At 41.6% G+C, this 144,179-nt stretch overlaps 1 protein-coding gene and 1 pseudogene across 1 annotated transcript; both read left to right on the top strand.

Moving 5' to 3' along the window:
• Nucleotides 1–77,262: 77,262 nt before the first annotated feature.
• Nucleotides 77,263–119,653, top strand: LOC148028992 (Peptidase M1 family protein). The gene is made up of 33 exons (XM_087687783.1): nucleotides 77,263–77,434; nucleotides 77,850–77,930; nucleotides 78,267–78,314; nucleotides 78,396–78,542; nucleotides 97,766–97,841; nucleotides 98,193–98,269; nucleotides 98,377–98,490; nucleotides 98,603–98,677; nucleotides 98,950–99,057; nucleotides 99,152–99,364; nucleotides 99,476–99,537; nucleotides 99,865–99,892; nucleotides 99,987–100,073; nucleotides 100,183–100,208; nucleotides 100,329–100,392; nucleotides 100,614–100,694; nucleotides 115,924–115,971; nucleotides 116,070–116,088; nucleotides 116,253–116,257; nucleotides 116,384–116,395; nucleotides 116,519–116,575; nucleotides 116,762–116,871; nucleotides 116,968–117,048; nucleotides 117,141–117,327; nucleotides 117,440–117,588; nucleotides 117,697–117,835; nucleotides 117,916–118,062; nucleotides 118,167–118,248; nucleotides 118,330–118,505; nucleotides 118,593–118,703; nucleotides 118,785–118,901; nucleotides 118,990–119,061; nucleotides 119,188–119,653. Exons 1-33 carry the CDS (start codon nucleotides 77,324–77,326, stop codon nucleotides 119,266–119,268), a joined length of 2,991 nt encoding a protein of 996 aa, XP_087543909.1. The 5' UTR covers nucleotides 77,263–77,323; the 3' UTR covers nucleotides 119,269–119,653.
• Nucleotides 100,706–105,015, top strand: LOC148028993 (uncharacterized; annotated as a pseudogene).
• Nucleotides 119,654–144,179: the final 24,526 nt, after the last annotated feature.

Below are 144,179 nucleotides of genomic sequence, written 5' to 3'. Positions count from 1 at the left end.
CTTGGTAGATTTTGTGTATAACAACACGGTACATAGTTCCATTGGTAAGCCTACTTTTGAAATAGTTGAGGGTTTAAAGAAATCTCCACTAATTTTGCATATAAAGGATAAGATATTTGAGGTTGGCAGGTTGTGGAAAACATGGATGTAGCCTATCAAAAGGTTAAACATACACTTCGTAGGTCACATAAGAAGTAAAAGAAGGCAATTGATGTCCTTAAATGTGCATTAGATTTCGGAGAGGGAGATTGGATATTGTCATGATTTGAAAAAGTTAGGTTGAAAAATATGAACATCAAGGAGCACTTGTATCCAAAGCTAAATACACATTATTATGGGCCTTTCCAAGTTTTGGAAAAGATTAATGATGTGGGATATAGGCTGAAATTCCCTCCACATTGGCAGATACATAATGATTTTCATGTGAGCTTTTTATGGCGTTGCTTTTAATGTGAGTATGCAATGAAAGTCCTCTCACAAGTATATAGCTTTGTGCCTTATGAGTGATTGGAGCACATGGGCCTCGCTCTATACTAAGAAGAGGGACATTCTCTCCATACAACACTTGGGAAAATTGGTTGTCCAAAATACAAAGAGATATTCTATAGGTTCTCTTCTCTTGGTTCATTGAACTTTTCCTTCTCTAGTGACATGCATTTGTGCCTTTTTACACTCTTCATAAAGTATGTGTCTCTAAATATGTCAATCAACAAGAGTCCAAGATGATGAGAGTCCAAAAAAACATAAAAATTTATGAGTATTAGTTGACTTGTATATGTAATAGTGAGCAACAAACAACATTTGTACATGTATAGAACTAACCTACTTATCCACATCACACACACTCACACTCACACACACACACACACACATTCAAGTTTTAACTACACATGCCCATAGTAGGTTTCCCCTTACTCACCTAATACCTTATGCACCTTAGTACTTCAAATAGCTAAGCTTCTATGTAGTTGGTTCTTTTCTTTTCACTCTACTCTCTCCACACATGCTAATTTCCACCTCTATGATCCAATTGATGAGGTCTCTCTGATGACTCCTCTCACATCGTAGTGATTTTCTTCTATATTCTCATTCAATCTTCTTCATGGTTTCGAATGTGTAGGGCCTATAAATTGATTGACAATGGAAGAAGAATAACATCATACATCCTTTCATCAAGCATTTATATTTGTCAAATAATTTTCAATATTTTGCATCCTCTTGGAGCACCTACATCCCTAATATGGTGATGTTGTCAACTGCATCAAACTCCCATATTGGAAAATTTTTCGCTTCTTGTGGATCTCTCCAATGTTGCCTTGATTCCTTAGTAGAATAATTGTCTATAAACTTGCAATGTGGGATTTTACCTATGACTAATAGTGGTAAGCCTCATGATCTTTATGAAATTGTTTGCCTTTATTGATTCCCATGTTTTACAATATGAATAATAAAGTTAGGGTTTTAGTTCACTCCTAACATGCTCAATTCAAGTTATGCATGCATATTATTTGATAAATAATCTTGGGGTTTTGATAAGACATTATAGCCTGTGATTAATACTCGACAAACATGACTACTTGACATATCATGTTGGTTTTTGTAAGTTGTCTAAATCTCTTAAGCATCATTGTTTTTAAAATTACTAAGCTTTTATGATTAAGATATAGTAATGTATAAATCTTGCACTACTTTTATAGTAGGTGAATGTTGAAGTATAGGAACTATGTCAGAGGAATAGGACAATTTTGTTACATTTGCTTCTACTCCGAAAGTATGACTCGGCATTGTTGTGTAGTATTTACTATGATTGGTGTCCTTAGCATGAGGAGAAGATGGTACTTTACCTTTTATGGTAAAGACATTTCAGCATACAAAATGATTATGGTGCTATTTCCCTTTGATGTAGCATGGTTCTCATTTTCTATGAGCATCAACAAATCCATCATAATTTTGAAGTGGGATGTTTAGAATCAATGATAAGGCTCTAGCAAACATAGAAGAAGGTATATGACTGATATACTTTTGAACTATTTTGAAAATAATGTAAAAATTGCCTTCCTTGGTTATTTGGACTAATGGTTGGACTTCGTTCATCATGCTTAGTATCTACTAGCTTGCATATGGGGTACACCATTATTTGGAAATGTATATAGATTTCTCTTTCTAGGTAGTCCTTGGCACTTGCATATTTAAATTTTCCTTAGGATTGCTTACTTAAGTTGTGATAGATGGATCAAGATTGACAAACCCTTGTGTAAGATTTAGATTTGGTTATGATCTATTGGGAGTAATTATCTGAATACTATAAGATATATTTTGACCTCTTCTTCCATGATTGGCATTTGTTCGTTGGTCCAAAAGGTACATGACAACTTTAGTATTACTAATGTTATAGGTGTATTCCCCTATGAGTTTGGTTTCCCCCAAAGTACTATGGGTAGTAGCTTCAAAAGACCTGGTTCTACAATTAGTATGATTGTTGGATAGTGTGAATCAATGAGTATATTGGATACATACATGGAGATATGGATTCCTCCATGTTCCATTCAAAGTTCCGACTTAATCATTCTAGTGTTGTTCTTCTGACATAGTACACTTTCAGTTATGAAAATTAAAAATATCTAAGTTAGTATTGCTATTGTGAATTGAGGTTTTACAATAAATCAATTTTCTAATAGTATATATCACATGGCATGGGTTGTGAATGTCATTTGCAGTACAGGTCATGTACTCCATTAGTAGTTCATAGGGAGCATTGTTAGCATATGCTATGTATCCTGAAGGTATACATTTTTAATAGTCCTTATTAATGTATATACTAGGGCATTTGGTTGCGGCTAGTTCAAATACTAATCCATAACACATTGCATATGGCAATTTCATGTTTGTCAGTTCTTATTTATCATAGTTGTCATCAGCTACGCATGTTTCTTCGAATGCACAGATTATGTAGCAATGCATGTGGCAATACTACTACATATTATTGTATATGGTAGGTCATATAATCATTATAAAAATCATATGCATGTACTAGCTCTTTCAGTAGCTCTTTTTAGTTTGGTATCATTTTATGTCACTATTTGTGTAACTTCATATTGATCAATGGTATCATTTCATATGACTATGTTAGGTTCAATGCTCATCTGATAGTCATATAGAGTTCAAATAGCAATTCCTATACCTATGTCATCTAGTAGTTTTGTTGATTCAAATAGTATTTAATTTCCTATATATGTCAAATTATTTAGTAATACATAGGTTTTTAGTTATTATTCAATTCTTAAAAACCATTATTAAGCATGTCATAAATATGTTTTAGTGCATTTGCATAAGCTAATTTCTATATATCATGATTGTATGTACTCTTTGACAAACATATATAGCATTTGCTATATATTAGGTATGTGAAATCATTTAGTAGTACATATGTTTTTGCTGAATATTTAGTTCTTAACAACCATCATAAGACATGACATTTATAAGAATATATTCAATATGTTTTAGTGCATTTGCATAACTTAATTGCTATGCATCAGTTTTTTTGCACTCTTCAAATAACACATATAGCATTTGCTATGTATTAGGGATACATGCATGATTTTTCTACTAGAAGATTACTTTTCCTAAGTTTTGAGTTAACTACGATAAGCATTATTTTGCTTATTTTCAAGATTATTTTACACATTTTATTGGTTGACTAATCCCATGTTGTTTTCTTGATCAAGTTTAGGATTCTAGCTAATGATGAAAACCTAGATTCCTTATTGAGATATCGAACTCAACATGAGTTGACACTCATGTACCTAGATAACCATTTTTGCATTCATATCATTGACGTGGTACCTACATCAATATATCATTCTAGTGATACTCTATAGTTGGTAGTTCACCTACTGCCCAAGTACAACAAATGTAGCCCGAATCCAGTTGCCAAAGCATGTCATAATGATATCTAAACTTGTACATCAACGCTAGACATTACCATAGACATATAGCATACCCAAAATATCACGTGGGCGCAATGGACATTCAAAGCGTAGAGCTCACTATTGTATACTTGTTGTCCAAACTATCATGACAATAATAGTTTGAGCTAGTAAACCTCTTCAAAATTGAGTGAATCAAGCAATAATCAACCCAAAATCCTTTCTAGAGCATTAATGCATTATCAAGGCATTTCAAACATTCCCCACAAGCATCAGAAGAGCATAAACCAATCAAATGCTTGTTGTCCAAACTATGTACAGTAGTTTGCCCTGCACTATAGAGAAATGATTGACCCAAAGCTCTTCAACTAATGCTAAGCATGAATCTAGGGGATGTCAAAAGGAATAAAATAGTAGGCCAAGCACTAGGAAAGAGGGCAGGGGAGTAGCAAGTAACCCCCTAAAAATGTATAAAAATAGTAGGGTTTGTCTTGAGGCTCTGCCTACATGAACTAAGCACAAGGCTCACTTTCAAGAGCTCAAATGGTCAAGAGGAATGGTTGGAACAATGCCAAAACAAGCTTAAATGAGCAGGAGATCAATAGGGCTGATGCAGACCTCGAGGTGTGGCTACCATGAAAGCTTGAAGTTGAAGCTTTAAATTTGGTTTAAAGCAAATGAAGAAGAAGCTTCTTGAGTCCAAGGTCTGATACCAATTGAAAGGTAGAGCTCGAGTGGAAGCATACAAGCAGAAGCAAGGGCAAGGCAAGGCATAGCAAGAGCTATGGTGGATGGAGCAAGAGAGCAAAAGAGAGAGATACTATATATGGAAACTCCAGCAATCACAATGTGTGACTGAACTTTCCTTATTCAATCGTAACTAAAAGAATAAAGAATAAAGTGACAGTGATGGGCACATGTTACTACTTGCAATGTACATGTGTATGGCTATAGTGTATAGTGAGTAAATGTGGGCAGCTATGCACATGTGTGTTTACCCCCAACAATGCATATATGGCAAGTATTATAAAATCGATTGAATCCACATGTTTTGAGGAAGTTATTAGTCATGTGTGATGGGATAATTCCATGGACAAAGAAATGATTTCATTGGATGTAAATCGGACTTGGGATTTGGTTCCATTTCCTGAGGAAAAGAAAGCTATAAATTGTAAGTGGATTTGTAAAGTAAAGCATAATGGAGATGGAAGTGTGACTAGGTATAAAGCAAGAGTGACTACCAAAAGTTATGCATAGACTTATGGGATTGATTATGAGGAGAAATTTTCTTCAATGGCAAGGATGGCATTGATGTGATTACTTTGTATGTGTGATCTGATTGTTGGGGGTGCTAATATGCAAGAGGTGGATCATGTGAAGAGTCTTCTCAAGAACAAATTTGACATAAAAGATTTGGGAGAACTAAAGCACTTTTTTGGCATAGAGGTGATAAGAACATCTAAGGGGATATGGCTCTCACAAAGGTAGTACATCTTAGATATGTCGATGAAGTATGGCATGGTTGTTTATAAGCCAATCTCAATACCATTGGATGAAGATGTTAAGCTAAGTGTTGATCTAGGTGAGATCTTGGAGAGTATTGCACATTGTGACTATTGGAGTCCCGTATACCATCTTACTTTCTCTTGCTTGAACCTCCATAACTCTTGTTTTTACTTGTGCTTCCACTCTTGCTCCACCTTTCAACTGGTATCAAAGTAGGCATTTGAGGAGCTTCTTTAAAAGTGTATTTAACCAAGAAGAGGAGCTTACTTCAAGCTTTCATGGTGGCCACACATCGAGGTATACATCAGTCCCATTGAACTTCTACTTGCCTCAAGCTTACTCCAAGGTTTCTTGAGACCTTCCAAGGGAGTGTTTGAGCATTGTCAAGTGCCCCATTTCGTCCAACATAGTCGAAAGCAACCCCTAAATCTGTAGGAATAGCTCATGCTATTTGTGCCTGTTGATTCTAGCCATGTTCTACCTTACACAGATTATCTGCAACTCCAGTCTTCGTCTCTAATGCTTCAACAAATAGTTGAGGATACTCCCTAACATTGAGAGCTTGCATTAGGACACACATTAAGGTTGAATACCTTCAGTCATTGACTATGATTCAAGACACATTTACTATAATACCATGTGGCCAACATGCATTTGAATGTCTATGGCTTATGTAATGCTTATCGGGCAAGTTCATAACACCCAAGTGTTGGTTTAATTCTTGGGAAACCTTCTTAGATTGATTAGAGATTGAATAGCTTGACATTTGAAGGGTTCTTTACTATAGCAAAGTTTCGACAACAACTATTTGTAATGGATCTCTGTGTATTGAATACCTACATGCTATTCAAGCATGTATTGATGCTTGCTATTGATTATTATGCCTAGATATTCTCATGTTGAGCTTTACATCTTGTATTTGAGCTCATTGGTTGCATTTGGGCATTGGCTATTTGCTTCAATCATCTCCACTTATGGAATTGAAGACATATTCAATGTATATGCTCCATGACATACACATGATGTATTTTAGGTGCCTAGATGCTATAAGCTCTATGCATTGAGCTTGTTTTGCTACTTTGGATATTCCAATTTTGCTCCAATGGGAGTACTTTGTATTTTCATTGTGGAGGTTGGTTCATTTGAGTCAGTGGAAGACTCTTTTATACTCTCTTGGTTTATACGTATATTGTCACTATAGAGATATATAAATGTGGGCTAATTTGCCTTTGATGTGGACATCTTGTACCTCTGATTGTCACTGGGTTGTCAGTAGTGGATACATGCTTAGTATGTATTATGGTATGCATCTATATACCTAACACTTTGGATATTTTGACGATCTTTGGGACTTGGTAGTTTATGCTCTATCTTTACAGTGCTAGTTGCAGTGTACATCCCAATTGCTACTTGGATTTCCCTAGTAATGGTAGCTTGTTCTTTTGCATGTTTACCTACAGTAACATATTGATTTACTACAATTTTATGAAGAGCTATGCTCAAAATTAGTTTTTAGAAATTTCTTTGAGAATAGAGACTTATGTTCGACACTCAACTCCTTTCTACTTGTGGAGCAACAATGTAATGGCTCAGTCTTCTTCCTATTGCATGCTTTTTGGCTTGATTTTCTATTATTACAATAGCCTGTATCCCTTTTCTTTGGTGGACATAATGATAAATGTTTTAAAAACTTGCTGTCTTCAACATAGAGAAGTTGGATGGCAATAATTTCTAATATTGGAAGACCCAAATTTGGTAGGTCTTGCTACAAAAGAAGTAAGTCAAGCTATTGAAATTAGAGGTCATAAGACCAAAATTTTATGATGTAGAAGGTTGGGAAAAGCTTCATGAGCTAAGTCTACCATTATCTTGCAATTGTCAAAGGAAATATACTTCAAATGTCATTGATATTGAGGGTGGTTATGCGTTATGGAAAAAGATTTCTGACCTCTATGATAAGTAAAGTCATACAACACAACTTTGTTGGCTTAAGAAACTCATGGACCTTGGTATGAAGGAAGGGATATCTATCTCTTCTCACTTAAATGAGTTTCATTCTATTTTTAGTTAGCTTACTTCACAGGTCTTAAGTTTGAGGAGAATGAGTCTCTTTTCTTGCTTGTCACACTACTGAGTCTTGGGATACATTTTGTACTACTATGAATGCAAACCCCCCTAAAGGTGGCTTTCATCTCTCAAGTGAAAGGGATGCAGGAGATGCGGGAGAGAAGAGCACACACAATGCAGGTGTTGTCAACAATGTTATGACAGCCTTATTGCACTTTCATATATATATGAATAAAGAATATAGGCAGTCACTGTACACAGGCAGGCCCAAGGGCCTTTTACCCCCAACAACCTCCCACTAAAAGGCCAATGAGCTAGGGAGTGAAAAAAACAAAGCAAAAGAAAAGAGACAAGGTGAGGAATTGTGACATCTCACCCAACGCCCAATCGGAAAGCGAGTTGTGCAATAAGTGACGAGAACCTCCTCACAAGAAGAGTCAAGCATCCCTGAGTCCATGACATCCAAGAGATAAGTGATCCCATAGCTCTAGACAATAGAGCAATCCATGACTGCTTCCCATGAAGCAAGCAACACAACTCATAAGTGCACGGTTGTAAAGAATTAGAGTGGCCCATAGCATCAGCACAGCGCATAAGAGACATCGGAGAGTATCCAAACTCTCCAGAGTCAATCATTGAAAGAGGGTCAGTATCCCTATAGGGTCTCAAGACAGTATGCGGCCCCACCGAAGCGGAAGACTAAAATACGACTGTAGAATCAGCCATAAAGCGCACTAAACGCACATCAAGAGGCCTGAGAGGTGTCTATGTCTCATAAAAGACAGCATGACGGTTGCGTAGAACCTGCTGGGCATCCAAATCCCAAAACTTGTAAGCCATAAAGTCACCATCTCCATAACCAAGGAGAAGACATTTGCGTGACATAGGCTCATGTTGCATACTGACAGATGCCTGGCAGCCAAACATCCTCAAGTTATCATAGGAGGGCCTCATGCCACTCCATGCCTCATGTAGAGTAATAACATCCAAAGAGAAACACGATGTCCGATTAACCAAGTAGACTGCCGTCATAAGGGCCTCATCCCAAAAGCCATAAGACAACCTAGCTGTGGTAAGCATAGAAGCCACATTTACGTGTAAAGTCAGGCATATGCCATGAGCAATCCCATAATACAGTGGGCATAAGAAATCAATGCCATATTGCTTACAAGAGATCTGTTAGCTGGGAGAGATAGCATGACTCTCATAATCCATCTGCAAGTATCTAGGCCTGCTACCAGCAGAATCCATAAATATGTCAAGCATAGTAACAGCATCCTCAATCTGTACCAAAGGGTAAACCCAAACACGATGGGTAGCATGATCCATGAAGGTCACAAAATAGGACGTTCCACCAAGTGACTGGGAAGGCATAGGTCCATATACTGCAACATGGATTAGATCTAGAGGAGCATGCCTCACACAATCGCCATAAGCCAAAGAGGCTCTGCACGAAACATGAGTACAATGAGGGCAAGTAGCATGGGAAAGAATAGGCAATAAGCCCATATCACATAAAGCATCCATCTCAGTGTGTCGTACATGGCCTAGGCGACAATGCCATAACAATGCATGTGGTATCTGCATAACTGCAACCATAGAATCTCCCACATGAGAGACATGCACTACATAGTCACTACCATATCTAGCACCTCTGGCCAATACCAAGCAACCACGATGGATTTTCCATGAAGTATCCCCAAGAGAGACATAATATGTTGCACCATGCAACTAAATGATAGAGATCAGGCTCTTACTGAGCATAGGTATATGCAAGACATCACGAAGCATAAGAGAAGATCCATTTGGCAAAGCCAAGTGTATATCCCCTGTACTAATAACATGACAATCCTGCTTAAGGCTCAAAGAAATACATCCATCAACCTCCCTGTAAGAAAAGAACCAAGCTCTATGCGAAGTAACGTGACAAGATGCCATACTATCTAAAAGCCAATCAAAGGTATAGGCCATATCACTGAGCAAGTAATTTGTAGGGTAACACGATGCCAAGAGTCTAGGCTCAGCTACATCATCATGGGTAACTACATGCACCATACCACTATCAACAGTGGTCTTACCTACTGTATCATTGACTCTGATCTCATGTCTAGTGCGGCGCAATCTTTTCTGCTCTCTAATCCACTTGAAGAATTTACTCTTCACATGCCCGGTCTTTCCACAATGAAAGCAAACAGAACCTGTAAAACCTGTCAAAAAGGATAAGTGCTCTGTAATAGCATGAGTAGGACTGTCCAATACATCCAAGGAGCTCAAAGAATCACGGGAACTCTCATCAGAGAGAACAGGATCATCAAGAGGACTATCTGCATGACCAGAAGAGTTGGAAGTTGTCATAGCATACTGCAAAGGGGACTCATCCAAACCAGAAGGGGAGAACACAAAGGCATCAACCATGGATGCAAAAGCTCCCACACGAACAAGCCTAGCAGACAAAAGCATGACATATCCAACCACTGTAGCTCCCAACCATAAAAGTGTAAGCATTCCTCGGAGCCATAAATGCATAAGCATCCCCGAAACATACGAGTATACATAATTTTGCAGTGTCTCATACCATGTACTGACATACATGTCCAGCCAAGAACGGCAGGTGGCAAATAAACCTGCAAGAATCAAGCTCCAATAAAAGCCCAAATATATGTGTAAAAGCATCCAGGTAAGAGGCTCTGTAAAATACATAACAGCAAACCATGTGCATACACGGGTGGCCATAAAGATCAACTACTGCTCCCTGACATACACGGGCAATAGCAGCCCAAATAGCATAAATTCCATACAATAGAGAAGCAAGACAGCCATAATTGTAAATCCCAAGTACTATCCAAGTCCACTAATCAGTAAATATCCCGCATATCAAATGCAAATGAGCAATCACAGCTCAATAAGCAATTGCCAAAACAAGGGAGCAATTCATTGCTCAATATCTATAAGTGCATCCAAGTAATAGCGAAGATCCATAATTAGAGCATCAAATCCCATATAGCATCCAAGGTCGTAATGGGAAAAGCCGAGTCAATGTCCAACTGCTCAAGGGGATACTCAAATGAGTGTCAAGATGAGGCTCAAACAACTGCCATCCACAACCAACCAAAAGCATTTGCCAAGACATCATAACCCGCACTGGGTAGCCTAGGCATAAACCATGTCATGACAGTGAAATTCCTACTGCAAGGAAGTGATAGTGAACCATAAAATTGAGCTCTAATCACAGCTCAAAACAATTTCGGAGTATAGAAGAACCAAGCGGCATCATCCAAATGCGTGAATACATCAACCCAAGTAGCCGAGAGGACCCCGTACGCAATAGGCATAACCTGTCAAATCATTAAATAGCTTTAGCCCTAAAGTCTCCAGCAACATATAACCTCTGTAAACTGAGCAAATCAGTACTCAATCCAAGCTCAAATCCATAGCCAAACCATAGGCATACATTCCTGTATGTATAGGCACCAACCAGGCATAATCGGGCATCAAATGCCAAGACCTATAAGCATAAAATTAAAGTAACAGGTGGCTGCCCTATTTTGGACAGATCTAGGACTATTCAAAATAGTCAATGGCTTAGCTAAATCGGCTCCAAATGCATCTCATATAAGAGGCATAACATCCACAAGTGATCCAGTATCAATAGACATCAGTAGAAGCATCACATAAGCCATAGGCATACAAATACATGCTGTCTCAGACCTAAAATCTGTTGCAAAATATTATGTCATATGAATTTGGCAAATCTGACATCACCGTCATGTCTGAAGCGTGCCAAAACCCCAACTTAGACTCTTACCTTGCCTGAATCGGTTCCGAATGCCCGAGATATGACAAAAAGAGTCATTTTTGAGCCATTTTTGCAAATAGGTGCAAATAAAGCATGAGCATGCTACTGTACTTGAGGGGCCAAATCAAGGTGGGTAGGGGATAAGCAAGAGCCCAATGAAGGCCTACAATAGGCTACACAAGCCTAGGACAAGTCCAAGCAAGAGGTGAAGAGAACAAGCTTCAATGATGGAAGCTATGGCTGCCACTTCATGAAACCCTGTTGTTCATGTCAAAGAATGACTGAGATCTGAGTGAGAAGCAAGCTCTCATACCTCGTGTAGATGCTGGGGAAGGCCGGGAAGCACTCGCGAAGGACCTACTCTGATACCAATTGAAAGGGATGTAGGAGACACAGGAGAGAAGAGCACACACAATGTAGGTGTTGTCAACAATGTTATGACAGTCTTATTGCACTTTCATATATATATGAATAAAGAATATGGGTGGTCACTGTACACGAGCAGGCCCAAGGGCCTTTTACCCCAACATCAAGGATGTAAAGGGTGCTTTGTTTATAAAAGAAGTAAGCAAGGAGAATGTTGATGCAGCCCGTACTTCTCATGCACTTACAATGAGAGGAAAACTTGGGGATAATGGGAATAATAATCGTGGTAGAGACTCACAGCCCAACAAGGGCAAGTCTAAGTCTCATGGAAAAACACACAGTAAGTCCCATGTCTTGCTTGTCAAAGTTTGCAGTGCCATAAGATGCACAATGCTAGGTACAAAAAAGGCAAAGGAAAAGTGTAGGATAATGCTAAATCTTATGATAATGGCAACATTATTCCCAAGTCCATTGTTAAGATAAAAAGAGATTAGTTAGTTGATGCTCAATTTGCTTATAGTGAGCTTTGGCTTCTTTATCCAAGGACTTCTTTCCATATCACCCCGCATCGACAATACTTTAATATCTACCGCGTTGTTACATATTCACTCAAACTGGGTGATGGTCATGTATGCAATATTATTGGCATTGATGATGTGATATTGTAGTTTGGCACTCGTGCTCCATTTGTGCTTCATCATGTATGTCATGTTTGATTGAAAGTTTTATCTCTTCTAGAAAATTGGATGATGATAGGTACCATGTCTCTTTTAATGATTTTGCATGGAAGACTACTCATGTTAATCTTGTTTTCGGTAGATGTGCCAAGGTTGCAACCTATACCCATTGCTTGTATTTGGATTTGTTGATCATGTTTTGGCCATGACCAATCTTCCTCATATATCTCTTTGGCATCACCGTCTTGGCCATATGTCCCTTAAAGAAATGAAATGTTAATAGTATTTTGTGAAAGCTAAGGTCATAAAAGATCAAATCAAAGTCAAAGTGCAAGTGCCGACTACTATTCCTTGGAAGGATCATAATTTTGTGGAGCTTCATTGTATTATTTTGGGCACTTATGTATTATTGTTACTTGTGGACATCAAACCATCATGGATGTAGTATTTTGTGAGAGCCGAACTCACTCCTATGCACATTGTGTTTATCTTCCACATAGGATTTGTCATACCCACAATTGTTGCATGGGTTGCGCACATGTATTTATGATTAGATTAGCATAGGTTTAGTCTATTTAGACTAGGCATAAATATGCTATAAGGATTGACTGGCCTAGATCTCACAAAGGAGGTAAGATGCCCAAAAGAGGGCACAAACTCTAATTCATAATGGTGAAACCCTAAAACACAAAAGGGGCACAAACCCTAAAGCACAAAGTGGGGTGTAAACCCTAGCCCTAAAACAATGCACCATCCTAAAGAGGTAACCTAACCCTAACCCTAGTTTGTATCTATATAAGGGTGGGAGGTCTCAGTTATATTTACATTTTTGGTGTATCTATGCTTGGAAGCTCTATCTCTGTAAAAATTGAAGCTTTTTATTCTCTTCTTCTATTCTATTATCTTGTCTCCATTGTTGAGAGTGAGTGAGAGGTGTGTTGAGTGAGGGACTGAGGAAATGTAAAGCTCTTCATCATCTTCTTGCTTTTCTCTTCTTCTTTACTAGCTTCTCGACTTATTGGTGTCCTTGGTGGTGGATATGAAGGAGGGAATGCATTGGATTGTGTTGATCATGATCATGGAACCATCTTCGAGTCTTCAAGCTTTTGGAATATAATGCAAGAAGGTAAGTTGGTGAGTTCACTATACCTTGAAGCTAGTCTTGTATTCTTGCTTTCTTTGTTTGGAGAGAAGAATGCATGGTCAATTAGAGTGGAGTGTCGAGAGTCAAGGTGAGAGATTGTTTTTTTGAAGTGAGTTGCAATGTCTAAAAGAATAGAAGTCTGGTCAACATTTTGGTTCCATTGCTGGGATCAAGCATGGTGCAAACCCCAAGGTTCTCACACTCCTAGCGTGTGGCAGAATTAGGAGGCTTGTGCATGGGTATGGGATCGATGGGATACTGATTGTCTGTGTTTATGGCTAGCATTGCGAAACCCATACGACTAGGTTAGAAAGGCCAAATCAGAAGGAACTAGTACATTGGATTAAGATTGAAGCAATAGGAATTGTTAGGATAGGGAAAAATAGCTCAAACTAAAAAATACAACAAATCTCAAAAAATTTATAAAAATGCAAAATGCAAACTTTTCTTGCTTAAATAAACCATGTCACATTTTTGTAGATTAAGGATACATCGTTCTTGTCATGCTTATTGGGTTGGGTGTGTATTGAAGTGAAAGCAATACAAAAATGCAAGACACAAAACTCAAAACTCAAACTTTTCTTGCTTAAACAACCTATGTGACATTTTTGTGGATTGAAGATACATTGTGCTTATCATGTTTGTTGGGTTGTGTGTGTATTGAAGTGAAATCAATACAAAAACCATGCAATGCAAAACTCAAAACTCAAACACACAATACAAGAATCAAATACATGACCATTATTTCATTGTTTGGTTGGTTTTTGTGTGTTGCCATTTAATAGCTAGGATCCTTCACACCTATCATCATCATAGTTTATACTCACACTAATTGTTTATCACATTCATAGTTCGCTCATACTACCACATTCACTCACACTCACACTCACCAATCACATACATTACCTTTCACACACTCACACTCCTAAACCCTAACTAATTCACTCACACTCACATCCATAAACCCTCATCACATGTGCCTACCATACACCCACACTCACACCCATAAACCCTAACCACCATTCACTCACACTCACATTAGTTCATTCCCACTTACACTTACACCTCTAAGTCTTAACCAAAGTTCACTCACCTTGTAGTTCATTCGCATTCAAAGTTCACTCATATTCAAAATTCATGACCCATACATACATCACATCAATCTACTTATCACTTGGACCACCCACTTGTACTTGCCACTTGCACCGTCCATATGCACCATCCACTCGCACCACCTAGGTCACTTTACACTCATATCCCGCACTACCCTTATGACTTGCACCACCCACCTAGGTCAGTTTATACTCACACCACCCACTTGCACAACCTACGTCACATTACACTTGCACCACCCAGGTCACTTTGTACTTGCACTATCCTTGCATCTCTAGGTTTGCACCACTTAAACTATCCTCATGACTTGCACTACCTACCTAGGACTTGCATTTGCACCACCTATGCTTTCAGTACCTACCTACACTTGCCACTTTCACTACCCTCACGACCTACACCACCCATGTACAACACTTGCACCACCTCACCAAGCACTTGCAACACCTAGCACTTGCACTTGCACCCTACACTTTGCACTTGAACTATGTACTTGGGACTTGTACCATTTGTCACTCCCATACATCAAACACTCTCTCCGACGCACACATACCTCCACTCCTCTAAGGTTAGATTGACATGATTGTGATGATTTGAGGAATTGTTGCACACATGCATATAAAGCCTAATTTTGCACATCTCACTCTTATATGTTCAACATGTCTCAAATGTCTTGAAGACTATATGTTTTGGAATGAATTTGTTGGAAGAAGCATTTAAATGCCTTAGGAATTGACTAACCGACTTGTCCAAAATCAAGGTCAAGCAATCTAGGAGACACTTTGTCGCATCATAAGGACATGACATGCCTAGCACCTAGGCAACATGCTGTCCAAGGGGTTTTAGTTGAAAGGTCGTATCCACCAAGGATCAAAGAGAGAAGAAAGTAGAGAATACGAGATAGAAGAGAAGAAAAAGAATAGACAAGAGGTACACAAGATAAAGACAAAGCTCAATGAAAAAAATACCGTATTTTGGAACTAACCATACTATGGATACTAGCACTAATGACTGAGTTGACATTCACCATGTAGATTAATAAGAAAGTCAGATGATGGTGCACTCTAGGGTTTTTCACACTGTGTCCGCATAGCAGCACGACGTCTAATGTCAAAGGGGTTTTAGTGAAAAGGTCGTATCCACTAGGGAGATCAAAGAGAGAAGGAAATAAAGAATAGAATATAGAAGAGAAGAAAAAGAATAGACAAGAGATACACAAGATAAAGACAAAGCTCGATGAATCAAAGTACTATGTAATTGATAAAACATGAGAAGATAAACAAAATCCTTGTTTGGGACTACTTGAAAGCAATCTCTAAGCATTAGATCTCGTGGAGATCCATGATAGACTAAAAACATGCACCAAACATTAGCTTCTTCTTTGCTATCCAAACCACAAAATCTAATGATTCCTTTGGCTCTAAAAGGGGGGTAAAGCCCCATGACACTTGCTTAGAATTCTTTCAAATTGTTGGGGGTCAAGGTGCCTCTACCTAGCCGCCCATGTATTACTACACTAATAGTATCCATAGCTGCACACTACAGGTGGCGGTGCCCATCACTGTCACTTCATTCTTTATTCTTTCAGTGAGATTTGAATAAAGGGAAGGCTAGTCACACATTGTGACTGTTGGAGTTCCCACATTTGGAGTCTCTCTCTTTCTTGCTCTTACTCCATCCCCACCATAGCTCTCACCTCTGAGCTCTCTTGCTCGATCCTTCTCACCTTTTGACTGGTATCAAAGCTTGGCTCTTTGAGTTCTTGAATGTGGTTGGGTACTCCTTTAGCATACATTTGAATACCTACACTCTTGTCTTCACTCTTGGCACCTATAGCCACACCTTTCGAGCTTTTGGTCGGTCTCATCCTTCTTGCACTAAGCCTTCTTGGGCAACCTCAGGGCATTCATCTACAGGTATTGGATCTCTCCTTCCACTCTTTATTTCAATCCATAAGGTTTGAAGAATAGGGTAGCCATGGCTCAACCCATGAAGGTTTGGAACTGAGCTCTTTCTCTTCTATGCCTATTGAGGCCTCTTGGGAAGCTTCTTTGGGAGCGATAGAAGCTCTCGAACCATCAAGTAGTGCCCAGCTCCCTCAACAACATCAAAAACATTATTTTAGCAAGTTGCCCCATTTTCTTAGCGTATCAAAAACGTGGCCTTCATCTCCAGCACCTCTTCAGGCCATTGACACTACACAAAGGTCTCATTTGAGGCATAGGAGCATGCTCAACCATGGCATTGAAGGCTTGAGCTTGGCATTGACATTTGGGTCTAATATGCTTCAATCCAAGACTATCATAATTGTCCACATGCAGCCCCAAATAGTGCTACATTAGCATTTGATGTTTATGCTTGCTTGGTACTAGCTATTGATGCCATTTGGTACCCAAATCATGCCCGGATGTTATGGGAAGCTATGCATATGATATGCCATTGATTTGGTACTGATTTTGGCCCCGTTATGCTTAGTTTGATAGTGACTTTACTGTTGTAATAGAGCAGGGCTGAAGCTATTTAACTCAGGTCATGTTATGCTTATTGGTCTCGAGTGCTTCCTAGATGCTTATTATGACTATCTGGATGCAAATGGAGGTTGGCAAATGTCTTGGATGGTTCCGAACTGTATTTTGAGCCTCGTTTGAGCTCCATATTGGTTGGCACTTACTTGACATTGTTGTACACTGGCATGCTTTGTGACAAAGATTATACCTATGGTCTACGCATGACCCGTTGTTGGTACATGCTTTGAAGCATATGTCAGTGATGCATGCTACCTACATTGTTTGAGCTTCTTTGCCACTTGGAACTTTAGTTAGGCTTGTATTTGGATACTTTGGAACCTCTTTTGGATGTTTCTTGGCTTGTCAGAGATTGACTTGGATTCGTACATGATGTACTTGGATGCTATCATATGCTTGACTGCTTACATGCTCTTGGTGGTCTCATGATGTATGGTCTTGGCTATGAGATGTCTTATGCATTTACATGCTATCTTTAATCTTGGTTGCTCATTTTCCATTGACTTGTGCCAGTGGAGCTTTATGCTTATGATCTTGGATTTACCTAGAGCTTGCGTGTTATGTATTGGAGCTATTACTTGAGATTTGAGACTGGGATCTCTTACATGTCCTTGGTGATATTTGCTTGGTAGATGCTTCCATGTTTGCTCTTGGATGCTAGTGAGCTTATTTGATCCATCTTCATTGAGCATACACCGACCTTTGTCAGGTCTTGCCAATGGTGTGTATATCTTGCTTATTACTCAGGGGATGTATCGATTGTACTAATGAACTCTCTTGACACATTTGGGTGTTTGGCTTATATTCATTGGATGTCGTAGTGCCTCTGTTATGCCCGCTTGATGCAGGATTGGCCTTGGCAATCAGTGTTGTCATTAGATCTCTATTAGCTCACTGCTTGCTCTCATTTACAACCTACTATCATTTATTACAGCAGCAAGTTGCTTTATGCAGACTGTGATGTATTACTTAGCTTAATCATGTCATTTTGATGTACTTTTGATACTTTTTGGTGGACAACTTGTCATTCTAGAAATTTCTCTTATTTTTGGCTTGTTTTGGCAGTGGATTTGGCTTATTTATTACTAATTACATCAGGTTGTTTTCTACATAGTCTACCTCTATTTGACTCATTATGGCTGGTCATCTCAAAGATACGACTTTGTTCAACATTGTCGAGTTTGATGGCACCAACTATGGCAAGTGGAAATCTTAAATATAGCAAGTTTTGATACAGAAATTGCAAATTAAGCCACTAAGAAACAAATTTATTAAACTCGAGAATATGGATGATGATGACTGGGCTAATTTAGATACACTATGCAAGTCTAGTATCATTTTATCACTCTCTGAAGAGGTCCATAATAATGTTGTTGAAGATGAAGATCAAAGTGCGTGGAATCTATGGGAAAAGATTCATGAACTTTATGCAAAGCAAAGCCCTACTTCACAGATGTATTGGCTTAAATAGTTTGATGGATCTTTGCATGAAGGAGGGGACCCCGTTGTCTGCTCACTTTAGCCAATTTCATTCTATCATGAAGAATCTGCTTCAACAAGGTATTAATTTTTAGGATAATCTGCATCCTTTGTTTCTGTTTGGCACTAACCTAAGTCTTGGGATGTAGTTCGCACTACAATTTGTACAAGCTGAAATTGCAAGATGTAGAGAGTGCTCTTTTGGCTAAAGAAATTAACACGAAAAACAATGATGCTTTCCATAGTTCACATGCTTTATCCGTTAAAGGTGGAAAAAGTGGCAAGAAAGATAATGATAGTCATAGGAAGGACTCTCAGAAGTCCCGGTCTAAGTCATGTGGATGCAACAAGTCTCGTGGACGTAAGTCTGATCTTACATGCCATTATTGTGGGAAAGCAGGACACATACAACCCCAGTGCCATAAGATGCGCAATGACAAGCGCAAAGAAAAGCAGAAAGAAAAAGTGCAAGAGAAATCCAATGATCACAGCATTATACCTACAAAGTCCAGCATAAAGATTGAGGAGATAAATGTAATGCAGCCTAAGGAGTCCGGTGGTGACTACCTCTTAGTAGCCTCTTCATGTGATGCCTATCAGTTGACCGAGGCTCACAATCTGTTCATGCACAGTGTTAACTTTTGGATTCGGGTGTATCTTTTCATGTGACCCCCTACTATGATGAGTGGTTTCATACCTATCACAATGTATCTGGTACTGTGCACTTAGGTGATGATCAGTCTCTTGCTATTGTTGGCATTGGTGATGTCACTCTACAATTTCCCTCTGGTAGCACTTTTATTCTGCATAATGTACATCATGTACTTGCATTGACTAAAAGCCTTATGTCTGCCTGGTAGCTTAATGATGCAGGTTATCATATATGCTTTGGTGATTCTGTATGGAAGATAACTTGTGGTAGGCCTATTCTTGTAAGAGGTGCCAAGTTTGGCAACCTCTACCCCTTGGTTATACCTGCTGGTACTATTGACTATGTTTTATCAGTGGGTTCTATCCCACATGTATCTCTCTGGTATGCTCATCTTGAGCATATGCCACTTTATGGAATGAAAATGCTTAGTGCTTTGCAATATCTTCTGCCTTTTGACTACTCACATTTTGAGTTGTGTAATCATTGTTTATGTGGCACGTAAACTAGGAATTCGGCATGGGTGAGCCATTGGCTCTTGTGCATTCTGATGTTTGTGGACCCATGCCCTATCAGACACTAGGGGGTGCAAAGTACTTCATTATATTTATTAATGACTTTTCACATAAGGTTTGGCCTTATCCCTTAAAGTAAAAGTCTGATGTCTTGACAGTATTTTAGTGTTGGCTTCCTTTAGCTAAGAACCAATCTAGGCATAGGCTAAAATGCCTAAGGACAGATAATGGGGATGAGTATGTCTCACATTCTTTTGAGCAGTTCTGTGATGAGCAGGGTATTAAGCATCAGTTGACCGCCCCTTATACCCCTCCCCAGAAGAATGGTATGGTTGAGCGTACGAATAGGACTATCTAAGAGAGGGTCTGTAGTATGCTTATCCAAGCAGGCTTATCACATCATTTTTGGGCTAAGGCAGTCTCTACTGCAGTACATCTCATTAATAGGTCACCTTCTTGCAGTGGTATTGACTTCCAGGTTGCAGAGGAGGTATGGACAGGAAAGCCTCCCTCATATACTCATTTGCGTGTCTTTGGATGTGAGGCCTTTTACCATGTGCCGAAGGATAAATGCAATAAGTTGGATCCTAAAAGTGTAAAATGCAGCATTTTTCTTGGCTATGGAGATGCAAGTGAGATGGAATATCATCTTTGGGATCTACAAACGCGGAAAGTGATCCGCAGTCACCATGATGTTGTGCTCCATGAGGACAAAATGCATATGCAGCCTGAGAAAGTTGTTGAGATATGTAAGGTAATCTTTCAAGAGGAGCCCCCTGCTCCCGCACAGCTAGCTAGATAGCCTGCACCAACTAATCCTCATGGCCACGATGTTAGACAGGGTATTGGACAGGTGGCACAGCTTGCATTGAGGCATTCTACACTAGATGACCTCCTAAATACTATAAGCCCTCCATAAATTATGTCTTGGTTACAAATTCAGGAGAGCCTATCATCTATGATGAGGCTATGTGTAGGGGTGACAATCACTCCTAGGAGAGGGCTATGTAGTTTGAGATTGACTTCCTGCATAAGAATCATACGTGGGATTTAGTTTCCTTGTCTAGTAGCAACAGGGCTTTGCCTTGGAAGTGGATGTACAAGTTGAAAAGTAACCCCAGATACCCCGTGCCGGTATACAAGGCCAGAATTGGTAGCAAAGGGTTTTAAGCAAGAGCATGGTATTGACTTTGATGAGGTCTTACTCTCCTGTGGTTAAGATGACCACCCTACGCTTAGTCTTGGTTTTGGCTGCACAGCTTGACTTAGACTTGTATCAATTGGATGTCAAGATGGCTTTCTTACATGGGGACTTGCATGATGAGATTTGCATGGCGTAGCCTAAGGGCTTTGCAAAGCCTGGCAGGGAACACGTAGTGTGTAGATTGAGGAAAAGTCTTTATGGCTTGAAGCAAGCACCTAGGGAACGGTATTAGAAGTTTGATGGATTTATGCAATCACAGGGCTACAACCGTGGTGCTATGGATCCATGCTTGTATAGGAAGAAAGCCTGTGATGGATCTTTATTGATTTTGGTACTCTATGTGGATAACATGCTTTTGGTAGGGAAAGCTCATGATGAGCTAGATACTCTTAAGGCTCAGCTCAAGAATAGCTTTGAGATGAAAGATCTGGGACAGGACTCTCATATTCTTGGTATGCACATTACGTGTGATAGGCATCAAGGACTACTCTATCTATCGCAAAGAGAGGACATTCATAAAGTCCTTGAGCACTTTCGTATGCAGGATGTAAAGCCTATTGGTTGTCCATTGCCTTCTTCTCATGTGAAGGTATCACAGACCTATTGTCCACAAACAGATGAGCAAAGGGGTGAGATGGAAAAGATTCCCTATGCATCTGTAGTGGGTAGTCTTATGTATGCCATGATAGCCACCCGTCCAGATATTGCTTTTGCACTTTTTGTTGTGGCATGTTATATAGCTACACCTAGCAAGAGGCAATGGGATGTCGTGAAGGGTATCATGAGGTACATGAAGGGCACTATTGATATGTGCATATATTATGGAAGCCAGGATACATGAGTCATGGGATACACTGACTCTGACTATGCAAGACATGCAGATAGTAGGAAATCCACCTCTGGCTTTGTGTTCACTTTTGTTGGAGGTGTTGTTTCATGGATGTCCAAGGTGCAAAAATGGATGGCCCTTTCTACTACAAAGACTGAGTATGTTGCAGCTACTAAGGCTTACAAGGAGGCCATTTGGTTGGGTCGTTTGGTTTGCTAACCTTGGTATTGCATATGCTATCCCTACAATGCATTCGGATTCTATGAGTGTTATCTAGTTAGCCAAGAATAGCCAAGAATCCGGCCTTCCATGAGAAGACAAAACACTCTAAACTGAGGTATCACTTCATTCGTGGGTTTGTTGAGGACAAGTGTATTGACCTTGTCAAGATCTCAACTAACCAGAATCATGCATACTTGCTCATGAAAAGCCTCTTTACAGAGCTCTTTTCCTTCCTTAGGAAGTTGATGGGCATTGGATGAGATGGCGTCTTTCCTCATCCTCTTGTATCTATGTACATATTGTACTGTCTTTTTTCTTTTTTCTTCTCACTCCTCACAGATACAGATTCGCCTTTAAGTGGGCGGTTTTTTGGGGTAAAGGCACCTTTGCCTAGCCACCTGTGTATTACTACGCTGACAGTACCCACACACCTGCACACTACAGGCAATGGGCGCCCATCACTGTCACTTCATTCTTTATTATTTCGTGACATTTGAATAAAGGGAAGGCCGGTCCCGCATTGTGACTATTGGAGTTCCCACGTCGTCACAGCTCTCACCTCCATGCACTCTTGCTCGATCCTTCTCACCTTTCACAGATTGCTCCTTCTTCTTCTCCCCATTCAGAGTGTTGTTTACTACCTATAACTACGATCACGCGTCACGCGATTTCATAAGCCCATCTTTTTTTATGAGATCTCTCAAAATTAGTTGAAAAAGCACTTTTTTTTTGCATGACACTCTATTCTAGAAGTTTTCTATACCTTTTTTGGATATTTATAAGAAATAATATCCAAAATATCAAAAATTGGCTAAAATTATCCAAGAATCTCATTTTTTGAAACTAACCATACTATGGACACTAGCACTAATGACTAAGTTGATATTGACTCTCTAGATTAATAAGAAATTCGGATGATGATGCACTCTAGGATTTTTCACACTGTGTCCATGTAGCGGCATGGCATCCACCCCCTCTGGACCTGCACATCCTCTAGTATGTACCACCGATGCACTACCCAAGTCAAACACCCATAGCATCAACTTGTCCCTTATCATGCACATAAGAAGGCATCGCCCTGGATCATAAATCAAAATGACTAGCATTTGCACAACTCTAATACCATACCAAGCATCCATTCCAAGGTCATCAGACCTTGGGTGCACATCATATACTAGAGGTTGTTGAGTCTCCATATACATGCTATCAACGTACCCATCAACCAAGACATAGCAACATGTCTGCTCTTTCATAGTCTAGCGCATGGAAATCTGCTTATATTGACAATTGTGTATCACATCAAATATAAACTAAGCCTCACTTGCATCCAACACATTCTCATCATCACCAAAAATAATGAAGCAGTCCATATCTTGAAGCATCTTAGAATTGCATATCAAGGCCTCTGACGACAAAGCATCCAAAACATTCTCCATTTGTGGAGCATCATCTAACATTCTCTAAAGGCATATCCTCAAGCTCATAAACTATAATTGTATCCTGCAAATAATCTACATCCAACAAGTCATCAATCTCCCTCTGAGTCCCTGCATTAAGTAAAACATGAGCTTCATAAATCTCTTCAAATGCATTAAGAAAATCTACATATGCAATGGCTAACTCTTCCACTATAGGATCTTCCAAGGCATCCATGGTTGTCTCAATATTAGACTATAGCTTATATCCTAGTTGCTTACCCTTCTTTTTGCCCTCTTGTTTGCTATCTTGTTTTTGCTCCTGCCCAACCTCTTCCATAACATGCTCATGAGGTGACTGATTTGCAACTTTGCGAGGATCCATACTTCTTCTTGTCACTCTCTTAGATACCCTTACATTACCTTTATCTCTCTTTTGTTTCTCTTCCACAATTTTTTGCCCTGCATGAGACATTTCACTATCAGTAACTTTCCTCTTTTTAGCTACATGCAAAGCACATGTCCAAATTGCAACCTTCGAACCAACCATCGCTTGGCCAGGCATTCTATCCAACCTTCGAACCAACCATATTGCAACCTTTGGACTAGGCATTCTATCCAACTGAAGACCAAAAGTAAAAGCATGTACAACTACATAAGCATTTCGGACAGCCAAATCTTCCAACAACTTTTGCATATCTCCCTTTCCAAAATTCAAAGCAAGAGGCAATCTCGTTTCTTATGATGCATGGATCTTGCCATCTTTCCAAAAGATGAGCTATTGTCCCAAGGCCTCCTGATGAGCAACACAATCTTTTCTTTCATCCTACAAACTATCACACCATATATAAATTTTCCCTAGTTTAGGGGTTACTGTCCATCCCCTTTTCTCTTATCCTTTTCTCATCTAATTTTGTGACCTTTAACTGAAAATCTTGCATGCCTTTGACCAATTCATCTAATACATCTTTCTCCCTAACATTGGAAACAACGGGTGCGGCCATAGGATTAGCCACAGAAGTGGATGACTTACTATATACATCAATTTTTTTGCCCATAACAGTGGGCAAGCTAGATACATGCAATCTTTCTCTTCTTCTATGCTTTTTCACTAGTGCAGCAATATCTTCCTTAACATACCTCCACTATGTTTAAAGCCATGTCTCTATAGTTTGATCCTCTAACAAATCATCAAGCTTCTCTTGAAGCTCAAAATCTACAGCTTGTAGAAATAATTCAATTTTTTAACTTGCAAGAGCTTGTTGTTCTATAATATCTAACTGGGTAACTTGGGCTTTCAGTTCATGTATAGTGACTCGTACAAAATATTTGCTCCATTCAAGTTGAGCCACCCCAAAGAACTCCATCTTTTGAGCATAGGTATGCAAATATGCAGATACATTCTTGCCATCAAATAATTTCATCTCACACTTTACTGCCAGCAGAGCATTTGTCACAATAGTTTATGTTTGAGCAAAAGCCTGCATCACCTATTGTTGTTGTTTTACTTGCTTAAGTATGTTCATATTCTGCACTAACTACTGCAAAACATCACTAGAAATTGTGCTTGAAGGTTCTCCCCATCGGGGATCAGAGAGAGAAGGAAGTAGAGAATAGGAGATAGAAGAGAAGAAAAAGAATAGACAAGAGGTGCACAAGATAAAGACAAAGCTCAGTGAATCAAAGCACTATGTAATTGATAAAATGTGAGAAGATAAACAAAATCCTTATTTGGGATTGCTCTGAAGTAATCTCCCAAGCATTAGATCTCCTAGAGCTTCGTGGTAGACCAAAAACGTGCACCAAACATTAGCTTCTTCTATGTTGCTCAGACTGCAAATCTGATGGTTCCCTTGGCTCCGAAAGAAGGGTAAAACTCCATCATGGACACCTAGTTAAAATTCTCCCATATCCCTCCTTCTTCTTCTCCCCATTCAGAGTGCTAATGTTGCTTGTAAACTGCGATCGTGCATCGCATGATTTCAAAAGCCCTTCTTTTTTAATGAGATCTCCCAAAATTGGCTGAAAAGGCACTTGCTTTTTGCATGACACTCTATTTTAGAATTTTTCTACAACTTTTTAGGATATTTACGAGAAATAATATCCAATATATCAAAAATATGCTAAACTTGTCCAAAAATCCCATATTTTGGAACTAGCCATACTATGGACACTAGTACTAACGACTAAGATGAAATTGACTCTCTAGATTAATAAGAAACTCTGATGATGATGCACTCCAAGGTTTTTCACACTGTGTTCACATAGCGGCACCACAACACATTAGGCTAACATCACCTAGGGACATTTAGGATCATAGTGCAGAACCACAACAATCATGTCACACCTAGGCATAGAACACACAACAAGTCGAGGGGGGGAATCATCCAACCTACCACCAAGATCTAAAGTCCAATCACTACAAGAAGGACCCAATGACAGAGAAGTTAAGAGTACCAATCTAAATTCGCATCATTCTAGAGATTCAAAAGAATAGAAACACACACAAGCAACCACACAAGAACTTTAATTTGCAAGAATAGTATCATTTGGCTTTTCAAAGCCTAAGACTCAATTGATGTGCCTCATAGCAGACTAGGCCATAGATCTACAAGTACTAAAATCTTCGAAGTCAATGATAAAGAGAGGCCTTCCTATCCATCTATCCATTAATAATATGACTGGTGAGGAGCTAGCAACTCAAGAGCCTAGGCCATAGGTAGCAAACTAGACGAGGATAGACACATTCACAAAGATTGACCTTGCATGCATTAAGTGTGGCATCACTCATATGTATCATGACTATCCAACACACAAGGTGTCTAGTAGTACACTTATATATATAGTCCACAGAGCCTAATACCCAAAAGGTCAAAGCCATCAACATTGACCTAGATGATGAAGAGCTAATACCTCCTGCATATCTTAGGGTTAAACTAGCTGCCAAGCAAGAGCTTGCCATTGATGCTCTCATTGACGAAGGTTCTAACTACAACATCATGACTTATGATGTATGGCTATGATTGGTCAACCTGAACTAGTCCCAACAAATGCAGTCATTAAATCTTATGGAGGATCACCTTCTCCCCTCCTAGGACGATGCAAGATTCTTCAGACTATTGAGATTGAGAGCTTTCCCATTGTTTTTTAATGTGCTTCCAAATTTGGAAGATATGGGTAGAGAGGTTTTGCTTGGAAGAACTTTGAAGCATGTGACCAGATGTATTATGAACTATGAAACACACTGAATATATTTGAGATTATCAGAAGTTGAGATTGTCACTACTTTCATCAAAAGGAACCTTGTCTCTTCTCCAAGGAAGGGTGAACAACCTATCTTAGAGTCTGATACAAAACCTAATGAGGATGGCCAGAGAATTCTGAAGGAGTTGCTCAAGGCACATGTAGACAAGAGAGAACCACTTAGTGTGAATCCTCCTAGTACCAAAGTAAATCCCAAGGTAGCTAAGACCACCGTAATAGCTTGTCAAGCTATTAGAAAGAGAAATTCATCTAGAAGGAATAGGAGACCTAAGGCATATAATTGGAAGCATCAGAGAGCTAGTACAAAGCCGCGATGGGTTCCAAAAGCGTTGCTACATGCTCAAGGGTTTATGTGGGAAATTATTAGATTTCATTGCCAAAACCACCCATAAAGCCACCTCCACTGACCACAACAGCCCAAGGTCCATCAAAATCCAAGAGAAATGGAAAGAGACCTAAATGCACCTCTAGATCAAGGACCAATATACTTGCAAAGATATACACTTACAAGCTAGTGACCAAGCAACTAGTTCTTGAGATGCCCATATCTACAATTCAAGAAGAGCAACAACTTGAAGCAATTGCTAATCCACAAGAGGAACTAGCAATGATTGAGCAACCACTAAGTCAAAAAGAGGACACAAAGCAGTCATTACCTAGTGACGCTACTCATGCTGAAATAGAAATTCTAAGGAAGCAGACTCTAGATCCCTACAATGTTGGCAAGCAACAACCCGCAAAAGTTTTTGGTCCTTCGAAACAGTTAATGTCTCCCAACAACCAAGAACCTTTGTCACCCAAGCCAAAACAAAACATCCAACATCAATAGCTTAGTGCAACTACTTACTACATTAAAACAAATTCGCAAACATTACAAGTTCAACAACCTCCCTTTGAGAGTGTCGGCAATAATAAATCTAGATATTTGAAGACCAAGACTACCTGCTATGAGTTTGAGGATCCTCATGTTCCATCATCTTTGACTGACACAATTGACCAATCCACTGCCTCAAAAGTTACTACTTCCAAGTTTGAGGTGAAGCCCACACAACCACAACCTTTGGCTTTGACCAAACCTATCACTTCAACTAAGGACCAAGCCTCTAGTACTTCAGTCTCACAACAAAATACTAACTCTAGCCCAAAGAGCACAATGAATCCCATGATTCGCAAATCTTATTCTTCTCAGCTAGAAGCTCCGATGCATTTAAAGCTAGTTAAGAGATCTCTCATGGGAGCTTTACAAAACATGGGGCAACAACAAAAAGATCAATCCCAGGCTACAAGTTCCATGGAACTAGATGAAACACTATTGACTTCATTCACTCATGCACATGTTTGTGCTGACATTGGATTACCAACTTTTGAGGATGAGAAGTTATTAGAAAGGCCTTTGACTTGGTCAGAGCAATCACAAATTTATTAGTGTTACCTAGCAATCATAGGAGAAGTCATGAAGAAAATAGCCAAGATAGAGCAGGAGAAGCATCGCTTGATTCTTGTGTTCCACCCCGAGTAGTGCTACATGGCAACAAGCAAGGAAGACATTGTAGCATTACCAATAAAGCAAAAGGACAAAGTGAGTTTGAAAGGAAATGATATTCTACTCAAGGTTTAGCTACAAGGTATGGCAATCGTTTATTGACTATTACTAAGCAGAGAAAGGCACTCTGGACTTCTGTGCATGATCCAATATATGTAGCACATGCATATTTGAGAGTACTAGCAACTGTCTATGGGTGTCAACATTTATAAACTTGTTGAAATAGATCCCTTATGTGACAAACTCCTTTCACTCAAAAGAAGAGCTAAACATTACAAGTTTATTGGGACAAAGCAACTTGATAATTGATATCATTATATATTTTTTCTACCTTACACATGACCCACAACTTCTTGATGGCCATGCTTCATTACAATACAATCCCAAATTCTTTGACTGGTTTATCCCCACACTGAATGACACAACACGTCATGTTTCCTTTTCTTCTAATAGCACACAAAATGACTCTTCATCCATGATGTGAAACTGAGTGATGTATATAAAACTTCTACTAACACTGACACAGTGGCTAAAAGTAGTGTGCTTGAAATTCCAAAACCTAAGGCTACAACTACTAACATCCCTACTAACTCACACCACTAGCTCAACCAAGTTGAGCTAGTTAACCCCAAGATGTTCAAGAGGAGACTACTCAGACTCACCTCCAAATCACCCTTACTAAACCTTCCCCTCCCTCATCTTTGAGTTACTAGCCTCGATGCTAGGGGAACAGTTATTTGAGATAAAGAGATATACTTGAGATTTTGCAAACCTCTTTGTAACATGTGAGACATCGAAACAATTGAGGTAGCAAGTAGAGTGAGCTGTGCATGGACAATGTGCATGGACAAGGGATAGAGCATCTGGAAAATTAAATCTTGGTTGATGAAGAAACATTTGTCATTGTTGAGAGCGTGGCTCCTACCCAAATGTAGAGTTTGTCCAAGAAAGAGAGAGTAGCCAATGACTATGCTTTGGACCATGCTTCCAATACAATGCGTGCTTTCTAGAAGGGTGATTTTCTCTTCCAATGGGGCTTCCATCATGGCTCTTTATTTATTGGTATTTCTGTCACTTTCTCCATAATTCTTTGTGGGCTTGGTGATCTTGTGATAACTTGGACATTGAATTCTTTTGCACAGAGACTTGTATCATCCTGCATTCACTTGGCAACTCGCGAGAGTACATGCAAGTCATATGCTTCAACCATAATGAACAAGTGCAACTCAAAAGACATCACTTATTTGAATCCCATAGTGCTGACTTCGATGCATATCACCTGCGCTTGATTATCATTACTTGTGTATGTGCTGGCTTTGCTTCTTTTGGTATTATTTATATACAGTCACAAAGCACATTGTTTATTTATGTACACGTTTATGAATCCATGTCACTTTGTGTGAGGATGAAAACCAATTGTAGAACTCATGATTGCATTGGAGTGGGGCATACATATCTAGTAATCTTGGCAGCCTACTCAATAACAACAGATATTTCGCAACATTGAGTAGCAGGGTGCCTAATCTGAGTTTACTCGCAACATGCATCTCCTCCTTAATGAGAATTCTATCAATCATAGAGAGTTCTCTTGCCTAATTCTAGCTAAGTCCATGCCCCGAGCGGTAGTTAGTACTCAAAAAGAAGTTGGCACTACATAGATCACAGGTCTCTTTGAGACTGCCATTGGGCCAATCGCTCCTCTAAGACCTTTGGGCTCCAAGTTTGTCCATTGTAGCATGGTTTTCAAACCAACTTTTTCAGATTGACTTCAACCCTATAATTGTCGCTTTAGTTGCTCTCTCTCTAAGAGATTTGGTTGGCAAAGCACTTCATTGAATATCACAATTGTGTAGTTCGTCGGTTTCCTCCTCAGAGATGAGTTGCATGCGTTCATACAGGAGTTTGTCATAGTGCTCATTAAGATATTCTTGCTCTTCCCACGATAACAGATATAACAAATATTCCTCAAGTTACTCCCTACGGAATGTACCCATGTCCGCAAAAGGACATAGGCACGTGCGAATAATTTGAGTTTAGCCTCCAACTTGATCAAGAACTCTGTGACACTTCTATGTTCGATGAGGGCTTGCACAGTTGCTATCCCATGCAAGATTCTGGGAGTTTCCCTAGGCTTTAGCACAGCTGGGTGCTCAGGCCTAGATGAGCAAGATTAATAAATGCTAGGATTGTGAAAGGTGAGAAGGATCAAAGCTTGCTTGAGAAAAGCTGTGGCGGGAGAGCAAGAGCAAGAAAGAGAGAGACTCAAAATGGGAACTCCAATAGTCACAATGTGTGACCATGCCTTCCTTTATTCAAACTGTCACTAAAAGAATAAGGAATAAAGTGACAGTGATGGGCGCCCCCCACCTGCAGTGTGTAGTGGCGGGTACTGTCAGTGTAGTAATACACGGGTGGCTAGCCAAAGGCGCCTTTACCCCCAACGACCTCCCGCTTAAAGGCGAATCTGCCCTAGTGAGGAGTGAAAAGAAAAAGAAAAGATATTACAATGTACACATGTACAATAGGATGAGAAAAAACATCATCTCATCCAACGCCCATCAATCTCCTAAGGAATGCAAAGCGCACAATAGTGAGGCTTTTCATGAGGAGATCTATAGGATTTTTGTCAGTGGAGATCTATAGGATTTTCATGAGGAGATCTATAGGATTTTTGTCAGTGGAGAAGAAAACATTAACTGCATCTCAAGCTGCTCAATTGCTTTTTAGAACTATTTTCACTAACCATGGTTTGCCAAAAGTTGTTATTTCTAATCGTGATTCTAGATTTTGCAATAATTTTTGGACTACTTTGTTTGTTAATTTAGGTACAAAGATTGATTTCTCATCCGCATTTCATCCTGAAACAAATGGGCAAACAAAAGCTACTAACAGTACAATTTTAGATCTTTTGCGTGTATACACGATTTCAAAACCACAAACATGGGATACACACTTGCATTTACTTCAGTTTGCATACAATAATACACCCCATACAGCTACACAAAAAGCCCCTTTTGAAATCATTTATGGACATAGATTGCCTACACCTGTTACATCATTGTCAAACAAAGTTAAAGGTGCTAATGATATTGCCAATATACATGCTACTATTTTTGCTAAAGTCAAAGACATGATTGCGAAAGCCTAGCAATCATACACTAACCAAGCTAACAAGAAAAGAAAAGCTATGAGTTTCAAAGTTGATGATTATGCTTGGTTACGCATTGAAAATAGAAGATTACAAAGTGTTGAGAAATACCTGTTGTTAAATTAGCCCCTAGATTTTATGGACCTTTCAAGATCATTCACAAAATCAATGACAATGCATTTAAATTAGAACTATCCCAACACTGGAAAATCCACAATACTTTTCATATCACTTTGTTACGATCTTTTAGAGGCCAATTATCTGTCCACCCTGTCTATGAAAACCCTTCTTTATTGGAAGAAGAAACTGAAATCTTTGAACCTGAAACTATTCTAGATACTAACTTTATAACCACTAGAACTAGCCGTAGATATTTTAGATATTTGGTTAAGTTTAAAAATCATCCTGTTGAAGAGGCCCAATGGATGCATGGCCGTGATCTAAGTGCTTACCCCTCACTGCTCACTCCACATTGAGCTAATAGCAATTGAGGACAATTGCTATCTCACCCTGGGGTTATGATGCCAGGAGACATATTCCACATTGGATTCCGTGAGTTTTTATTCCACAATGGATTCCATGAGGTTTTGCAATGGATTCCATAAAACTATACTTATTTGCCGGGGCTTGTACACAAGGTGGATTCCTTGTGCGGGAAGTTGACGAGGACGCCTGTCCTTTTCGGGCGTCATGTTAATTTAATGTGCACGTGGGTGACTCCACAACGGGTGATTCTGCAAAATACATATTTAAATTAATAAACGTTTATGAGTTTAGAGTGCATTCAAATTAAATTAAGGTTAGGACAGAGTTCTAACTTATTTTTTATTTTGTAGCTGAAGACTGCTAGGTATTCACTTTTGTTGGTTTAATTTTATTATTTTCTAACAATTGTGAATGCTTCAGTTGTTGTGTAGAGCAGGCAGCAGTGGCATTGGGAAGCACTAGGCGATAGCGTGTATTCAAATTACCTAGAAGAAATTATCATTTTTTATGGACGCACGTCTTATTATTAAAGGCGTGGCACTAATATTTATTTAGGCAAGCTTATTTATTAAAGTGCTTGATAAATATTTATTATTTTGTATGCGCATGGGCGCACGATTTAAATATTTATTTATGGAACGTTGTATTTGGACACATCCCGACTTTTCAGCTGCATAACCGCTTTATTCTTTATTTAGAAAAAAGCAAACACAAGAGCTAAAGCATGCTTATTGTAAAATTTGGGTTATTTTTTAGCTTTGAGATGAATAAATTTATAAATGCATGCCTTGTGAAGTGCTCACACAAGGCATGGGGGGAGATTGTACCCAATTTGTCTCTTTTCTTCATGTCATGCAAGTCTATCTTCTTGCTTTTTGAGCTTAAGTAGAGTTCTTTGTTCTTAGGGACCTTTCAGCACTCGCTCCATACGCACCTAGCATCTGATTTGTGCACGATCTGCAAAGCGAAGCTTAAGTTCAACCAATGATCTGAAGCAATATCAAGCTCAAAGTTGATCCCTGATTATCAATACATCAATGTACATCTCCAAAGCATGTCTCGATTCCAAGAGGCATAGGCAAACATGAAGTAATAGGCTTCAACCAACTATTGTACAACAATGATTTACTATTGAAAACTATGCTTTTTCAGCCCAAAAATCAGTCCAAGATCATGGCAAAGCATGTGCACAATATCTATCAAGCATAGGCATCAATGGCATAGCATATGGGCATGAAGAGTTGTATGTAGAGAGCTCCTATGTGGATGTAAATGTCAATTGCAGACATAAAAGTCAATTGCATACATAGACAGCATGTTTGTTGTTCATACAGTCAAATTAGAGTTGAATATTAGTGCCCCAAAGCCTCCACAAGGTTCAAGCATGCCAAGGATCAATCTAAGTAGTGCCACAATGCCCAAGAGTCCAAGCATGATCAGAAAGTGGAGGATGAGCTGTCCAGGAGATGCCAGGAACTGGCACAAATTCATGCTGCTTGGTTGGAGGGTTTGCTGCTTCTAATGATAGTATTCAAGGTGCTACAAGGCTTTTACCACGAGTCAAGGGAGGCACACAAGAAGCCTCAAGTAGCCACAAGAGGTCTATGATAAGATATGAAGCACGGGAGCTTTAATGGTGCTGCCCCCTTTCTCTGCTCAGACCTATAGACCTATGAACTCAATGAAACCTTGAAGCAAATGAAGAAATACCTCTAATGCAATGCCCTGAGGGTGCCCGAAGGGGGCAGGAAGGTGCTCGAGAAGGTCGGCTATCTACCGAGAAGGAGACCCAATGAGTGTAGGTAATCTCAATAAGAAGCTGAAGGAGTCACGAACCAAGTCGGAATGCTCAAGCAACCATGATCTGATACCAGTTGAAAGGTGAGAAGGATTGAAGCTTGCTTGAGAAGAGCTATAGTGGGAGAGCAAGAGCAAGAAAGAGAGAGACTCAAAATGGGAACTCCAACAGTCACAATGTGTAACCTGGCCTTCCTTTATTCAAACTGTCACTAAAAGAATAAAGAATAAAGTGACAGTGATGGGCGCCCGCCATCTGCAGTGTGCAATGGTGGGTACTGTTAGTGTAGTAATACACGAGCGGCTAGGCAGAGCCGCCTTTACCGCCAACAAATTGCTTATGTCCTCGGGACTTTCATGTTTCTCCTAAGGCTTTACTACTATTGTGTCATGCTTCTCCTTGGATGTGACTGGTCAACATGTTGTGATCATGTTGTATCCACACTTGATTTGCCAATGTAAGTCCTATTGTTGGTGGATTTAGTGTTGATGGTAATGGTTGCTTTGACTTACCAAAACACATAGTGTCGTGACACTGCGCGTTCACCATTGCAAATCTGAGGGCGGAGTTTTTCACCAAGAATTTGGACACATTGGTCAACGTCATTAGGAATTTAATTTTTGTTGTGTGTGTCTTTTTGTTTGCATGATGCACGAGCACATGTAGTTAGGCTAGGCACAATTTCTTCAATGCATTCACAAATTTTGTGTGGAAGCATCCTTTGAATGATTGCATTACATGTTTTCTCACTGCAAATTGCATGAATGATTGAGCATAAAATTCTCTTTTAAAGCATATTTTTGTTAGGCCACAATGCATGGAAAAACAAGTTCGTATGAATATATCCATTTTTGAAGATTCAAGGGTTGTAAGTTTTACATCATCACCTAACAAACATTGAGAAACATGGAATTTGTCTTACTTGACGAGAAGACTAGAGATGTTTCTATAGCCCCAATGCAAGCTATATTGTGATGACGACAAAAATTCTAAGAGGGATGTTTAACAAAGGCTCTGAAGTTCTTAAAGATGTTGCTTGGGTCATCTTTGATGAAATTCATTGCATAAGAGACAAAGAACGAGGTGTTGTGAGGGAAGAAAGAGGTTCAGGATTGTATCTTATTTGGCCAGTTTAAAGACGATAGCTTTAACAAATCAGTCACAACATTTTCAAAGGAAGCTAGACACAAGGATGACTTGACCTCTTCCAATGGAGGTGGAAGAGGAATGGGAAGGGGGGATAAAGGGCCGAAGGATAAGAAAAGAAAGGTGGTGTGGATAGTAGCCCTTCCTTGAAAGGATCTCTTGTTGCCTTCTTTATCCCATAGCTTGCTGAATTGTCTAGCCCTCTTCAGACGTGCGACCACACCGTGTTCACATACCGCTTGGAGTCTAACAAGAGCTTGCATACATAGCAAGGGTCAATTGTATAGGTCACATGTCATAACCCTCTTCCTCGTTGCTGATACAATCCAAGCTATGGCTACGGCCAAAGTCCAAGTAGTTGAAATCCTACAAGTTATGTTCATAGTTTCAATCAACATTTTGCAGTTGATAGTTACTGCATGGCTGATATTATTGGAATTAAAGAAGGAAGACGATAGTAGATTCGAAACGGAAATTTTTCTAGGAAGCTTGCGCACAATTGAAGGAAGGAAAAGAACTTTGCTTTTAAGCAAACATGAAGACATCCTCTACGCCAGCCAGAAGAGAAAGCTATGAGCCGAAGTTGACATGAGCTCGAGAGGTGGAAAACTACAATGGAAGCAACCTAGTTGACCATGTTGCAAAACTATTTTCTTTTCCTTTCAAAGGGGATTTGGATAAATAGACAAGGAGAAGCTGATTGGATATATTTGCCCAAAGGTTTAATCGCCAATGGGAGAAACATAGATTTCAGAGAGGCAGAGAGAAGTTGGAAATTGACATGGCCATCGAAAGAGATTTCAAAGGGTGATAGATCCGTAATGAAGCAAGGAGTCAAGAGTAACTCAATGTGTTTGACCAAATTTTGGGCCAGTGACTTATTGTATACTTTGTCAAATCTCTCCTGCACAAAGGTGGCAACCAACTTGTCAACTGATCAAAAGTAGGTGGCATACACTGTCAAGACTATGGTGTTTAAGTTTTTTTTGGAAACGTTGTCATCAATGAATACAAAGGAGTTCGATGGGATGAGTCGAACATGCAAAGGAAGTTGGAAGGAGGTGATGATGAACAATATATTCTTGAAGGGGGTAGCGTAAGAAAGAGAGAGAGAGAGACCAATAAACACAGGCTTGCTTTATGTTGGGTATCCATGGTAAAGTTGTGAATCAAGTTTGAGTGCACAACTCAACATGCAGATGCAAGAGGATGAAAAAATCATCACATGTTGTAACAAAACTGTTGAAGGGGCTCAATTACAAGGGCATCATAAGGTTTTGCCATGCTTGGGTCGATGAGGAAACCGGAGACACCAACTTCATCACTGAGCTCCACGCCTCAACCCTACTCGGGTACTGCATGAAGCACAAGCATGTGAGCCAAAAGGCACTGAAGAGCTAGGGTACCGACCACACTGTGTCTCGTATTTCCTCATGTTCTTGGCCAGACGCACTCGTCATGTCAGCTAGGGAGACTTCAGTAATATACGTAGAGGTGGGAGGATATTTGGCCCACCAAGATTTGGGAGGATATTTGGCTTTGGGCACTGATGGCACCATGAGATCAACATCAACCAGAAGAGGTTGACACTCTGGAAACATGAACAAAAGATGATGGCTTGATTGGCACTAGTATTAATGTTTGACGAAGCAATGTGGTGGCATGATTGAAGAAAAGGCAATAATAACAGGTTGATGACATGGTGACTTTAGTATTCATTAATTACGAATAGGATAGCAATCAGATATTATCTGAGCCTATATGACTCTTCCCCTTGTTGAGGGTAAAGGCACCTCTGCCTAGCCACTCGTATATTACTACACTGACAGTACTCGCCACTGCACACTGCAGGTGGCGGGCGCCCGTTAGAGTCACTTATTCTTTATTCTTTTAGTGACAGTTTGAATAAAGGAAGGCCCGACCACACATTGTGGTTGTTTGGAGTTCCCACTTTTGTGTGTCTCTCTCTCTTTGCTCTTGCTCTCCATCCGCCATAGCTCTCACCGCCAAGCTTCTTCCTCTTGGGTTCCACTTCCCTTTCAACTAGTATCAGAGCAAAGGCATTGGAGCTTGCCCAGCATTCTCTTCAGCCCGGATTTGAAGAGTTTCAACCCGAGCTTCAATGGCAGCCATGGCACCTTCATTTGCAATTATGTTTTGATCTCCCACCTCCTCCTCGAGCTTCCAGACCTTCATCGTCTTCTTCTCGGGCTGCATTGGAGCCCCCTTGACATTGCCAAGTGCCCCCGAGGACTGTTGAAGACCCCCCATCCCCCGAGAATAGCCTGTGCAATTTTCGATGCATTTTTAGGGTGATGGGCTGACTTGCTCCTGGCATTTCCCTGCTCTTCCTTGGCTTCCCAGCACTCTTGGCAACCTTCTCAATCATTGTTGGACTCCCCGGCATCAGTGCTGGCCTCCCGTGATCGATTTGAGTGGATCCCCCTTCAAAACCTTGCTGTATACACAGTCCCAGGACTGTCAAAATAGGGCAGCACTTGACATTTACTGTTTAATGCTTCTTGACATTGTCCGTTTGATGCCTATTGATGCCCGTGATGCCTAGATGTTATGGGATGCTATGTCTATGCTTCGGGACTGATTTGGAGCACATTTGAGCACCATTTGAGCTTTATTTAACAATAAATTGCTTGCTTTAATATAGTGGGCTAAAGCTAATTTACTTGGTGGATGTATTAATTCATGGATACGGGCTGCTCACTAAAGGTTTGAATGATCATACCAATGTATTTGGAGATTGTCAAATGCTTCTTTTTGGTTTCGGAATGCTTTTGAGCTTGGATTAGGCTCCAATTGGTCGTCCTTCACTGGCATTTGGCTTCAGTTGGCATGCTTTGGACTGGTTTATGCCTATTTTCACTGCTTGACATTTAGGCTTCTTGCATCTATGCTTTGGTCAGATATGGATGCCACTTGGTGTGTCCATGCTTGGCAATTACTTGGAGCTTCGTTCTTTAGATGTATTTGAGCATTTTGGATCTACTGGGCATTACATTTGGTTGTCAGTTACATGCTCTTTGAATGCTTTCAAGCTTATGCTTTACGGGTCTGAGATAGCTTGGGATTTATGCTCCGGATGTACCCTACTGGGATTTGGCATGTCTGATGCTATGTATTCGATATATTAGAGTGTTGCTCACTCTCTTTGCATCTGACTTTACTTCCAGTGGGAGCCTCTTGATATATTCGGATATACACAGAGTCTTATTTACACTTGAGCTTGAGCTTGTGGGACAGTTACATGCATTTACTCTCTTGAGAGCTTCATGTATGCAGTTAGTCTGTATTGGGCTGATTTGATATGCCTATTGGGGCCGGCACCTATCTCTGTCACAGGTTTGTCAGTTTTATATGCATCTTGGATGGTTATGTATTAAGCTTCTTGCTCTATTAGTTGTGCTTGTGCTTGTCTCTTCTCTTACCCCGAGACCCATTACATGCATGACTTCTAGACCTATGAGATGTCTCTTGCCTGATAGGTGATTGGTTTGACAGTTCTTGGTACCTTCTTGCCCCTGGACACTCACTGTTGGATGTATCTTGCTACCTGGCAGTTGCAGTGATATATGTATCAGTAATTACTTCATTTTGGGACAGTCTTATATACTACTGTAATTTATTACAACAAGCTGAAATCTGCAGATTTTGAGCACTTCTATGAGGATAATGCTTACTATTTGATATTATCTTGGCCATATTTGGTGGGCAAGTGCTTCTCTTGGTGATATCCACTCTTTCAACCAGTTTTAGCAGTGGTTTTAATGCATTTTTTTCTCATTACAACAACTTGCAATTTTGCTTTTTTTGCTTTGATTTGGGACAATATGGCTGGTCATCTGAAAGACACAGCTCTCTTTAACATTGCCAAGTTGGATGGTACCAACTATGGGTATTGGAAGTCCCAAATATGGCAGGCTTTGGTGCAGAAGTTGCAGATTAAGCCCTTGCGTTTCAAGGGTGTTAAACCTAAGGATATGGATGATGATGTTTGGATGGAAGTTGATGAGCTATGCAAGTCTACCATTATTTTGTCACTCTCAGAAGAGGCCCATCATAATGTTGTTGAAGATGAAAATTAGAGTGCATGGGATTTATGGGAGAAGACTCAGGAGCTCTATGTGCATCCGAGTCCTGCATCACAGATGTATTGGCTAAAGCAGTTAATGGAGCTTTGCATGAAGGAGGGGACTTCCCTTTCATCTCATTTCAGTCAGTTTCATGCTATCATGAAGAGTCTGTTGTCACAGGGTATTGAGTTCAAAGACAACTTGCATCTGTTGTTTCTCCTTGGCACCTTGCTTGAATCATGGGATGTCTTCCATACTGCCATATGCACAAACAAGCTTGATGGGCTGAAAATCAAAGATGTTGAGAGTGCTTTATTGTCTGAAGAAATCAACAGGAGAAACAATGATACTTCCCACTCTTCACATGCATTGACCGTTAGAGGTGGCAGACATGGCAAGCATGATAATGATCATAAGGGTAGGGACTCTCAAAAGTCCAGGTCCAAGTCACGTGGTCACAGTAAGTCACGTGGACGGAAGTCTGATCTTACCTGTCATTATTGTGGGAAAGCAGGACATATTAGGCCACAGTGCCATAAAATGTGCGATGATAAGCGCAAGGAAAAAGGAAAAGAAAAAGTGCAGGAAAAGTTTTCTGAGCGCAGTATTGTACCTGCAAAGTCCAGTGTGAAGATAGAAGGGGTTAATGTCATGAAGGCCACTAATTCAGATGATGATTACATACTTGCAGTTCCTTCATGCAATGCCTTACAGGCTTCTAAGTTACATTCTATGTATGCACAGTGCTGGCTCTTGGATTCGAGTGCATCCTTTCATGTGACCTCTAGAGATTGGTTTCATACCTATCGTACCATGTCTGGTTCTGTGCATCTTGGTGATGGCAGGTCTCTTAACATTGTGGGCATTGGAGATGTTAGGCTGCAGTTTCCTTCTGGTAGTTCTTTTATTTTGCATGATATATGCCATGTACCTGCGTTGACTCGTAGCCTTATGTCAGCTAGACAGCTTGATGATGCAGGGTATTTTGTGTCTTTTGGAGACTTTGCATGGAAGATTACTTGTGGCGGGCTTGTGCTTGGATGAGGTGCCAAGTCTGGTAGTCTCTATCCCTTACTTGTATCTAGAGCTACATTGGATCATGTTTTGTATGTGGGTTCTATTCCCCATGTATCCCTTTGGCATGCTCATTTGGGGCATATGTCTCTTAAAGGAACGAAAATGCTCTATGCTTTGCAGTATCTTTGCATTTTGATTCTTGTGATCATTGTTTGTATGGGCAGGCAGACTAGAAATACGCATAAAAAGTATGGTAAGAAATGCATGGGTGAGCCCTTGGCTCTTGTGCACTCAGATGTATGTGGGCCCATGCCCTGTCAGTCACTTGGTGGGGCAAAGTACTTTGTTACTTTCATAGATGATTACTCACGTAAGGTTTGGGCTTATCCCATAAAGAGAAAATCCGATGTCTTAGACACATTTCATTGTTGGCTTGCATTGGCAGGGAACCAGTCTGAGAAAATGGTCAAATGCGTAAGGTCAAATAATGGGGGTGAGTATGTATCACGTGCTTTTGAGCAGTTTTGTGATAAGCATGGCATTAAGTGTCAGTTGACCGCCCCTTACACCTCTCCCGATGGAGAGGCATGTACAAAGATATCTCACAGTTTGTTGAGACATGTACTAATTGTCAGTTGTTCTCTTTAGTGAGGCATAGAGATGAGCTTCATCCTACCTACCCACTACGTATTCACTACAAGTGGGTTCTTGATTTGATTACTATGCCTGTTGGTTTATGGCAGATGCGCTATATTGTTTTGGCACGAGAAGATCTCACAAATCAAGTGGAAGGAAGAGCATTAGGGATAAAGTCTACTTCGGTGGTTTGTAAGTTTCTGTTGGAGGATGTTATTTGCAAGTATGGATGTATTGAAAAAATTATTGCAGACAGAGGTGAGTTGGATGCTAATGAGGTTAGGGATTTTTTCTCTCGCCTTGGTATTAAACTTGCTTTGACTTCAGCATATAATCCAGAAGGCAACAAGAAGAGCGAAAGAGGCCATCCACCAATTGTGAAAGCCTTGGCCAAAGCATGTGGTGGACAGATCGAAGAATGGCCTAGGTTGTTGCCTTACGCCTTATGGACTGATCGCACTACTCACAATTTGATTACAGGTTATATGCTAGCTAAGTTGATGTATGGGCAAAAGCCAGCAGTCATGCCCACAGAGACTTGCACACTTACTTGGAGTGCTTTACAGTGGCAACAAGAAGAGATGACTAGAGAAGATCTTTTAGCTCTTCGTATTCGTCAATTGGAGAGAAGATCTGAAGATATTGAGAAAGCAGTTCAAAAACTCAAAGAGGCCAAATTTTGCAATAAAGACTGATTTAATAGCAGACACAGATTGAGACCTAAAGAGATTGAGGAGGGAGATTGGGTGTTGGCCTGTGACAGCAGTCTAGATAATCAGTATAGTGCTATCTGCAAGGTTTCGAGACGATGGTTTGGGCCTTATTTGGTGCAGCATGTCCATGACAATGCTATATATTCCTTCGTAGAGCTCGATGGTACAGCCTTGCAGATTTCACTTGCAGGGAAGAGAATCAAATTATTAAAGAGAAGAGATGATGCAATTTATACAGTTGAAGAATTGGAAGATAAGATTTATGATGGACTTGAGCCAAGAGATGATAAAGATGCAGATATGGATATTGCAGATGTTTTTACTGAAGATGAGGAGATCACATTGATTGTCGAGCTTGGCAGTAATGAGGATGGGTAGCTGTGGCCCAAACCAACTATCCAGAGGATGTGCAGGTTTGGAGGGGGCGGATGTCGTGATGCTGCACATCCACCACTGCAAATCTGAGGGCCTTTACCCCCAACAGATTGCTTATGTCCTCGGGGCTTTCATGTTTCTCCTAAGGCTTTGCTGCTATTGTGTCGGTTCTCCTTGGATGTGACTAGCATGTTGTATCCACACTTGATTGGCCAATGTAAGTCCTATTGTCGGTGGATTAAGTGTTGCAAGCAACCGTTGATGGTAATGGTTGATTTGACTTATCAAAATACACGATGCAACGTCACGACTACAAATCTGAGGGCGGAGTTTTTTGCCAAGAATTTGAACATATTGCTCAATGTCATTATGAATTTTTTTTCCGTTGTGTGTGTCTTTTTCTTTGCATGATGCACGAGCACATGTAGTTAGGATAGGCACAATTTCTTCAATGCGCATATTCATAAATTTTTCTATGGAAGCATCGTTTGAATGATTGCGTTACATGTTTTCTCATTGCAAACTGCATGAATGATTGAGCATAAAATTCTCTTTTAAAGTATGTTTTTGTTAGGCCACAATGCATGGAAAAACAAGTTCATATGAAGATATCCATTTTTGAATATTCAAGGGTTAAGCACAATGGTGGCAATCAACCTATCAACTAATCAAAAGTAGATGGCATACACCGTCAAGACTGTGGTGTTTAAGTTTTTTAATGGAAACACTGTCGTCAATGAATACAAAGGAGTTCAATGGGATGAGTCGGACATGTAAAGGAAATTGGAAGGAGTTGATGATGAGCAATAAAATGTTGAAGGGGAAAGTGTAAGCGAGAGAGAGAGAGAGAGAGAGAGCAATAAACGCAGGCTTTCTTTATGTCGGGTATCCACGACAAAATTGTGAATCAGGTTTGTAGTCTGATGAGCACACAGCTCAACATGCAGATACAAGAGGATGAAAGAATCATCGCATGTTGCAATGAAGCTGCTAAAGGGGCTCAATTACAAGGGCATCATAAGGTTTTACCATGCTTGGGTTGATCAGGAAACTGGAGATACCAACTTCACCACCACTGAGCTCCGCTCCTCAACCCTACTTGGGTACCGCATGAAGCACAAGCATGTGAGCCAAAAGGCACTAAAGAGCTGGGGTACCGACCGCAACGTGTCTTGTATTTCCTCGTGTTCCTAGCAGAGGCACTCGTCACGCCGGCCAGGGAGACTTCAGCAATATACGTAGAGGTGGGAGGATATTTGGCCTGGCACTATGAGATCAACATTAACCAAAAGAGGTCGACGCTCTGGAAACATGAATGAAGGATGGTGGCTTAATCAACGACACTATTAATGCCTAATGAAGCAATGTGGTGACCTGATTGAAGGAAAGGCAATAATAATAGGTTGATGGCATGGCGACTTTAGTATTTGTTAATTACGAATAGGATAGCAATCAGATGTTATTTGAGCCTACATTAGTCTTCCCCTAAAAATGCCATCGAAGAAGAAGAGGCAACTGTGGCAGGGCTACCAGCAGCAGAAAGGAAGAGGCTTCGACAAAAGCAACGAAAAGAGGTTGCCAGGGTAAAAGTAGAAGAGAGAGTGAAAGAGGAGGAGGCTACAAGTATAGCTTCATCAAAAGGTGGAACGCAGGGCGACATATTTTGAGAGGGTGGTGAAAAAGCATGAGGTTCGGCAGCGTATGCAAAGCTAATTTCCATAGGTGGAAATGGTGGGGCAATTAATAAGATTTTCAAGACTGCCATCGCAAAGAAACTCGAAACAAAGCTTTCGGTGCCTAAATGCTTGATTTGTGTATGGCATTGAATAAAGCTGGGATGAAGAAAGTCAGCGGCATAAATTGGGTGGAAAAGCTATTTAATTATGGCTTTTATGCTTGAGTTTTTGCCTTAAGGAAAAGCTAAGGCTTTAAAAGCCTTAGGCTTTTATAGAGGTAAAAGCACAACGTGTTTCGAGGATCGTTATCGAATTTTGGAGAGAAGGCTTGAGGACGAGCTTTAAGCCCCTCACCTACATCGAAGATACCATCATCACCAGTCGCTATGAACATTGGCTTGAGTTGAGCTTTAAGCTTCTCGCCTTTTTTTAATAAAAGATCGTGCATAACTTTTATGTGTCATCAAGCTTCTAAGTCGAGTTTCATACTCCTCGAAATTCTTCCATAAAATTTGTCATTCCACCTTCTTCTCTTCTCTCTCAAATTGAACATTCATCTTATCTTTTTCAAAACTCTTGCGATCAAAATCGAAAATCTTACTTGCCTATAACTTGCTTATATTTTCAATCAAGAATTTGTCTTCTCATTAAAAATTATTATGAATAAGTTTTATTTTGTTGCTTCTCCCATCTCAAAGCATCCCTGTGGCGAGCAACTTTCATGAAACCCCGTGCAAATCCCATGCAACAACAAATGTGTCTAAGGTTTCACCGTCGTTAGAAGAGATAGCAATGGATTCATTCGTGGGTGGACTAGATGCTTTATTCCTCTGGTCTTTAGCACTCTTGGTCTCAATCTTCTTGGCATCTATAGCCACTTACAACTATTGTTGTTTTTTTCTCTTTTTCTTGGGCAATCAAGGTGTATCCCTTAAAGGCTCAGGACCCTAAAGTAGGTCAGCCATTGATGTGCCTGGTTGGGCCTCAGCATTCTCTTTTTCTAGTGTGTCCTCATGGGACATAGCCATGGCCTACTAAATAGCCTCACTAGGTTGTGAGGGTACAATTGCCTTTCTTTTTGAAGAGTATAGATCTTCAACTAGTTCCCCTCTGTTTAGCTCCTCATCCAATTGCATTGGCAGCTATTCCCTAGTCGAGCGTTTGCTCTAGACTATTGTCCTTACCCATTGGAACATGCCTCCACTGCTTCTTATCAGAGAGTGGGTGTTGTGTTTGGAGTTGTTTTTCTCTTGCTTAGGAGGTTCGAGTGACTCTAGTGTAGAACAACCAAGAGACGATTTAGGGTTCCTGTCATGTAGGCTTGGACGAAACCAGCTAAAGAAGTCAGGGTTGTATTGATGGGAAGCATAGAGATCTAGGATTGCAGGGTCTTGAGTGAGGCAAAAGACATATGCACTAACATCAAATACCATACTCCCTACTCCTAGCCTGCTAGCCACGTGTAGATCTTCTTCTAAAAGCAAATTATCATACAAGGGATGTTTTGGACAATGGCAGAAAGTTGAACCTCATGGACTATTGCCAACACTCTTAATGAGGTTGGGGCAACGTATGTGGGATCATGTATTGATGTCCAAAGGGCTTTCCTTTGCTCAACGAGTGTCATTAGTCGGTGACCAATTTTGGCTGCCAAACTTTGAAGTACCATTTCTGTACAAAGTTGCCTTGTTCTTTCCCTTTTTGTTTGATTGCTTCGAGCTTTTCCTTGTTTATCTACACTGAGCAGTGTAGTGTGAGGGTATCAAGCACAATTCTCTAGATGTGGCTTTTGGAATGTCCTTTATGACTTCTTCAGTGATAGCTACATAGCGGGAGCAAACATGTTGTTGCTCGTCATAAGTTAAGGGTTTGGCTATGAGCTTTGTGTGCTTTGGTGTTGGCCTTTCAATGTCCATATGGGCGTATGCATGTGTGATGGCTGTCAGCTTGTGATCAAGCTTTATCAAACACTTCATCTCTAGTTCATTAGTCAGATGTGCTCTCTCTTTCACCAAATCTTTGAGATATTTCTCTTCAAGCCTAGGATTTAGGTGCTTTGAAAGTGTTGGAGGTGTCAAAGATGTTTGTTGTGACATCTCTTTTGCATGTGAATTGCTAAGGACACGTTCTACAAGAAGGGGCATCGTCACAGACAAAGGCTGTGACTACTGTGATTCTTGATTGAAAGTAGTAGTGGCTAGTTCAGTGGACGGCTATTGTTAGTAGACTGTGGTGTCAAGTCCTTAGGTCATAGATCAAAAGTGGTCGTGTCTCTTATTGCCCTTTGCATATTCCCTTATGTAAATTGAGCATCAATTAAGCTAGTCACGGTAGATTGCACAATCATATCCTTAGGCTGAGAATTAGAGGTGGCATCATGTCACGCATCTTGGACATTTGGAAACTCAAATGGAGATTGAGATAGGGATTGAGCAACTGCACTTGACGATTGTTGTTGTGCTTCATGTGTCCATTTACAAAAAAAATATGTAGGAGATTTGGGACTCCTAGTAGGTGAACTTGGCATTAGTCGTGGCTGGAAGATTTGCTTGTGGCTATTAGAAAACTCTGCCATTTGCTTTGTTGAGCAATTAGTATTATCATGAGCAGCATTGTGCATGTGGTGCTCATTATCCTCTTGGGAAGTCAAAGGATCCTTGGGCAATACGGATTGCTTTGTTGAGCAATGAGTATTATCATGAGCAGCATTGTACATGCGGTGCTCATTATCCTCTTGGGAAGTCAAAGGATCCTTGGGCACTAGTGGTCTTTGTGCACACTCAATGGTTACATCTGACATCCACTTATTAAGCACGCTAGACTGAGGATCTACCTTTCGAATAGTCATGTTTGGTTTCTTGATTTCAATCCTAAGGGGCTCAGTCACTCCAATATTTTTGACTCAAGACTTGGATCTTTGTTTAGATTTCCTCCTGGACTTTCTCGTTTTTTACATGATTTGGCCTTCAGTTGATAGAGGTGGTTTAGCTGGGGGTTTTGGTACCCAAATCCATCGGTTACCTATGTAATACTTTTACATAGCAACATTTTGGATATCCATTGCGGTGTTGTGCTGGCTCTCCAACCTTCCTCTATAAGGCTTGGGCTTCTTTGGTGGTCTTCTACGATATTTGTGAGTCCAAAACCTCTCCCTAGCATTATCTCCTAACCTGCTTGTTTCAAGCATGGCCTCACTCACTAGTTCTCTTTGTTCAACATGTGCTTGTATCAACTCTTCAATAAGTCCTTGCTCTCCTTACTGGGCTTGCTTGGTATATCAAAATATTCATTGTATTTCCCTCAAGGTTTGATGAGGTCACCCTTGCTAAAGGTTGTGATTATCCTTATACTCGGTAGTATCAAATTTATCCTCTGTGCTACATAATCCACCTCACACTTCGTCGCCCTTTTGAAGGTTCTTTCAAGAGGGTTTCATTTCCACAATTAGCACTATTTGGAGAAACATGGAATAGGATAGGCAAGCTTTCCGTTTCAATAGTTACAAGGATTTTGCACTTCCCTGTAAGTGCTTGTGGGTGTCACCCTATAAGGATTAAGAGTTGCATTAGTCGGTGTGAGCTCTAGTTGACCTAGTTGACTCCATGCTTCATAGGTCAAGATATTAAAATCTGCTTCATCAATGAAAGTATCGACACTATGCTCTCTTTTTGTGGTGATTGTGATCCTAAGATAAGCAGGTGATACTATGTCTTCATCTTTCGGGTCTTGGCTTATAAGTTCAAGCCTTTTGATACATGCCTTTGAGTCCCCAAATACACAACTAGATGTGGATTCTCTACTAATGTCTTGGGTTGTCTGTGCAGTGCCGCTCAATGTATATCTATTGTCAAGACTGTCATGTCTACTCATCCTTGTAGTTGTAGCTTGATGTTGTTGCATTCTGCTTTGACTAGATGTAGTTTGAATGCAACATATACATGTTTTTTGTGGTGTGGCCTTTTGGCCCTTGTTGGCTAGATTGGCCCATTGAGGTTCTAGGGTCTCTGATTGTCTTTGTTTGGGTATGGGATTTTGGTTGTTGTTTTGTAATTGATAATCTATGCTTGTGTAGAGCCATTCCTACACTAGGATCTTATTTGGAGAAACTGTCATGGTGCATGTTTTCTCTCTAGTCTACTTGGGGGAGGTGCAGAGGGGGCAGAGCCTTGTTTGCCACACGCAGAGGGGGGCAGTCCCCCCCACGACCCGCAGGGCCATTACGTTTAATACCATGCATGATTTGAAGGATTGTTCATAGCTAAGTTTTGAACTACTTGCTCTAGATTTCAGGCCAGTGGTAGATCTACTATGTGCTTTCGGCTCTATATGGTCTCTAGGTCAGTTTCAGGGTCTACATGTTAAAACTTTGAAAAAATCCAAATTCGGCCCAGGAGGTCTAAATTGCAGGGGCCGAATGTCCGATTCAGCTCGTCCAAATGGTCAAGGGTCGAATGAGAAACGACCAAATGCAACTGGTCCGAATGTCAAATTCGGCCAGTCCGAATGTGGTTGTTCGAGGGCCGAATGGGCGAATGGTAGTGGGCCGAATCGACTGCAGGTGGGGCCAAATGCAAAGTTGGTCCGAATGGTGAATTCAACCAGATCGAGGGCCAAATTTTCAAGTGTTTGAGTAAGATGGCCCAAATGGTTGATCCAGTCGCGGCGGATCGAATTCTAAGTGTCCGAATGGTGGTGGGCTAAATGGTCGATTACAAGAGAGTTGAGGGCCGATTCTGGGGTTTGGCCTAGAATTGCTACCACTCGGACAGTCGGCCAAATGTGGCATGGTTTTGAAAGATACAATGAAGAATCGATCAAATCGTACGTTTTAGGTCACGACATATAGCATGTACCTCTAGATCAAAGCTATGGATAGAGGAGAAGAGTTGTATATACCTAAAATAGCAAATAAACTCCAAAATACAAATCGGCAAACAAATCAAGTCCTCTTGCCCTGTTATGGCAGCAAAAATCCTAATGCTTGTTTTTCTTTTTTTTCTCCATTTTTTCCTACCCTAATGCATCCAAATCACAAAGCAAACACCTATACTACTCCAATCTGCTTTTCCAAATCCAAAAAACCAAAAAAAAAAAGGAGATCAAATACCTCTTCAAACTCGCTCGCTTCCTACCTATCTACCTCAAGCACCGGTTCAAGGAAAGCCCTACTTCAATGCTCGATTCGAAGCATGCAAGCACTCAAAGCTTGAATCCGTTGGTCCCAACAACGGAACCAAAATGTAGTGGTAAGCTCAAGCTCAATGGCCAAGACCCACGGACCGCTTATTGTTCACTTATTGTTCAAGTGTTTCAAACCGAGCACTATGGCTCTCTCTCACATAGTTAAATCTCTCTCCCTACGAGTGTGTTGAGCTTACCTCCATGCTCGAGTGAGTCGCCTCCTCTCCCGAGCACTCTGGTAGCTCCACGATCCAAGTGCAAGCTTCAAGCAAGCTCGATCCTCAAGATCCACACTCTAAGCTCCATTGCCACGAGTAAGACAAGAGAAGAGAATAGAAGAGAAGAAGAGAGGAGAAGATGGAGAGCTTCTCACCACGGTCCCTCACCCTCACACACTCACTCCCTCACATTCTCGCACTCCCTCTCTCAAGCACAAGCTCAAGCAAGTAAGAAGAAGAAGAAGAAGAAGAAGAAGAGGAGGAGGAGGAGGAGGAGGAGGAGAAGGAGAGCTACTTTTGGCCACACACAAGAATGAGCTCCTCATTCACTTTTCAACTTTAAATACAAAACCCTTAATCGCTTTTAGGCGATCATCCCATTTTTGGTCTAGGCAGCTTGGCCCATTCCTCCAACCCTTCTCCTCCTCTTCCCTATTTACATGGTCTCAACCCATGCCTCTAACAATTTACAATTTGCACAGATGAGAGTCCCTCGGTGCTCTTTTACAAAATAAATTATGGTGCGTCTTGCCCTCTTTTACAAAAGTATTGAGTTGCGCTTTTTCTTATGCGCCTCTCTTATTGATCTAGAACCTGTTTGCGCTTCTTGTGTTTCTAGATTTTATTTGGCGTGCCTTTGTCTTCCGTTTCACTTTTGCCTTGGCCTTGTCTTCTAATTTAGATTTTTTGAATTTTCCACCTTATTCATCAAGGGTTAATAAACACACACACACATACTCTCTCTCTCTCTCTCTCTCTCTCTCTCTCTCTCTCTCTCTCTACATGATAAACATTTGCAAAAGCAAAAAGGCTATTACTCAATTTCCTCATGGCTATGGCCATTGCCTACTTGACTCTCTCTCTCTCTCTCTCTCTCTCTCTCTCTCTCTCTCTCTCTCTCTCTCTCTCTCTCTCTCTCTCTCTCTCTCTCTCTCTCTCTCTCTCTCTCTCTCTCTCTCTCTCTCTCTCTCTCTCTCTCTCTCTCTCTCTCTCGGTGGTATTCTCAAGGTATCTCTTGATCATCCAATTTGATGATGATGAGGGAGCTTTGATGAGTTTGATTATTCGAATCGAGAGGGGAGTCGATGGTCGCCTTGCAAAATTGAGAATGTTAATTTGTCAACTTGTTTCTTTTGTTTTCTTTTTTTTAATAAAATCTTAAACCTGTAGATAAGCCCTTATTCATATGTGGGCTCCCAGAAACATCACATTTTATGATGAGAGGGGTATTGAGTGTCAGTTGACTGCCCCATACACCCCACACAAAATGGTATTGCAGAGTGCATGAATATGACTATTCAGGAAAGAGTTCGTAGTATGCTTAGTCAAGTAGGCTTACCATAGTACTTTTGGGTTGAGGCAACTAGTACTATAGTTCATTTGATTAATAGGTCCTTGTGCACTCATCTTGGTGGTAGAGTTGCCCAGGAGGTATGGATTGGTAAACCTCCCTCATATGCACACTTGCATGCCTTTGAATATGAGGTTTTCTATTATATTTTCAAACAAAAACACAATAGGTTGGATTGGAAGTCTATCAAATGCATCTCTCTTAGATATGGTGATGCAAGCAAGATGGGCTATAACCTTTGGGATCCATAGACTCAAAAGATTATCTACAACCATAATGTCATATTCCATGAGAAAAAGATGTACATGAGACCAAAGCAGGTTGTTGAGATACATAGGGTGATCTTTTAAGAGGAGAGTCTTATTACACTATAGCCAATCCCCATAAGATAATTTGTTGTAGTAGCTGATGGATGATATAGAGACCAAGATCTGCTTATTGTGCATGATCATGATGTTGGATAGAGAGGACAAGCCATATAGGCCCTACAACTAGTCTTAAGATGCTCCATTAGAGCCTTACATCCTCTAACCATTTTGAGCTCTCTATGCATTATGTCATGGTAAGAGGTTAGTTTTTTTATTATGAGGAGACTATATGTAGAGGTGATAGTCATTCTTGGGAGAGGGGCATAGAGTCCAATCTGAATATGATTCTTTGTAGAAAAATCATACATAGGATTTGGTTCCTTTGCCCACTGGGAAACATACATTGCCATGCAAGTATGTGTACACGTTGAAGAGTACCCATGTCACCCTAAGCCAGCATGTAAGGTATGATTGGTTTGCTAAGGATTTTTTGTAGGAGTAGGGAGTTGATTTTGATGGTATATTCTCTCCTATGGTTAAGATGACTATCCTATGCTTGGTATTAACCTTGGTTGTGTAGATGGTTTTGGACTTGTACTAGATGGATGTAAAAATGGCTTCCCTTCATGGGGACTTGTATAAGGACATTTATATACAACAACCTAAGGGCTTTGAGGAAAAGTGTAGGGAACACCTAGTGTGTAAGTTGAGGAAGAGTCTTTATGGACTTAAGTAGGTACCTAGGGAATGGTATCATAAGTTTGATGCCTTTATACATTCACAGGGTTACTCCCATAGTGATATGGATCCATGTCTTTCCATGAAGAAGGCCCATGATGATAGTCTTATCATTTTTGTGCTATATGTTGATGACATCCTAATTTTTGGAAGTGCTTGCAATGAGCTAGATACTTTGAAGACTTACATCAAGAAAAGCTTTAAGATGAAGGACATGGGTTAAGCCTCTCACGTACTTGGTAGGCACATTACGTGCAATCACTCTAAGGGGCTCCTCTATTTGTCACAAAAGGAGTACATTCATAAATTCCTTAAGCGGTTCCATATGCAAGTTAGTAAGCCCATTAGCTACCCATTACCTTCATATGGTGGGCAAGATAGCCAATATCCCATATGCATCAATGGTGGGAAACTTGATGTATGCCATGAGAGCCACTAGACCTGACATATCATTTGTAGTGGGAGTTGTGCATCATTATATAATGATACTTGGCATGCAACCTTGGAAAGCCATGAAGGGTGTCGTGAGATAATTTAAGGGTATTGTAGATATATGCATTTGTTATGGTGACCGGAATATTAGAGTCATAGGCTACATATACTTTGATTGTGCAAGACATGCATCTAGTAAACATTCCACCTCTAGCTATGTCTTCACTTTTGCTGAATGTGTTTCTTGAATGTCTAAACACTAGACATGCATGACCTTATCTACTACCAAGGTGAGTACATTGTAGCCGCTAGGGCTTGCAACAAGGCCCTATGTTATTTGGTGGTAGACCTTGATATGACTATGACTCCTATAGTGCATTCATACTCTATGTGTGCCATTTAGCTCGCACATAATCCAATCTTTCATGCAAACACCAAGCACATTGAGGTCTATTATTGATTCCAAGAGGCATATTCCACCATAGAATATAAGCTCACGGAATCCACTATGGTCTCACGGAATCCACCGTGGAATATGCCAGGATAGCACTGGTGCACAAATCGGATGCTAGATGTGTACGTAGCGAGTATCGAAAGGTCCACAAGAACAAAAGAACTCTACTTAAGCTCAAAAAGCAAGAAGATAGACTTGCACGACTTAAAGAAAAGAGACAAATTGGGTACAATCTCCCCCCATGCCTTATGTGAGCGTTTCACAAGGCATGTATTTATAAATTTATTCATCTCAAAGCTAAAAAATAGCCCAATTTTACAATAAGCATGCTTTAGCTTTTGTGTTTGCTTTCATCCAAATAAAGAATAAAGCGGTTGGTGGCCCAAAAGTCGGGTTGTGCCCAAATACAATGTCCAATAATGAAATATTTAAATCGTGCGTCCATGCACATACAAAATTATAAATATTTGTCAAATGCTTCAATAAATAGGTCCGCCTAAATAAATATTAGCGCCACGCCTTTAATAATAAGTCGCGTGCCCATCAAAAATGATAATTCCTTCTAGATAATTTGAATATACGCTATCGCCCAGTGCTTCCCAATGCCACCGCCGCCAGCTCTACACATCAACTGAAGCATTCACAATTGTTAGAAAATAATAAAATTAAGTCAACAAAAGTGAATACCTAGCAACCTTCAGCTACAAAATAAAAACGTTGGAACTCTGCCCTAACCTTAATTTAATACGAGTTCACTCTAAACTCATAAACGCTCATTGATTTAAATATATATTTTGCGAAATCACCCACGTGCACGTTAAATTAACATGACACCCAAAAAGGACATGCATCCCTGTGAACTTCTCGCACAAGGAATCCACCTTGTGTACGAGTCCCGGTAAATAAATGCAGTTTTACGAAATCCACCGCAAAACCTCACGAAATCCACCATGGAATAAAAACTCACGGAATCCACCGTGGAATATGCCTCCTAGCATCATACCCCCGGGGTGGGATAGCAATTGTCCTCAATTGCTAATAGCTCAATGTGGAGCGACAGTGAGGGATAAGCACTCAGGTCATGGGTACGGAATCCATTGGGCCTCTTCAACAAGATGATTTTTAAACTTAACCAAATATCTAGAATATCTATGGCTAGTTCTTGTGGTCATAAAGTCAGTGTCTAGAATAGTTTCAGGTTCAAGGATTTCGGTTTCTTCTTCTAACAAAGGAGGATTTTCGTAGATAGGGTGAACAGGTAATTGGCCTCTAAAAGGTCGTAACAAATTGATATGAAAAGTATTGTGGTCCAAAAATTATTGCAAAATCTAGAATCACGATCAGAAATGATAACTTTTGGCAAACCATAGTTAGTAAAAACCGTTTTCAAAAACAATTGAGCAGCTTGAGATGCAATTAATGTTCTCTTGCATGGAATGAAATATGCTTGTTTGCTAAATTGATCTACAAGAGTCCAAATCATATCATGATTACCTTGGGTGTTAGGCAAACCAGTTATAAAATCCATTGAAATATGTTTCCATGGTTGTTCAGGAATCGGTAAAGGCATTAATACACCATATTGCTTAACATGGTGTCACTTAACTCTTTGGCAAACTAAACACTCAGATACAAAGTTAGAAACATTAGATTCTATATGTGGCTAGTAAAAATCTTCAACCAATGTATGCAAAGTAGAAATAATGCATTTATGGCCTTGATATGGGGAGCAATGAATTTCGTGCAACACAAATGATCTAAATGGAACAGTTACACACAACCTTTTCTCATAAAACATAAATCCATCATAATAAGACAATGAATCAATTGAAATCCAGTTATTAACAATTAATTTATTCCAATCAGCTTGAAAACTGGGTCCTTGGTCATAGGTATCTTTCATAGGGATAAGGGAATCAAAAGATATAACAAAGATATTATGGATACTTGGTCTTCTACTTAAAGCATCGACAATAACATTCTCTTTTCCAAATTGATATTGGATAAGTGGATGAAAACTTTGAATAAAAGCAGGCCATTTAATATGACGATAAAAAATTTATGGCTAGCTAAGGAGATGTTTGATACTTTGTTAGTCAGTTTTGATAATGAATTCAGATCCCATTAAATAGTGTTTCCATTGACGTAAAGCTTGTACTATAGCTAGCAAATCCTTATCATAGGTAGAATACTTGAGTTCAGATAGTTTAAGTTTGCAGCTAGAGTAGGCTATGGGATGTGAATCTTGCATAAGGACAACTCCTATTCCAGATCCACTAGCATTAATGTCTACTAGGAAAAATGGTCTATTAAAGTCAGGTGATTGCAATATAGGGGCATGTGTTAAGGCATGTTTCAGTAAATCAAAAGGATTTTGTTGATTATTAGACCAATGATACACAATACATTTCTTTAATAAATTTTTCAAAGGCAATGCAAGCAATGAAAAATTTCTCACAAGTTTTCTATAAAAGCTAGCAAGACCTAAGAAAGAACGTAATTCATGCACATTTTTAGATATCAGTCAATTCAAAATTGCTTCTATCTTTTTAGGATCAACTTTAATACCGTTAGAAGAAACAATATGTCCTAAGTATTCAATTTGGGTTTGGAAAATTTCACTCTTTTCAGGATTAGCATATAATTGATTCTCTTTCAACAATTTGAAAACCAAGGATAAATGTTCATAATGCTCGTTCTCATTCTTACTGTTGAAAACCAATATGTCATCAAATAAAACAATTACACAATGCTGATGCTTCAAAAATATGTGATTCATCATACGATTGAATGTGATTGGTACATTAGTTAAACCAAAAGGCATAATAAGGAATTCATAATGACCAAATTGAGTTTTAAATGCAGTTTTGAAAATATCATGTGTGTCCGATCATACTTGATGATATCCAGATTTAAGATCTATCTTGTTAAATATTGTGGCCCCTTGTAGTTTGTCTATGAGGTCGTCTACCCTAGGGATCGGATATCTATTCTTGACATTGATCTTATTTAGGGCACGATAATCAATGCACATCTTATAGGTATTATTTTTCTTTTTAATTAATAGGACAGGTGCACCAAAAGGAGAACTACTAGGCCTAATGAGTCCTCGAGTTAACAATTCTTCAATTTGGGTTTGAATTTCTTTTTGCTCAATTTTATTATGTCGATAAGGTGTTTTACATGGTGGTTGAGAACCAAGAATTAAGTCTCTTTTATAATCTTCATGACGTGTAGATGGTAAGCCAGGTGGTAAGTCAGCAGAGCAAAACAATCTTTAAATTGTGAAAGGAATTGTGAGTGCCTAGGATGCATCTAATTTTCCTTAGCTTCAATTTAATTCACCCATATGAAGTATGATTTGCTACCTTTTCTTAATGCACGTTTAGCCTGTGTGTGACTAAGTAATGGAAAGTTATCAAAAGTGTGTATACTATGTAATGTGATTTGTTTTCCATTAGAATGAATCTTCATTGAATACGTGGAATAATCTATATCAAGATTATATTTATGACGCCAAGGCATTCCTAAGATAATGTCACTAGATTGCAAAGGCACAACTAAGAAATTTATGCCCTCAACATAATCGCCAATTTTAATTTCTAAGTCATGAACTTCTTGTGTAAGGGTATCTAGTACCTAAGAATATAGCCTTGATGCAATAATGAGTTGGAACGGTATGTAAATTCAATTCTTTGGCCAATTTTACAGAAATAAAATCATGTGTGCTCCCATCATCATGTAAAACACTACTTTCTTTACTATGTAGAAGACATTTCATCGTTAATAAAGAATGAGAATTTGGCATACTTGGTAAAGTATCTAAAGTAGCACTGATATTGTCATCGTCTTTTGTGAAATCTGCCATTTCTTCATGGTCTTCATCTTTAGTCACTCCCAAGTAGTTGATGTGAACAGTTGACATTTTGGATTGACAATTCACCGCTAGATGTCCAGGTTGGTGGCACTTGTAGCAGACTATAGGCTTGGCTTTGGAAACATTATTGGTAATGGCTAGGAGTTTAGGTATGTTGGGATTTGGCTAGAAAGATGGCTTAGGATTTGGATTTGTGTTTGATGGTAAAGCATGGGGTCGTGTCCAAGATTTACGAAATGAAGATGGAACAAAGCAATTTTGATTGAATCTTCGAAAGTTTGAATTGAATTGCTTTGTACGGAAGTTACTGTTAGTTGGGAATCATTGTGGTCACTTCTCTCATCCTCGAATTTTGTCTTTAGCATCATGGGCCAAAGACAAACTGATTGTTAAAAGTGAGAACAGTCTTTCCGTCATGTAGCCCATTAAAAGTATGGAACTTGAAATTTCTTTTACTTATCTTGGCTTCTTTCTTAATAGATTGTGCTTCAAGTGTCGCATCGATCGTACGTCGTATAACATCTTCAAGTTGTGGTCCATCTTGTTCAACGACCATTTGAACTTGCAAAGTTTGACATGCTCTTCATTTCTCTTGAAGCTGCATCATAATTAAGTCCAATTTTTGCTCCACCGTTGGTTCCAATAAATCACCTTCGGCCATCAAATCTTCCATATTTTGATCAAATATCCTATAAAATTTCAAACAACATCACACACTCGAAATCTTGTTAGCGGGATGAGCGTAGCTCAAAGTTGGGTTTACAAGATTTGCTTCTTTTTTTTAAATATGGCTTTTTCTGATCTTTCTTCTTTGTGGATACAAAAATTGATGAAGGTCTTCTTTCAAGCAGGAAATAGACTATGCGTGTCAGTTTGCTTGCTGGAAACTCTCTGTTAGAGTGCATGTACGAACATGGGCTTACTGGAGTTGTAAAACCGGTTTGTGAACAACCACTATGGGAAAGTTTGAGAATTTGAATTTTAGCCTTAGTAAAGCTTATAAACTTTAAGCTTTATATAAAGCTGTAAAGAATCCCAAAATTTTTACGCCAAGATGGCGGCATGTCCTGGATGATGCCGATGTCATGGAGTTCATCCTCTCGCCACAAGTTTTGGAGTACTTAAGCTTTATTATAAAGCTTATTAAGCTTTATAACCCCAATCAACTAATTGAAGTTTTCTGATCTCTGAGAAAAAAAAGTATTGATAAAGAAACTTCCCGGGTGGTCCTTCGTCGATAGAAAGTGGTCCTTTGTGATCCAACAGCATAGCAGGGGGTTCTTCACCGCCAGGAACACACTGGTGTTGACAGTTCCTGACTATAGAGCCCCTTCATTCTAGGAGCTTTGCCTTTATGTGAGCTAGTAAGCGATTGGAAGCCCTTGATCTCAATTTCGCTCTATACCACTGGTGTGCAAATCAGATGTTGGATACATACATAGCGAGTGTCGGAAGGTCCCCAATAACAAAAGAACTCTATTTAAGCTCAAAAAGCAAGAAGATAGACTTGCATGATATGAAGAAAATAGACAAATTGGGTACAATCTCCCTCTATGCCTTATGTGAGCACTTCACAAGGCATGTATTTATAAATTTATTCATCTCAAAGCTAAAAAATAACCCAATTTTACAATAAGCATGCTTTAGCTTTTGTGCTTGCTTTTGTCCAAATAAAGAATAAAGCGACTGGGTGGCCCAAAAGTCGGGCTGTGCCCAAATACAATGTCCAATAGTGAAATATTTAAACCATGCATCCATGCGCATACAAAATATTTGTCAAGCACTTCAATAAATAGGTGTGCCTAAATAAATATTAGTGCCACGTCTTTAACAATAAGTTGCACACCCATCAAAAATGATAATTCTTTCTAGATAATTTGAATACACGCTATCGCCCAATGCTTCCCAACACCACTGTCGCTTGCTCTACACATCAACTAAAGCATTCACAATTGTTAGAAAATAATAAAATTAAGCTGACAAAAGTGAATACCTAGCAATCTTCAGCTACAAAATAAATAGGTTGGAACTCTGTCCTAACCTTAATTTAATACGAGTGCACTTTAAACTCATAAACGCCCATTAATTTAAATATATATTTTGTAGAATCACCCATCATGGAATCACCCACGTGCACATTAAATTAGCATGACGCTCGAAAAGGACATGCGTCCCCATCAACTTCTCACACAAGGAATCCACATTGTGTACGAGCCATGGTAAATAAATATAGTTTTACGGAATCCACCGCAAAATCTCACGGAATCCATCGTGGAATAAAAACTCACGGAATCCACCGTGGAATATGCCTCCTGGCATCAATTATCACTTCATTAGAGAGGGGTTAAGGACAAGCAAATAGAGCTTGTTAAGATCTTGACTAACGAGAAGCTTACATATACACTCACTAAAAGTCTCTTAATGAACATTATGCCTTCCTTTAGGAAGATAATGGACATAGGATGAGATAACTTCTATTCCTCGTCCTATTGTGCTTATATATATACTTCGTACTTTGTCAACTTTTCTTGTTTTCTCCATACTCATGATGACCGTTTTTCTTTAAGTGAAAAGTCATTGGGAGTTAAATGTTGCATGTGCCTAGCCACAAATGCAAATGGTGGATGCAAGAGACTGTGGGCATGTGAGAGAAGCAACAAATGCAAGTCAATTTGAAGTGACTTGAGTCTATTGGGAGTGGGTGGTGCTTTCTAGAGTCAAACAAAGTAGACAGCAATGGTAGCAAGGGTAGTAGGTAACATGTGGGAAGGAGGGTGACTGTAGGGGTGGGGACTAGGTCATGTAGGCAGAGAGAGAGAGAGAGAGAGAGAGAGAGAGAGAGAGAGAGAGCCCTAGGAAACCCTAATAGTGTCCTTTAAAACCACGAGAGAGAATGAAATAATGAGAGAGAGAAGGGGGAGAGAATGAGCCCCATGAATCCTCAATCTACTCCCTAAAACCATGAGAGAGAGAAAGAGAGAGAGAGAGAGAGAGAGAAAGAGAGAGAGAGAGAGAGAGAGAGAGAGAGAGAGCATGAGCCCTACAAATCCCTAATATGCCCCTACAACACACACACAAAACACTAACCCCAAACAATCCCAATGTGCCCCCTTAAAACCCACATAGAGAGAGAGAGAGAGAGAGAGAGAGAGAGAGAGAGAGAGAGGGGGGGAGGGAGGGAGGGAGGAACACACATACACACACACACAAAAAGAGAGAGCATGAGCCCAATGAGACCCTAATTTTTCCCCCTAACACACACACACACACACACACACATGCACACACACAAAATGATGCATATTCGTAGCACCTACGAAATCTTAAAACCTTAATTAGAACCTTAGCCATGTTTCCCTCACAAAAACCTTGGTGCTCGTAGCATGAACCAACCCCCAAACTCTTATGTTGTTGGGGAATTTTATAAATCAAATAAGCCTTAATTTGTTTTGTGAATGCTTTAATTCCTTGGCTACATTAGTTGTCTAACATATATCATGATGAGTAATAATCAATTTATCACTAGCTCCATCAAATGGATGATGATGAAATATACAATGTTGTACGTGGGGCAAGAGGCAAGGAGGGTTGTCTTACCTACTCCACTTTGTAACAACTCCTCTCATGTAACATTTCCGCGTACCGCGTACCGTAAATATTAACCTTCCGCACGCCGTGTAAACCTTGTGCAAGAGTATTCCCCTACTTCGTGATTATTGGTAACCTAATCCACACCATGCACGCTCGAAAATGAGGTCTCCACGTCAAGAATTAAAGGCCGGGGTTGAGGACCGTAAAAACCGCGAGAAAACGTCCGCTTGGGAAGGGCAATAGGATAAATACAAGGCAAATTTTTTTATTATTATCCCCTCCCCCAGCCGATGCATGGCTGGAGGAGAGGGAGTGTGGAGGGGGATGGCCAAGAAGGAGTGAAGTGGGGACTGCATGAGGGGAGTCCTCCACGTGTGTGGAGGCCCTCTTCCCCACCCCCCATGCCTATATAAACACCCCCTAGCAAGGGGGTGTGCTAGAGAAGCTGTGAGAGAGGAGCTGAAGGAGGGAAAGCGTGAGGAGGTCGCCGTGCTGGTCACCGAGCAGGAGGAGGTCGCCGACACCGCCGCGCACAGTCGCCCAGTCCGCCGCTAGCTGCCGGTCCGCCAGCCACCGCCACGATCCGCCATCGCTGCCGCCCTGACCGCCCGGCCATCTCAGGCCGCCCGCCACGTGGATCACGACCCCCCCCCCCCCCCCCCCCGTGGTTCTGTAGAAGCAGAAGCTTCTCACAAGCTTCTTTAGAAGCTTCTAAGGGGGGGGCCTCCTTAAGGTCCCTTCCCACCACATTTCCAAAAAGACCCCTTCATACCCCTCCCCGGGACTTTGAAGAGGAGGAGGTGAAGGCCGTAAAGAACCCCAAGACCCTTCGAAAAAGGCTTTCGCAATAAGTCTTTAAAGCCCTTTTGCCGCAAGCGACATCCCGTAAAGAAATCTTCCGCCTACGAGGAAAGGCAAAGGTCGGAAGGTTGCATGCCAAGGCAAGACACTCCGTAGACCATAAAGGCAAATCGGAAGTCGAATTTACGCCTACGATGGCCCCAAAAAGGTCACAAGGTGCGACCGCGAGAGGCTCATCTCTGAATATACAAGTGGACATCTCCCCGAGTCCTCAAGTCCAGGTTCTTTCGAGTTATTCTCGCATGATTAGGCGCGCTTAACTCATAAAGGAAATTGCATTTTTATGCTTAATTTTAAAGCATATGGAAATTGGAAAAAACACATTTGATAAAGCATCTCTTGAACATTAGGCAAGATTGAAATATGTCATGAATTTGAACGAGTTATCCACCTTAGAAGGCTAGTTGCATGTAGTTTTCGTACCTTATCAAAGTAATGAGTCTAAACTTAGGCAAAGAAATGGAATTTATAAGTGCATTCTCTTTTGTCCTAGACATGGTAGGAATAAGCGTGTGCCGCATGTTAGGCAACATCCTTCTCGTAATGATTTCATGAGGAAAGGTTAGCACCATAAAGTATTATCCGAAAAGAAATAATAGAGTACGAAAATGATCGTATGGACTAAGTTAACATTAGCTTTAGTTGGTATAAACTTCGTTAACTACATTATAGCTAAGGGAATGTTGCGTATCGCATAATCATCATGCGATAACGTCATTCATCAGAAGCCGCATTTAGGAAAGGTTGCAGGGTTCGTCAAAGCATAAGATTCGGAAGTATAGACTATAAGGTTGTAAGCATGATTAATTGATGTAAATCCTAGTATGTCTTAGGAAAAGTTAACTTCCAGATTATCATGCGGTTTTTGCTACACCAAGGAAAGATAAAGTTATCATGAACCATGTGATGCGTAGAAGCAATAAATCGCATGTTTACGCGTATTGGTAATTATTATTCTCCGTTAGATTTAGTTATTACCTTTAGAAGGATCATCCTTGTCGCAAGACAAGCATAATTGAGTTGACTAAAGTAATCTAAACCACAAAGATTCGTATGGGCATGATTGAGTCGATATGATAGGAATCCCAAATGTTAACTAGGGTGATTCGACCTAGTTTACACTGGTTGCCAAGACAAAAACCGCAAATCTAAAGATCTTACACACGTTCACGAAATGTCGAAGCAATTGGATGATCATGCATGAAATGATCTAAGGTTTTATCCCAAGGATCATTCAAAACGATGAAACTCCGACGGAGTTGCCTATTTCTAGGACCATGGGCCAACATAACTAGGAATGGTTTGGAGGATACCCTAAAACCCTGTTACTCGGCTGGAGGTAAATTCCGTGATCGGAAAACGCTAAACAATGGGTAGAATAATCCCGTGAAATAGATGCAATACATGTGGAAAAAGCTGCAACTTTGTATAGACTTGAGATTTGCCCACAAGAGAGTTTTGTCATCTCTCGAAATGAGGTTGGCAAGTTATTGAAAGAATTTAACTTACAAGAGGATGAGTAATCATCCTGTTACTCACTTTTCTTGGGGGATAACTGCCAAGGAAAAGGAAAGGTTAGGTGTTTGCCTTGAAGCAAATGACCAGACAATAAACTAGAGCGACATGGTCGCTGGAACCTACCACAACAAACCTAAAGTATGGGTAGGGTATGACCCTAATCCAAGAATGATAGGAATCTTGCCAAGTTGCAATTGATTCCGGATCAAATGCGGGTTGCGTTCGAAGGAAAGGAAGTCACTCCTTAACAGTTTGCCAGCTGAACGACCACTGGAAATTGATTGTGCTTGTAACAGTTTAGAAAGCACTGTTTGCAATGTTTGCTTAATGAACTAAAGGATGAAAATACATCTAAATACTTCAGGTTGAAGGCCTGAAGGGAGAGGCAGCTTCAGTTACCCCCGACTGCCTGCCTAACCCTAACCAAGGGGGTTGTTAGCCGCGCCGGGAACGTGGACCGAACCCGCCGTGAGAGGTCTCTCCGTTGAGTTCTGCTTGGAGCAGGAGGACGCTTGGGTGCCAGGGGGGGCTCTGGCTGTAAATCCCTCGCCTTCCGGGTCCTGCACAAGAGACTAACGTGACTCGGGATTGGATCTCGAGGCCCGCATACTAGTCTACGGGCGGAAGCTTGGATTAGTGATCCCTGGTGGATTACTGGATAGCCTTCGGGCGGATTATGAATACGCCTACGGGCGGGAACTCCTTGTATTGCAAAGATAAAAGGATAAAATGATAATAAAGAAGTTGTTTGGCATTGTTTTCTTTATGTCCTGTGATAAGATTACGTGAAGGAACCAGTGCATAACAGGGTTAATCAAAGAAGCTGTTTGTATATGTCAAACTAATGTGGTAGGTAATTACATAACTAAAACAAACCGAGGAAAGTGCGGAGGATGGACCATGGGTCCGTCCTATGGATGGGTGGTCCCGGTTAGCCGGGAACTTTTCTCAAAGTCTTCGACGAACAGCAGGTTGATGTTCAGCATCAAAGGGAATAACGAAGACGATGACCTAGAGTTACATCCTACCCGATTTACGCTGTTTTAGGGAAACGGAATGGGACTATGCCTTATGGCAGAGAGGTCGAGCCTTGCATCCCTCTCGTTTCCCATTCTCCTTGAACCAAGTGCAGCGTGAATCCGATTCGGACCGGGCGCTTCTGCGTAAAGTAGTTCGCTCGGGTCTGACGCTAGTCGCTGTTAGTAAATGACCAAACAATTCAGGTCGATCCTAAGTGGGAACGGCCAGGATACTTCCGCTACGTGGCAGACGCGGGAAGACCTAGATCGCAAGTCCCGTAACATTCCATGGGAGTGCCGGGCGGAGCTTTCTAGACATCCTTCTCGATGGACTGCTAAGACGTGTCCGGAATGATTCTAGCGGACACGTTACAGTTGGTATCAGAGCCGACTTACAATGGAATTGTTTTCATAAAAATTTAATTGAAAGATGAAGTAAAGAAATTGTTCCTGTCCAAACATTTTCTCATCTTCAATACTGTCTTGCAGAATTACGAGGCGTGGAACAAGTTTTTGGTATTCCGGATCATGTTTATGACCGCGATGCATTCCACAGATTATCGACAAAGGATTGAAATGATGAACATCCTAGACCGCATTTACAATCCATCACCTGTGTACGTGGAATGGAGATGGATGGGTGTTATAGGGATCTATTACATAACTGCCTACCAACCTGCGTACCTTCAAATTAACTTGAAGAGAATCAAGTGGATGGAGGATTTGAAGATCGTAAAGCTGTTCGTCTTTATTGAGGCTCATGCAAACGCGACCCTACAGGTCGGAGGTCGAAGGGTTAACCAGAATAAGTATGTGTACGGGGAAGTGATTCAAAGAATCCCTGCCGACCGAATCAAGGTTTTGGGACGTCATGTGAAGAAGGGATATCAAAGGAAAAGATACCCTAATCTTCCAATGAACTATCGATTCCTGAAAATCAATGACCCCAATCCGTACTACTATTCAGTCCCTGTAGCTGAATGCAACAACATCTTATTCTCCTCGAATTAATGTATTAACTTGTTCCATCGGCCCAAGAAATAATTATACCATGAAAGGGCTATGCTGATATGAATGGAATAAAACTTTTTCCCGATTGTCTTGACTGTGAATATTGATAAAAGTAGTAAAGTGAATTGGTCACTTGGCTGAAGGAATACGTGGACGTAGTTCCGAAGAGTTAACAGAACTCCCGCTTTAAAGAGAAGTAGATCATGAGATCAAGCCAGTAATAGGAGCTGCGCCAATTGCGAAGAGACCCTATAGAATGTCTATATCGGAAGCAATTGAGTTGAAGGAACAACTCAAGCAACTGTTAAACCAAGGCTACATCCGGCCTAGCAATTCACCATGGGGAGCTCCAGTCCTATTCCAGAAAAAGAAAGATGGGACACTTCGACTATGTATTGATTACCGTGGGTTGAATCAATCAACAGTCAAGAACAAGTACCCTATTCCTAGAATAGATGAGCTTCTTGATCGCCTTCAAGGTGCAAAGACCTTCTCCAAAATTGATCTCAGGTCAGGCTACTATCAAATCAGGATCAAGGATGAGGATATTCCAAAAACAGCCTTCAATACAAGATATGGGCACTTTGAATTCTTGGTTATGTCATTCGGGCTTACAAATGCACCTGCCACCTTCAATAGATTAATGCAGGATATTTTTAGACCATACCTTGATGATTTCGTGCTTGTCTTCTTCGACGACATTTTAGTCTATTCTAAACAGGAAGAAGACCATGAACCTCAACTACGGATTGTTTTGGAGACAATGAGGTCTCATAAGCTGTATGCAAAAATGAAGAAGTGTGCATTCTTCAAGCGTCAGATTGAATATCTAGGATTCATAGTATCATCAGAAGGAATATCAGTAGATCCAGCCAAAGTCAGAGATGTGCTTGAATGGCCAATACCATTATCCGTCAAAGAGATACGCAGTTTTCTTGGCTTGACAGGATGGTATAGGGTCTTTATCAAAAACTATGCTTTGATTGCAGCACCTCTTACCGACTTACTAAAGAAGCAGACTTCCATTACATGGTCAACTCCCGAGCAAAATAGCTTCGACCAATTGAAGCAATGTTTGGTATCAGCACCTATTCTAAAACTTCCTGACCTCAATAAGGAGTTCGAGGTAGTAACTGATGCCAGTATTCTTGCCTTGGGGTGTGTTCTTATGCAGGAAGGTCATCCAGTAGCGTATTCTTCAAGGAAATTGAAGAGTCACGAAAAGAATTATGCCACTCATGATCTGGAGTTATTAGCTGTCATCCATGCTCTAAAGCTTTGGAGACACTATCTGTTGGGAAACAAGTTCACTCTAGTAACAGATCATAAGAGCCTCAAATGGATTTTTATCCAAAACGAGCTCAACATGAGGCAACGTCGATGGATTGAAGTATTGGAGGAGTATGATTTTGCAATCAAGTATCGACCAGGGAAAGAGAATGTGGTTGCTGATGCACTCAATCGCAAGGCATTCCTAAACTCCCTAATCTTGCAGAATCCATCAACGGCCAGATCTCTGGCTACAAAGGTATCTATGCCAAGCAACCCTATACTCGAATTGGCTAGAGAGGAAGCATGCCATGACTTGGCCTACCAAGCAATGATAAAAGAAATATCTACCAAGGATCAGAATCCGAAGTTACAGGCCAAGTATCACGAATTTTCTATTGACAATGGACTTGTTTATTACAGAACAAGGCTATGTATACCAGCAAGCCAGTCACTTAAGCAGAAGATATTGTGGGAAGCTCATGACTCCCCGTTCGCAGGACATCCTGGCTATGCAAAAACTCTTAACGCAGTTAGGAAGAGCTATCATGGGAGAGGCTCAAAGGTGACGTCCTCAAATATGTCACTGAATGTTTGTCTTGCCAACGTATTAAGGCTGAACATGTCATGATGCCAGGGAAATTACAACCCCTTGACATTCCCCAAATGAAATGGGAATTCATCAGTATGGATTTTGTGGTGGGCTTACCCCAAGTCCAAGGAGGATACAACTCCATTATGGTTGTAGTTGACATGCTTACTAAGGTTGCACACCTGATTCCAGTAAAGACAAACTATAAAGCCTCTGACATTGCTAGAGTGTTTATCAAAGAAATATTCAAGCTACATGGATTACCTAGAAGGATCATTAGTGATCGAGATTCTCTTTTCACTTCTCACTTCTGGAGAGCTATCTTTGAAGCTATTGGAACTCAACTCTGTTTTAGCACTGCCTACCATCCCCAAACAGATGGACAAACAGAGCGAGTAAATCAAATCATTGAGGATATGCTTAGGGCTTACTGCTGTCGAGAGCCGAAGAGATGGATTCAATACTTGCCGTTAGTAGAATTTGCTTATAATGCTTCTTACCAGCAGAGCATTCAAATGACTCCCTTTCAGGCATTGTATGGTCATGATTGTCGAAGTCCTCTAAATTTTTCAGATCCTACCCTAGGAGTGGAAGCTTCAAGACAAATGTTGGAGGACATGGATGACCAAATAAGGTCAATAAGACAAGACATACAAGCAGCCAAAGATAGACAAAAGGCATATGCGGATTTGAAACGCCAAGAGAGGGTCTTCGGAGAAGGAGACATGGTTTTCATACGGGTACGCCCCAAGAGGAGCTCTTTATCTCTAGGTAAATGCAGGAAGCTAAGTCCAAGGTATTGTGGACCATATAAAATCCTCAAATGCCTAGGACCCAATGCTTATAAATTGCAACTTCCTGATAACCTAAAAGTTCACAATGTATTCCATATTAGTCTCTTGAAAAAGTATGTACCCAACCCAAATCATGTACTTGATGACCAACAAATTGTAATGCCTAGTCAAGGAGTCCTTGAACTAAGACCGGAAAAGATTTTAGATGTCAGGGAGAGACAGTTGAGATCTAGAACCTTGAGAGAATGCCTCGTCCAGTGGAAAGATTATCCCGAAGAGGATGCTACCTGGATGGATGAAAGCTCTCTCAATCTTCAATACCCCCAGTTTATCTCGAGATGAGGACATCTCGATTCTTCTAAGGGGGAGAGAATGTAACATTTCCGCGTACCGCGTACCGTAAATATTAACCTTCCGCACGCCGTGTAAACCTTGTGCAAGAGTATTCCCCTACTTCCTGATTATTGGTAACCTAATCCACACCATGCACGCTCGAAAATGAGGTCTCCACGTCAAGAATTAAAGGCCGGGGTTGAGGACCGTAAAAACCGCGAGGAAACGTCCGCTTGGGAAGGGCAATAGGATAAATACAATGCAAATTTTTTTATTATTATCCCCTCCCCCAGCCGATGCATGGCTGGAGGAGAGGGAGTGTGGAGGGGGGATGGCCAAGAAGGAGTGAAGTGGGGACTGCATGAGGGGAGTCCTCCACGTGTGTGGAGGCCCTCTTCCCCACCCCCCATGCCTATATAAACACCCCCTAGCAAGGGGGTGTGCTAGAGAAGCTGTGAGAGAGGAGCTGAAGGAGGGAAAGCGTGAGGAGGTCGCCGTGCTGGTCACCGAGCAGGAGGAGGTCGCCGACACCGCCGCGCACAGTCGCCCAGTCCGCCGTTAGCTGCCGGTCCGCCAGCCACCGCCACGATCCGCCATCGCTGCCGCCCTGACCGCCCGGCCATCTCAGGCCGCCCGCCACATGGATCACGACCCCATCCCCCCCCCCCCCCCCCTCGTGGTTCTGTAGAAGCAGAAGCTTCTCACAAGCTTCTTTAGAAGCTTCTAAGGGGGGGGGCCTCCTTAAGGTCCCTTCCCACCACATTTCCAAAAAGACCCCTTCATACCCCTCCCCGGGACTTTGAAGAGGAGGAGGTGAAGGCCCTAAAGAACCCCAAGACCCTTCGAAAAAGGCTTTCGCAATAAGTCTTTAAAGCCCTTTTGCCGCAAGCGACATCCCGTAAAGAAATCTTCCGCCTACGAGGAAAGGCAAAGGTCGGAAGGTTGCATGCCAAGGCAAGACACTCCGTAGACCACAAAGGCAAATCGGAAGTCGAATTTACGCCTACGATGGCCCCAAAAAGGTCACAAGGTGCGACCGCGGGAGGCTCATCTCCGAATATACAAGTGGACATCTCCCCGAGTCCTCAAGTCCAGGTTCTTTCGAGTTATTCTCGCATGATTAGGCGCGCTTAACTCATAAAGGAAATTGCATTTTTACGCTTAATTTTAAAGCATATGGAAATTGGAAAAAAACACATTTGATAAAGCATCTCTTGAACATTAGGCAAGATTGAAATATGTCATGAATTTGAACGAGTTATCCACCTTAGAAGGCTAGTTGCATGTAGTTTTCGTACCTTATCAAAGTAATGAGTCTAAACTTAGGCAAAGAAATGGAATTTATAAGTGCATTCTCTTTTGTCCTAGACATGGTAGGAATAAGCGTGTGCCGCATGTTAGGCAACATCCTTCTCGTAATGATTTCATGAGGAAAGGTTAGCACCATAAAGTATTATCCGAAAAGAAATAATAGAGTACGAAAATGATCGTATGGACTAAGTTAACATTAGCTTTAGTTGGTATAAACTTCGTTAACTACATTATAGCTAAGGGAATGTTGCGTATCGCATAATCATCATGCGATAACGTCATTCATCAGAAGCCGCATTTAGGAAAGGTTGCAGGGTTCGTCAAAGCATAAGATTCGGAAGTATAGACTATAAGGTTGTAAGCATGATTAATTGATGTAAATCCTAGTATGTCTTAGGAAAAGTTAACTTCCAGATTATCATGCGGTTTTTGCTACACCAAGGAAAGATAAAGTTATCATGAACCATGTGATGCGTAGAAGCAATAAATCGCATGTTTACGCGTATTGGTAATTATTATTCTCCGTTAGATTTAGTTATTACCTTTAGAAGGATCATCCTTGTCGCAAGACAAGCATAATTGAGTTGACTAAAGTAATCTAAACCACAAAGATTCGTATGGGCATGATTGAGTCGATATGATAGGAATCCCAAATGTTAACTAGGGTGATTCGACCTAGTTTACACTGGTTGCCAAGACAAAAACCGCAAATCTAAAGATCTTACACACGTTCACGAAATGTCGAAGCAATTGGATGATCATGCATGAAATGATCTAAGGTTTTATCCCAAGGATCATTCAAAACGATGAAACTCCGACGGAGTTGCCTATTTCTAGGACCATGGGCCAACATAAATAGGAATGGTTTGGAGGATACCCTAAAACCTTGTTACTCGGCTGGAGGTAAATTCCGTGATCGGAAAACGCTAAACAATGGGTAGAATAATCCCGTGGAATAGATGCAATACATGTGCAAAAAGCTGCAACTTTGTATAGACTTGAGATTTGCCCACAAGAGAGTTTTGTCATCTCTCGAAATGAGGTTGGCAAGTTATTGAAAGAATTTAACTTACAAGAGGATGAGTAATCATCCTGTTACTCACTTTTCTTGGGGGATAACTGCCAAGGAAAAGGAAAGGTTAGGTGTTTGCCTTGAAGCAAATGACCAGACAATAAACTAAAGCGACATGGTTGCTGGAACCTACCACAACAAACCTAAAGTATGGGTAGGGTATGACCCTAACCCAAGAATGATAGGAATCTTGCCAAGTTGCAATTGATTCCGGATCAAATGCGGGTTGCGTTCGAAGGAAAGGAAGTCACTCCTTAACAGTTTGCCAGCTGAACGACCACTGGAAATTGATTGTGCTTGTAACAGTTTAGAAAGCACTGTTTGCAATGTTTGCTTAATGAACTAAAGGATGAAAATACATCTAAATACTTCAGGTTGAAGGCCTGAAGGGAGAGGCAGCTTCAGTTACCCCCGACTGCCTGCCTAACCCTAACCAAGGGGGTTGTTAGCCGCACCGGGAACGTGGACCGAACCCGCCGTGAGAGGTCTCTCCGTTGAGTTCTGCTTGGAGCAGGAGGACGCTTGGGTGCCAGGGGGGGCTCTGGCTGTAAATCCCTCGCCTTCCGGGTCCTGCACAAGAGACTAACGTGACTCGGGATTGGATCTCGAGGCCCGCATACTAGTCTACGGGCGGAAGCTTGGATTAGTGATCCCTGGTGGATTACTGGATAGCCTTCGGGCGGATTATGAATACGCCTACGGGCGGGAACTCCTTGTATTGCAAAGATAAAAGGATAAAATGATAATAAAGAAGTTGTTTGGCATTGTTTTCTTTATGTCCTGTGATAAGATTACGTGAAGGAACCAGTGCATAACAGGGTTAATCAAAGAAGCTGTTTGTATATGTCAAACTAATGTGGTAGGTAATTACATAACTAAAACAAACCGAGGAAAGTGCGGAGGATGGACCATGGGTCCGTCCTATGGATGGGTGGTCCCGGTTAGCCGGGAACTTTTCTCAAAGTCTTCGACGAACAGCAGGTTGATGTTCAGCATCAAAGGGAATAACGAAGACGATGACCTAGAGTTACATCCTACCCGATTTACGCTGTTTTAGGGAAACGGAATGGGACTATGCCTTATGGCAGAGAGGTCGAGCCTTGCATCCCTCTCGTTTCCCATTCTCCTTGAACCAAGTGCAGCGTGAATCCGATTCGGACCGGGCGCTTCTGCGTAAAGTAGTTCGCTCGGGTCTGACGCTAGTCGCTGTTAGTAAATGACCAAACAATTCAGGTCGATCCTAAGTGGGAACGCCAGGATACTTCCGCTACGTGGCAGACACGGGAAGACCTAGATCGCAAGTCCCGTAACATTCCATGGGAGTGCCGGGCGGAGCTTTCTAGACATCCTTCTCGATGGACTGCTAAGACGTGTCCGGAATGATTCTAGCGGACACATTACATCTCATCTCTCCACTCCTTCTCCATTGTAATGTATGGATATGTAAAGGGGGGGGGGGGGGGGGGAGGGGGAGAGGGGGTGAACATGCATGTGTTACATCCCTCCATCTTGCTTCCACCACATCCTTTGGTAGCAACATGATGATTGGAGAATCATCATGATGGAAGCCCCCTTTTTTCTTGTATTACTAATGCCTTAATTTTATTCTTTTATGTGGATTAGAGTATGAGTTGTGAATGGAATATGCTTGCCAAATTGTTGATATAAGGAGGTTCTAGACAAGCATCATAGTTGAAGAGGTGATGTACCAATGCCTTTTTTGATATGCAACCATGTCAATGCATGTATATATTGTATTTTATAAGTAACAAAATAACTTCTAAGTCTCTTTCTCACACACACACATACAAAAAGATAAACTTTAACATGCATTTTACATCTATATATTCTCATACACTAAACTAGAAGGCATATTCATGCACCTAAAGTTCCCCCCAACCAATATGGACTACAACACCTACAAACCTACATATAGGCTAGCTAGCATGAGGGAAGCAAAGCTACCATGCTACCATGCCATGAGAAAATATGAACCACACATCATTGCACAACTTTATTCCCCCTTGCAATGCTAGTAGCTTCATGCAATACTACTATGAAGTGGCCTAATGTTGCCTATACATGAAGCACACAAGGAACACTAGTTTGTGTTATAGTTTCAAGTTAAAAAAACTTACATTTTTTGTTACACATGCTTTTTGTTGTATTTTTTGTGAGCAAAGGGAAGAAACTGTGCGATAGCATCGGTGCTTCCCTTCTCTCACAAAATTGCATAGTAAGTGAGACATAGCCTTGCAAGCTTTGCAACGATGCCAACTGCATGAAGCGCAATTAGTGGGCCTGATCGACAATCTTGGCCAAGCTAGCTAGTCATAGTTAAGAAGCTCAAATGATGATTTCATTTGAATTATCCACGTTGTTTTTGACATGATACAATAGGCATATAAAGGTTGTATTAAGCATCATAAAGAATAAAATAGGACTTCATGAAACATAACTTTTTGTATTTGGTCTAGTAAATGCATATCTATAATAAGATCTACATTGAAAAAATATTATACATTTATTAAGTGTAGCAATATGATATTATTACAACTTTTGTGGCCTCCTTATATTGCACTCAATAAGGTCAAAAGCTCAAAAGTCTATGTTTGTTGCATTCTTCATGTTTTGTTCGAAAGGCATTCATAATCATTAAGATGACTTGGGAGCAAAAGCTTTAAGTTTTAAAATGGGTGGCAACAAGATAACGTCCCCTTCTGCATTCTTTGTGAAGAGCTCATATGTAGATTTTGGGATTGATTCATGTAAACCAATGTTTTGGGCAAGGGTTTGACATTGTGAGAAAATTGGTGGTCAAAACGAAAACCTTTGTTTCAATTAGATTTTGTTATTGTGCCATTTGCATGTTGCAAGTGAAGGGCCAAACTCTTTTTGCAAGGTAATTGGTTGATGTTTAAGCCTACATAAACTAGAAGAATACGTGAGTATCTAGGCTCGCAAGTTGTGCACATGACAAACAACTTCTACAAGCCTTACCATGGCAATAGGAAGAATAATTACCGGGTAACTCAAATGAAAGTTGCTACGCACACATGATGAAGTATTCAACAACTTTACTTTATGCTTTATATAACAAAAAAAAAGGGTACTTGATAAGAACATTGTCATTCATCATAGTTCTAGTTGTGATGCTAATTAACCATGAACAAAAAGGTTTTAGGCATGCATATATTAATATTCCTTCAAGATCATGAGAAAATCATTGGCCAATATGAAAATCATTACTTCAATTAAATTTTTTCATTGCACCCTTTCTTTGGTGTGAGTCCACACCAAAATAGTCCTTTTCACAATGTAATTATTGTTATTTAAGCCTGCTTAAATTAGGGAAACAAGTGAGTATCCAGTCTCACGAGTTGTACATGTGACAACTTTTGCAAGCCTTATCATGGTAGTAGGAAGAATAACTAACATGGCAACTCAAAAATTGTGCTAGTGGAGTTAGGATGGATCTAAGGGGAGCAAAATAATGAAGCTAGTTTGTCTAAGGCTAGTAGGGATGGACTATCTAGCCCTACTAGTGGAAAGAGCAAAACTTCAACCTCCACTACTAATGGGAAGGGAGGTGGTAGTGAGCATGCCCCAAGTAGTAGAATCTCACAACCTTTCAACTCCAATAAGGATAGGGTTATTAGAATGGTAGTGAGCCTACAACCTTTGGAATCCAATAAGGATAGGGTTACTAGAATGGACATGGGTGCAGGGAAAGAGAATCAAAGTGGAGGCAAACAACAAGAGATTAAGAGCAAAAGGAACTCTTAGATATCTATTAAGAAACTTACAAGAAGGGGGCAAAATTTCACATATCTCTATGCTCCTCTTACTGTGATTGATTCTTCTCAATAAAATCTACATGGACATGGTCTCTTGTCAAGTGTTTTTACTCACTTGGAATACAAAGGGCCTCTTCTCTATGGAGTGGAAACACTCTTTGGTTGCTCTAGTGCACATGTACAAAACCGATGTTAGGAGGCTAAGTTGGATCTCTACAATGCTGTGTTAGTCAATCCCTCTAGACATACATGTTCCTCAAATCTTTATGATCAGGGCAGGGGTGGCTTCTTGTCTTTGTGAAGGATGAGTTTCGTGCTACAATTAGTATTAAGGATGACAATGGGCATGTGCTAGGCATTAGTCTATCTATTAGGGGGAAGTACTTGACTGTATATTGGTGTAAGCCCCCAATGTGTCACATCTAAGAACCAACATGTGGGGATGGATTAAGTCGTATGTGGATAGTGAATATATGATCCTTTTTAGTGACTAATCATTACCTACGATGGTGACCACTCGCATGGTGCAAGGAATATGATCAAGGAGGAGAAAATATCATGGGAAGACTTGTACTCATTTCTTAACGTGGTTGATGTTGCCAAATTGATAGCTAATGATGTTATCATATGTGTCAAATGACATAATAAGCATGTGGATGAATCATGGAGAAGAGCTCGCTTAGATAGGTTTTATCTCCATAATGATGCTAACTGGATCTCATTAGACATCAAGTACCAAATATTTATTGATTCTATGGAGTACCATCTCCATGTCCTAATGACTGTTAGGTTGATATGTTCAAGTAGTATTAATAAGGGACACCCTCCCTTTAAGTTTAACACAAGCTTCCTCTTTAATAAGAACTTTGTTCAAAATGCCAAAAAGGATTGGATTAATTGCCCTGTTACATCTATTCTCTTGTTGGTTGTTGGGAACAACACATGTAGGTGATCACCAAGTTTTGTAAGAAGCATGGGAGGCATCATGTCCAGCTAGGGAGAAGACAACTCAATTTGGTTGAGCAATGTCAAAGTAACATTCTTGTTGCTCTATTATGCTCACATGGGGATTCTATATATCTTCATCTCTTGAAAAACGTCAAAAGTTATGTTAGGGTTAGGGAATATCATAGAATTGCAAGTCTTAAGAAACAACTAAAGTCCAATGCACACCTTTTGCAAGAGGCCCCATGTTGACATATTAGACTGCTCTAAAGCATAAAAGCAAAAAAAGGATTTGCCTTCAATAGTTAGTCTTCCTTTTCAAATCATTAAAGGATAGGAAATGAGACTTGAGAGTTTCTTGAGTCATCTGGATGAATTTATGAATTGAGATGTTGTCCTACCACTGTTATCTTGGCCCTTCTTGGTGTATGAACTCCTATTTATTATCAAATTTGTGAAGAACGGACTAGCCCTGAGTCCTAATGGTTTTTTGTAGAGTTATTTCTTGAGTTTTGGGATGTTTGCACTCAAGGTTTATGTGATATGGTCAATCAACTAAGGGTCTACTAGGTGGCTATATGATGAAGTTTGCCAATCAAGGGGTCATTAAACTTGTTTCAAAGTTTGCCAATCAAGGGGTCATTAAACTTGTTTCAAAGTTTGCCAATCAAGGGGTCATTAAACTTATTCCAAAATCTACCAATCAAGGGGTCATTATACTTATTCCAAAGTTTGCTACCGAGAGGCAAAAGCTAGGTCATTGCCGCCCTCTTACCATGCTCAATGTCCCACATAAAGTTATGGCTAAGGCCTTGGCATTGAGGATCAAGCATATTTTGAGCAAGTATCTACATAACTGTTAATATTGTTTCATACATGGAAGGCACATTTAGGACAATGTTCTCAATATTGGTTTTGGCATTGATCATGCTTTATCTCCGAAGGAGGATTATTTCTTGTTAAACATGGAACTCGAAAAGGCTTATGATAGAGCATGCTAGGAATTTGTGATTGATGTATTGCTTAAGGATAATTTTAGCAAATAGTTTTGTGGCACGATTCAAGCCCTATTTTCCAATGACTTGGTGACTATCTTGAATGGATGTGCTCCTAGTAGCTTCCCTCTTCAACAAATCATTCATCAAGGATGTCCTAGTGGCCCACTTCTCTTTGTTATGGATACACAACCTTTGTTATGTTGCATTTGATCATGCTATCAAAGCGGGTACTATTAAGGCATTGGTTCTTAGGGATGGACATTATTTTTGTTTGCAGTTATTTGCTCATGATAACAATTATAGAGTACATGTTGATCCTATGTCTATTTCATGATGAGTTTTCATTTCTCTTTGGTTCCAAATTCAGCAATGAGAAGTTGGAGTTGCTCTTCTTGTACAGAAGAGAATCTATTGTCATTTGGCATTCTATTGTGCCTTAACTACTTGTTAATGCATGGAAGTAGCTTGTATCTTCTATTTAATGGAAGGGCCTCTCAAATGGCAAAGAAGATGCCTCACTATTTATGAATATTTGGCTAAGTCCTTATGCTTACAAGAATGATTTTATCTCAATAAGTTGTAATCCCAATTTGTGCTATAAGATTCAAAACAAGGGACTTCGTTGTTGGGGATGGTATATGGGACAATGGCAATGCCTCTCTACTTTCTTATGACTAGGCTGTTGCTCAATTTGGTTTTATTGAGGCAAATTAGCCCCATGTGGTGTTGTGGAAATGAAGGATGAGTGGTCCACATCACCACTTGGCAGTGGAATCAAGCTTGAGAAAATATCAAACTTTAGGGAAGCCAATTCTAGATGGTACCTTTAAACCATGGAATCTTGGTGCAAGTTTGAACCTAGAGGTTCCTATAAAACTTGGAAGAAAAGGCTCAACAAAGTTTGGAAGACTATTCCCTCGTTCAAGATCAATGTTTTCCTTTGGAGACTTGTAACCAATAAGCTAGCAACATGTGATCGTCCTGCTAAGTTTGTACATGTTTCACCTATGTGTGCCTTTTGTAAAAGGAAAGAAGAATATGTTAAACAGCAATTCTAAGATTGCTATGAGACTCAAGTCCTATGGCATAAGGTAAGGAGCATTGAAAAGATTCACCTTCATCATATTGTTGGGTGGAAGAGATTCTTTTAGGTGATTGTGGAAACTTCAATGAGGTCTCAAAGAAAGTTTGGAGAGTCCTTCTGGGAGTGACCCTCTTTAACCTATGGAACCTTAGGAACAACTTAACTTTTGGTTGTGTTAAAACCCCTCATCTCCTCTCCCATAGCTTGTTGACTGGGGTCATTTTTGCTGAAACCTATTACTTGCTTATGAAGTCTATTAAGAAAGATGATGCTCTTAAGCCTGTGTCCAGACTTATCGAGTCTTTAATAAAGTTGATATTGCCTTATTAGTGGTGATGTAAATATCTACTACCTTTTTGAAATGTAATAGCTTTTGTGTTGAGCATTAAAGAAAAAACTCAAAAGAAATGTGCCCTGCACACACCATGAAGTATTGCACAACTTTACATTATGCTTCCTGTAACAAAAAAAAATTGGGCACTTGACAATGTTGTAATTCACCATAGTTTTAGGCATATTGCTAATTAACAATCAACCAAAAGGTTTTAGGAGTATCGTTTGTGCAACATAAGGAAGCAACATGTTTTTGTTGTAGTGCTAATTAACCATGAACAAAAAGAATTTAGGCGTGCTGATTTGGAATATTCATGTGTGCAATAAAGAAAGGAGATTCGAGCCCTACGGAAGCACCTTTTTTTTTCTCTTTAGGCGTGGTGCTAATTAACAATCAACAAAAAAGTTTTAGGCTTGGTAATGTGGATTATTCTTCACTTTAGGCGTGGTGCTAATTAACCATCAACAAAAAAGTTTTAGGCTTGTTAATGTGGATTATTCTTCACTTTAGGCGTACTGCTAATTAAACCATCAAATAAAAAAGGTTTTAGGGATGCTGATTTGGAATATTCCTTGTTGCGATGAAGGGGATAGAGACCTTTACGAAGCAACATTTTATTCGTTCACGGTGTTGGCGCTACCATAATACCATTTGTAGCGGATGAAACCTTCAGCTGTTCGATACATTTACCAAACCAAAATACTGGGAGTAAAAGAGACGAGCAGAACTGACGTAGCAAGTCTTGTTTCTTTTGGATCGGCTTCCTCCTCCGACACATAATTTGAGAGGAGGTCTCTTCTTCAACAAATTTCCAGGCTCCACCAACAAAAATTTCAGGTCAGTGTTCTTTCCTTCTCCTCTCTATCGTTGCCATTGATCGCCAATAGAGAGAGAGAGAGGGCGAAGGCAGGATCCATGGCGAGGCTTGCTTTGCCCTCTCATCGCTGCGTTATCACCTCGGGCCTCGGGTCGTTGCGCGGGTCTTCCAGTCGCTCTCCCGCGATTAGCTGCTGCTTCTCCTCCCTTGTGAACATCGTCTCTTTATCTCTTGTAGTCCTGCACACTCGATTCACGCAATTTTCTTAGGGCAAGCTTTCGTTTTCGTCTTTGTCAGCGACACACACACACACACACACACACGCACACACGCACGCACGCACGCACGCACGCACAGACAGACAGATTGCCTTTCCCCTGTATCCTCTTCTGTTTGAGCTTATGTCAATTTTCAATTGGTGATGTGGCTACTACAGCCAACATCACCTCAACTACAGCCAACATCTCCTCAACTCAACATTCACCACTTAGCACTCTATTTGCAAGTTTTTTGTCTTGGCTGGGGCGACTGTTTACTAAGAGAAGGTTTTCTTGCCGCTTTAAAGTTTTTTGCCTTTTGAGGTGATGTGGTGTATTGATGTTTTTCCACTGGTTCTTTCTATAGAAATCAGAGAGGGCCCATGCAAAATGGACAGCTGATCTGAGGAGACACTTCATTAGATCAAGCAAGGGACCTGTGGTTCAGGTAAAACACTGGTTAATTGTGTTAAGCATGCTGTCACTTTTGGCAACCTGAAAATGGCCATGCTGTCAAGCGGTCACTTTCAGCATAGGTTGCAGACTGGTTGTTGTGGTGGAACTTCACTCAACTTAATGTGTCGATGGCTTAGTATGATTAAGTAGCACATTGTTTCTTGGTGTGAACCTTGATAGCTTTGATGGTTTAATGGATGAAACTCAATTATTCTCAATCTACAAATTGATTTTCTTTAATGAACAGCTATAAGAATAAGTTAGGGTGTGGAATCTTGTTTTCATAATACTCCATACTTAGAGAGTTTTTGTGCTTTTTGATTTCTAGAGACTAGGATCTTGTTGGTCAATTTGCCAAAGCACACGTCTATTGCAGGTATCAACATGCATGTTAGACTTTTTTTTTGGGAAGCTTTTTATGTGGAGTCATAATCGTGCACCCTCTCTTCTTAATCAGGTGTCACCGTTATTAAAGCTTGGGAAGGTTACTTGCACAGTATCTGTGAGGCCTGCTTCTATTTCAGCTGAAGAAGGCACAATGAAGGATACTCCAAAAGAAATTTTTCTGAAAGATTACAAGGAACCTGATTATTATTTTGAAACGGTGTGAATATATTTTCTTTATTCAAGTTTTTTGTTCCTAAATCATGCATAATTTGAGATATATATTTTAGTTGTAGAAGTTTTAATACTGATAGCTTATGCATGGGGATAAGACCCTGCCTTAAAGGCAAATTTTTGTTTTCTTATTGAAAGGAATCATGGATTTAACATTTATATGCTCTATGAAGAAAATTTTTTCTCATATTGTGAGTATTTAAGTGATTGCAACTTCTATTCTTTGATTGACTTACACACGTGATGACAAATATTTTTTGTTCATTTTGAATGGAGGGATCCCAAGTCGATTGTGTTGCTCCAACTTTAGCCACTATAGATAATTTTGTGAATCATGGGAAGCGAGATGTTTAGAAATCAAACAAGCCCCTGTTTTACTTGTGGTGCTTCCATGAGGAATTGATCTACTGGATTGGCATGAGTATTTAAGACAATGCCGCAGAGGTTCTTAGTGGCAAGTGCAAAATATTTTATACTTAGTGCTGATAGTTGTTAGTAGGAGAGTCCATATATACTCAATTAATAGTGGAGAAGTGGAGAGTGTTTAGTGTGTAGGTGGCCACTCAATGGAGTGAGTGTCTCCTCATTTGTTTGTAGAAGAAAAGACATTGATAAAAATTTGTGTTCATGTATGTAAGACACACCTTTTCAAGAGTGGTTAAAACAGTGCTCCAATGCTTCATATTCACATATAAAGGCTACAAGTCCCCCATGTTTTAACATGAACATGCATCACCTATGCCTTATATCAAACTCCCTTTTTAGTTGCTCCAAAGTGTTAGCAATGGGCTTATTATGACTCCCTACAAATTTGACCTTTAGAAGGTGTGGTTGTCCAAGGCTCTCATCCGTCTTGTATGATTGATATGAATAATCTTTCGCTTAGGAGGTTATGGAAACCACTTTCAAGTTTGATCTCACCTAGTGAAACATAGCTCCTTTTGCATTGCCCACTTCCAAGTATCCTTTGTTGGAGCCTTTTGTATGGAGGTATGCTTTTGGCTTTCATAATTTATGCATATCAAGCAAACTAACATATGTTACTGAGCTGATAATGTGTAACCTTTGAAGTTATATGTGCAAGACTTTAGGGTAGACAAAAAAAAGGCAGTTCTAAACTGTTGGAATGCTGAGGTTCACTAGCCTTTGGCTTCTCTTAATTACATGTACCATGAAACTTTGGTTTCCCATCCTCTCCCTCGTGATGAGCACTTTTAAGTTGTAGCATAGCATGGAGAAGCTCACTACCCTTTGGCTCCTCTTGATTACTTGTATCATGAAACTTTAGCTTTCCATTTTCTTCTCTTATATCAGCCCTCTTTGGTTGTAGCATAGGCAGCTTAGATAATCTAGGTCAAATCGGCAGTGAGAATGGGGTGGAGTGGCCTAGTGGTGGGTAATTTGTTTAGATATAACAGCAAAGGGTGGTAGTCAAAGAGGGGTGGAGTCATCATAGAAAATGGTTGTGCTTTTCAAGAAGCACCTCATGATATATGGAATTGATTTCTTAATAGACACTGCATTTTTCTTTGTAATTGCCTTTCTTCACTATGAAGGTATCAACATCCTTTGAAATGAGCATCAAACACTGTGGATTAAAAAAGCTTTGAATCGAGTCATACCTTTAACACTCATGGTTGACAATATTGCATGTGTGTGGTGCTTGGAAATTATTATAGTAACATGGAATGGCCAGTTTTGGGTTTGGACCAAGAGGAACGATTTAAAGGGTAGAATGCTTCCAAGTTGGAGGCATTGACAGGTTAGTCTTCTCAGAAGAAGGGGAAGGACAAGAAGAAGAAGAAGTATGTCAAATTGAAAGAGGACAGAGAGAAGGAATCTTCTTGTCACATTTGTGGCAAGATAGGTCATTGGAAGAAGAAGGATTGCCTTGACAAGGATAAGGACACCAAGAAGGAGAAGGCTTCAAAGGATTCCGGAGTGGTGGTTGCTCCCTCATTAGCTGCTTTCCTCCATTTGGAGGTGGTTCATGCATCGACTCCAAAGGCTTCTGATGCTGCATTGACGGCCCCACATTCCAGAGAGTGGATTGTTGACAACAGTGCCTCTTGGCACATGACCCCTTCTTTTGTAGGTGCTACCCAGTTGCAGCCTTTGTATGGGCAAATTCTCATTGGAGATAGCTCTTCTGTTTCCATACAAGGTAGGGGTGACATGCAGTTGATTCCAAATGGATGAGGTGGTACTTGTACTTTCGAGGTGCTCTATGTGCAAGGCTTGGGTTATCTTTTGCTTTTTGTGTACAAGATTTGTGCTCTTGGCTTGTCTGTTGGTTGAGTTTGATACATATTCTTTTTGAATTCTTGATTGTGGATCGAGATAGGTGCTTTTTACAGGCTATGAGGAGAATGGAGTCTACAAGTTAAGGTCTCCTTTTGCCTTGACTTCTCTTCTTCTTACTTCATAGACACAATTCGAGCTTTGGCATGCTCGGTTTGGCTTCTTGAATTATGACTACCTTCGGAAGGGGTCTAGGGGACAGCTTGTCCAAGGTTTGCTGAACATAGTGGTGAGCCAACATCCTTGTCCACAGCCACTTGAATTGTGACTACCTTCAGAAGGTGTCTAGGGGACAACTTGTTCAAGGTTTGCTAGACATAGTGGTAAGCTAGCATCCTTGTCCGAGGCCACTTGAATTATGATTACCTTAGGAAGGCGGCTAGGGGACTTGTCCGATGTTTGCTAGACATAGTGGTGAGCCAACATCGTTGTGTATCTTGCTTTCGTGATAAACAACATTGTGATGCCTTTCTCCTAGCAAGGCTTCGAGGCAGTCTTTTTGGAGCTTGTTTCTATAGATATTTGTGGACCTATGCGGACAGAGTCCCTTAAGGTGAGTTTGTATTTCATGCTTATTGTTGACGAATTTAGCAGGATAACATGGATGTACTTCTTGATGTTGAAGTTGGAGGCCTTCTCCAACTTCAAGGATTGGTTGCTTTTTGAGGAGAACCGATCAGGCTGGAAGTTGAAGACCTTGCGGTCAGACAAGGGAGTAGAGTTCGTCTCTAATGAGCTTGTTAGATTTTGTGCAGATCGTGGTATTAACTAGGAGTTTGCAAACACACACACATCTCAAGAGAATGGCATATTGGAGCAGAAGAAGAGGAGTGTGATCGAGATGACTTGCACCATGATGGAGCATTGTCAGACACCTTAGTGTCTATGGGCCAAGGTTGTGGCTATTGCTGTCCACATCCTCAATTGGTCACCTACTTTGGCCGTGGTTGGGTTGACCCCTTGTGAGGCTTATTTTTGAGCCAAGCTAGGTGTTTCTCATTTTAGAATCTTTGGTTGTGATGCTTATGTTCAGGTCTCGAAGACTCAAAGAGACAAGTTTGAAGTGGCTTTAAAGAAACAGGTGTTTGTGGGCTATAGCCCATAGTCCCAAGGCTACTGCTTCTATGATCCTGTTAAGCGGGATGTCTACACGAGCCGTAATGTGAGATTTATGGAGGTTCCAACTTCAGAGGGAGGTGAGAAGCACCCTGTACTTGAAGATCCTGGAGATCACTGAGTGCTAGAGATTGTTTCCTTGGGGATGCCTCTTGGGGATGCTTATTCTTTAGATGAGGATTCTTCACCACCGGCCCCCCTACTTGCGACACAGCTGGTGGATGTTCGAGAGCCTTTAGCAGATAGAGAGCAATGAGGAGAGATTTGACTTCCTCCTCATTGGACCCATGATACAAGGATTGAGGTAGTCTGTGAGGAGTTGCATCTGCAGGATGGCTGTGGCATTCTTGGAGAAACCAAGCGTATTCCACTAGGCTTGTTTGTTCTAACTATTGTTTGATGACCCATCTTATGCAGGATAGGGAGCCTATTTGCGTGAAGGAGGCTTTGTAATCATTGCATTTGAAGAAGGCTATGGAGCAGGAGTTGGATGCTATTGAGCGGAATGGCACTTGGGATCTTGTGTCTCGGCCTGTTCATAGGAAGGTGATTGGTGTAAAATGGGTCTTCAAGACCAAATATCATAGTGATGGTACTGTGGTCAAACACAAGGTGTGACTTGTTGTAAAGGGTTTCGCATAGCAGCTAGGGGTGGATTTCCATGACACCTTTGCACTTGCAGTTTGGATGGCTACCATTAGAGCCGTTTTTGCCTTAGCCAGCCATAGGAGATGGCCGGTTTATCAACTTGATGTGAAGTCTACCTTACTCAATGGTGATTTGAAGGAGCAAATCTATCTTGAGCAGGCTCCTGGTTTTTCCTCATTAGATGGATAGGTATACAGGTTAAAGAAGGCTCTCTATGGCCTCAAGCAGGCTCCTTTGCTTGGAATGAGAAGATCGACTTGTTCCTCTAGTAGAGATTGTGGTATCAACGCTACACAGCCGAATTCCTAGCTCTATGTCCACATTTCAAAGGAGGCATGTGCTTTGTTTGTGGATGATTTGATTTTGACAGGTGATCATGTATAGATGGTCTTGGCAACCAAGGTAGCACTTCACGAGAAGTTCTAGGTGATGGACATGGGACTTCTCCATTTCTTCTTAGGGCATGAGATCTATCAGATTGAGTTGGGGATCTTTATCTCCTAGTAGCGGTATGTGTAGGAGCTCTTGAACCCAAAGAGGTACATTGGCAGGTTGCTTTGATGGTTTTGCGGTTCCAGGGGGGACCCTTGATTTGTGTTATGCTGTAGATTTGTTGGCCGGGCTCATGATTGAACCCAAAGAGGTAGATTGGCAAGTTGCTTTGATGGTTTTACGGTTGTTGAGGGGGACTCCTGATCTCGGGATCTTGTATCCAACAGGTACAGATGGTTGGAGAGATTCAGATTTGGTTTGGAAATGTGGACCATAGGAGGTCCATGATCGGTTATTGCTTTACCTTGGGTGTAGATATTGTTTCATGGAGCAGTAAGAAGCAACCCACAGTTGCCTTATCTTCAATTGAGGCGGAGTATCGAGCGGTGTGTTCTACCACATGCGAGAAGGTATGGCTTTGGAGGTTATTGGAGGAGCTTGGCTGCCAACCAACAGGTCCTACTGTCCTTCATTGGGACAATGAAAGTTGCATTGCCTTGGCTCGAAACCCTATGTTTCATGCTAGGACAAAGCACATTAAGATATAGTACCATTTCAATCGGGCGAAGCTTCTGGATGAGACTATTGATATGGTTTATTGCAAGACGGAGGATATCTTAGCTGATTTGTTTACGAAGGCACTCCCCCTGAGCTTTACTCTGCCAACATTCCAGATCCCTCAGCCTCATGTGGTGTCCAGGATCTGAGAGGGGGGGTTAGAGATATGGTCATTTGGTCATCCCCTTGATAGGCATGTGTCCATGCATTCAAGAGCAGTTTGTGTGTTGCTGGAGTGCCATGTGGCAGCACAGGTCAGATTTGCATATGCAGCAGTTAGACAGGCCATGTTAACAGTCGGACAGACTGATCTCAGTGATGATGTGGCAGTTTTTTTGCCATTTTTGATAGGTTCTGTGCAGTCGACCAAATCTGGCATAGGTCGGCTAGATTTGCCAGGCCAATTGCTATATTGACTGGCCCATATTTACTGCTATAAGTAGCAGATGTTCAGCACACTTTTGAACAATTTTGATGGTAGATTTCCAGGCTGAGTTTGTGGAGACTGCTGCAGACTTAGAGGTGTACAGCAGGGAACATCATCAAGGTGGAGATATGCAGACATACACACTGTGCCCATGTACATATTTGCATTCCTTATTCAGCATTCTTCATATTGCAGATTCGTGTTCTTCTCTCTCTCTCTCTCTCTCTCTCTCTCTCTCTCTCTTTGTCGGCCCAGGTGTGGAGCAATTGTGCGCTTAATTTAATGGGAAAATGAATGAGAATGAAGGAATTAATTAATGCACAACAATACTCAATCACGAATGAGAAGTAATGAATTAATGAGAGAGAGTACAATCCTCTAGGCGATCACATTGACTAATGCCACACTTGTGTAAAATGAGGCACAAAGTGTCTTTATAAATGATAAAATATGAAACCCTAACGGCTTAACCGTCATAGGAAAACCTAAAATAAACCCTAACCCTAGTGTCACTTAGTGCTAGGACACTAGGGGAAACAACTGCATCCAATGAAAGTTTAAATGGCTAGAGTGCCTAGATCATGGATCAAAGGGCATCAATGTGTAGCCCATGAGATGGCCTACAAACCCTCCTCCAGGAAATGGGTGGATTGATCTAGGAAAAATGATAGAATCCTAGAAAATTAGAAAAACATAAGGTCATGGTTGCACAAGTTCATCCAAGTGGATATAGCAACCTATGACAATAGAGAGTATGACAGATCATGAAACAAATGGAATCAAGTTCAAGGCTTGCCGAAAAGCGTGGAACTTTGGTCAAGGAAAAGGCTTTGTGAAAAGATCTACCAAGTTGCCTTTAGTAGGTACATAAGACAACTTTATTTCTCTAGTTGACATCTGCTCACGAACATAATGATAATGAACTTCTATATGCTTTGTGTGGGCATGGAACATTGGGTTGTGTGCAATGGTCAAAGCACTATGGTTGTTAGTGTAGATAAGTGTTGGAGCTGTTAGTGCCTACGAAAATTTGCAAGTAACTTGTGGAGCCAAACATACTCCATTGTGGCAGTGAACGTTGCTCTGTATTGAGCTTCACAAATGGAAGTAGCAATTGTAGTTTGTTTCTTGTTGAACTAGGAAACAAGAGATGTACCCAAGAAGAAGCAATTGTCACTATGACAGATATAAGAATATGAACATCTAGCCCAATCACTATTAGAATATCCATGCAAAGAGCATGAAGAATCAGCCTTGTAGAAAAGGCCAAGATCTTGGGTGCCTTTCAGATATCAAAAGACACGCTTCACTGCTTGCCAATGAAGTACTGAAGGGTTGTGCATATATCTACTCAACTGAGATATAGTAAATTGAAGGTCGAGCCTCATGTGACAGATAAATCAAGCATCCAATAGCTTGCTGATATAAAGTAGTATCAAAGGATTGTTGGGATAAAGGCCCTTTTTCACCTCCGTCTATAGTACACATGCATTATTTAGTTGTACATGTGAATGCACCCTTATGCGCCCTAAGTATAAATACATTTTACTCTTTGTGTACCAACGCGTTGTTGGTACATCCAAATCGAATCGTACTTTCATACACACTCTCTCTCAGTCACTCTTACTTGCCTGCTCACTCCTCGAGCTGCTGCTCACTCTAGTTGAGCTCCAACAACTAGTATGAGAGCACATGTGCGCGCTTCCCGAGACCACATGTCAGAAATTGCAGACATTGTGCGTGTTGACCTCAATCAAATTTTGGGGATTTTGCTAAATTTGTTGGAATTTCGCTCTTTCAAGTAAAATTTCTTGACATTGTACCCCGAAAAAGTGGGGCTTTTTATGCAGAATTTGGTAAATTTCTGTAGTATTTGCCCGTGTGGTGGCTGGTTTATGTATAAACAGTAGAGATTTATTACTGTTTGGGGAAGAACAGCAGTGTATTTGCTGGTTCAGCTCGTGCTTCTGCAGTTCAGTGCATTTACTCTTGTGTTCGTGATAAAAATGGCTGCAACTTCTTCCAGTTCATGCATTAAGAGTTTGATGGAAATCAAACAGTTTGATGGTCATGGCTTTGACCTTTGGAAATACCATATGCAGGGCATATTGTTCTTAAAGGATTGTGAGGATGCTTTGCAGGAAGATAAAGTCACACAAATGTTTGATGCTGATTGGGCCAGAGTTAACAAAAAGGCTGTGGCTTACATAAAGATGGGTGTCACTAATGACATTTTGACAAACATTAAAGGTTTAGATATAGGTTATGCAATATGGGAGAAGTTGAAAACTACGTATGAGATCACTACACCTGTTAATTAGGTGCATTTAATATGCAAGTTGGTGAATATGCGACTAGATGAGTCCAAGCTTGTAGCTGAGCACTTGAGTGCATTTACTGGCATTTTAAATCAGCTCAAGGATGCAAATTTGGATTTTGATGATAAGTTGAGGGCAATCTTTTTGATCATGACACTCCTTGATTCTTAGGAGACCTTGGTGGTTTCTCTTAGCAATAACCCCAATCCCTCATATCATGGTGTGAGGGTTTCAATCTTGAATGAAGAAATTAGACGTATGTCTAGTGGAGAAGGCAACAACTCAGCTTATAATGTAAGAGGCAAGGCTGAAAAGAAAATTGCAAATGCTGGACAGAGAAATGGAAGCAAGAGCAAAGGAGAGGAAAAGAGTAACATTACTTGCTATCACTGTGGTCGGAAGGGCCACAAGAAGCCTGAGTGCAGGTACTACAAGAAGGAACAAGAGAGAAAGAAGAATGCAGGAGACAAAAAGAGGAAAGAGGATAAGATAGATGTATCCAAGGCAGCCAAAGGCAAGGTATTGTTTGATGATCCGTGCCATGCAGGATGGGAACCCCATCTCCGTAAAGGAGGCTTTGCAGTCACAACATTAAGAAAGCTATGGAGTAGGAGTTGGATGCTATTGAGCAAAATGATACTTGGAATCTTGTCACTAGGCCTGTTTGTAGGACGGTGATACCTTTGCATCTACAACTTGGATGGCTACCAGTAGAGCTTTGCAAGGGGTGGATTTCCATGATAACTTTGTACCTACAGCTTGGATGGCTACCAATAGAGCTGGTGTTGCCTTAGCCAGCCATAGGAGATGGTTGGTTTATTAGCTTGATGTGAAGTTTGCCTTTCTCAATGGTGATTTGAAGGAGGAGATCTATGTTGAGCAGCCTTTTGGCTTTTCCTCATTAGATGGATAGGTGTACAAGTTGAGAAAGGCCCTTTACGACCTCAAACAGGCACTTGGAACATGAAGATAAACTCCTCAAAGGAAAGTTGGGATGTTGCTGTGCCTCTTTCGATCCCCAGTTGTATGTCCATACCTCAGTTAGAGGGCATACATTGTTCATGCTTTATGTGGATGATCTTATCTTGACAAGTGACCGTGCTAAGAAGATCAAGGTGACGAAGGAGACACTTTATGAGATGTTTAAGATGATAGATATGGGCCTTCTCCATTTCTTTTTAGGCCATGAGATTTACCAGACTCTGAGGGGGATTTTCATCTCCCAACAACGATTTGTGCAAGAGCTTTTGGCCACATTTGAGATGAAGGGATGCAAGGCCATTTCTTCTCCTATGGATCCAAATCGGAACACTATGGCCCATGCAGATTCACCGATGGTGGATGCTTTTCGCTCGAGGCAATTGATTGGGTCCTTGGTTTAGCTTCTTTACATTTGGGCTGATTTGTGCTTTCTTGTAGGTTTGTTGGCCGGGTTCATAGTGAACTGAAGAGGGTACATTGGAAGGCTGTGATGAGGATTTTGTGGTTCTTGAGGGGGACCCCCAATCTTGGTATTTCATTATCTAGGAGGTACTGGAGATTTTCTTGTGGTTCTCACAAGTTGGACAAATTCAAATTGGGTTGGAGATTTCGACCAATGGAGGTTAATGATAGGATATTGCTTGTACTTTGTGTTAGAGATCATAGCCTGATCAGGGGCAGCAGGGCAGGTTTGGTGGCAGTGTGCAGTCGGACAGGTGTGCAGTCGGACTGCACAGTCGAACTGCCACGTGGTAGTCCGACCAGTGCAGTCAGTCGGCTGCATTTAATGCAGCCGACAGGCTATTTTCTGGCGCCCTGTTTTGTCCAGTTTTCAGCTATAAATACCCGACATCTTCAGCAGTCTCCTACACTTCTCTGCTCGCAGATTACAGACCGGTGACATGCGCAGATTCCGTCTCTGTTCGCAGATTTCAGACAGGAGACAGTGCAGACTGCAGCGGACTTCGAGGTGAACAGCAGGTTGCATCGTCGAGGTGGAGACACGCAGTCCAGCGCACTGCGCCCGTGTATATATCTATATATCTGCATATCTTTGTATTCAGCACTCTTTATACAGCAGATCTTCATCTTCCACTGTCTCTTTATCTCTCTTCTCTCTCTACGTTCTCTCTCTCTTAGTCCTACGCTTCCGCACCGCTGCACTCTGACATGGTATCAGAGCAGTGTTTGAGGGCTGACTGAGCGCAGAATCAACCTGAAGAGGAGTTTCCATCGCGACACAAATTTGCGTTTTTTGCGTTTAAGGGCAGACAGGAGGGCTGTGCCTTGGAACAAGACTGAAACGAGTGTGGGCGCACAGGAAAGGAGTACAGGTGGTGGATTTGCTGCTGTTTACTGCTGTTTGACGCGGAGGAAGTTTGAGTTTTGAGCCTACAAGTGCAGGTTTTGCTTTTTTATCGCCTCCGGCGGGCGAAGAAGGTTCAGGACGCGGAAGAGCCTTAGCAGGCTGAGTTTTCCCAGTCAGAGGGGACTGCTTTTGCGTTTGTGAAGGCATTGCAGGTGAAGATGTCTACAGAGATTGACTTGGAGTTCCAGGCGATTATGGACCGGAAGGTGCCTGTCTTACCAGCTCTTCCTGCAGATCAGAAGCTCGACGGCGACAACTACCGCATTTGGCGTGTCATGATGTTGGCCATCCTTGAGTCCTATGATTTGGCGGAGTTGGTACAGGAGGAGATTGACCGGCCTTCGGTAAGAGATGAGTCCAAACTCTCTTCCGATGCTCGTGCGGAGTTGGCCAAGGCTCAGTCTCATTGGGACAAACTGAATGCCAGGATTCGTTCCTTTCTTTTTCTATCATGTACTACAGCTGTGATCGCTCACATCGAGTACTTGACGGTGGCTCGGGAGATATGGCTGGAGCTTGATCAGATGTACAATCGGATGACCCTCATGAAGCGGGTTTCTTTGGAGGTACAAATGCGGACCTTGTCCGTAAATAAGTCTTCTTCGCTACCGGAGCACATTAACAAGCTAAGGCAGCTTCAGATGCAGGTTTAGAATGCGGGGAAGCCGATTTTCTCCAAAGACATGGCGATCACACTATTGTCCCAGTTGCCGCCACGATTCGGTACATTTTACTCTGCCCTTATTGCTTCGAGGCGAGAGTCTACTCTTCGGTGGGAAGAGTTGGTTCCTATGGTCTTGGACCAAGAGGAACAGTTAAAGGGACAGAATGCTTTCAAGTCGGAGGCGCTGACCGGTCAAGCCTCTCAGAAGAAGGGGAAGGACCAAAAGAAGAAGAAGTGGGATAACAAGTCCAAGAAGGACAAGGAGAAGGACAAGGACAAAGACTCCACATGCCATATTTGTGGAAAGACTGGCCATTGGAAGAAGGATTGCCCTGATAAAGACACGAAGGACACGAAGAAGAAGGACACCAAGGATTCTGGAGCGGTGGCTGCACCCTCATCAACTGCATTTCTTCATCTAGCTGTCATTGAGGACGCTTCACCGAATGCTTCTGATGCTGGGATGACGGCTCCCTAGGCTCGAGAGTGGATCGTTTATAGTGGTGCTTCACGGCACATGACTCCTTCATCAGATGGTGTTGCCTAGTTGCGACCCTCGCGTGGGCAGATTCTCATTGGAGACAGCTCTTCAGTATCTATTGCAGGTCGGGGTAAGATGCAGCTTATTCCCGATGGACGAGGTGGTACCCATACCTCAGAGGTTTTGCATGTACCAGGATTAGGGTACCATCTTCTTTCAGTTCATAAGATTTGCTCCCTTGGTCTTTTGGTGGAGTTTGACAGTACTACAGTGCGAGTCCTTGATCGTGGATCGAGGAAGGTTCTCTCATCCGGATATGAGGAGAACGGCATTTACAAACTGAAGTCTTCCACCGCCCTCTCTACTCTTCTTCTTACCTCTCAGTCACAGTCAGAGTTATGGCATGCTCGGTTTGGTCACCTGAACTATGACTATCTTCGGAGGGCGTCACGTGGACAGCTTGTTCGAGGGTTGCCGGATATAGTGGTGAGCCAGCAGCCGTGTGTCTCCTGCATTCGGGGGCAGTAGCATAGGGATGCCATTCCCCACACAGCTTCACGGCGGTCTACTTCACCGATGGAGCTAGTATCTACGGATCTATGTGGCTCTATGAGGAATGAGTCCTTGCGTGGGAGCTCGTACTTCATTCTGATCGTGATGACTACAACAGGATGACATGGGCCTATTTTTTGGCATTAAAGTCAGAAGCTTTCTCACACTTCAAGGATTGGCTTCTCTTTGAGGAGAACCGATCGGGCCGGAAGTTGAAGACCTTGCGATCCGACAAGGGAGGTGAATTTGTTTCTAATGAGTTTGCTTGGTTTTGTGCAGATAGAGGAATTCACCAGGAGTTTGCCAATACCAACACTCCTCAAGAAAATGGCATTCTTGAACGGAAGAACCGCAGTGTGATCGAGATGGCGCGCACCATGATGGAGCATCGACAGACCCCTCAGGTTTTGTGGGCCGAGGCTGTGGCTACTGCAGTCCACATCCTTAATCGATCCCCTACTTCGGCCGTGGAAGGGATGACCCCGTTTGAGGCTTATTTTGGGAGGAAGCTAGATGTTTCTTACTTCCGGGTCTTTGGGTGTGATGCCTATGTTCACATTCCCAAGGCTCATCGTGATAAATTTGAAGCAGCTTCCCGCAAACAGGTATTTGTTGGCTACAGCTCCCAGTCCCAAGGCTATCGACTGTATGATCCCGTCAAGCGGGATGTGTACACTAGTCGTGATGTGCGGTTTGTGGAGGTTCCGACTACATCAACGGGTGAGGAGCATCCCGTTCTTGGAGATCTAGGGGAGAGTTGGGCTCCTTCTACAGTTCCACTGGAGCCCGTGCCTTTTGATTATGATTCTGTTTCTGACATAGAGTCTACTGCACCACCGGTCACCTCAGAGGAGTTACCACCGGTGGATATTTCAGAGTCTTCTGCTGATGGAGAAAGACGAGGGGAGGTTCGGCCTCCTTCTCGCTGGGCTCGTGACACACTTCGTGATTCAGGGATCGAGGGGGTTCCTGAGGAGTGGGGACCGCAGGATGGTCCGCGGCGGTCATGGCGGCACCAGGCACATTCTACGGAGCTTGTTTGCTCCAACTATTGTTTGATGACCCGTGTTATGCAGGATCGAGAGCCCACCTCCGTGAAGGAGGCTTTACAGTCCGCACCATGGAAAAAAGCTATGGAAGCCGAGTTGGAGGCTATTGAGAGGAATGGCACTTGGTCACTCGTGCCCCGCCCCCCGAAGAAGAAGGTGATTGGAGTCAAGTGGTTCTTCAAGACCAAATACCTTAGCGATGGTTCTTTGGATAAGCACAAGGCTCGCCTTGTTGCTAAAGGTTTTGCTCAGCGCCCAGGGATTGACTGTCATGATACTTTTGCCCCCACAGCTCGTATGGCGACCATTAGAGCTGTTCTTGCTTTGGCTGGCCATACGAGATGGCCTGTTTACCAGTTGGATGTGAAGTCGACCTTCCTGAATGGTGATTTGAAGGAGGAGATCTATGTTGAGCAGCCTTCTGGCTTTGGATCTTCAGATGGGAAAGTCTAGAGGTTGAAGGCGGCCTTGTATGGCCTCAAGCAGGCTCCGCGTGCATGGAACGAGAAGATTGATTCGTTCCTCCAATCTCAGTTGGGATATCGGCGGTCCAAGGCTGATCCGCAGCTGTATGTTCACACTTCCGAGGATGGTTGTGTGCTTTTTGTCTTATATGTTGATGATTTGATTGTCACAGGTGATGATGCACAGCAGGTCCAAGAGACGAAGTCAGCTTTACATCGGACGTTCGAGATGACAGACTTGGGTCTACTCCATTTCTTTTTGGGCCATGAGATTTATCAGTCTCAGAGGGGGATCTTTCTCTCTCAACAGAGATATGTACAGGAGCTCTTGGTGTCCTTTGAGATGGAGGATTGTCGGGCCCTATCTACTCCTGTGGATCCGAACTGGAAGGCCACTTCCCATTCAGCTTCTCCTTTGGCGGTTGCGTCCCGCTATCATCAGTTGATTGGGTCCTTGATTTGGCTTCTCAACACTAGGGTTGATCTATGTTTTGCTGTTGGGCTCTTGGCAGGGTTCATGAGTGAACCTAAGACGGTGCATTGGCAGGCTGCTCAGAGGATACTTCGGTATTTGAGGGGGACGTCTGATTTAGGGATTCATTACCCCGCAGGCACAGATGGTTCAGATCTTGTACTTGCAGGTTGGAGCGACTCGGATTGGGCCGGTGATGTGGACCACAGGCGGTCTACTACAGGTTACTGTTTTACCTTGGGTGCAGGTGTTATTTCCTGGAGTAGCAAGAAGCAGCCCACGGGAGCCCTTTCGTCTACTGAGGCGGAGTATCGGGCTGCGTCTTCCACCACATGTGAGGCTGTGTGGCTTCGGAGATTATTGGAGGAGATTGGGTGCCCCTAGACTCGTCCTACTTTGCTGCGATGTGACAATGAGAGTTGCATTGCCTTGGCAAGGAACCCTGTTTTTCATGCCCGGACGAAGCACATCGAGATCCAGTACCACTTCATACGAGAGAAGCTTCTGGATGAGACCATCATTGTGGAGTACTGCAAGACGGAGGACAATCTTGCGGATTTGTTTAGGAAGGCACTTCCCCAGGCTCTACTTCGGAGACATTCCAGATCCCTCAGGCTTCTCCCCTGCCCAGGCTCTGAGAGGGGGTGTTAGAGATCATAGCCTGATCAGGGGCAGCAGGGCAGGTTTGGTGGCAGTGTGCAGTCGGATTGCACAGTGGGACTGCCACGTGGCAGTCCGACCAGTGTAGTCAGTCAGCTGCAGCCGACAGGCTATTTTCTGGCGCCCTGTTTTGTCCAGTTTTCGGCTATAAATACCCGACATCTTCAGCAGTCTCCTACACTTCTCTACTCGCAGATTACAGACCGGTGACACGCGCAGATTCCGTCTCTGTTCGCAGATTTCAGACAGGAGACAGTGCAGACTGCAGCGGACTTCGAGGTGAACAGCAGGTTGCATCGTCGAGGTGGAGACACGCAGTCCAGCGCACTGTGCCCGTGTATATATCTGCATATCTTTGTATTCAGCACTCTTTATACAACAGATCTTCATCTTCCACTGTCTCTTTATCTCTCTTCTCTCTCTGCGTTCTCTCTCTCTCAGTCCTACGCTTCCGCACCGCTGCACTCTGACACTTTGGATGCAAGTGTTATCTCGTGGAGTGGCAAGAAGTAGCCACTGTTGCCCTTTCTTCCATAGAGGCGGGAGTATAGAGCAGCATCTTCTACCACGTGTGAGTCAGTGTGGCTTCGGAGGTTACTAGGAGAACTTGGTTGCCCTTAGACAGGTCCTACGACCCTTCATTGCAACAATGAGGGTTGCATTGCTTTGGCACGGAACGTAGTGTTTCATGCTAGGTCAAAGCATGTTGAGATTCAGTAACATTTCATTCAAAAGAAAATCTAGCAGTTTTGTTTTCGAAGGTGCTTCCTTAGGTTGTTCTTCGACAACACTCTAGATCCCTGACCCTTATGCGGCATCTAGGATATGAGAGGGGGTGTTAGCGATTAGTCATCTCTTGGACTAACCAGGATACAGTTGGTGCAGTTAGTTTTGTTGGAGGGACTTATGCATTTCTTGTCGGTTATTTGGGCATTCTTTTCAGCAGTTGCCAATGTCTAGGCAGGTTTGGCAGGCAGTTCAGTGCCATGCGGGCAGGCTGGGCAGATCACATTTTTTGCAGCATTGACAATGGCTAGTTTAGTGGTGGTTTTAGCCAGATTTAGCAGGTTGGCCAGATCTGGCAGCAGTCGGCTAGATTTGTCTGGCCAACCTGCCATATTTTATGCCTTCTTTTGTGCTATTTATAGCACCACATCAGCCTGCCTTCCTCGCTTTTGTTTTCAGGTTCTAGTGAGACAGATCCAGCTCGAGGGGATACACCGACAGCCCTTGTACATCTGCCCTCTTCGTTTCAGCATTTGTTGATTGCAGATCTTTGCATTCTTTTGTCTCTTTTCTCTCCCCCTTTCTCTCGTGTTCATTGTCTTTCAGTCTTGTCCATACTCTTTTGCATGTGTTGCACTTTGACTAATCCTTTTTACAGTGGCTTGTCTTACCACAAATGTGGCAAGTACTCCTTACCCTTCGTGTTCTTGTCTTCCTTCATTTACTTTTGCTTCCCCTTCTTTTGGGAAGCATAATGGGTAAGAGCATCAAATTTTTGGAAATTAATCTTTTTTACAGTGGCTTGTCTTACCACTAATGTGGCAAGTACTCCTTATCCTTCATGTTCTTGTCTTCTTTCATTTGCTTTTGCTTCCCTTTCTTTTGGGAAGCATGATGTGTAAGAGCTTCAAATTTATATCCTTCAATTGTTTCTCTCAGTCCAAGACCATTGGAACCAACTCCTCCCATTTAAGGGTCTCAGTCGCCCTAAAGCAATCAAAGCGGAGTAGAGTGCATAATGCATTGAATTGAGGGGGCAGTTGCGATAACAAAGTAATCACTATATCCTTGGAGGTGATAAGTTTGCTAGCATTTTGAACCCAATCCATAGCTATTAGGCTTGTTCACATTCTCTTGCATGGAAGTGGACTTGCGTGGATTCAAAGTCGGCATTTGCACCTCCAAAGAGACCCTCTTTATGCTAGTCATCCTGTTGTAGAGCTGATCTAGTTCGAGCCATATCTCTTGAGCTTTAATAAAATGCTCAATATGGGTTATCAAGGCTGGAGCACATAAAAGAAATAAGTGTGCATGGATCTTCACCAACTCTAGTTTCTTTGAAGAAGAAAGCTTGAAAAGTTCTTGGACTGATGGACACTCAATTGCCTCCATTATGAGCTCTGCCAAATCATAAGACTCCAAGATGGCAAGCATCATCACCCGCTGAACGCACTAGTTCTCCCCATCTAGCATTTGATCTTGTGGAAAAGCTATTAACACGGGGACCTTTCGGTCCATAATCACTTGAAACTCCACATTGATGTTTGATGACATGGCTCTTGAATAACCTGCACAAAACAAAGGGAGTCCTCTCTGACTGTGAAAAGGCTGCTTGCTAGGGCTTCCTCTTGTCCTCCTTCACACTTGAATTGCGAGAGGCGATTAAGAATCAAAACTTGTTGTATAAGGTCTAAAAATGCAGCCTTTTCTTCTCCTTGACAGCAAAATGTGCACAAAAACAGCAAACTCCCTTCCTTTCCCTCATGTTTCCGCTTGCTTCAGCCTTGTGTCGATGCGCAACCCTCTTGCTCGTGCTCAAATACTGAAAACACAACTTTGGTGTCACGCTAAAACCTATTCTCACATCTGCCCATGGTCAATTAGTCCTTTTACATTGCGTTGATACCATGCCAAAGTGCAGGGAATGCAGAGCGTATGAACAGATTGAAAGAAGTGAATATATGAGAGAGAGAGAGAGAGAAGGGGGGGGGTTAGCTAGGTATGAAGAAATGCTCTGAACACAGAAAATAGAGAAAATCGTATGATAAAGCACAAACTGAACACACAGAACACTATTAGGGTTAGGGTAACTTAGAGACAACGAACAGAGTGAAAGAAAGAAGTGAATGACTGCTGAATACACAATGCTCATGCAGCAAACAAACCATGCAGGAAATGAATGCTGAACCTCAAACTCTCATGTCTCATGGATTGAGGTACAGATATTGAGCTGGAGTGTTTGTTTTACTCTTGAATGGATCCTGAAACGCAGATGGTAGCCTCTAAAGGTGTTAGAAACCAGCAAATGCAACTGAGACAGTCGGATCTGATGCCAAACAGGCAGAAGAGAGAGTATGCTGAAAACGAAGCTGTCAATAGAGAGAAGACAGCAAATGCAGGCAGCTGAGATGATAGTGATAGTTGGGAGAGTGACGTCGATGGCTGGGCGGAAGCTGGAACCTGTATATGCAGCAGTAGGGCTGATTTGGCAGGCTGTACGACAGGAGTGGAGTGATCAGCAACAGTCGTCTGACTGACAGCAGCAAAGAGAGGGCTGGAAACAGTCACGAAGAGTGTGGAATGGTTGGACAGCAGGCGCTTGATGATGGAGGGTCCCCTATTCCACTTTCACTTACATCTACATCTATCTCTTTCTCTCTACCTCTACTTTACCTCTCCCTCTTTCTCTTCCTCTCCTCCTTTCTCCTTCCCTTCATCCATGTCAAGCCTATACTTCCATCTCTTCTCTCTCTTTCCTTTCTACCTCTATCTCTACCTATAGCCCTACCTTTACTCATTCAATGTCTCTTTACCACAATGCCTAGACCTCTTCATGAAGCTTTTTGGATTCTACTGTACAAACCTTGAGAATGCCTTGAGCAAGTCCAATTGCTATTGATGGAATTGCAAGTTTTGTGGAAAGTCTTGCACAAGAAGTGCAACTAGGCTTCTTATTCACTTGTCCAAGATGGGTGGACAAATTGGCCCATGTCTTGAAATCCCTCAAGAAATAGCTAGTGAGATAAGGAAGTACTCTCCCAGGTCCAATTAAAGTGGCAATGTATCTTCAAGCATGGCTGAGGCTCAAGAGAAGGTTCAACCTTGACCTAAAAGTTGAAAATTGCCTTTTCATATGACACTTTTTGAAATAAAACATGACTTAGAATTGGATTCTTATAGCCTTGTAACTGTATTCTTGTTCATGATACGACCCTTGGACTTGGATGCTTATATTGTGTCTTGTAACTATTTTCTAGTTCATGATATTTGAACTTCCTTTCTTTAACTATCATATATTTATGTGTGTGTAATGTACGTTATTAGTACAGTTAATTTTATATGTAAACTTAAGGATGTACATAACAACATATTTTATTTGCAAAATTTTTGTGTACATTCCATATTATGTATATTCACGTGCTGAACATATCATATGAATCATACCTGACTACATTGTAGCTTTTTACCCTAAAATATTGAAAACCTTTTTTCGCTTGGTTGGCTTAAAATCAGGAAAATCTTATATATTTGACTGCTGATGCTTTCATTTCTCACTCCTCTCTTGCTTTGCCCAAATTGAAATTTGAATAAACAAAACAAATGTTTTGAACTCACCCATAGGATGAACTTGGATTATGCCTTTAATCAGCTTTAATCAGCAGCTTTTTTTGGCAGACCTTTTTGAATGTTCGTTTCTTTTCTATTGAATTCCTTTCCTTGCGAAAATTGTATACACTTAAGAGAATGATTTTATGGGAATAAGGCTGGATCAGTCTATCTTATCATTTATTAATACAAATGTTATTGTGAATCTGGTTTTTGACCTCTAATGGTTGGATTTTGGATTGCTGTGACGAGTGTTTAAAGAAAGACCCTGTTTTAGTAAATCCCTCACGTATGTTAATATTTGTTTTGAACTGCTTGTGCACAGATCAACTTGAATTTTGTGCTGGGTGAAGATCTAACAACTGTTCATTCTACAATTCAGGTTCATCATCGTGTTGAAGGTAAATGAAAATGAAAATTGAGACTTGTGCAATTTCTACTTAGTGAACATGTATGTATGTATTTACATATTCATAGGTAGGTAGGTGTGTATGCACGTACTAATACATTTCTGTATTGCTGTCACTGAAAATGTTGTTTCTTCAAAGTTTGATTCAATATTTGTGCTCCATTTTTTTTAGGTTGTGTCGTTTCCTTTTGCAGTATTGCATTATTACTTTCCAGACAACTGGTGCAAAGTTCTCATTTGTAACAGTTTGTGTACTATTTACTGTGTGTGCTTTGGTGAGATTGATCATTGATGTATCTTTACTTTGTAGAAAGCTAAGTTTTTTCCACGTACTTACATTCAGGTGTCCACCCTTCATTGGTACTCGATGGAGTTGATGTGAAGCTTGCTTCCTTAAAAGTTGATGGTGAAGATGTCAAGGTACTGTGTTCTTGTGTTATCTTGTCATTGTGTGTACTGATGCAGTAGATGAGTGCCTCTGAGGAAAGTGGGTGTTTTTGTATTTTTTATTGAAATTTGATATACAGGCAGAAGGATACACATTGACACATCGACATTTAGTGTTGCTTAAGCCTCCCTCAAAAACATTCAAGTTGGAGATTGTCACCGAGATTGAGCCACAAAATAATACTAGTCTGGAGGTTTGTTTCTTTTAAAGAAAGGGGATGAGGGGTTGGGCTGTTTGAAGTTTTCTGCAATGCATGTTTTGTTCCTGTTTCTAATTCGATGCATACCTGCCCAAAACTTCACCAGGGATTATACAAATCATCTGGGAATTTTTGTACACAGTGTGAAGCAGAAGGCTTCCGGAAGATCACATTTTACCAGGTAGTGAATTCAGCCTTGCATTATGTTGTAAGCTGAATCCTTTTGTGTGGCTACTGTGCTATTTCAAGGAAAAAAAAGGTCATTCAAATCTGACCTGTTAAATTCTATCATATTGTCATCCTTCAATACACAAGTATGCCTTGCTGTTTATATCTCATAATGTCTGTATATGGTCATCCTTTTTCACTTGTGAGAGGCAGCAGAGAAGAGCAATGTTGAATTTAAGCAACAGAGAGCCACTGGTGGTCTTAACAAACTTTGTTGCTTTTTAGGATCGACCTGATGTTATGGCAAAATTTACCACCCGCATAGAGGCTCAGAAAGAGTTATATCCGGTTCTTTTATCCAATGGAAATCTAGTTGAGCAAGGAGATCTTCCTGTAAGTGATGGAATTGGTGTACTTTTGTGAGCTTGCCATGAATTGCTTTTCTACTCTTTTAGTTTAGTTGAGACAGTTGCTTTTCCTGTAACAGGAGGGTAGACACTTTGCAGTTTGGGAGGATCCATTCAAAAAACCATGCTACTTGTTTGCTTTAGTGGCTGGGCAGCTTGTAAGTCGAGATGATGTTTTCACTACATGCTCAGGCCGCAATGTTACATTGCGTATTTGGACTCCAGAGCAGGATGTTCCCAAAACTGCCCATGCAATGTATTCTTTGAAAGCTGCAATGAAATGGGATGAAGAGGTAAAGCTGCAGTTAAAATATTCTAATCCTTTTCCTTTAAACCATAACCTCATCATGTTTATGCATGCTGTTCTTTCTCATTTAATGGACATGCTACCTTAAATGTTACAGGTTTTTGGTCTTGAGTATGACCTTGATCTTTTCAACGTTGTAGCAGTGCCGGATTTTAACATGTATGTTGCCTTCTTGGAAGAGTTGTTGGATTTCAATTATTAGAATGTTAATGAAGATTTGTAGAGTGCAACTTTGCTAGAATGATAGTTACAGGGAAGATGGGAAGGGGTGTGTTTGCATGTTTACTGGAGGGTTATGGCAGCCTGCTATCAATATTTATATAATGGAAGTTATGCAGCAAGGTTAATGAAGATATGTATGTGCAAGATTGTATGGAACAGTGGAAGGTTATGCAGCATTTTGTCCATGTATTCGATGATTAATTTTTGTTTTGGCTGATATGTTGCAATCTGGCAATGTCTGATGTTTTGTTATTTACATGACAGGGGTGCAATGGAGAACAAAAGTCTGAATGTAAGATATATTAATGTCACCATTGTGTAAGCGATCTAAGATTTTCTGGATTGTTACTTCTGCTTTTTGCCAACACCTACTTTCTTTTTTCCAGATTTTCAATTCAAGGCTGGTACTGGCAACTCCAGAGACTGCTACTGATGCAGACTATGCTGCAATTCTTGGTGTCATAGGCCATGAGGTAGGATAATTATTCTGTTTCTTGGTCTGGCTGTGCATTTTTTCTCTATGTAGCATATTAATTGGGAGTGAAACTGATTGATGATTGTATGCTCTCTTTGGGGTCTCAGTATTTCCATAACTGGACAGGCAACAGGTATACTCTGTTCATGCAAATTGTTCGTTAAAATGGCCTCATCAAAATTTCCTTTTTGAAAAATTGTTGAGGGTCCTATAACAATGCAAGCTGACTAGTTCAATGGGATGGTCATTGTAGGGTCACTTGCAGAGACTGGTTCCAGCTGAGTTTGAAAGAGGGTCTTACTGTTTTCAGAGATCAAGTAAGTTTACATATTTTCGAGATCAAGTAATATGCATGCACACCAACATGCACATATCTGCACTCCCTCCATGCATGCACACAGTTTTTCCTAGACACATTTGTGACTTTTTTCTTGTAAAACAGTCTGCCACCTTTAGAAGAACAGTTGGTTTTCTGGATGTTATTCTGTTTTTAGAAAATTGTGGCATTAAGATGTTGGTCACTTTTGGTTTTGTACAGGAGTTTTCTTCCGATATGGGTAGCCGAGCAGTTAAGAGAATAGCTGATGTGGTTCGACTGCGTATCTCCCAGTTTCCACAGGTTTGTCTAAAAGATTTTGGAGCATTGCAAGCTCCAACAGGAAGCTTAGATTTCCTTATGCTTTATTGTTGTTGGAGATGGAACCTGTGTTGCTAACCAGGAATCATGTATTCTATGTTACTAATAAATATGGCATAGGTGCAACAAAAAAAAAGTGGCAAGCTATAGCCCCAAGATAAATGTCTACTTCATCAAAATAACAAAATACAAAGGCTGCAAGGTGTATAAGAGAAGATACCACAATTTCATGAGACATCTGGTCTAGCAGTTCTGCAAAATGTCCAAAAAGAGAAATCACTATTTTCTAAAAAAGTGAAGAGCTAATTGTTGAAAAGGTTTTGGAGAGAGGGAACTTATGTTGCTAGCAACAAAAGCAATTGGCAAGCTGGGTGTAGCAACAAGATAAATGTCGATCTCCTTGGGATGAACAAAATGTAAAGTTCTAAAGTGTATAGGACAATATAACTTTTTCTGTTTAATTGGAAAGGACAAAATACAAAGGCTGCAAAGTCTAGTATACAAGGAACCACAAATTTTTGAGGCATCTGGCCTAACAGCCTAGCAGTTGTGCTGAATTTGTAAAAGAAGTAACCGTTATTTTTGTTGTAACTTTACAGTTTGCTCCTAGTTAACTAACGAAACAACAGAGTCTGTTGGTTTTTCACAAGTCACTTTCTCATGAAAGGCGCATTGTAAGTAGCTGTCTGTAATGAAGGTGGGAAAAGCATGGATTTTATGTGGAAAATAGATGGGAAAATAGTAGGGGAAATGTGGGGGACTATATAAGTCAACCCCAAAAGGATTGTAAGGTACCTATTTGATTTGACATCTAATCTCCAACTCAATTGGCTTCCTTCCTCACCTGTGCTCTCTCTAAATTCACGCTACTCCTATCTCCCCTTCCTTCTCTATCTTCCCTTGCCTTCCATGGCTTTCCTCCATCTCTCAGTTCCCCTTCATTGCATTGGTATCAGAGCCTAAAATTCTGGCACCTACAGAGCAGCTTTGCATCGATGGACAGAACTATTGTTATCTAGGTGAACCAAGTGGAATCCAGCACGTGAAAGAGAGTGCAGGTCGATTGGAATCAAGGCACTCAGGGCGGCCAAACTCCCTCACTCACCGATTCCACCAGTGAGCCATTCCGTTTGCTTCCACCAATCACGAACTCAACATTTCGTTTGGAGAAACCAACACCCTCGCTTCAGCTGTCACTTCTCTGCCTCACGTTGCCCTCACCATTCTGTCCATTCGCTACAGTTCCGTCCGTCTTTTTTTTCTGTTACGTCACCGTTACTACCTACCACCGTCTTTTCCAGTGTTGCTCGAAAAGATGAGATGTTTCAGCATGGCGATGATGTTGCTCAGCAGGAGAAGATGCCAGTTACAGAGGGTGTACCTCCCTCACAGCCAGTTCCTGCTATGCCTATTACGTTCATACAGGGCTTTGCCTGAGGATGTTCGTGATGAGATGCCCTTTTCACAGTATGTGAGCTTCAAGCGTGAGGATGCTAGATATGCTGGTAGTCACTCCAGGAATAACGCAGCCAAAGATGTGAAAGATAAAATCTCTGTGCACAAGTTTAAAGGTGACACTCACACTCCCAATGAGTTGGAGGAGTGGCTCACGAAGCTGGAAGATTATTTCCGCTTCTACCCTAAGAATGATGAGGAGAGGATCATTTTTGCTGGCATGCATTTACAGGATTATGCACATACATGGTGGTGTTACATGCGAGAGTCACCTCAGAAACCGACCACATGGAAACAGTTCAAGGAGCTTATGGTCACGACTTTCGTCTCGGCCCTAATCCTTGAACAATACCTGGCTGATTTTTATGCACTATCTCAGACAGGTACGGTCCAGGAGTACTTGCAGCGTTTTTGGAGGCTTTCCTTATTTGTACAGGACATTTCCGAGAAGAGGAAGCTGCTGCGTTTTATACAAGGCTTAAATCCCTCTCTGGCTGATGATGTGAGAGCTCATAATCCTCAAACCATTGAGCGAGCAGCCCAGTTTGCTGAGGTGTTTGAGCCAAAATATGCTGGCAAGTACAAGCATTTGTCAGGTAGCTCCTATGGTACTGTTTATGAGGCTGACAGGAAGACAAAGTTTGCTGATTGGATCGATAAGAAATCAGCAGCTGCCCCCTTTCCATGATATCCAACGGTTATTGGGAATAAAATGCCATATACGAAGCCATACATGCCCATGGATGCAAAGTCAGGTGTCAAACCCAGAAGTTAAACAACATTCCAGGGCCATAATGGACAGTAGGAAAAATGCAAATTTATGCTTTAGGTGTGGAGAGAAATGGACACCTGAGCACCGAGATGTGTGCAAAATGAAGAATGTCAGCTCAGCCAGACTCAGCATGATAATTGAATTATCAGATGATGATGAAGTAACTGATGTAGCAGAACCCCATGATGTCTCTCATGAGGAATTGACAAGAGCTCATGATGCAGATGAATCTCCTGACACAGAAGCCACAAAGGGGACTGCATTTCCCTTTGATCCGGGTTGGGCTATTGAGCAAACCACTCGTGTGATGCATGAGATTGATATTCAGCCTACATGTGGCAGGAAAGGCCGTAAGCCAACACTCTCTGTGTTGGAGCATCAACCTACAATGCCTTTTCATGTCAGAGGTGATGTTAATGGTAATGTCCCTGTGGATGATGAGCAGATTTATTGGGATGCCCAGTCTACACTGTATACCATCTCACTTCATGCCTTGATGGGTGCCAAAAGTGCTGACACAATCAGGTTGAAAGGAATGATTAATGGCAGATCTGTTCATGTATTGGTAGACAGTGGTAGCACTCACAGTTTCATTAATTGCAGAACATTGCAAAGAGTGGGATTGGTTGCTACAGAGATAGACCATGGTCTGAAAGTGGAGATAGCGAATGGACAGCATATGATCAGCAGACATTGTTGCCAGGATACCAGGATCAAGTTCTCTGATGATTATGAGTTTGCAGGTGATCTTCTGGCATTGGATATGGGGCCAATAGATGCTGTCCTGGGTTGTGATTGGCTGCAATCATTGGGAAAAATCAGTATAGATTTGAATGCCTTATCTCTTGAGTTTTGCCACAAGGGTAGAACTGTTACATCGCAGGGCATTGTGAATCAGAAATTGCAGGTCATTTCAGCAAGGCAGCTAGCTAGGGAGCTCAAGAAAGAAAGTGCCATTTATGCATTGAATGTCTCTGTACCTCAGGAGGGTGGTATTCCCCATGTGGATAATTGTGAAATGCAGAAATTGCTCTTAGAATTTGGGGATGTGTTTGCTGATATGCCATCTCAGTTGCCCCCAAAAGAGATGTTGATCATGCCATAGTTCTGGAACATGGTAGTAAACCAATAAACAAGGCCCCGTATCGACTTTCTAAGGTTGAACGGGAAGAAGTGGCAACACAGGTACAAGATTTACTTGAGAAAAACTTCATTGATCATAGCACCTCGCCTTTTGCATCTCCAGTACTCGTGGTGAAGAAGAAGGATGGCTCTTTTTGTATGTGCATTGATTACAGAGATTTGAATAAGACCACCATTAAGAACAGGTTTCCTATTCCCAGGATTGATGACCTGCTGGATGAACTCAAGGGTGCTCAGTATTTCACGAAGATTGATTTGAGGTCAGGTTACCATCAGATCAGGATGAAAGAGGGTGACGAGCATAAGACTGCCTTTTGTGCAGAAAGAGGATTATATGAGTTCAAGGTGATGCCTTTTGGTTTGACTAATGCACCAGCCACCTTCCAGGCACTCATGAACAAGATCTTGCACCACCTTCTTTTCAAATGTGTGCTGGTATTTTTCGATGACATTCTCATTTATAGTAAGGATGCACAGGAACACATTGACCATGTCCGACAAGTGCTAGAAATCTTGAGGATGCATCAGCTTTATGCCAAGGCCAGCAAGTGCACATTTGTGGCAGATGAGGTTGAATATCTTGGTCATGTTGTAAGCAGGCATGGAATCAGGGTAGACCCAGCTAAGGTGAAATGCATTAAGGAGTGGCCGCAACCACATAATACCACGCAGCTTAGGGGTTTTTTGGGTCTTGCTTCTTTTTACAGGAGATTCATTAGGCACTTTGCCAAAAGGGCTGCCCCTCTCACTGATTTGCTGAAAAAGGATGCCTTCCAATGGTCAGAAGCAGCACAACTCAGTTTTGATAACCTCAAGGATGCCCTTAGTAATGCACCTGTATTGGTGTGCCCTGATTTCTCACGGTCTTTCATTATTGAGACAGATGCCAGTGGCAAAGGTTTAGGGGCTGTCTTAAGATAAGAGCATGGTGTGATTGCTTTTGAGAGCAAGAAGTTTAATGCCAGGGAAATGAATTATCATGTTTATGATCAAGAGATGCTGGCAATCTTGCATGCTTTTGCAAAATGGCACCACTACCTGTACGGTAGCAAGATTAAGGTCAAAACGGATCATAGGACACTCAAGTACTTTTTAACGCAGCCTAATTTATCCATGAAGCAGAAGAGATGGCTGGCTGCAGTTCAGTCCTATGACTTTGACATTGAATATAGAAAAGGGAAAGAGAATGTGGTTGCTGATGCTTTGTCCAGGATGTGGTCATGCAAATTGTCTGCCATTTCCACGCTTCATCAGGAGTGGATACTTGGGATTCAGGAGGAATACATGCAAAATTCTGATGCAGCCCCTATCTTTGTGGAGTTACAGAGTCCGTCCAGCCAAGGACATGTTCGATTTCAGCTCCGCAACGGACTGTTATGGTGCAGGGACAGAATTTATCTTGTGTCAGACTCCAAGTACAGGTTGTTAGTATTACAGGAAACTCACTCATCTCCTATGTCAGGGCATACGGGTATCACAAAAACATATGAAAAGGTCAAGGAGAGCTTTATGTGGGATGGCTTGTGGCGAGATGTGGTTAAGTTTGTCAGTGAATGTTTGCACTGCCAACAAAATAAAGTGGACAGCCGGTTACCCGCAAGCCTTCTGCAACCGCTACCCATTCCTGAAGGCAAATGGACTCACATTGCCATGGACTTCATTACAGGCTTGCCTTCTATAGATAAGGGTTGGGATAGCATATTCGTGGTGGTTGACAGGATGACCAAGCAGGCCCATTTCATACCGACTAGGACTCGGTACTCAGCTTCACAGGTTGCCTGGCAATTCATTGAAAATGTGTTCAAGCACCATGGTTTTCCTCAAGAGATTGTCAGTGACCGGGATGCTAAGTTTATGGGCCACTTTGGGCAGGAATTATTCACTGCAGTTGGTACTTCCCTTGCGCCTAGTATTGCTTATCATCCCCAAACAGATGGACAATCAGAGAGGGTGAACAAATGGTTGGAGGAGTATTTAAGGCATTACTGTCATGACACACAGAAGTCTTGGGACAAATGGTTAGCATTGGCTGAATTTTGTTACAACAGCACTAAACACCTCTCTATTGGCATGAGTCCATTCGAGGCTATGTATGGATGCAAAGTGGGAATGCCTTCTAGGGTTGCAGACTTGGCTGTGAAAAATCAGCAAGCAAGAAATGATTTGGAGAGTATGGATGCCCTTTTGCTGTTGGCTAAGAAGAATATGCAGGATGCCCAAGCCAAGCAGAAGAAGTATGCGGATGAACAACTTATCTTTTGAAGATGGGGATTATGTGCATTTACGTCTCCATAAGAATCGATATGCCTCACTGAAAGGTAATATCAACACCAAGCTTGCCCACAGGTATTATGGCCCCTACAAAATCGTCCGCAAAGTTGGGGAGGTAGCATATCAGTTGGAACTACCCAAGACCTCCAAGATCCATAATGTTTTCCATGTATCATTGCTGAAACCACATGTCGGATAGCATGTCCAGGTTCTTCCTGAGTTGCCATCCTATGGATGAAGAGGGCCACATCATTTATGTGCCGGAGCAAGTCAAAGGCTTCAGAGATCACGTGCTCAGGAACACAGCCTACACAGAATACCTCATCAAATGGAAAGGTTTATCTGAAGATGAGAATTCTTGGCAACCTGAGAGCATTGTGCAGGACTACCCCTATCTCCTACAAAGCTGATCAGTTTCTGCTGTATTTTTCTCATTCAGGGCAGCCTCATGGAAATTTTGAGGGCAAAATTCTTTGGGAAGGGATGGCTGTAATGAAGGTGGGAAAAGCATGGATTATGTGGAAAATAGATGGGAAAATAGTAGGGGAAATGTGGGAAATGTGGGGGACTATATAAGTCAACCCCAAAAGGATTGTAAGGTACCTATTTGATTTGACATCTAATCTCCAACTCAATCGGCTTCCTTCCTCACCTGTGCTCTCTCTCAATTCATGCTACTCCTATCTCCCCTTCCTTCTCTATCTTCCCTTGCCTTCCGTGGCTTTCCTCCATCTCCCAGTTCCCCTTCATTGCACTGTTAGTGCAGTTTAGGATTCATAGGAGCAATGTGGAACACATAATTATGTACTATTGGATCTTGGAAATTTAATTTTGTCAATGCTTAATGTGGAATCAGTTAGTCATACTCTGGAGGCATGAATTGGATGTGATGGAATCATCCTATAATGGTAGACGATCCACTTTATTGATTAGAGAGAATGCATGGGAAAGAAGTGTGGAGAGTGAAGATATGCTAGGTTTGCACAGAGAAAACACAAACACAACTAAAACACAGGGAACACAAACAAAAATACAAAAGAAAGGAACAAGAAAGTAATGAATGAATGGATGGAGAGGGTGCGATATGAAGGAGAGTAGTCAACAAAGTAGAATCTAATGTCTTGCAGCTGAGGCAGCAAAACACTACATGGAGCAATCAGCAGTCTGGAGCAGTCCAGAACCAAAATGCAGTCATGGGATGGTGGAGCAGCTGCAACATGTCACCTGCTTGCTGAAGGTAAAAAAGCAGCAGTATTATGACCTTGGGCTGCTGGCGATGACTGAAGGATGCTCCCAACAGACCAATGGCGGCTGCTGTTGATGGTGACCAGTTGGTAGCACTTCCGATAAGTGGGCAGCAACATTACAATGTAGGGCAGCAGCCTTCTATGAAGGCAGATGATGAAGGTAATGATGATGGCAGCTGAAAGGATACCAAGGGATGAGTGGTGAACTGGTGGTGTGCACATTTTGTTTTATAGAAATTGTTGGAGCCAAATGGATAGAATAGTGTGACAAGAAAATAGCAAAAATGCCTTTTTGGGGTTGTTTTAATGAACCAGAAAATGCCAGAAAAATATAATAATTAAGAGGCAAAGTCGTGGTAGCTGAACAGATGTCAGAGGGTCTATTCTTCTTTGGAGTTTGTGTTAGAGCTAGACATTCCCTGGACAGGCAGCAGGTGCAGCAGGCAGTGATTTGTGCAGGAGTGTCACGTGGCTGCTGGCACATGTCAGGTGAGGGCAGATTGCTGGTCAGCCGGTTTTGCTGACCAGTCGGCTGCATTTAATGCAGGTGACCTGCTATTTCTGGGTATTTTTGGCTGGCCTATTTATTGGCCTCGGTTTTTGGCAGTCTTGATCAGTTGTGCTCCCACTTATTAGGCTGCAGATTGTGGAGATTTCCCTCAGGGTCGACGGAGATTGAGATCTTTGAGGTGGAGACATATGCAAATATTCTCTCTGCACCCGTGTATATTTTTGTATCCTTATACAACATTCTTTACTGCAGATTTTCTGCGTTTCACTCTCTTTCTCTGTGTCTCTCTCTCTCTCTCTCTCTCTCTCTCTCTCTCTTGTCTTGGTCATTCGCTTTTGCTGTGAGAAGGTATCAAAGCATTTAAGGACTGACCTAGGGTGGACCTATTTGAAGAGGAGATTTCAACGTGATACAAGGTTGTGTTTGTTGAGATATCGAGCTCCACTCGTGATATGCCAGGGTGACCGTTGTACATTTATGTCACCGACTTGTCAGTTGCAGATGCGGTTGGTATACCGCCCATGAATAATAGCTAGATGACAGCTATCCTTATCTACTCTAGTTCATGGCTCAGTTAGTATGCCATCTTAGTTAGTTGAGTTTGGTTTGAGACCCATATATAGGGTTCTTCTATTTCTATGTACTTGAGTTCTTTTGGCTTCCACAACTAAGAAGATGAAAAACTGTTTTCAGCCTCCATCTGTGTGTGTATTTTCCCATTGTGCAAGCAAGAAAGCTACAAGTGAGACTCCTTCCTTCTCTCCCACAATCTTGACATGGTATCAGAGCCTTGTTCGTGGTAAGGAGCTCAAGAAAGCAAACCAAGTTCGCGGTGTTCTGGTAAGAGGACCAGTGTTGCTTTCATTTTTCTATTTTGGAAGCAAGTCTTTGCAGGTAGCACAGCTGGAAAGTGCAAGAGTGCATTGTCTCAGATTGAGACGTCCTTCGCGGTGTAGCAAGAGGGCAGTATATGTTGTGGGATAGGGCTTTAGCCCTTGGTTGCTCTGTTTTTTTGATTTGAGGCCATTTCGGGATCTGTTTTGGAAGTGGAAGTTTTCTGCACGCACTCAGGAAAAGGCCCAGTTTTATGCTGTGCGACCACTGTTCTACAGATTGGTGAAAAGTTACTATAGAAATTGCATCGTATGCCTGTGTGCAGAGACATTGGGAGTTATAGAATCATCCTTGTTGCCTGTTGATGCAAAATTGTCACTAGGAAGTGACTGTGTGGTCAAATACCACTTTCGTCAGTTTTGCAGATTTGCCCTTGTGAGGCTGAAGCTGTGTTCTTTGCAGTGACATAATTTTTTGCAGTGTTTTGTAATGGCATCTGATTCTCTTTTACAGATTGTCACTGAAAAGCTTGACAAGAACAACTTCCAAGCATGGAAGTTTAGAATGACGAATTTCCTTATGGAAAAATGATATTGAGAATTCGTTGCAGGAAATGGAGAAGAATTAGTTCTTCCTGATGTTCCCAATCAACAACAAATGTAGGTATTTAAAGCATGGCATGAGAGAGCCAGGAAAGTTATTGGCCGTCTATCAGTATTTCAGACTCTATGATTGTGCATATTCAAGATGCAAGTACGCCAAAGAAGGCATGGGATACTTTGTAAAAAATGTATATCACAAATACGCAAGCCAGGAAAATGCAGCTCAAGCAAGAGTTGCATAATGTGCAAAGAGAAAATATGAGCATCAATGACTACCACATGAAGCTGAAGAAGATTGCAGATGCACTTGTTTCCATTGGGTCGCCAGTGGAAGATGATGATTTAGTTTCTGTGACCTTGAATGATCTAGGAAATGATTATGCACAGTTCTGAACATTCATTTCCGTCCGTGAAAGATTTCTTGATTTTGAGGAGTTGATTGCTCTTCTAATTTCTGAGGAGTAGACAAATGGTGGTGCATCTTCTTCAGGAGGAACTTCAAAAGAAGCTGTCTTCTACTCAAATGCTGGAAGAGGTAGAGGCAGAGGTAGAGGAGGTCGATCTGGAGGCCGTGGTAGAAATCAGAATATGCAGCAAACTCAAGAAAACCAGTCCTATGGAGGAGGACGTGGTAACTCTAGAGGCAGGGGGAGCTAAAGAGGTCGTGGTGGATGGCAAAGAGGCCAAAATGCAAACAATAATGTTGAATGTTACTACTGTGGTAAAATGGGTCATATGGCTAAAGATTGCTATAAAAAGCAGAATGACATCATGAATGAAAAATTGCAACAAGGGAATTATGCATCTTCTAGTAGACAGGGTGATGATAGAAATGAGCATTTGTTTATGGTGCAGTACATGAACAATTCTGTGACAAGTGCAGAAGAAAGCAACGATGTATGGTATATTGACTCAGGTGCATCAAACCACATGACAGGCCATGCAGAATGGATGGAGGATGCAAGGAAAATGGAAAAACCAGGATTTGTGGAGACTGGTGATGATACTGCACATCCTATTGTGTAGATTGGAAAAATTCCTTTGTCTATGCAGAATGGGAAAAAGAAATACCTATCCGATGTATTTCACATCCCGAATATCACCAAGAATCTGGTTTCTGTTGGTCAAATGGTTGAGCAGGGCTTGCAGGTCAAATTTAATCCTCATGGATGCTTTGTTGAGGATATGAAAAATAAAGGTCGCTTGATAGCAAAATGAAAGAAGAAGGACATAATGTTTACGTTGGATGCAGACATACCTGAATTGAGTGCAGCAATGTTTGCACATGGGACCGGTGTAGTTGCAGATATTGATATCTGGCATAAACGCATTGGTCATGTTAATGTACGACGACTTAAATCAGTACAGGCCCAAAATATTGTTGCAAGATTGCCTAAATTCAAGGTTGCAGAAATGCATAAAGTATGTGAAGCCTATCAATTTGGAAAACAGGCAAGGAAACCATTTCCTAGACATGTTCAAGAGAGTAAGAAGCCATTGGAATTAATCCACTCTGATGTGTGGATTACTAAAGCTGCATCTCTTGGAGGTTGTCATTATTTTGTCACTTTTATTGATGACTATAGCAGAAAAGTTTGGGTGTATTTTATGAAAAAGAAAAGTGAAGTGTTTGGGTATTTCAAAACTCTTAAAGCTATGGTTGAAAAAGAAACAGGTCTGCAATTAAAATGCCTAAGGTCAGATGGAGGGGGAGAGTACCTCTCAAATGAGTTTGCAAGGTTCTTGCAGGAGCATGGCATAAAGCAGCAATATTCATGCAGTCATACTCCACAACAAAATGGAATTGCAGAAAGAAAAAACATGCATATTGAAGAGGTATCTCGTGCCATGCTCAACGAAAAAGACTTGTCAGATTTTTACTGGGCTGAAGTAGTTACTACAGCAGTCTACATAATGAACAGGACTCCTACTCCAGCAATACATGGGATGACTCCAGAGGAGAGGTATACTGGTAGGAAATAAGAAATTTTCTCTTTTGAAGATTTTTGGTTGCATTGCCTATGTTCATGTGCCAGATGAGTTGAGATCCAAGTTGGATCCAAAAGCTGAGAAGTGCATCTTTATTGGTTACTCTCTGCAGCAGAAAGGGTATAGATGCTATAACCCTTTTACTCGTAAGTTTACAGTGAGCAGAGATGTTTTTGATGAGATGAGTAGCTGATATAAATCAGTAAATGCTATTGATGATGTAGATGCACAAAATGGTAATGCTGCACAGAATTCACAGCAGCAGTCACAAAATATTAGTGGACCTAGAGCGTCCTCTAGCAGTGGTTCACATTCTTCGCCATGGACAGGCAGATTGAGATCAGGAGAATCTTCTCAAAGCAATGCAGATAGTGGTATTCAGGTATCACGAAAAGGAAAAGAGAAGGTAGATCAGCCCATGTTTGATGTGAATGCAGGTCACTCTTATGTGGATAGTGAATCCAGTGGCTCAGAACAGAGCATTGATGATGAGTTGGGTATTCCTTCTGTTGTTATACCTCGAGTAAGAAAGACCAGGGATGTTTTGAGAGCATCTGGAAGTGAGCCTACTTTGCGCAGGTCTACGAGAGCTAGGTATCCTGTGGATAGGTTGAAATATGATGGATTTACAGCCATTCACTATGCCTATATAGTCAAAGTGATACAGGAACCAGAACCCACGTCTTTTGAGCAAGCCATGGGAAAAGAAAAATGGGAGAAAGCCATGGATGAAGAAATGGATGCTTTGGAAGCGAATGCTACATGGGTATTGATACCTTTGTCTAAAGATAAGAATGCAATTGGTTGTAAGTGGGTTTATAAGGTGAAGCACAATGCAGATGGTTCTGTAAACAGATACAAGGCAAGATTAGTAGTCAAGGGGTATGCACAAACATATGACATTGATTATGAAGAAACATTGAGTCTGGTTGCAAGGATGGCAACCGTAAGAGCAGTCATTGCTATGGTTGCATCAAAGGGATGGTCTTTACATCAGATGGATGTAAAGAATGCTTTCTTGCATGGTGATTTGCAAGAAGAGGTCTATATAGAGCAGCCACCAGGTTATGTGCATGCTGTTCATCCTGAGTTTATTTGCGGTTGAAAAAAGCCTTGTATGGCTTGAAGCAAGTACCTAGAGTATGGTCTGACAAGATAGGACAGTATCTTGTCACTATTGGCTTTCAGATTTCCAAGGCAGATTTCTCACTTTATATGAGAAAAACAGAGAAATGTATTATGCTGCTTGTCATTTATGTTGATGATTTGATTATCACAGGTGATAGTGATGAAGATATCCTTCATGTGAAAATGCTATTGAAGCAGAAGTTTGAGATGAAGGATTTGGGAGAGCTGCGTTATTTCTTGGGCATTGAGGTGATTAGATCACCAAGTGGGATATGGCTCTTGCAAAGGCAGTAAGGATTGGACATGCTGTCCAAATATGGGATGACAGGCTGTAAGCCTATTTCAGTTCCTTTGGAGCAGAATGTGAAGTTGAGCGCAGATGTATGTGAGCTTCTCAAAGACCCTACTATGTACAGATGCATAGTAGGAAGTTTGATTTATATGACTATTACCAGGCCAGATTTGAGCTATGCTATTGGATTGATAAGTCAGTTTATACAGGCTCCAAGGAAACCGCATTTGGATGTGGCTAGACGCATACTCAGGTATGTGACGCATACTCAGGTATGTGAAGTCCACATTGCAGTATGGACTATTTTATGAGACTGGGATTCAGATATAGTTGCATGGATACACTGATGCTGATTGGGCTGGTAGTATTTCTGATAGACGATCTACCAGTGGATATGAATTCTCTTTTGGAAGTGCTGCAGTCACTTGGAGCAGTAAGAAACAGCCTACAGTTGCCTTGTCGAGCACAGAGGCTGAGTACAGGGGTGGAGCAATGGCTGCATGTGAAGTAGCTTGGTTGCATAAGCTACTTTATGATATGCATTAGTCTACATATGGGCCAGTTGTCATTTATTGTGACAACATGAGTAGTATACACTTGGCAAATAACCCAGTCTATCATGCTAGAACAAAGCACATTGAGGTGCATTGTCACTATGTGCGGGAGAGGGTTTTACTAGGTCTTATTGATCTAGTTTATGTTAGCACAGAGGATCAGATAGCTGATATATTTACGAAGGCATTGGGCGCAGAGAAGCTGCGCAAGTTCAGAGACCTGCTTGGTGTGCAGGAATTGGGATTTAGCTCGAGGGGGAGTGTTGAGATATCGAACTCCACTCGTGATATGCCAGGGTGACCGTTGTGCATTTATGTCACCGACTTGTCAGTTGGTGCAGATGCGGTTGGTACACCGCCCATGAATAATAGCTAGATGATAGCTATCCTTGTTCGAGAGAGTTCAGTGGAAATCCTAAAACGGGGAGCGGTTCGAGAGAGTTCAGTGGAAACCCTAATTTTTGGGGTGCCCTTCCACATCTATAAATAGACAGGCTGCCCCCATTCAGATTCATTCCGTCTATGCAGGTTTCTCACTCCATGTGTAGATTTCAGCCATCAGCCTCCTCCCACGTGGCTGTCCAACCCTCGAGACTGTTGCCACTCCATCCGTGTTTGCTCCTGCTAGTGGCGCCTTCATTCATGTTGACGTCAATTGCTGGCGACATCATCATCTGCTGCAATTTGATCATCCAGTCATCGCTAGCCACATTAGACAGTGTTTCAGCTTGCTGTTTACAGCAGACTATGCATAGTTTCCAGCTTCTGATCGGTGGTACACTGTTGCGTTTACCAGTTTCCAATCTCCAGACTGCTGAGTTTTGGTGACCAGCTTGCTGCCATTCACTATTTAGCACTCCTACACTCCGACTGGTGGTCACAGACTTGGGATCCGTCTTCAGTGGATGTCACACTCCGTCATTGCTTTGCCCTTGAGCACATTGTACACTCTTACATTCATTTACAGCATTCATTCACATCAGAGTTGTGTTCTCTCTCTCCCTTCTTCTGTTTGTGTTTGAGTTTCTGTGTTTGAGTTTTAAGTTTTGTGTTTAGGGTTTGAGTTTTGCCCTCTGTTTCTGTGTCTATCTCTTTGTGTTTCTATTGTGGTCGTACACTCTGCGTGTTCTCAGTGCAAACCCTAGCAGTTTTCTTCACACGTTGACGATCCCCTACACTTCGGAGTGGATTGTTGATAGTGGTGCCTCACAATACGTGACTTCTTCATTAGCAGGGCTTGCTCATCTGTGGCCTTTGCATGGTCAGATTCTCATTGGTGATAGTTCGTCTATTCCTATATAGGGACGAGGAGATATGCATCTTATTTCAAACGGATAAGGTGGTGCCTATACCTCTGAGGTACTTTATGTGCCGGCCTTGGGCTACCATCTCCTTTCGGTGCACAAGATTTGTGCCCTTGGCCTTTTGGTTGAATTTGATGTGGATTCTTTTCGGATTCTTGATCATGGATGGAGACAGGTTCTTTCTTCAAGACATGAGGAGAATGAAGTTTGTAAGTTGCGGTCATCCTTTGCCTTGACTTCTCTTCGTCTTAGCTCACAAACTTAGTCCAAGCTTTGGCATGCTTGGTTTGGCCATCTCAACTATGATTATCTTTGAAAGGCATCCAAGGGACAGCTTGTTTGAGGTTTGCCAGATATTGTGGTGAGCCAACAGCCTTGTGTATCTTGCATCTGTGGGAAGTAGATCCATCATACTATTCCCAGCAAGGCTTCGAGGTGATCTTCAGCTCCCTTGGACGTTCCCCAGACAGGCAGGAGGTACAGCAGGTACACCAAGCAGCGATTTGTGCAAGAGTGCCACATGGCAGCTGCCATGAGTCAGGGGAGGGCAGATTGCTGGTTGGCAAATTTTGCTGACCAAGTAAATGCAGCCAACCTGCTAATTCTGGGTATTTTTGGCTGGCCTATTTATTGGCCTTGGTTTTTGCAGTTTTGATTAGTTGTGCTCCCAATTTTCGGGCTGTAGACCATGGAGACTGCCCTCGGGCTGATGGAGATTGAGATCTTCGAGGTGGAGACATACGCAAATATTCTCTCTGCACCCATGTATATTTCTGCATCCTTATACAGCATTCTTCACTGCAGATTTTCTGCGTTTCACTTGTCTCTCTCTCTCTCTCTCTCCTCTCTCTGTTCACTCTTTGTCTTGGTCATTCGCTTCGGCATTGCTTCACTTTGACCGTTTGTAGCAATCCAATCATGTCTTGTAGCCCACAAACACATGTACTTGGATAGGATTTGATGCATAACTTTTTGCTCTATGCTTTGCTTTGCCAGTTTGTCCTGTTTTGCCAAGATTTAGCTTTCCGAGTTTTGAATAAATGTTGAACAAGCTGCCAAATTCCTTTGTTCTCTCTCTTAATTTCTATCTCATCCATGATCACTTGCAGGATGCAGGTCCAATGGCTCATCCTGTCAGACCTCATTCATATATAAAGGTTAGAAATGTTAAAAGTTGAATCATCAATTAGCAATTTGACTGTTTTATATCCAGGTTTAGTAGGTGATTTACTAATCTTTACAAATTTTGTGACAGATGGACAACTTCTACACGGGTAAATGAGTAAAATCTTGGTGGTTTCTTGTTGCAAAGGGAATAGTTTTTTTGCACTACTTTGCTACTAGAGTTGTATGGGTTCTAAATAACACTAAAAGAATACTTTTGCATGGTCATATGACTTCTTGGATACATGCTCATCGTGTATCTTTCTGGGAACAGTGACGGTAAGTTTTCTTGAATCAACCTTTAAGCAGTTGCGTGCAAGTTTTCTGTTCATGTTCATTCTAATTTGATTGACCTTGATGATTTTGTGACTTGGTGGTCTGGATCATGGTGGGCTGTTAACTCAGGTCTATGAAAAGGTACCTCCTCCTCTAAGTCAGTCGGCAAAGTTTTGTTTGCTCTTTATCTAAAGTAGGTTAGCTGGCAAACTTTTGTCAAGTCTATACTTAAATTTGACAATTCGTTTGAATGGTTTTACATAGGGTGCGGAAGTGGTCAGGATGTATCAAACCCTTCTTAGTAGAGCAAGGTTCCGGAAGGTAACTGTAGTTCCTTTTACCTTTTTGGGGGTTTTACTGGTGTTGAGTTTGACATTATTACTCATTTTCAGCATTGCCCCTTGTCCTCTCATTATACTTATCCTCTTTTAATGAATGAAAGTCAGTGAAAGTCCCTCAAATTACCATTCATTCCATCATGTTAAAGGCTATGGCTTTTGCTGCCAGGGAATGGACCTTTATTTTGAGCGGCATGATGGTGAGGCTGTTACTTGTGATGATTTTTTTGCTGCAATGAGAGATGCAAACAATGCGAGTCTCTCAAACTTCAAATTGTGGTATGTACAAGTTTTCAAGTACAATGCTGGTGTTTGTAAAGAAATGAAATCAGGAGGTAAGCTTTAACAGGCCAATTGCTGATGGGCGTTGTTCAGGTATTCACAAGCGGGAACACCAGTCTTGACTGTTGAAACCTCCTATGATCCTGTTTCTCATACATTTCGATTGAAGTGTCGGTGGGGGCGAATTTGAGATTGCAGTTGGAATTTTCCAAAATGTATTCAATGTGCAATAGTAGACTGAAACTTGGGGTGTATATATCTTGCAGACAGGAAGTACCATCTACTCCTGGACAGCCGACTAAAGAACCGATGCTGATACCATTGGCAATTGGATTGTTGGATAGTAAAGGACATGATTTGCCTCTTTCTTCTGTGTATGATGGAGAGTCACTGAAGTCTTTATCAAGCAGTACTGGTGGTCCTGTGACAACTGTTGTTCTTCGTGTGGAGAAGGTATAATATTAGATTTTTTTGTTGCATGCTCCACAAGTGTTGGCTGTATACAACTTCAATTAAGTCCTTTGCATCTGATGCAACTCACAAGTTTTTGCATAATACTCTCCAGACAGAACAGGAGTTTGCCTTCACTGATATACTGGAAAAACCCGTGCCATCTTTGCTACGAAACTTCAGTGCCCCAGTGCGACTTGTATCCGATCTGAGTGATGATGATCTTCTTTTCCTGCTGGCTCATGATTCTGATGAGTTTAACCGGTAAAAAGATCTTTTACTGAAGTTTGAGCATTGTGTTCGGTATAGGAGCAAGAGTTTTTTGTTTGGTTTGGAAGTGCTTGCCAACAAAATTCTTTGTCCATTTTACAGATGGGAAGCAGGACAAACCATGGGAAGGAAGCTGATTCTTGAACTAGTCAACTCCTTCCAGCGTGGTGAGGATTTGAAGGTTGATACTGGCTTTGTGAATGGTCTTCGCAGTATACTTTGTGACTCAAGCTTGGACAAGGTCAGTGTCTAGTTTGTTTGACTTGTGTTCATCCATCTGATTGCATCATCATCATTGATACATGGATTAGTTGTCTGCAGGAATTTGTTGCAAAGGCAATCACTTTACCTTCTGAGAGTGAGTTGATGGATCTGATGCCTGTAGCAGATCCAGATGCAGTTCATGCAGTGCGCCGCTTTGTTATAAAACAGACGGCTTCACAGCTGCGCCAAGAGTTTTTTGATACAGTACGTGTTTGGCCGTATACTTTGTTATCAATCATTTATGGATGCTGTCCAAGGAGAAGGGTGCAGCAGAAAGTTTACGGTTGTTTTTACATTTTTGCTGACAGGTGAATGCTAATTGGAGCAATGCACCATATATATTTGATCATGGAAATATGGCTAGACGGGCATTGAAAAACACTGCCTTAGGTAATGTTGCATGATGATTTTTTGGGTGGATTATTTTTTGCAGCAGCAATTTAAGGTCCTTCATATTCACTGCTTAAACAGCCTATCTTGGCTCCCTGAATGAACCGGAGACAACCGAGTTGGCTTTGAAAGAATACAAGGGAGCAACAAATATGACAGAACAATTTGCAGCTTTAGCAGCTCTTGCACAAAACCCTGGGAAACTTCGTTCAGAAGTCCTTTCTGATTTTTATGAGCAATGGAAAGGAGATGCTTTGGTAACTCTGTCAAATGATTGGTATCAAGTTGGTCCAGGAAGCTTGTTTAAGTATTGACTTATGGCAATTTTTTTTGCCATTTGCCAGGTCATCAACAAATGGCTCGCTTTACAAGCCATGTCTGATTCTCCTGGTAATTTGAAGAGTGTGAAGGCTCTCCTAGATCATCCTGCATTTGACGTGCGAAATCCCAACAAGGTATGAAGAACTTGGCACCTGCGTCTTTAGTGGTTTTATGTATGATAAATTAGAAAAAATATTTGACCTAGATGGGTGCAGGTATATGCACTTATTGGAGGGTTTTGCGGTTCAACGGTTAATTTCCATGAAAAAGATGGTTCTGGATATGAATTTCTTGGGGACATGGTTCTAAAGCTGGATAAGCTAAATCCCCAGGTATATGCTGTACTAGATTGCTAGGATAGATTACTGGTCTGATACCTTCTGTGTGAGATTTTGGTACTGACAAGACTTGGTTCCCCAGGTTGCCTCCCGAATGGTTTCATTCTTTTCTAGATGGAAGAGGTTTGATTCTGCTAGGCAAGACCTTGCAAAGGTTGTTTCTTTGCCTTGCTCTTCTCCCTTATCTGTGTGGATATGTGCGCCCCCCCTACACCACCACTATAGAGGAAGAGGAGGGAGCTTTGCTAAACAATTTTTTTATGTATATTTGTTATTGCAGGCTCAGCTGGAACGTATCGTCAAAGCAGAAGGTATCTCAGATAATGTCTACGAGATAGCATCAAAGAGTTTGGCAGTTTAAAGGTATCTCAGATAATGTCTACGAGATAGCATGAAAGAGTTTGGCAGTTTAAATTTGGCCTGCAAGCTGAATTGAGGAAGATCTTTGGAGAGTCAGAAGGATGTGATGTCAGTTACACATTTTACTCGTGTCTTCTTTTCTAGAAAGGGTTCATGACTTGATCAGTAAGCTATTAGCCCTGTCATCAGCGCACAAGAGGCCTAGTTCATGGCACTTGTGCCTTGCCATTGACAGTTTTACTTATTTGGGCAGTTGTATTTGTCCCTCTGGCATCAGCCAAGGCTTCTTTTTGTGCAAGATTGAAAGAGCAAGGGCACTGATACATTCATTATAATGTAAAGTTTGCCCAATGTAGCTTGCATATATATTTTAACGTTGGATGTCATATCATAGTGTCTAAAGATGGGTGGGTGATAGTAGTCTAATGTAGGTAATGTTCAAAGTGTTTGTTGAAGATGCACTATACATGCTTGCCCTTTGCCCTTGTGAAGGTCTCATGTGTACGTACCTACACATTGTTACACAGGTAGCATGCATGTGCATATGAGGACAAAACTAATCAAACAGGGAGAGCTGGGATACTCCTGGTGGGTTAAGGTTCTCTAGGCTTTCAAAATTGCTACTTTAAAGAAAGCCTTAATGGCAATAGATTAGTGGCCCCACTATAAGTCTGGATTGTCCGAGTATTTTTATGTGAGTACATTTCCCTAAATCTGTTAGATTGGTTAGACTTAGTTGTTCTTGCTGCTGGTATGTGACCTGTGGGGAATGTACCTTAGATATCTATCCATATGATTAAATAATGATTTCAGTGCAGTTACGAGTTGTTGTAACATGAAGACAAAGGAACAAGTCACCCTCACACCCCTATTGTAAGCAACCTTGTAAATATGAGCTCTTTTTTTAAACCTTTTGATGACAACAAGGATATCCTCTTTCTACCTACAGAGACCAACCATCAAAAGGCTTCTTACTGCTAGGAATATCACCAAACAAAAGAGACTCTCCAATTCCAGGTAAATCTGATGACTGCAGCTCGGATAATAGTCCATATTTTGTGTCCCCTCATCCCTACCTTAGGGGCGAGTCTCTAAATTAAGCAGCTTTCATAGTTTTCTCCTTATTGAATCTGGCTGACTCCATCCATTTGCTGATTACCTTCCACATAGCCTCTCTGTCCATGCAGCCCCAGAAGTAACAGCTGGAAAGGAGAGTGATCTAACCGCTTCCTAAGCCTGCCTTTTGCCTGAAACTTGCCTGCACTCATCCGCAGGATTAAATTCAGTCTAGTGGCTGAAGTGTCAGACCACTTTGTTTAGCTGCCTTTTCCAAGACCTGCAGTTAGCTAGCAGATAACACTTATGCCACTTCTGCCTTGCCCATAAAAAGAGACCATTGCTAGATTTGAAGAGATCTCTTGTTTGCTACATTTCCATACATACCTGCCAAATAGGGCTGCAATAAACTTTCAAGAGTTGACAGGGCAAACCTCCAGATCAAGGTGGGTGAGTCCTCTCTTCGGTGCTTGCACTGATCACAGGTCCGATTCTTTCTTGGTTCGCTAGCATGTAATGACCCACACATCTTCCTATATTTGGAGGCCCTTGAGTGGCCTTGGCAATCCTAGGACTTTATTGGGCATGCATGATCCTTGTACGAGTATGGGGCGAACCAGATGTTGGGCAGGAAGGAGCATGGTAACTGTGAAACATTTCGTACTTGCAAAGTTGCGTTTTATCATGAAATGTTTCATCCTTGGGAAGGTCCTAAGTAAAAGGCTACATGAAATGGTAGAATAACACATATAAGATACAATTATTCAGCAGGTTTTAATAGAAATTACTTTTTCCCTTTGGAGTGAAATGAGTATGTGAAACGTGGCATACCGAAACACTTCGCTGGAGAAATGTGTTTTCCATTTTACAGTTAACGAAACACATTTCGTGGTTACCATAGCGTTAGGAGGGATCACCTCAATTATTTGTGGCATCAAGCATTCGTTCATGTCAATTAATTCCTTCTATGGTTTAACAGGTCTCTGCTTTATTTTTTACAATATTTTGGCACGTGTCCTTTTCAACATTAAAGCATCTTTGCAATTGAGATCAGTCCACTTGCCACCAAGGTCATTTTGTTGCTTGACCTTTGATTGCTAAGCTTTATGGTTGCCCATTTACAAATGAAAGGTCCCCAAGTGAGAACTAGGAGCCAAGAGTGACACTTAAGGATGCATTGTTTTGAGGTTATACACGATCCAAGATATAAATAATAACATAGATCACTTTTTGACTTGCATTAAATCCTATCGCAGCTTGAAGTGCTAAAAAGTGATGCATGTTGTGTAAACTTGGCAGTAACTTAAGTGGGTGTGAATTGCTTTTGATGGAGTTTTGTAAGTTCCAGTTAGGACGACTCTACTTGTACTTTGTAGTTAAATACTTGAAACTCATTGAATTTGTGATAGAACCCACCTAGAGCTTTAAGCTTAGTAGCTCTACTTACCTCAGTCCAAGGGATAGGTTGGAAGTTGAAGTGCAGGAAATTGGTTGTATCTCGCATATTGTTGTCGTGGTATCTTGCTCTTGGCTCGCATGCAGGCCAAACGTGGGAGGGAGGATGCACCTATGGAAGAACCCTTGAAGATCTTGAGGGCCAACGGTGACGGTGGCATGGAAGTAGACACATATGGAACTCATGCAAAGGAAAAAGGACATGCGTTGTCCTCTGGCCAAAGCCTTTATCAATGATATGGCCAAGGTCAGCTTTGCTCAAAAGCAAGCTCTTTCACAAAATGTTGAGAAGATGCACAATGTGGAGATGTAGCTATCCATGGACATTTTTTGTCGTAGCTATTATGATCTCTCTTCTTTTGGGTTGTATGTTTTTTTCATGGAGTGTGCTTCTAACAATGAGTAATCCTCATGTTGGTTTTAATAGCACCTATCAAGCTCATCGTAGTTTGGTAAACTACAAATTCATTGGCAAAGGCTTCTATAAGGTTTTGGTTGGTTTGCTTGTTGAATCATTTGATGAATCATTTGTAAAAAATGGAATAGAGGTTTGGGCTTCTTGTGCTATTTCATCATCTTCTCCTATTTCTTGTTGTAGGGAAAGCGGATGCATGCGATTATTGAGTTTTGCAAGCGGCATGGGTGACATAAAGCTAAAGTGGGGAGAATGCAACTTGATTAAGCTCAACAATGTTGTTGCTCTACAATGCTCACCTAGGGATTCTATTTTACTTAATCTCTTGCAAAACATTGAAGCTTTCATTAGAAGTAGGGAACTTCATAGGATTGTAGGTCTTAAGATGCAATTGAAAACTAATGCACTTCTAATGTAAGAAGCTCCAACCTTTGCATATCTAAGTGCTCCCAAGTAGAAGCAAAAAATAGAGATCTTGACAATGATTGAAGATGAGGATGGTAAGAAATATTTTGATGATGAAGGCATCTCAATTGTGTTTAAGAAATATCTTTATGTTATTGTTGGTCTTCCCTTTGAGACCTCCAAGGATTGGAAGAGAAGGATTGGTGATTTTTTTGCAGCATATGAACAACTTTGTTAGCCATGAGGTCTAAGTTGGCTCAACAAATAGTTAATTATTGGAAGTAACTTATCCAATCCAATGGAAAGGAGCCTCTAGAGACAAAGCAAATGCCTCACGGTTTCTTAACCTATGGCTTACCCCCTATGCTTATGAGGATGGATCTACTCTTGCAAGTAGCAATCAAAGGCTTTGTTTTTAGTTACAAAACAAAGGCATACGTTGCTTGCATGACATTTGGGATGAAAACACAAAGTCGATTTTGCCAATGGCTTTGATTGTCGGATAGTTTGTACTAAATGGGTAGGAGGTGAAGTGCAAGATACTCGATGGAGCTCCACTATGCTTCAATGAAGATGTAGGTTTAAAGAGGAGCAAACATAGCATGTGTGGGTACAATTAGTTGTAATGCTTTAGGTTTTTCAAATAGATATATATCAAAATATGGTAAAAGACCCTAAAGGGTACGTTCACACCTATACATGGGGGTAGGCATGGTGGCCTTTTATTCCCAACAACCTCCCACCTAAAGGCAGCATGCCTGAAGGTAGAGAAAAGAATCAGTTAAGTCTAAGTATGTACAAATATGAAAATGCTATATCTATCCAACTCCCATCATTTGGCGGCAATGAGCAAATTGCTTTGTTGGAAGACCTTTCGTGAGAAGGTCGGCAAGGTTATCATTTGTATGTACCTTAGATAAGCTCAATGCTCTTGTTGTCAACTACACCCTTGATAAAGTGATACTTCACTTAGAGAAGAGATTCACATGGGTAGAAAATAAGGGATCCCCTTGATTTTTAGTTTATAAATAGGTGGACAAATGTTTGATTAATCAATAGTGAAGAGTTTAAAAATTTGAGTGAATATTAAGAGAAGTCTATTTTTAAGCAAATTTAAGATCAAAATATGTGAATTTTTGTATATATAGGCTATTTTTTGAGATTTTAAGCTTAAAAAATTCGCTCAGTGACTAAGAAAACCTTCAAAAACTAGCATTAGGGCTAAAATTTGGCCCTATTTCTACCTGAGCTTCTTGTAATGCCCAGCTCTCCTACTAGATGTGAAAGCCATAAGGCCTCCTTGCATGCCTTAATGGCATCCACATACTCTATCTTTGTAGTAGACAGTGCAACACACTTTTGTAGCCTCGATATCCAAGAGATTGCTCCCCTTGTAAAGGTGAATACATACCCTAAAGTAGACTTTTTACAGTTAGCATGACTGGCATAGTTTGCATCCATAAAGCCAATGATAGATGCGTTTTGCTTTCCAAAGCAGATGCACAATCCTTTGTGTCCTTAAAGTATCTCATGATATCCTTCACTGCTTCCCAATGCTTTTTGCTAGGGTGTGCCATGTACTTGCTAACCACTCTCACTGCAAATGCTATGTTAAGACGTGTAGCAACAATAACATACATCAAGTTGCCAACAATAGTTGAAGCATACAGAATCTTGGCCATTTCATTCTTTTCATCATTAGATGTAGGTTTGTCCTTTTGCATTGAGTTTCACATATGGAGGCAATGGTACATCAATCACTTTCCGCCCTCCATATTTAAATGCTACAAAATCTTGGATATATACTCTTGCTGTGACAGATAGAGGAGACCCTTCGTCGATCTGCCTTGAGTATATGCATCTCAAGAATATGATTTGCCTCACTAGAAGCAACTTTCATATAATAAACCCATTTGCATGGTAGTATTTACTGTCCTTTAGAAAAATGCACCAAATCCCAAGTGCTATTCTTCTAATGAGATTCCATCTCTGACAGGATAGCCTTATGCCACTTCTTGCTGTCCTATTGGTCCATTGCTTCCTTCAAACATGATGGTTCACCATAATTAGTCAACATGACATAATCAACATCATTACTAAGCACCATGGAAAAATCTATTTAGTTGCCTTGAAGGTCGGGTCGACCTACATACCAAAGGTTCATCATTTGCTGGTTGTGGGGCTTGCAAATTTGCATTTACAACTTGATATCTAGAAATTTCAGCATGCTGTCCTACCATTTTCGGTTGTTCTAACTGTGCGTTTTCCTTCTGAGACTGTGCTACATCATGGGCAACTCCTTGCCGATCATTTTCAGCATCGTTCCTTGCATTTTTAGGGTCATTTATAGCAGGTATCCGCTCCTATCAAATGAGAATTCTTTGCTATCCAATAGGTACATCTTCTCGGAATACAACCCTTTTGAACTTCTCTCTCTTTTCAGGTTGTTTATGCATGCAATCTTCTTGGAAGATAACATCATTGCTACATACTACTTTCTTTTCTTGGGATCCCATAATCAATATCCCATTTCACCCTCACACATGTCCTAGGAAAATGCATTTATAGGACTTTGGCTCAAGTTTGTTGCGTTCTTTCTTACGAATATACACAAATACTTGGTAGCCAAACACTCTCAAGTGAGCATATGAAAGTGGCTTTCCCAACCGCACTTCCTGAGGGACTCTCCCCCCCTCTTTTCCCAAAGACCTATTTAGTGATCAATTTATCAAGTGAATAGTTGTCATAACATCCTTTGCCCAAAAACCATGAGGTAATGCAACATAAAATAGCATAGTGGGGACCGATATTATCCTATATGGTCCTCTTTATTTGCTCTATGACTCCATTTTGGGGTGGATTATGAGGGGCAATGAGCTCCCTCTTTATCCCTTTATTGTCACAAAAGTTCAGTATTCCCTAACATTGGCAGAGCAAAGACACTTGAGTGTCTTATTAGTCATATTTTGAACCAATACCATGGATTTCTTGAATTTATCCAAAGCTTATGACAAATAGAATAATTTATACTTTGCGTCTAGCATCATCAACAAAAGTGATAAAGTACTTCTTTTCCCCTAGAGAAAATTATGGGAGCTCTCGCTTAACTGCCAAGACCCACAGACTGCTTTGAAAGGTTAGAAGGATCGAAGCTTGCACTGAGAGCTATGGCAGGAGAGCAAGAGTAAGAAAGAGAGAGATAAGAAATGGGAACTCCAACAGTCACAATGTGTGACCGGGCCTTCCTTTATTCAAACTGTCACTAAAAGAATAAAGAATAAAGTGATGGTGACGGGCGCCCGCCACCTGCAGTGTGCAGTGGTGGTGACTGTCAGTGTAGTAATACACGGGCGGCTAGGCGAAGGCACCTTTACCCCCAACAAACTCCCACTTTAAGGCGAAACTGCCCTAGTGAGGAGTGAAAAGAAAAAGAAAAAGACAGTACAACATGTATACATGCACAATATGATGAGAAAAGACGTCATCTCATCCCACGCCCATCAACCTCTTGAGGAAGGCAAAGTGCTCTGTAGAGAGGCTTTTCGTGAGCAGATCTGCAGGATTCTGGTGAGTCGAGATCTTGACAAGATCAATAGACTTGTCCTCAATGACCCCACGTATAAAGTGATACCTCACCTCAATGTGTTTTGTCTTCGCATGGAAGACTAGATTCTTGGCTAGCTGAATAACACTCATAGAATCCGAATGCAGTGTAGGGATAGCATCAGTACCAAGGTCATCAACCAAATGACCCAACCAAATGGTCTCCTTGCTAGTCTCAGTGGCTGCAACATACTCAACCTTTGTAGTAGAAAGGACCGTGCATTTCTGCACCCTGGACATCCAAGAAATAGCACCTCCAGCATAGGTGAATACATAGCCGGAAGTGAACTTCCTACTATCTGCATGTCCTGCATAATTAGAGTTAGTGTACCCCACGACTCCTATATCGTGGCTACCATAGCATATGCACATATCTGTAGTGCCCTTCAGGTACCTCATGATACCCTTCATGGCATCCCAATGCTTCTTGCCAGGTGTAGCCATATAGCGTGCCACAACATCAACTGCAAAGGCAATATCTAGACGAGTGGCTATTATGGCATATATAAGACTGCCCACTGTGGATATATATGGAATCTTGGCCATCTCGGCCCTCTGCTCATCTGTCTGCGGACAATCAGCCTGTAATACCTTTACATAAGAAGGCAATGGACAGCCAATAGGCTTTACGTCCTGCATGCGGAAGTGCTCAAGGACTTTATGAATGTACTCCCTTTGTGACAAGTAGAGGAGTCCCTGATGCTTGTCATGTCTAATGCGCATACCAAGTATGTGAGCGGCCTGTCCCAGATCTTTCATCTCAAAGCTCTTCTTGAGCTGAGCCTTAAGAGCATCTAACTCATCATGAGCTTTTCCTGCTATATCAGCATATCATCCACATAGAGTACTAAAATCAATAAAGAACCATCACGGGCTTTCTTCGTGTAAAGACACGAATCCATAGCACTCCTGCTGTAGCCCTGTGATTGCATAAAGGCATCAAACTTATGATACCACTCCCTAGGTGCCTGCTTCAAGCCATGAAGACTTTTCTTCAATTTGCACACCAGGTGCTCCCTGCCAAGTTCTGCAAAGCCCTTAGGTTGCTCCATATAGATCTCATCATGCAAGTTCCCATGTAAGAAAGCCGTCTTGACATCCATTTGGTATAAATCCAAGTCAAGTTGGCAACTAAAGCCAAGACTAAGCGTAGGGTGGTCATCTTAACCACAGGAGAAAAGACCTCATCAAAGTCCACACCATGCTCCTGCTTAAAACCCTTTGCTACCAATCTAGCCTTGTATGCCGGCTTAGGGTGTCTAGGGGTACTTTTCAGCTTGTACACCCACTTGCATGGCAAAGCCTTCTTGCTCGTAAGCAATGAAACCAAATCCCAAGTGTCATTCTTATGCAAGGAGTCTATCTCAGACTGCATAGCCCTCTCCTAGGAGTGACTGTCACCCCTGCGCATAGCCTCATCATAAGTGAAAGGCTCTCCTGCATCTGTAACCAAGACATAATGCATCGAGGGCTGAAATCTATCAGGTGGACATCTGTCTCTAGTAGACCGGTCTTATGGCAGGCTCTACTGCATGCCCAGCTGCCTGTCCAACACCCTGACCATGAGCATCTGCTACAGCTGTAGGCTGTACAACTAGCTGTGCGGGAGCTCTTGGCTCCTCCTAAAATATGACCCTGTGGATCTCAACAACTCTCTCAGGCTGCCGATGCATCTTGCCTTCATGGAAGACTACATCATGACTGCGGATGACTTTCTGCGCCTACGGATCCTAGAGACGGTAACCTATCCCGCTTGCATCCCCATAACCAAGGAAAATGCATTTGACACTTTCAGGATCCAGCTTACTTCTCTTGTCCCTGGGAACATGGCAAAATGTCTCACATCCAAAGACACGTAGATGCGCATAAGAGGGAGGTTTTCCAATCCATACCTCCTCTGCAACCTGGAAATCCAAACCACTGAAAGGTGATCTGTTTATGACATGCACAATTGAACTAACTGCCTCAGCCCAAAAGCTCTGTGGTAGGCCTACATGGCTAAGCATACTGCATACACGCTCCTAGATGGTTCTATTCATCCGCTCAGCCAAACCATTCTAGGGGGCGGTCAACTGACGCTTAATACCCCTCTCATCACATAACTGCTAAAAAGCACATGAGACATACTCACCGCCATTATCTGTCCTTAGGCATTTTAGCCTATACCCAGAGAGACTGGTTCTCAACCAATGCAAGCTATCTCTGAAACACAGCCAAGACATCGGATTTTAGATAAGCCCAAACTTTTTGTGAAAAATTATCTATGAAAGTAAAAAAATACTTGGCACCACCCATAGACTGACAAGGCATGGGTCCACAGACATCCGAATGTACCAATACCAAGGGCTCACTCATGCGTGGCCTACCAGACTTCTTATGTGTAGACCTAGTCTGCCTGCCATAAAGACAATGCTCACATGAATCAAAACATGCATAATCAAGGGGCGGTAAGTACTGCAAACCAGAAAGCATTTTCATTCCCTTCAAAGACATATGGCCCAAATGGCCATGCCAAAGAGATACATGTGGGATAGAATCCACAGACAAAACATGATCAAGGGAAGAAGCGGATACAATAAAGAGATAGAGGCTGCTAGCCTTGGCACCTCTCGCAATCACAAGTCTGCCAATGAGTTATCTTCCATGCAGAGTCTCCAAAAGATACATGATAACCTGCGTCATCAAGCTGTCCAGCTGACATGAGATTGCGTGTCAAAGCATGTACATGACATACATCTTGCATAACAAAACTCTTGCCAGAAGAAAACTACAGCCTAACATCAGCAATGCCCACAATATCAAGGGCTGTCGTCACCCAAGCATATAGAACCCGAAACAGTACGGTATGAATGAAACCACTCTCGGCAAGGTGTCACATGAAAGGATGCACCTAAGTCCAAGATCCAAAACTGTGCATACATAGAGTGTATCTCTGTCATTTGCGAAGCACTAGAAGAAGCTGCAAGGATATAATCATCATTAACATTCTCAGGCTGCATAACATTGATCTCTTCAATTTTAACACTGGACTTTGTAGGCACTATACTGCAATCAGAAGACTTATCCTACACTTTGTCTTTCCCCTTATCTTTGCACCTTTCATTGCGCAGTTCATTGCATTGTGGCATAATATGGCCCTTTTTTCTGCAATGGTGACAAGTAACATCTGCATTCCTGCCACAGGATTTGCTATGTGACTTCCCACGAGACTTGGATCGCGATTTCTGAGAATCCCGTCCACAGCCACTGCCACTGCTATGCTTTCCATATCCATCATTCCTGCCTCTAACTGTCATAGCATGCGACACATGAGAGGCATCCAAATTCTTACAATTAACCTCTTCCTACAGAAGAGTATTCTCAACATCAGATAATTTCAAGGTAGCAATAGAGGCACATAATGCAGCGCGGAATACATCCCATGACTCATTAAGAGTACCAAGCAAGAAAAGAGGAGTGAGATCCTCTGCAAAAGTGATGTCCTGCGAAGTCAAGTTGTTGAGTATAGCATGGAACTGGATCAAGTCAGTAGACATAGTTACATTCTCCTTCATGCGCAGATCCATAAGTTGTTTCAGCCAATACATCTGACGACTCGCTGGATTTTTCTTGTCATAGAGATTCTTGATTTTATCCCACAACTACCATACACTCTGTTCTTTCTCAAATACATTGTAATGAACCTGTTCTATGAGAGACAATACAATAGTGGACTTGCATAGCTCATCAAGCTCAAGCCATTCCTCATCTGGCATAGTTGCAGGCGGATGCCCGCTCAACCTCAATGGTTTGATCTGCGATTTCTGCACCAACACTTGCCAAATCCGGCTCTTCCAAAATAAGAGTAATTCGTACCATCAAGCTTAGTGATGTTGAAAATAGCATGATCAGGATGAACTCACCATAATGCAGGCTAAAAGACTGTAGACAATTCAAAACTGCTTGCTGTTTACTGTAGAAAATGATAAAAAAATCACCAAAATTGAGAGAAAATGGTGAGAAAAGTGTAACCAAAGCTGTTGCCCACCAAGTACTAGTGAAAGTACATCATTTCAGAATATTTTAGTATGAACGATCCATGTCAATCTGGAGCTATATGCTTGCTATAATAAATGACAAACATGATACTATGAGAGGCAATTGCTGACCAATTCACTGCACTAAGTCAAGAAATGACAGCCAAGACACAACCAGCCATAAACGGGCATAAATCAGCACCAAACAGTCATCAAGACCCTGAGCAAACACCCAAACATGTCACCAAAGCATCCATAAGTGAGTAGGCATACACCTTGGACAATAGGGCAATGTATACATAACACTAGCAAGACCTGACACCAGTAGGTGTATGCTCACAAGAGTGCAAAGCCCAAGCTTAGGTCAAAAGCAACTCCAAGATATCATTGCATGAACCATGCAACATTTAAGTGTAAGAGATCCCAAAGTCTCAAGTATCTGCAAAATGCTCAAAATAGCATCAAAGCCAAGTAATCAAGACAATGCCTCAATAGCATCCAAGGTCGTAATGGAAAAAGCCAAGTCGTAATGGAAAAATCCAAGTCAATGTCCAACTGCTCAAGGGAATACTCAAATGAATGTTGAGACGAGCTCAAACAACTGCCATCCACAGCCAAAGCATAAAGCATTCACCAAGACGTCATAACCCGTACTGGGTAGCTTAGGCATAAACCATGTCATAGATGAAATGCCAGCTGCAAAGAAGTGACAGTCAAACCCAAATCTCAGCTCAAAAGCATTCGGGAGCATAAACAAGGCATGTGGCATAGTCCAAATACATCATGACATCATACCAAGTAGCTGGGAGCACCCCATGACCAATAGGCATAACCCAACTGTAGCATAAATAGCTTAAGCCCTGAAGTTTCCAGCAGCATATAACCTCTATAAATTGAGCAAATCAGTGCTCAATCCAAGCTCAAATACATTCCCGTATGTATAGGCACCAACCGGGCATAATCGGGCATCAAATGCCAAGACCTGTAAGCATAAAATTGAAGTAATAGGTGATTGCCCTGTTTTGGACAGATCTGGGATTGTTCAAAATAGTCAATGTCTGAGCTAAATCAGCTCCAAATGCGTCTCACATAAGAGGCATAACATTCACAAGTGATCCGGTATCAATAGACATCAGTAGAAGCATCACATAAGCCATAGGCATACAGATACATGCTGTCTTAGACCTGAAATCTATTGCAGAATATTATGTCATCATAATTTGGCAAATTTGACATCACCATCGTTTTCGGAGCATGCCAAAACCCCAACTTAGACTCTTATCTTGCTTGAATCGGGTTCCGAATGCCCGAGATATGACAAAAAAAGTGATTTTTGGGCTAGATTTTGAAACATGCGCAAAAAAAAAGTGAGCCGACTGGGGGGTTTGCTGTCTCACATGTCAACAATGGGGCCCAAAGGGGGCACAAATGGGGCACAAATGGGGGCCAAAGAAGGCCTACACCAAGCCTCAGCAAGCCTTGATAGGCTGGAAGCAAGATCCAGGTGAAGGAAACTCCAAGAGGTATGAGCTATGGTTGCCCACAACCTGTGAAAACCCTGTTTACCTAGACCTGTGGACTGAAGTAAAACTCTAAAATAATGAAGCAATACCTCAATGTCAATGCCTTGATGGTGCCTCAATAGGCCGCGAAGAAGCTCGGGAAGCCGAGGAGTGACGGGAGCTCAAGAGAATGAGCTATGGCTGCCGGGAAGGAGACCCAATGCGAGTGGGGAGTCAATGGGAAGCTAAGAATGCCACGAGCCAAGCTGAAGAGTCAGGAAGCTATGCTCTGATACCAGTTGAAAGGTGAGAAGGATCAAAGCTTGCACTCGAGAGCTATGGCGGGAGAGCAAGAGCAAGAAAGAGAAACAAGAAATGGAAACTCCAACAGTCACAATATGTGATCGGGCCTTTCTTTATTCAAACTGTCACTAAAAGAATAAAGAATAAAGTGACGGTGACGGGCGTCCGCCACCTGCAGTGTGCAATGGCGGTGTCTATCAGTGTAGTAATACACAGGCGGCTAGGCGGAGGCGCCTTTACCCCCAACACGCTTATTGCTTCAAGCATTTCAAGCAAAGTGTAATGGCTACCACTCATATAGGCATACACGCTCTCACACTTACGAATGTAGTAAGCTTATCTCCATTCTCGATCGAGTTGCCTCCTCCCTTAAGCACTCTGGTAGTTCCACAATCCAAGGTACAAGCTCAATCCTCAAGCTCCAAGCTTCATGCTCCATTGCCATACGGAAGACAAGAGAAGAGAAGAGAAGAAGAAGAAGAGAGGAGAAGATGGAGAGCTTGTCCACCATGGTCCCTCACCCTCACATACTCCCTCCCTCACTTCCTCACACTCCCTCTCTCAATCACGAGCTCAAACAAGCAAGAATAAGAAGAAGAAGAGAAGAGACGAGAAGAGAAGAGAAGAGAAGAGGCAGTTTTGGACACACACATGAAAGGTGAGAATGATCAAAGATTGCTTGGAAGAGCTATGGTGGGAGAGCGAGAGCAAGAAAGAGAGAGAGACCAAATGGGAACTCCAATAGTCACAATGTGTGATTGGGCATTCCTTTATTTAAATTGTCACTAAAAGAATAAATAATAAAGTGACGGTGATGGGCGCCCACTACCTACAGTGTGCAGTGGTGGGTATTGTCAGTGTAGTAATACACGGGTGGCTAGGCAGAGGTGCCTTTACCCCCAACAACCTCCCACTTAAAGAAAAATCTTCCCCAGTGAGGAGTGAAAAGAAAAGAAAAGACAATACAATGTACACATGTACAAGAGGATGAGGAAAAACATCATCTCATCCAACGCCCATCAAGGAAGGCAAAGCGCTCAGTAGTGAGGCTTTTCGTGAGTAGATATGTAGGATTTTCATCAGTGGAGATCTTGAAAAGGTCAAAAAACTTGTCCTCCATGACCCCCCGTATGAAGTGATACCTCACCTCAATGTGTTTTGTCTTCATATGGAAGACTAGATTCTTGGCTAGCTAAATAGCATTCATAAAATCCGAATGCAGTGTAGGTATAATATCAATATCCCAAGGTCATGAATCAAATGGCCCAACCATATGGCCTCCTTGTAAGCCTCAGTGGCTGCAACATACTTGACCTCAGTGGTAGAGAGAGCCGTACACTTCTGAACCTTAGACATCCAAGAGGTAGCACCTCCATATAGGTGAATACATAGCCAGAAGTGGACTTCCTACTATCTGCATGTCCTACATAATTAGAGTTTATATACCCCACAACTCATGTATCCTAGCTTCCATGGCAAATACACATATCTACTGTGCCCTTCAGGTATCTCATGATACCCTTTACAACATCCCAATGCTTCTTGCCAGGTGTAGCCATATAGTGTGCCACAACACCAACTGCAAAGGCAATATCTGGACAAGTGGCCGTCATGGTATACATCAAACTGCCCATGGCTGATGCATAAGGGATCTCGGCCATCTCGGCCCTTCACTCATTTGTCTGCTGACAATCGGCTTGTGAGACCTTCACATAAGAAGGTAACAGACATCGAATAGGCTTCATGTCCTGCATGCGAAAATTCTTAAGGACCTTATGAATCTACTCCCTCTGTGAGAGGTGAAGTAGTCCTTGATGCATGTCGTGCTTAATGTGCATGCCAAGAACGTGAGAGGCCTCTTGTCCCAAATCCTTAATCTCAAAGCTATTCTTCAAGTGAGATTTAAGAGCATCTAGCTCATCATGAGCTTTCCCTACTATCAGCATATCATCCACATAAAGTACCAAAAAAAGCAATGAGCCATCACGGGCTTTCTTCATGTAAAGACACGGATCCATAGCACTCCTGTTGTAGCCCTGTGATTGCATAAACGCATCAAACTTATGATACTCCCTAGGTGCCTGCTTCAAGCCATAAAGACTTTTGTTCAACTTGCACACTAGGTGCTCCCTACCAAGTTTTGCAAAGCCCTTAGGCTGCTCCATGTAAATCTCATCATGGGGATTTCCCATGCAAGAATATAGTCTTGACATCCATTTGATACATGCCCAAGTCAAGCTGCATGACTAAGGCCAAAACTAAGCGAAGGGTGGTCATCTTGACCACAGAAGAAAAGACTTTATCAAAGTTAATTCTATTCTCCTGTTTAAAACCCTTAGCAACAAGTCTTGCCTTATAAGCTGTCTTGGGATACCCAAGGGTACTTTTCAACTTGTACACCCATTTTCATGGCATAGCCTTTTTGCCGTTAGGCAATGTCATTAAATCCCAAGTCATATTCTTATGTAGGGAGTCCATCTCAGACTGCATAGCCCTCTCCCACGAGTGACCGTCACCCCTACGCATAGCCTCATCATAGGAGGTGAGAGGCTCTCGTGCATTTATAACCATGACATAATGCATTGAGGGCTCAAATCGATCAAGAGGAAGTCCGGCTATAGTAGATTGTCTCATTACAGGATTTGCTACATGTCTAGCATCCTGTCCAACACCCTGGCCATGTGCACCAATTCTTGCTGTAGGTTGTGCAAGTGGCTGTGTATGAGCATGTGGCTCCTCTTGGAATATAACCCTGCGTATCTCTACCACCTTCTTAAGTTGCCTATGCATCTTGTCTTCATGGAAGACTACATCATGGCTGGGATTGACTTTCCATGCTTGTGGATCCCAGAGGTGGTAACCCATCTCACCTGCATCTCCATAGCCAAGGAAAATGCAATTTGACACTCTTAGGATCCAACTTAGTCCGGTTGTCCTTGGACCCATGATAGAATGCCTCACATCAAAGATACCTAGATACGCATAAGACGGAGGTTTCCTAGTCCATACCTCCTTTGCAACCTGGAAATCCAATGCACTAGAAGGTGATCTATTGATGACATACACAACTGTATTGATTGCCTCAACCCAAAATCTCTGTGGTAGGCCTGCATGGCTAAGCATACTCCGTATACGCTCTTGGATGGTTCTATTAATCCGCTCAGTCAAACCATTCTAGGGTGGGGTATAGTGGACGGTCAACTGACGCTTAATACCCATCTCATCACATAGCTGGTCAAAGGCATGCGACACATATTCTTCCCCATTGTCAGTACTAAGGCATTTCAGCCTATGCCCAATAGTCTGGTTCTCAACCAATGCAAGCCATCTTTGAAACACAACCAAGACATCTGACTTAAGTTTAATGGAGTAAGCCTAGACTTTACACGAAAAATTGTCAATGAATGTCACAAAATACTTTACACTATCCATAGAGTGATAGGGCATGGGCCCACAGACATCCGAGTGTACCAATGCCAGGGGCTCACTTATATGTGTCCTACCAGACTTCTTATGCATATTTCTAGTCTGTTTGCTATAAAGACAATGCTCACATGAATCAAAACGTGCATAGTCAAAGGGCGATAAGTACTGTAAAAACTAGAAAGGATTTTCATTCCCTTCAAGGACATATGGCCCAAACGGGCATGCCAAAGGGATGGAACTGACTGATTAAACATGGTCAATAGAATATCCATCAACTACAAGAGGATAGAAGCTGCTAGCCTTGGCACCTCTAGCAAGTACAAGTCTGCCACACGGGTGATCTTCCAGGCAGAATCCCCAAATGAAACATGAAATCCAACATAATCAAGCTGCCCTACAAACATAAGACTGTGTGTAAGTGTATGTACATGACGTACATCCTATAACAAAAAAGTACTGTTAGTAGAGAACTGCATCCGTACATCCCCAATGCCAACAATAGCAAGTGACCTATCATCACCCAAGCGAACTGAACCAAAGACAGTGTAGTAGAAATGGAACCACTTAGGGCATGGTATAACATGAAATGAAGCACCAAATTCCAAAAGCCAGCACGGCACATACATCGAGTGAACCTGGTTCAATAGCGTAGCATCACAAGAACTAGTTGCAAGTATGTACTCCCCATCGAAGTCATCATTTTGCATGACATTTATCTCCTCGATTTTTACACTGGATTTCACAAGCATAATGCTACGATTAGAGGACTTTTCCTATACTTTGTCTTTCCACTTCTCTTTGTGCTTCTCATTGCGCAACTCATGACACTGTGGGCATATGTGACCCTTCTTGCCACAATGATGACATGTCACATTAGTATTTCTTCCACGAGACTTGCTGGGTGACTTACCACATGACTTAGATCTAGACTTCTACGAGTCTCTGCCACGTCCATACCCATTGTCATTCTTTCCATTACCATCAGTGCCTCTAACAATCAAAGCATGTGACACACAAGAGGCATCCAAGTTCTTACGGTTGATCTTTTTCTGCAAAAGAGCACTCTCTACATTAGGCAAGTTCAAAATAGTAGTAGGAGCACATAAGACAGTGCAGAATACATCCCATGACTCACTCAGAGTCCCAAGCAAAAATAATGGAGTAACCTCATTATTAAAGGTAATGCCTTGCGAAGTCAAGTTCTTGAGAATAGCATGGAATTGGCTCAAATGAGCATACATTGTCATATTCTCCTTCATGCGTATGTCCATAAGCTGCTTCCGTTTCAATACATCCGACTTGTTGCACTTTTCTTGTCATAGAGGTTTTTAATTTTATCCCAAAGCTACCAAGCACTCTGTGCTTCCTCAACCACATTGTAATGCACCTGTTCAGTGAGAGACAAGATGAGGGTGGAGTTGCATAACTCATCAAGCTCATCCCATTTTCATCAGTCATAGTTTCAGGCTGCTCGCCATGAATTCTTAGTGGCTTGATATGAAATTTTTGCACCAATACTTGCCAAACTTGGCTCTTCCAATAGGCATAATTCGTATCATCAAGCTTAGTGATGTTGAAAATAGCATTATCAATGGAAGAAGATGCCATACTGACTTGGATATTCGGATATGAATTATCCATACTCGATGTTGTATTCATATTCTTGCAAAAACGCCTTGGCTAGTGGGTCCATTGTTGGATGCGGGATCACTGCTGATGAGTGTCTCCCTCCGTTTTTGGGGTCATACTTCTGGCCTATAAATCACTCTTTTCTCTTGTTAGAGAGATGGTATTCTGGGGTGATTCTTCTCGAAAGGATTAGACTTGCGGGGAAACGAAGTCATTGTCGTATGGATTTTCATGCCTATTGTTTTTGCATTTTTTCCATGGGAACGCCCTGATTTGATCCCGAATACCCCGTGATACTTTTACGCAGTCTCCCCCTCGCCTTTCGGCCTAGTTTTCCTTTTTACGGCATGGTGTTTTGATGCATGGTTTGTGCGTTGTTAATTTTTCTTTGTTTTGTCGTGTTCCCGCATGCCTTGCCTTGCGCGTGAACGCGCACGTTTTTTGATGATGGTAGATAGTTCAAAACTGCTTGATGTTTTTTGCTATAAATAGCCAAAATACCACCAAAACCAAGTCAAAATGACCAAAAACTAATAGCTAATGATGCTACCCACCAAGTACCATCAAAAGTACACAAAATCAAGATGATTCAGCATGAAAATTCCACGTCAGTCCATGCATAACTGCTTGCTGTAATAAAATTACGGCCAAGTATAATGAGAGCAATTGTAGGAAAAATGAATGCGCCAAGTCAACCATTGATTGTCAAAGTATAACTGGCATCAAGCGGGCATAAATGAGCATGTGATAGTCATACGGACATCGAGAGCAAACACCCAAGTATGTTAAATGAATCCGTCAATAAGCCGGCACACCCCCTATGTAATAGGGCAAGGTGTACACAACACTGGTGAGACTTGATACAAAGAGGTGTATGCTCAGGGAATGCAAAGCCCAAATCAACCCAAGTACATCTATGAGAACCACGGCATATCAATCATGCAACATCTAAGTGAAGATCCTAGTCTCAAGTATCCGAATGCTCAAGTAGCATAAACTGCCTACTCAATGTCTATCAAGCATATCAAGACTCTCCCAATGGCACAAAAGCTGTAAATATCAAGTAAAGAAGCTAAAAAAGGGCATATGATAGCAACAGTGCCAAAAGATCCAAGATCAAGTATCAATACGACCTCATGAGCATATAGGCTATGTAACACATTCGTACTTTGCATCCATAGACATCAAGTACATCCAAATTGTAACTCTGGTAAGTCGAGAAATAGCCAAAGTAAGCTCTGGGCAATCAAATGTCAAGCCAAAGCAAGGCTTAGTAGCATCCAACTCCAAACACATGTAGTAGTGGCATAGGCCAAGCATGTCAAGACCGGTCAGGCATAAGCAAAGTACATGCCACAAGTACATCAGAGATGAAGATCCCAATGCTATGCGAAGCGAGCTCAAGCTCAACCAATGACTCGAGAGCAAATCCAAGCTCTATGTCAATCCTCGAGAGTCACTACATCAATGTATACATCTAAGACATAGCTCGAATCCAATAGGCATATCCAAACACAAGCAAATAAGCTTCAGCCCTAAATATTCTAGCAGCAAATAAATATCAAAAATTGAGCAAATTGTGGCTCAATCCAAGCTCAAAACTATAGACAAACCAACCAAGCATAATAGGGCATCAAATGACTATGTAGCATGAGCATAAAGTGTAATGACAAAGGGATGCCCTATTTTGGGCTACCTGTTGGACTATGTAAAAAAGTCAATGGCTGAGTAAATTCAGCCCCAAAAGCATCTCACATCATAGGCATACATTTCCCTAGCATTCTAGACCAACCGAGCAACCAATGTCAATGCCAACCAAGCATAAAAATAAAGTGCTGATGTAACACTATTTGTGACTGCCTGTGGAGTGTAGAAAATAGTCTTGGACTGAGGTAAATCAGTCCAAAAATCAATGCCAATGATAACCACCAATGTCGCGCATCAAAAGAAGGGGGTGTTCCCAAGTGCCAAATGAAGTGTTTTCAAGCTGCCAATGAATGCCAAGGGAGGGTTGAAGTAAAAAATGAATTTTTTGTAGGTCTTCAAGTTGGCCCAAACTTATGTGGGGCCTATGAAAGGGTTGGGCAAGGTCAAGGCAAGGTTAGGGGAGTAGTTAAGGACCCCTAGGAGCTCTCTCTTGAAGAGAAAAGTCACCGATAGAGAGTAGGCATCACAAGAAGCAAGAGGACATGGCTGCGCTGCTTCACAAAACCTATGGACTAAAGGAAAATAACAAAAGAGAGCTCCAATACCTTCGAAGGAATGTCATGAGGGTGCCCAAATGGGCTGGGTAGGTACTCAGGAAGTCAGGGGGTGATGGGAGCTCGGGAGAGTCGGCTATGGCTACTGGGAAGGAGACCCAATGAGTGTAGGTAATCGATAGGAAGCTGAAGGATTCATGAACTATGTTGGAATGCTTGAGCAACCATGCTCTAGTATCAGTTGAAAGGTGAGAAGGATCGAAGCTTTCTTGGAAGAGCTATGGCGGGAGAGCAAGAGCAAGAAAGAGAGAGAGACCAAATGGGAACTCTAACAGTCACAATGTGTGATTGGGCCTTCCTTTATTCAAACTGCCACTAAAAGAATAAAGAATAAAGTGATGGTGATGGGCACCTGCCACCTGTAGTGTGTAGTGGCGGGTATTGTTAGTGTGGTAATACACGTGTGGCTAAGCAGAGGTGCCTTTGTGGAAATGTGCCAGATCTAGGACATGGCAAGGATCTATGGTGGATGGAAGAAGAAGAATGAACTCATGATGACATAAACAAGTAGAGACAAACTGTTACACAAGTGAATTAGGTTCCAAGATAGTAGCTTGGACTCATAAACAAAATCTTGTGTTAGGACTGACAAAGACAAGACACTTAACTGAAAGTACAAAGAATCATGAGACATTGTATTCATTTCATATGAAAAGTGGTAGTCAAGTACAATGCTTTATAGTTGCTAGATGGGTAGCACTTTTCCCTCTCTGTGCATATGGGATTCAGTTTGCCTGCATGCCCTAATCCTAAACTGCCTCATACAAAGAGGCCATAGTGGGTGTGATTGTAAATATCTCAACACGCCTCCTTAATCACAACCAGAAAGTACAAAGTGTGTAGAGGTTTTAGTGAAAGCAACACCTGCAAAGTGTGGGCACACCATAAACATGGTAAAACATGAGAGGCTATCGCAAAAAAGGCTGAGTGTGGGTACCACAAACGTGATGGACATCCATAGGTTGTAATAGGGGCCTCGTAGAGGTTGTAGTACAAGGCTACATGAGGAATTTACAAGCTTATGTCAGAAGCATTAGGGCTAGGCATTACAAGGCTAAAAAGATCTAGTAAAAAATTGGTTCAAGGACTAGTAGATATTCCTAGAAGAAATCGACTTAAGATATGGCTTGTAGAAGGAGATCAGGAAGCTCCAAGAACAATAGGTTCTGTTTGGCTATGGCTGCCATAAGCTTAACTAAAGATGAAGTTGAAAAAATGAAGTCATACATTGATCCTGAGCTGGATGGAGCTAGAAGAGATTGAGAGGAACCAATAGAGGCTGGAGAGGCATGCACGACTGGGCTCTGATACCATGTGAAAATGTGCCAAATCTAGGACATGGCAAGGAGCTATGGTAGATGGAAGAAGAAGAATGAACTCATGATGACATAGACAAGTAGAGACAAACTATTACACAAGTGAATTAGGTTCCAAGATGGCAGCTTGGACTCATAAACACAATCTTGTGTAGGAGTGACAAAGACAAGACACTTAATTGAAAGTACAAAGCATCATGATATTGTATTCATTCCATATGAAAAGTGGTAGTCAAGTATAAGACTTTATAGTTGCTAGATGGGTAGCAATTTTCCCTCTCTGTGCACATGGGATTCACTCTGCCTGCATACCCTAAGCCTAAACTACCTCATATAAGGAGGCCACAGTGGGAGAGATTGTAAATATCTCAACATCCTTCACCCCCAAAAATGCAAGAATGAGCTTCTTCATTCAATTGTATCTTTTGATACATGCCCTACTTCACTTGGGCACCCATCCCTTTTTTACAAGACCGGCCATTTTAGCCTAGGTCCCCTTTCCCTATTTCCTTCCTATTTACATTGTGCCTTCATCCATGCCCATCTACATTTACAAATTGCACAGGAGGGAGCTTGGTACTCGCTTACAAAAATTTCAAGGTGCACCTTTGCATTTAAAATGTGTCTTTCCTCTTTTGCACTTTCCCTGAACTTTTAAGGTTGTCCTTGCACTTTTGGCCGTTTTCCCTCCTATTTCTTCAATCGAGGGCTTCCTTTTTCTGCTTTGCCCTGCATCTTTTTAATTATCTTTTTGCTTTCTTTACAATGGGGTTAACATTACTCCCCTCCTAGCTAAGTGCTAGTCCCATGGAACTTGCTAGCACTTGTTGATGAGGGCTTCTATGGGTGATTTTTTTCCATGCGGGTCAATGAGGGGGCTTTGTGGTGGTTGGACATGGAGAAGAAACGTTTCAACATGGATGTAGGGTTGTGGAGGCTAAGATTGAGTGGGTGATGGGGGCCTCCAAAGTTGATGGTTGGTCATGGATTATCGAACACATACTTGAAAAGGAAGAGGAAGTGCACTACCTAGGGTGTGTCTATCTCACTGTGCAGTGCATGGTGTCCATGCTAGTGAAATTGGGAGTTGGATCGAATCTCATGGAGGCTTGTGGTATTGTTCCACACTTGAGGACCCAATTTGTGCACAAGGGGAGGTGCTATGGTGTGACTTAGGGAGATAGGTCTAACTACAAACTCCCTAGATGTGTCCTGCCATTGATGTGCCCTAAGTGTGTAGTGGGGGGTTAAGGAGGGCTAGGGGGATATGCACGGAGCCGGTCGATCGAGGCCACCAGACACATCTAACTTGAGAACCCCTAAGTACAATGTTTGTGGCACTCTAATGTTGCATGAGAAATATATTTGTTCCTTTCCTTTTGCTTCATGTGGGTCTTTTCTTTGTTTTCTCTTTTCTCTTTTTTTTTGAGGAGATACAGTGGGAGGGAGTGTACTAGACCTCATGCTGATGCTTTTTACTAGTTACATTTTGAGGGGGCCTAAGAGATTTACTAAGGAATGCATGGATTTGCATGTAGCCCTTTTGGTTAATTCTTACATTGAGAGAGATAGTAGAGAGGAAAGGATAATTACATTTTGAGAACATGTTGTTACTCATATCTTCCAAAAGGCTCATGCAAAAAGCTAACTAGAGAGTGGCCCTTAACATTAGGTATTGCACAGTTGTCTATCCTTACATTGATATCAACATAGAGGGGTGATATGTGCTCTTATTAGGCTATTTGTTTTTGTTTTAGTAGGAGTCACAAGAGGTGGAGGTAGTTACCGAGGCATGCCATGAACTCGTCCAAAAAGTGAGTAATGGAGGGTCAGAGGTCTTGTGTCCCAAAGGTTAGGCATTCTTTAGGAGTGGTAGCATAATTGACGTTGTAGATCAAAGGAAAGTCATACCTTCCATGCTTTTCCCGAGATCAAAATCCACACCATGGTGTCTCGGGTAAGCCATGTATGTGGGGTCATCCCTTTGATATGGTAGCATGTCGCCAAAAGCCATCCATGCCTCAATGCTACTTCAACCACTTGAGGGGGTAGCACTGGATTTAGGGTAGAAGGGTAGAAAATTCAAATCAAATGGACTACACCCATTCTCCCTCTACTCCCAATGGTTTAATTCTAGTGCCCAATTGATAGGTAGTTGTTCCTCGGTTTGCAACATCTAGACATCGAACATTTCCTGTGGTCTGGCATTCAACTTTCTCTTAGTGCGTTCAACCATCTCCCTGTGTTTTCTTTTGGCCTCAATAAATCTTTTTGTAGTGGCATGATCTTCTTATTCTTGGGCTTTTGCTTTTGTTGAAAAAGGTGGGGGAGGACTCTATTCACTGGGTTGTGCCTCGGTGTCATCAATTTGCTCAAAATCAAGCCCTTCGTCCCTTGGTGGTTCTACTTGGGGGGTTGTTGTGGTTGATTACTCTCGATGCTCCCGCTCTCCAATTTGGAGTTGCTTGAACTTCTTTGTCAAGAGCTCCGCTTGCATCAAAAGTTGCCTCCATTGCATCACGCTTGGGCTAGTGCTGGTTCTTGGGGTGTGCTCTTTTAACCCATATTTTATGGCTCTCCTTGAGACCTCCAACTTCCTATTTAGCCCTTCCATGGAGCCATCGTCCCCAACTTGAGTTACATGAAGTATTGTGTTTAGGAAGGCATGTTGCTGGACTTTTAGCCTTGCCTTCACTGCTTTGACCCTTGCCTCCACCATGATTCTCCAGTTTTTTGCTGGGGCAAGGCATTTGGCCAGGTCCTTGACTCTTCCAAGGTTCCTCTCTTCCCAGGCCTCGGTCTTCTCCTCCATTTTGCCTTGACTCAGCCTTAGCTCTTGTGATAGCATTGTCACCACTCCTCTTGTTCTTTCTAGATTGACAACGTTTTCTCCTTGTCTTGTTTGTGATGATGCAGCTCTTCTTTTAGTCGTTTGTGCTCTTGAAGGGTCCCAAGGAGTCGATTGTTTGCTTCCACTACCTTTTTTGTTAACTCCTTGTCCTTCCGGGCCCTAATCTCTTGTAGTTCCTTCAAGAGTCATTCCTTTTGCCTCCTCTCCTTTTGGAACTCTGCGTGGGCTTATGTCTTTACCCTTTTTAGCTCCTCAGTGAGTTCATCTCCTAGGTTCTTTAGTTGTTCAAATTGCTCCTTCATATCCTTTTGCCCCTATATGAGGCTTGAGAAGTCCATTTCTAGCCCCATTTCTTCCTCTAGCTTTTCCACTTGTAGCTCTTTTTCACTTTCTTCTCCCTTCCTTGCCTCCATTTTCTTCCTTGCTTCTAATTCCTTCTTTAGGTTAATCACCTACCTACGATAGATGGTTACATGCTTTGTCTGCTCTAGTTGGTAGGTAGTGAACGCATCCTTTTCAACCTCCAAATTTGCCATGGTGGCCTTCCTATCTTCCTTTATCTTTTCAAGTTGGCCTAGGAGCTCCTGCACATACTTGTCATAGTTGGTCGCTGCCGGTATGGCCAATGGCATGGACATTGTGGATGCTTTGACCTTGGAATTCTTTGGGTCGTT

This window comes from Lygodium microphyllum, chromosome 11 (assembly GCF_053477565.2).
Source record: "Lygodium microphyllum isolate KBCC chromosome 11, Lygodium_microphyllum_v1.1.10, whole genome shotgun sequence".
Lineage (NCBI taxonomy): Eukaryota > Viridiplantae > Streptophyta > Polypodiopsida > Schizaeales > Lygodiaceae > Lygodium > Lygodium microphyllum.
Note: the sequence above shows the minus strand (reverse complement) of the source record. Positions and strands in the feature narration are given on the sequence as shown.

Bases quoted from the DNA above. Each gene is read 5' to 3' on its own strand.
- LOC148028992 (XM_087687783.1), top strand. From the start codon at position 77,324: ATGGCGAGGCTTGCTTTGCCCTCTCATCGCTGCGTTATCACCTCGGGC. The intron at 99,058-99,151 runs GTAAGTGATGGA...TTCCTGTAACAG, and splicing joins TTGAGCAAGGAGATCTTCCT to GAGGGTAGACACTTTGCAGT. The intron at 119,062-119,187 runs GTTGTTTCTTTG...TTGTTATTGCAG, and splicing joins CTAGGCAAGACCTTGCAAAG to GCTCAGCTGGAACGTATCGT.